Raw genomic sequence first — 144,179 nt, 5'->3', positions numbered from 1 at the left:
ACATCTCCGCATATAAGTGCGCGATTTCCTTTTAGCGTAGGCTTTTGCTGTAATACATAGACCTTTTGATTTTTGTTGCGTAGGTTCTCAGCCATAAACCACAGACCGATGCTCAATATATATTCATGTCTTGGCTTTTTCTTGTCAAGACTGTGCAGGAGGACAAATTGAGCTCCTGAAAGAAAGATGGAGACCATGTTATGAGTATGTACACCTACTTATTGTTCTTTTGTAAAATGCAGTATGATTAAAGGATGGTTGTAATGAGTCTTCACACCAAATGCCATTTTTAGAGAGGACTGCCATTTCTGTCTCATGCTTTATAACAGCTATTTGTGAATAGAGAGAGACACATGTAGCCGAGATGAAAGAGAGTTTCTGTGAATTGTGGGCTTATGTTATGTGCATTAAATATGGCAGAAAAAAATGTCTGTGCTAAAGAATTTCCCCCATTTAAACTTCCAATCATTATGTAACTTTCTCACACAACTTTTAAAAGTGATCCACAGCATTTCTGCCGCTTTTACAGTGACTAATGCTGTAACAGGTAACCCACATTATACCTTGCCCTTATCAAGTAGAGCAGAGTAGGATGGGTGTCCTTTTTCAAGCCATTGTTCCTCCTACGGTTTCTTCACAACACTGTGTTTTCCCTATAAAGGCCGCTACACGGCAAAATGAAACAAAAGGTTAAACAGACAGCGTGAAAAAGCCATCTAGTCGATCTCAACATATGAAATGCAAAACAAAACCCATCTAATTATACAGTTTTCACTCACTTTAATGCAAAATACATCTTATATAGAAAAACAGCATTTTATTTGGACTTGCAGTGCATGCATTTAGACTTGAAATGGAGTTACATTAACATACACTATAGCCCAACATTAAAATTACATTTTGTTTCTAATACATGAAACAGTTTCCTGCTGTTTCATGTACATCTGCAGATAAAACTGATGAGTCTGTTCATCAGCTCTTTGCACAGAGCTGATAAACATAGTGTTGATCTACGCCAGAGAGAGGTCACATATAGTAAAACTAAATTCATCCAGAATTAACGTGTAACCGCAGAAGCCACATCAAAACAGGAAGTACTGACAGGAAGTGGGTGAAAAACACACGTATAAACACTGCTGCATATATATATACGGCTGTGTTTTGTTGCAATCATCTTTTAAAATCGAAGCTGTATAATACTACTTGTGTTGCAAAGTAAATCTGAGAAGCTTTGAGCCACATCCCACATCCTGATACACCTCTCCCTGCAGCATAACATGCTGTGAGCACAGTAGTTTTACACACTTTTTGTTCAGTATTACATTACACAGTAACTACACAGCAAAGAGTAGCGATTTATAACCTTCCTCAGACCATAACTCATCTTGAGAATAAGTATGCTGCCATTTTCCTAAGTGCTCAATCTTATGATTTCATCATGTAGTTGCTATAATTGTGGAAAAAAAAATGACTATCAACCATCCAGAACACTCTGCTAACTGCAACTGAGCAAAGACACCCTAAACACCCTAGGATTGTGGCATGGGCAAACCTGATCACCACCCCTTTTTTCTCAGAACATGTAGAAATCTTGTTGCAAATGATACACACAAATGGACAACACAATTACAAACGAAAACCGAAACACATATAAACAGTCCAGACTTCAATGTGAAATGGTATGATTAGCACTCCAATCTGTAAACTCAATATTTTCATTTATTTATGATACAGCTCCATCAAGACTCTACCATCATGAAAGTAGGTCAATTTTCTTCCCCTTTGCCAACACATTTGTCCTTGCTGCTCCTTGTTTAAACAGAAGGGAGATTTTCAATGCGCTTTGGTTTTTGTCCAATATGTTTACACATTGAGTCATATTAGTCACAGTTCTTTTCAACTTTATGAGTCACTATGGCGAAGGCATATGACTAGCGCTCAAGCGTTACAAGATACAAGGATCCTGTTCTGACCTCCTATTAGCCGGCTGTTGAGTGGGGGGGCTCGTCACTCGGGGACTTCACTTCACCTGTGGCACAGAGATCTCTGTTATTACTGAACGGCAACGCCTTAGCATTGGATATCTTGACCTATTGTGTATGACAGTCCTTAGGTGCAAGAAATAACTATTTCCTCTTATTTCTCTATTGTTGCTCACATAGGGTGCCTGAACCTTTGCTATTTACCTTTTCTAATCATATTTTATACCCTGTGCTGTTGTGAGAACAATGAGTCATCTACCCTCCAGACACTTGTTGTTTTCTGTTTTCCTATTTTATATTAGCCTCTTGTTAATGCTGCATTGTAAATGACTGTGTCATATTGCTCTATGCTTACATGATAGTGTTACAGATGCCTCTGGCCAGTGGGGATACAGATAACTAAAAACCTTTGTCCTTAACTGAATTTTTAAAGGAACAGTCATACAAAAATGTTACCAAAATTCCAATATTTTGGAATTGGCATAAAAATCGACACATTGGTTTATCAAGACAGTTTTAATGACAACTAGTTCCCCTAAATGCATCAGTTAGATTATGCAAAAGATCAAAAATAGGATTTGAAGGGGTAGACACATAGTATACAGTTTTATAAGTTAACTTGAACTGTTATGAACAAAATGTCTCATTGTGCATTTCACGTTAAAAAACGGTAATAAGTAAAAATGCAGGTTTGAAAAATGATGACAAATCTGAATCTGATCATTAATCGGTGATGACAGAAGATATGAATCTGTTCAGTAATCAGTGTGTGTGTTTTGAAGCATGTGGCTGCTGGATTACTCAAGGAGTTGAGCTGCAGGTGGTTTCAACTGAGGTTTATAGAGTGAAAAACAAACACATGATGGGCTCGTGAACACCCCAGCAAGTGTAACCTGGGACACGTGAGAACATCACAGATCACAGACTGCCTTTACTGCCCCCCTGCGATTGTAAATGAGGCAATGACACATATTAAAAACACCAAATGACACTCAAAGAGAGAAACACTCAAACCCACTCTCTCTCTCTCTCTCTCTCTCTCTCTCTCTCCTGCCAGCAAACTAAGGTGTGAACTGACAGAATTTGAGAGGAAACAGCTCAGAAATAATGGGTCTAAGTGTGTGTGCTGCTGTGGGTGTGTGTGAGAAAATCGTATTTGCCATGTACATAAAACAATAAACACCTGATAAACAGACCAGCTCTTGTCTTGTTCCTGATTTTGCAAGATTACGACTAGTGGCAAGACATTCAGTTCTGTTATTCCAAACGTGCATTACCCAACAGTCACAAAACAACAAACAGCTTTATCAGCAAGCACATCCTTCAAAGTTACTCAATCCAAAATCCATTCCCTCTAGAACTTAATTAACCTGTTTCAGACCAAACCCTAGTAGGCTGAATACAAGTTGGTACTGCTCACACCAATCAAACACACTCCCACACAGGCCTGAATTTTGCAAAGCGAAAAACAAAGCATCAAAGTTCTGTTCGTACATGTTTTGAATGCCTCCAAGCACAATTTTCCTGTCCTCTTTAATGTCTTTCTCACTTTTGTTTGATTTGGGGGTCTGAATGATTCATGGTTTCGGTGAGGATTTTGTGCATGCTGTACATTCAGATCCCATAAAAACATATAATGGAAGTGTAGTGTGATATCTTCTCAGGATATCTCCTTAAAAACATATGTAGGTGGAAGTTTGTTCTCATCTCTTACCTCCCTGGTTATAAAACAGACACGGTGCACTTATATATCTTTCCCCAGCTCTTATTTAACGGTAATCTGACCTTATACTTCAGCAACTTAATTATTATCATGGGTGGGCATTGCCTCTTATATTTAATGCTGCATTTCAATATTTATTTAATATTTAAGCTACTCTGCTCAGTTATTAAATTTCAGTGATTAAATCTGTCAAATACACTTTCTATTTATTTGATATTTTAGTTCAGTTGCAAACTCTATGCAACTTAACATTTCATGTCATTAATAACATTTTGCTTCAATAACCAGATTTTACATTTAACATCAAATTGTTATTAAAAAATTGAATCAAAAGCATTCATCAGAATAATGTCCATACTATCACACACAAGTGTTATCAGTATTGGACCATTCTTTAGAGTTTTAAATATGTTTTGAACTTAATTCAGCATTATAATTCTGTGTTTAACTGTTTAAATATTTGTACTTGAATATGCACTAGGAGATTATTTGGTTTGTTGCGGTTATGTTTATGCTATGATGTCCAGTGGCTGATATGAAAGTAGTCTTGGACTTTTATACGCACATCTCTCATAGATGCAGCATAAAGCAAAGTAATGCATGTTTTCTTTATACCTGTAGTCAACAGTTTTATATTACGGTTTATTTTATGATTCAACGACATAATTCACAATGTAGGGCAAAGAGAAAAAGAACCTGTGATTTTGGAGAAAGAGAGACAGAAAAACTCACTCTCTCACTCATAGCATAAGTGAAAAAAAAAATTAGGAGACATTGCTGCCGAAATTCGAATGGTTTAACTGAAAAATGAAGATTAGCAGTCACTTCCATCCTGTTAGCATTCAAAAGAAAATAATTCAGTTGCTTAAGGAATTAAATCATCATTCATGGCACCTCTGCAGAAAATGACACTCATTCAGTTCTGTAATTGCGCTTTAAGCTGTGATGTTGACTCATGAAACCACAAATGCTGCATTCATCCCAGCACCTCAAACTTCAACATGCACTTCGCCTGAAAGTGTTTATCGGTTAAACCACTCATACTCAAATCTTTAGTCACCCCGGTCAGAATCTGTCACACTGTGATCACTGAGGTGTTATGATGCTTGCTTGATTATGGCTATTCTAAAGGAAAGTAATGTTTCTTTGTTAACTAGAGCTCTGTTCCAAAACCACATGAGATTCACAAGATTGAGTTTCCACAGAACAAGAGTGATGTCTACAACTATCATAGGATTCCATAAAAGACTAATGCTCTATATAGGAAAAAACATATACATCATACAAACTAGAGATGCAGAAGCAGTTTGACATAACATGTTTCTAAGCTATCAGATACTTTAATGATCATAAAATGCATAACACAATCAAATATTTGTAATGAATTTTTTTCCCCATAATGCAATCTGCATTTTCTGTTAAAATTACAATACTCTTAGATTTTAACCTCAATGAAGAATCTTCCACAAAAGGTTGTTTGACAATCCAATCCATCAAAACTCAGTTTTTTGTTTTATCCAGTGCACACGTTCCATCGGTTTAGTGAGTTTACTCAAAAAAAAAAAAAAAAAAAAACCTTCTTTAGGTGTGCTTTTTAACTGATAAATATCAAGTCAAACACCACTTATGACTAATACTGTATACTATATTCAGTTATTAATTTGTTTCTATGTGTCCCACTGTGTTTACCAATGTTGCATTAAATATGATATTGTATTAAATCCACATATAATTAAGAACACATTTATCTGAACTTAGTTTGTTTAGTTGAAGCACTAAAATAACCAACTGAAAAAAAATCTAAAACAGAAAGAAAATTAATAAAATGAAATAAATGAATACATTAAAACCGTAAAAAAATAAAAAAAAATAAAAAAGCACATAAAAGTACTAGAAATTACATTAAAATAATATATGTAAAAAATAAAAGCCAATTCAAATATAATAAAAAGTTGTAATTTTAAAAAGGAGAAATTATAAATAAAGTGAAAGAGTTTTATAAATGATGATGTTTAAAACATTACAACCACACCTTGAGAAATGCAAATATTGCCCACCTTTACCACAGGATTCGCTCGCTCTCTCCCTCTCTCCCTCTCTCCCTCTCTCTCTCTCTCTCAATTTTCTCTCTCACTCTCTCCCATTTGGAAAGAAATCATCATCTATTTTAACGCCCTCACATCTTTCCTATGGGAAAGAATGTGCTCATTTAAGTTCTACCAAGGATATCAGTTAATTCAATTGAATGTAATCCAACTAAGTCATCTGTGCTTTGCTATTATCCAACATACAACTGGGTGAGGCGGCGGTTCATTTGTTTACCAAGGCCTAAGGGGTTAGTTATTTCATAACTGACATTAAATAACAGTAAGAGTAACCAAAGAATACACTGTGTGCAGAACATGATGGGGTTTGACATCTACAGGACGCTACTGGTAAAACAAGCCCGTACAGCTCAACACTGAATCACACATTCCTTGATCTGTGAGAATAAACTTTCACTTACTTTCTCACTTCCTGTACACCAAACCCCATCCTCGATTTCTATGTATCATCATCTAGAGTTATGCATTTAATTCAAAAAAGGCGCGGTAATATTTTGGCACACTATAGGATTAGTAAACAGGGCAAATCAGTGTCTCATAAATCTCATAAAATCACTAATGGGAGTGGAACATTTTGTGGGTGATCTACTGATAATGTGTCAATTATAGAACACAGACACAGTGAGATAATTTCTATAATGACCAGCGCAATCTACCAAATTAGTGGAGGATTGCAAACAAGCAGAGCCGACAGTAATCAGGTGTGAAGACTACCAACAAAGGCTCCAAATGGCTTAAGCTTATTAAATAATGGTGCAGATATCAGTAAATTCACTATGGCAAACCTTAGTAATCTGCATTATTCATTTAAATACTCTCTTCCTATAATTTTTGCATCTGGAAGGGAAAATCCTATGAATGTATATTCAATCAAGTCAGTCACAAAAATAACTGTTTTCATAGCTAATGTTTCATGTGTCTGTAGTAAATCCTGTGGTAGTTTTGTAATGCCAAATGAGAGATTGTGCTTGTGCAAGCTGTAAGTAAATCTGGATTTACAAAAGATTTGCAGGTTTATTATGATCAAATAAATGCAGGCTTTGTAAGCATTAACAGATATCTAGCGCCATTGCACTTCAGGTGTCCTGAGTTCAAGGCCCGGCTCGTGGACCTTTCCCAATCCCACCACGCTCTCTCTGTATGAATAATTTGGCTATAGAATTTTTTAATATGTTATCATGTTATTGGCACACTGTTTTGGATATTACAGACTTCTCCATTCAGGCAAAGAGGAGCTGTACTTCCTTGACTACAAAACAGCACTCAAGGATGTAACCAAACCAAGATGACCCAAACTTTAACTCCAGTTCTTCAACTCCAGTTTAGTGGCATGAAGAATTGTTTACTTAAGCAAAACAATGGAAGCTGTCATATTAAGACTGATATGGATGTAATTAATATCCAGGACATTCAAAGCACTTACTCAGCACTGTTGACATATGATTGTTTGCATACTCGCTAAACCACATACATTGGACATGTGTAGAAAAACAAGTACTGCAGGACCACTACATTAACCACTACAGAAGACTTTTGCTGATATTCTTAATGTTAATTGAAACTAAAACTTTTTTCAGCAATTGAAATAAAGCAGAAAAATAAAGTAAATATAAAAATACTAGCATGCAAAACTAATGTGTGTGTGTGTGTGTGTGTGTGTGTTTACATAAGACTGACAAATAAAAATGACTAAAACTTAAAATGAATAAATAAATACATAAATAAATGAAAACAACAGTATAAACGTAATACTAAAATAAAACGGCTTGATACTATATCAAACTAAAAATACAAAAATATAAAAATATGCATGCTTTTTTTATCCATATTGCTAATTATTAATTCTAAAGACTACTATGAGCTCTTTTGAATTGAGCCAGTAACTACCTAAAATATCCAAGCAACCATTAAAGCCACTCGTTTATTTATTTATTTTTTGTAATACAGCATAGATCAAATCACATTTGATTTATGAACTTTATGATTAACCACACAACTAATGATTGATGGGACACCCCCATACTCTGTGAGAGAGGGAAGGTGTCAGTTTGGCGTCTCCAACAGAGCTCTGGACTTTGATGAAGCTGCCAACCAATCAACTACACAGGCCGCTCAGAATCGTCATCTGGCCTATGTTGCAACACTACTCAGAATAGCTTTGGTACACTGGGAAATATGTCCTCATACACATATGTAAAAGTGAGTGACTGAGAGACAGAGACACTCCATGTTCAGTGAACAAATCTCGAGTGAACCAACAGCATGTAATATACACCCAATGACCCACTTCTGCCACCATTTATCTTATCTGTAGAGTTAAATTACTCTGGAGTTAAAGAAACACCAGACAACATTCACTAGATCCCTATTCAGGTCTGATTGTGCCCAGTGTATCAAGGGACATAAAAACAGTGTTTTTTTTGTTTGTTTTTTTAGAAATAATTAAAATACTGTCATTTACTTATCCTCACGTGGCTTCCAAATCCATTTGACTTTTTTTTTTCTCTGCAAAACACAAAAGACAAATAAAATTATTAACTGAAGCTTTCTAGCTTCAAAAATGACATGAAAATAGCACAATATATTCTGAGCATTATAACAAAAATAGTCACTGAAAAACGTAAAAATTATGTTCATGAGAACTCATTTGAGACACAGCGATGGCTGATTTGCGAACAAATCTTTTGAGTTCAATCTTATCAGTTAATTGGTTCATCTAGTTAAAGCTGCAGTCAGTAACTTTTGACGCTCTAGCGGTTAATAAACAGAACTGCTTGCGTCTTGCGAGTACACCATGAATCCATTTTCCAAACCGTGTTTTTAGCTTGTCCTGAATCACTAGGGTACACCTATAATAAGTGTTATATTCGGACTATTTTAGATTGCTTCGGGGGCACCGCGGCGGAGTAACACAGTACCTTTGTGATTCTTCATAGACATAAACAGAAAGAAGTAGCTTCGGCTACAATGTCCTTCTGCAACACGCAAGCAGTTCTGTTTATTAACCGCTAGAGCATCAAAAGTTACCGACTGCAGCTTTAATACGCTCTAATTGATTCATTCTCAAATCAGACTCGTTCAGTTCTTGAGTTCAACTCACTGATTCAGTGATTCAGTACAGCAGTCAACAGCTCACTGGATGATTATCACCGAATAGTGATTTTAATCACGGTCAATTATGTTATGACTTCAGACGACTTGAAATATTGTGCCAAAGTCATATGAACTACTTTTTATTGAATTTGAAACCTCAATTCCTGTTCTTGTTCTTTAAATTATGACATCATTTTCATGTTTGGATGACCTAATCATCATATGATTCTATGAGAAAAAAAAAATTTAATCAAATTGGCCATAATAAATATGGCAGCGTTTTTTTTTTACCAGCTCTCTGACTAGATAACCGGTCGTTAAGGGCTAGAATGTGATTGTGAGTGATGTCATTGGCTAATATTTGGTATCTGCTGAACTGACCACCTCTCTCACATGTTGGCAAACGGTAGTGCTGTAATAGTAACTAACCAGCGTGTATTATTACAGCAGTAACCTCAGTGCATTACCCTTCCATTTAAGCTAGCGGTTATCACATGAGCAAACACTACCTGGTACTCTCTGTTTTTATCTCGGATTTGTTCTCATAAAGGTTCATTTTCAGCCGGAAGCTCATGTCTCCAGCCGTGTCACTCTGACATTAGTGTGGCTGTCAATCTTGTTCTTTGTACATGACATTTCATTAAAACACGGTGCAAAGTCAGGGCAGAATGACCATTAAACATTGACCTAATGATCGTACTCTTATGTTTATTTGTTTAGTATTGCATAGAAATAGGGTAAGAACTGTATATTTTTATTTTAATGATACAGTCAATAAGACTTTCCTTTGAACTATATTAATATGAATAATATTTCACAATATTACTGTTTTATTAAATTTTAAATCAAATGGATGGTAAGCAATAGACTTTATTATACTACATTTTCATTATAGCAAGTAAAATTTACATAAACGCTTAAATTCACTACACATTGAAAAAAGTGCATTCATTTTGTCACAAGGATTTTGGATAATCAATAACTGGCCAATTAATCAGCATGGTCGATCATATGAATCTCTCCCTAATTACAAAGAAATCCAAATGTAACATTCTTTGCTTTCAACTTCATAAAAAGAACAAAGAAACCTCATTTTCCACTGAGCTCTGACAGGAAGAGCTGTATTGAGGTCTAGCATTACAAAGTTGAAAGCAAAGAAAGAAACTGCATCAGCACAATGCTTTTTTGACAGTCTGAAATTCTTTAATAATGATCCCAGCTCTTTGCGAGATCGAAATGTAAACCCAAGCTCATGATTCAGGAAGGAAACCACTATGCTATGCTGCGGTAACACATGCAGAGGAGTAGGGTGTACAAAGTCTTTCAACCGCCCATAAAGTTTTCACTGCCTTTGCTTTAAATTCCTGTGTGAGAGTATGCTTGCGTGTGGCATACATGTTTGTGTGGAACGGCTGTGTGGCCTGCGAGCGACAGCTTTTCCATTCTTTCACCGAGTGAGGGAGGAGTGTGTGTCAGCGCGATTACAGACTACGCAGTATCCTTCCTCCACCTCGCTTCACATACTGTGGTTTTCACTAACTCTGTTCCATCACGACCCTTCGAGACAGGACTTAGACGAGCATGCACACACACGACAAACACATGTGTATTATGCGAATGCACACACACAGTGCACAGCAAGCGTCTTGAGTTCCCCGGTGAACAAGTACGCCTGTATACTTTTAAAAATAAAGGTTCTCACAGAGTTCCCATAGAAGATCTTTGGTTCCCCAAACAGCCTTTCAGTGAACCATTACGATTTACATGTTTTGAAAAACATCCAAAAGTTACTTTTCCAGGTGGTTTCTTACTAGCTCACTTTAGGGTCTCCTTAATTTTTTTGGGGCCGGATACACTAAACATTAAGAATAAAATTCCTCTTAACTGATATTTTAAAAAAGAAAAAAAGCTAAGAATATTGGTGTAAAAAAAAAAAAAATCATCATTAACGATACATTTAGAACTGAAGATAGATAGACAGATAGATAGATAGATAGATAGATAGATAGATAGATAGATAGATAGATAGATAGATAGATAGAACTGCCATTCATTTAACCAGTTAAAGCTAAAATACTTTTCTTCTTAAGAGGATATTTCAAGAACTGCATTTAGGAACATTCTTTTGGCATTAATCTTAAGAAACTTTTAATCTTAATAAATTTCTTATGAAGACTTGAATCCCGTGGTCTCTAGATATGGCTCAACTTCCTTCAGTATCAGTTGAAGTGACTTTATCTCTCAGACAAAAAAATGCAATACATTTAAAACACACACACACACACACTGCCCAACTATTTAGTGTTTAAAGAACAAAAGTCTCTAGGATTATGACTCAGTATGACAAGAATTAATCAGAGAGGAAGAAAAGTGAGTGAAAACTGAATGTAAATGATTGGGACTGCAAAACACTAAGAAGGATTGTGTCCAAACAACACAGATCGACTGCAGCACAAGTGACCCCAAATTTCATTATTCATCATGAAGACCCTGGTTTCTCAAAAATCAACCACAAAGAGCTTCACAAAGCCATCCAAGAAAGAGCTGCAACTGCTAAAACATCGCTAAAACATAAAACAATCACAGATACCAATGCTAAAATGTGAAAAAAAGAGCACCAAGATGAACTTCAACATGTGTCCTGGCCAGACAAATACATTTATTTGAATATCATCAAACCACTGCAGACAGTTTAGAGAGAAGGCAGAGAAACAGGTTATCTACTTCAACATCTCTGAAGCAACTGGCAGATGGTCCGATAAGACAACAGTCCACTGTACAGTAGACGTTGTATGAAGTTGTATTCATTTAAGAAGGTACAAAGCTGTAATTAAATTGGATTGAGATCTAGTGACTGTGAAGGCCAATTGAGTAAAGTGAATTCATTGTCATGTCCAAGAAACCAGTCTGAGATGATTTGAGCTTTGGGACATGGTGTAGTCATAAAGAGATGGACATGGTCAGCAACAATACTCAGGTAGGCTGTGGCGTTTAAACAATGCTCAATTGGCACTAAGGGGTCCAAAGTGTGCCACGAAAATATCCCCCACATCATTACACCCCCAGCAGCCTGAACCGTTGAGACAAGGCAGGAAGGATCCATGCTTTCATGTTCTTTACACCAAATACTGACCCTACCATCTGAATGTTGCAGCAGAAATCCAGACTCATCAGACCAGGCAACGTTTTTCCAATCTTCTTTTGTCCAATTTTGTTGAGCCTGTGTGAATTGTAGCCTCTGTTTCCTGTTCTTAGCTGACAGGAGCAGCACTCGTGTGGTCTTCTGCTGCTGTAACCCATCTGCTTCAGGGTTCGATGTGTTGTGCGTTCAGAGATGGTATTCTGCATACATTGATAGTAACGAGTGGTTATTTGAGTTACTGTTGCGTTTCCATCATCTCTAACCATTCTCTGGATTTTTTCCCTTTTTCGGACCATTCTCTGTAAACCCTATAGATAGTTGTGCATGAAAATCCCAGTAGATCAGCAGTTTTTGAAATACTCAGACCAGCCCGTCTGACACCAACAACCATTCCACATTCAAAGTCACTTAAATTCCCTTTCTTCACCATTCTGATGCTTAGTTTGAACTTCAGCAAGACGACTTTACCACATCTAAATGCCTAAATGCATTGAGGTGCTGCCATGTGATTGGATGATTAGCAATTGTGTTACCAAGCAATTGAACAGGTTTACCCAATAAAGTGGCCGGTGAGTGTGTGTGTGTGTGTGTATATATATATATATCAAAAAAATTGTGTCCAAAAAAATCCTCTCTTGTGTGGTGTCGATTATTTACGATTATTTAACTGCTCCCAATTGAGACAGAGCATCGCCAAACTCAAATCATAAATATCTATGGGATATTTACGACTATTGTTCGGGCTGACATGATAGTCATGATAGCCTACCGGATGTTGCGTGCTTCTATAGCAGAAACCTGGCAGCCACAAACGTGCCATGAAAGCGGTAAACATCACCCATATTCTTTTAGGATTAGGATTATAAGGCTTAAAATCAGTTGAACTGTCTTCTTGTCTGTAGTCTCCCATGGTTTTAAAATCAGTTAAGATTTGAAAATCGTCAAGTGTGCAGCCAGCTTAAGGCTAAATTCACACTACAGGATTTTAAGCCCAATTTGCAAGTTAACGAGCTCGTCGACAGGTCAGATGGTGATCGGGGGAAAATCAGCAGTTGATCAGCAGATCAGAGTAAAAACTTTCATAGAGCAAGCAGCTTGCAGTGTTAATTTCTTCCAGACATTCATTTTCAAATATTAAACTCCTGTTTCACATGTTGTTTCGCATAATTCCCATTCCAGTTCTCATGTGTTTTCATGACAAAACGTGTTTTATAGAGTCATAGGGTGACAAAGTTGTCGTCAGCTCATGTACAGCAGTGTGTAACCCCCAGTTGCAGATCATTTACATAGAGTCACGTAGTGTGAACAACACAACGACTTAAAGACAGACAATCAAGTCACGTAATCTGAACAGCACAGTTCTCTTTAGTTGTCATCTCGCCACCACCATTCGCACCACAAAGTCCTTATATGGGTGTCTCTGTAGGCCACGGTAATGACAACTGTTAGAAAGATTCAAACGTCTCAGCCACGTTGCATTACACTGTGAGAGAGAGAGAGGAAGAGAATGAAATAAATAATAAAAACGGGTTAGTTAGAGATACAGTTTTTTTCTAAAGACCGGTGACGTTACTTATGGGAAGAAAGAGGGTCTATAAAGGCAAATGTTTAAAGACACACCTGGGAGTTCACACGTGCACAGCACACAGCAAGAGCACGGTGGGAGTATTGACTGAGCTGTCTGTTATAAATGGGTGGGATCAAGCCGAGGATCTTGGAAAGGGGCTGTAAAGGCATCTTTCGATTTGCATTCGTAATGTGAGAAGGGGGAGGTGGGGTTTTCTGGGTAAACGTAAAGACTACTCGAGTTCTTCCATGGAAATGTGACACGTTGACTGTTGATAGTGCCAACGGTACCGCAGTTTGCTAAAGCTGATTGGTTTTGAAGATACAGCCAAAGCTGCAACCCCATTCATACTGTCTCGCGCCTGGATTTACTACATAGTGAGCGAGAGGCCCCCGCTGCCAGACTGAATGTAGCCTGTTTCTAAATCTCTAGTCTAAACACTTCTTCTGGAATTCAAAAGCACACACAGCTCTCAACTCAGTTAAGCTTTAGGCTGTAGCACACTCAATAAAAAAAATTCTTTTTAAGAAAAAGTTAAAGACAAAGTTGCAAACTAATCGTCTGACTGAATGTGCGGTAAACCACTGCTGATGAAACACTTAACTGTCCAACTTAGTTTTCAAACGGAAAGGAAGAAAAAGAACCCCCAGCACAATGCAGCCGGCACGCTTCCTCATTCTAAGCTCGCGCTTCTCGCTTTCTCAACTCTCCTCAGTCTTTCTGTGAGGAATGCATTTTGGAAGACTGCCAGTGTTTTTTGCATAGTGCGGGAACAGGCCCTCTCTTTGTCAGAACTCTATACCATTGTAGTATTCTCTGCCAGCTGCCACGCCGCGACCTGATTGGCTGCCGTTTCGCGCGCTTCCCCTTCTCTCACAGCCGAGCAGAAAAGAACAAAAGGTCAATGAGTCCACTACGCTGAGGGGAGGAACCTCATGTGATACTCCATCTCTCTCTCTCTTGCATGCTCACTAACACTTGTTCCAGAAGCATCTACAAATAAGCCTACTCTGTCTTACAAAAACATACAGGTTCAATTTGCTACCGTTTATGGAAAAGGAAATTTATAGAAATGTATTGATAGATAGATAGATAGATAGATAGATAGATAGATAGATAGATAGATAGATAGATAGATAGATAGATAGATAGATAGATAGATAGATAACAATAGACTGACAGATACAACGGCAGATAGAAACGCAGAATGTAGGAACAACAAAATGATATAACAAAGCAAGAAAATAGGATGGAATGTTAGGACGGTATATAAAACAAAGAAACAAACGGATAGGTTGATGGATGGATGGATGGATGGATATAATAATAGAGTAACAAAAATAACAATTTATAGAACTGTAGATAGAATGATAGACAAGAATGATAGGTATGATAATGGAATGATAGGTATAACATTAGAAAGGTGGATAAAAGATAGAACAGTAGAATGAAACTAAATAATGAAATAGAATGTTAGATAATTATTAATAAAAATATATTAAATAAGAAAAAAAGAATGACAGATAGATGGGTGTATGAATAGAATAATCAACTGACAGAAAGAATGATATATAGAACCGTAGACAGACAGATAGAACGATAGAATAACAAACAGACAGACAGACGGTTATTGGACTGACTGCCAGGTGAGAGCCAAAGGCAGACAGACAGACAGACAGACAAACAGACAGGTGACTGACAGACAGACAGACAGGCAGGCACACAGACAGACAGACAAGACAGACAGACAGACAGACAGGCAGGCACACAGACAGACAGACAAGACAGGCACACAGACAGACAGACAAGACAGACAGACAGACAGACAGACAGGCAGACAGGCAGGCAGGCACACAGACAGGCAGACAGACAGACAGACAGGCAGGCAGGCACACAGACAGACAGGCACACAGACAGACAGACAAGACAGACAGACAGACAGACAGACAGGCAGACAGGTAGACAGGCAGACAGACAGGCAGGCAGGCAGACAGGCAGGTGACTGACAGACAGACAGACAGACAGGCACACAGACAGACAGACAAGACAGACAGACAGACAGACAGGCACACAGACAGACAGACAAGACAGGCACACAGACAGACAGGCAGGCAGGCACACAGACAGACAGGCACACAGACAGACAGACAAGACAGACAGACAGACAGACAGGCAGACAGACAGACAGGCACACAGACAGACAGGCACACAGACAGACAGACAAGACAGACAGACAGACAGACAGGCAGGCAGACAGGTAACTGTTAGGAGGAACGCCTGACCATCTATGAATGAGTTCTCAGTAAGATCAACTAGAGTTGAACTAACTAGAGCAGCACAGCTGGAGTTTCTACCTGTGTGGGAGTCTGGATTTTGGTATCGAGGAAACACAATAGGCTCCTGACTAACATTACAGGGGCCTCTAGTGGTTAAGTGGCACCATGACGAATGCATAACTATTATTTTACAGCAAATTCACTAACCGCCAGCATCGATTAAAGGACCTTTATTTTCCAGGCTTCATTGTGAAGATGTTGTTTGAAGTCTGAGAGGGAACATGTAACTCAAGGAGCACAGAGAGGTGGTGAGAGCTCCTGGGGATCTGCCAAACCTCATTACCTCAGCATGACACACACACACACACACACACACATGCCCATGCCCATGTGGCACTGACTAGCACCATCAGAGTGTGTGGCACTGTAACTGAACACACAGAATGGCTTCCTCATTCACGTGGCACAGAGTTGCAATGGGCACGGTTACCACAAGGCCAGCTGCGTTTTGGCGGGAAAATTCCCTCTGAAAAAAAAAAAGCTTTTGTGTAATTTAATATTCTTTATAATGAAAGGAGGCGAAGAGAAGATCTCATTTCAACTGTGAGGGGGAAGCAAACAGGGACGTTCTTTACTCTTCAGTGTTGTTTGTAATATTCACAAATTGTTTGTGATAAGCAAAGTTTTCTTTTTACCATGGTAATACTATGGTCTTCTGGACATACACATGATATTTTGGAAATGTATCATAATAGTACTATGATATTCATGTTAATAAAATGAACTACATTATATACTGTAAACCATGGTATATGTATTTCATTACCATGTACCATATGTATAATTTAAAATACTCTAGCGCTGTTATCTGATACCATCACTGTACAGTGATATAAAAACATAGAGGTATCAGATGGTAACACCACGGTACTTTGATGTATACTATATGCACTTGCAAAACAGTACCAAAACGTACATTGGAAATACCATGGTATTTTAGACATTTACAATTACAGTACTATGGTATTGTTGGACAAACCATAGAGTACAGTATATGAGCCAAGAATTTCATTACCATGATATATATCATGTACCATACTACCACTGCACGATGGTATATATAAATATTAATAGGTATATATATTTTTTTTCAAGTGACAAATGGATGGTAATACTATTGAAAGTGAAAAGAGTGACATGACATTCAGCCAAGTATGGTGACCCATACTCAGAATTCGTGCTCTGCATTTAACCCATCCGAAGTGCGCACACACAGAGCAGTGAACACACACACACATGCTGTGAACACACACCCGGAGCAGTGGGCAGCCATTTGTGCTGCGGCGCCCGGGGAGCAGTTGGGGGTGCTCGCTCAAGGGCACCTAAGTTGTGGTATTGAAGTTATGAGAGAGAACTGCACATGCACTCCTCCACCTACAATTCCTGCCGGCCCGAGACTCGAACTCACAACCTTTCGATTGCAAGTCCGACCCTCTAACCATTAGGCCACAACTTCCCTATTGTACTTTCAAATGGCATTTAAAATCATTATAAAGTACACCATAATGCTATTTTGTAAGCATGATAAGCTAAATATTTTGCAATGCAACTGTGTAAGAACAATCTTACAGAGAGTCATATTTGTCAATCTGCTAATTTAATTAAACATAATTTATGGTCACATTTTGTCACAATGAGAAACACATGAAATGTGTCACTCTTTCAGGCATTAACGCAACTTGAGGAATTGTTAACGCAGTTTTAGGAAGGGTGTAATAAAACACACACTATCGACAAACAGACAAACCGCCTTTTTCAACCTGGGATGAAGTCCAAGAGCTGTTAATTATATGACATCGCTTCCTAACAATGACTGCAGGACATTTAACCGATTCACACTTCAAACATAACTGGCTACATATTAACACGTTTATTGTACAGTAAGTATAATAGCCAAGTCATAGTTTGTGCTGAATAGGTTGGCAAACAGTAAACTTACACAAGGCTCAAAGAGTTAGTTAATCTAATGCTTAGGGTCGTAAAATGCATTTCCTCCCCTTAGATGTGGATTGCAACAGATGCTTCAGGGGGTAAACTCTCATTCATATAGATAGAATGCTCAGATTATGAGTAAGGGATCTTTACAAAGACTTAAAGGGACAGTCTACCAAAAAAAAAAAAAAAAAAAAAAGAAAGAAAAAAAAGAAAGATTTGTCATCATTTATGGACCCATTTGTCATTCCAAACCCATCCGTCTTTCTCCTGTGGAAAACAAATAAAGAAAATATGAAAGTTTGACTTTTCAGTGCAATTATAAATCAACTGGTGCTTAAACTTTCAAGTTTTGAAAAACCACCAAAACATCATAAAACAGGTTAAGAAAGTTACATTTCGGTAACTCGAGTGATGTCAAACACTCAACAGCTTTCTAAAATCAAGTATGCATAACATGCTTGCATAACAATTTTTTTTTTTTTAATTAATAAAGAAAAAAAGAATACTCTTATTCAGCAGGGATACATTGAAATGGATCAAATAAGACTGAAAAACATTATATTGTCACAAAAAAATAAATAAATCTATTTCAGATAAATGCTGTTCTTTTGAACTTTACATTAATAAAAAAAATCCTTATAAAATGGTTTCTGCAAAAATATTAAGCAGCTCAACCGGTTTTAACAACACTATGTAAAGGATTGTTACTTGCTTGTGGTAGGGGAAAATACAATCTGTTGTAAAAACCATCAGACGTGTACTTTCTAAAGCATAACCGAAGTGCGTGCAGTCATTTCTGAGATTGAATCACAAGTCGTTTGGTCTCCTCATCAGTCATGAGAAAGTGTTTTGTGCAGCAGACACTGGTGTGATGCTCGATCAGGAGGGAAGTGAGGGCAGCATCACATGCTGCATCAGAGATCATGGCCGTGACCAATCACAGATGCTGGCACAACTACAGAAGACACAACCAGACACAAGTTTATTAAGAACTTTAGCTCTGGCACAACTTAAAGGGATAGATGAGCCAAAAATGTAAATTCTTCTATTCGAGTTTTGTTCTGTAGGAGATTCTATGTTCCATGGAAACAAAAGGGAGATGTTTTGAAGAACGTCCAAGCTGCTGTTTTACATATAGTGAAAGTGAATAGCTAATAAAATAATAGCTTTTTTCATTCCTATTTTAATTTGTGCTTTTTTTTTTGACGTTCATTCATTTTTGTTAAATATTTCCTATTAATTGTATGATAACACTTTACTTAAGTTATACTTTAATAAGGTTTCAGATGTTAACATTGGTTAATTAGATTACATGAACTAACAATAAAAAGTACATATAAATAATTGTAATGTTAATTTCAACATTTACTAATACACAATTCAAATAAAAATGAAGTATAAATGGAACAGTAGTATTTTTCTATTAACTAAAGTTATTTTTATTAATTAATAAACACTGTAAAAAATTTACTGTTCATGCCAGTTAATGCATTAAGTAACGGGATCTCAAAGTGTAAAGATGCAAAGTGTGCCTCATTTTTATTTTAGTTTAAAGACTTATTTATTGTTTTTATTTTATTTTATGTTAAAACAACTTACAATATTGCATGGCTTCAGACTTTTTTATTTTTTATTTTAGGGTTCTTGACATTCCCTTGTCACTATATATTTTCTAAAACAAAGCAGCATGAACATTCATCAAAACACCTCCTTTTAAGTCCCACTGAAGAAAGCATATCATATGGGTTTGTAATGACATGAGGATGAATAAATGACAAAACCTTGAATCAGTCTACAGAGTCAACATTAATGAAAGTTATTGTTAATAGTTACAAAAGACATAAAAAAATCTGAGTGAATGTGTCATAGGCTGATCCTCTCATGGAGAAACCAGAACACAGTCCGAGGTCACAGACGCATGAATTCACTTAAACGTTGGGGGTGGGGGAAATCCAAGGGAAGGCGGGTGTTTTTAGTTTACTGTAAAACATACAAAATATACATGAAAAGATAAGGAAGTTTTATAACTGGAGTAAAGTTCAAGTCCAGGGCTGTTTGAAGCGTGTGTGTGTGCATATGCTTTGTGGTTTTACTTTAGGAAGCTGTTGCCAGTGGATAATAACGTTACGGAAGTGAGTCAGTCTCAGTAATGGGATGAAATCTCTCTGACTCACTCTCCCTTTTAAACACACATGCTGGAGGACTCACCTCTTAACTCGTCTCAAATGGAGAAAGAATACAGGATTACATAAAGGGTCAACAGATGGAGTAACAACAACAACAACAACAAAAAGGACGAATTGACCTTGGTTACTTTTATCTTTAGTCAGGTGTGACTCATTTAACTGTGGTCAACGACCCTTCCTCTGCGGTCCAATGCAATCTATTAAAATATTAATGTTACCATGACATTACTATGGCACCAAAACATATTTTGATCGTCAAAAATGTCTGCATGTCAAAACATTAATTATTTGTGTCAAAAAACTACAGACCTTTTCTAATTACTAACTACCTGGAGAAAACCTTATTTTATTATTGAGATTATTATATTTGTTAAATTGTGCATTTCTTTTTCTGTGCCTTGGCAATATTGTAAGCACAACCAGGTCAATAAATTACTTTAAACTGAATAGATTTATTTAAAAAAAATTGTGATATAAAACGCATCCAACTAATATTATAGTTATGTATTAAAGTATGTTTACATTGATATATACAGCGTATTATTCTTTGTAGGTCTCTGATTTAGTGCATTTTGGATATTTATAAGCGTGGTGTAACTTAAGTGTCTAAATTCACATTTGGGGGGGGGGGGGGGGGCACTGTAACTTTCCAACATTATGATATTAAATAAACACACTGGTGATTGTTCATCTCCATTTCCCTCTCATTCTAAAAGCGGACAGGAAATGTCGGAAGAAAATAAATAGTTTTCACATGACCACTTACACTGGCTTCATGTTTACAGACCCCCTTCGCCACTTTAGATTGCCTCCCGGGAGAACAGACTCTCCTCCCGCTATTTTGGGCAGTGCCTGCTAAAAGCGGCGGCGTTCCTGGAAGTGATGACGGATGGAAGCTTTCGCGGCGGTTCGCGGCGCCACCTTGCGTTCACCGCCTGAACTGCTGAAGGTGAGTCAGCAACATGCTGCAATCACTCAGCAATAGCCTACAGAGCGGCATTCAGGTCAGATGAGATCACCGAATTACCGTGACCGCTAAAGTCACACGGCTTCGATAAAATGCTTAGTCACAGTGACACAGAAGCGTCTTGTGTGTGTGTGAGAGAGTGACGGATCTGTATCATCCAGGCCTCAGATTTACTAAAGGACCAGGACAAAACATGGACAACATCAGCAGCATTTTTAGTGCACAGAATTCAACAATTTCTCCTTATATATATCTTAAATGTATAAATGAGTTGGCAGCATGAAATTCTTATCCTCGCAAAAATCTATTTTTTTGAATAAACAAAAGGTTTGATACAAACCAACATGATACAAAGGCTGAATAGATCAACTGAGATAAATGCACAAATTATTGTGTAAAATGAGTTTAGTACACTGCACAAAATTATAAACATTTTGTTTTTGCCCCCACTTTTCATGAGCTAAATTCAAAGATCTAAGACTTTTTCTATGTACACAAAAGGCCTATTTCTCTCAAACATTGTTCACATATCTGTGTAAGTCTGTGTTAGTGAGCACTTCTCCTTTGCCGAGATAATCCATCCACTTCACAGGTGTGGCATATCAAGATGCTGATGATGCCTTAGGCTGGCCACAATAACAGGCCAGGCCACTCTAAAATGTGCAGTTTTATCACACTGCACAATGCCACGGATGTCGCAAGTTTTGAGGGAGCGTGCAACCCAGACAGCAAGCAGTTTCGGCCCAGATTTGGCCCGCATGGATTTCTCGCGGGCCAGATGTGGGCCGGTTCTGGATTGAAACTGCTTGCTGTCTGGGAATTGGCGTGCTGACTGCAGGAATGTCCACCAGAGCTGTTGCCCGTGAATTGAATGTTTATTTCTCTACCATAAGCCATCTCCAAAGGCGTTTCAGAGAATTTGCCAGTACATCCAACTGGCCTCACAACCACAGACCATGTGTAACCACACCAGCCCAGGACCTCCACCTCCAGCATCTTCACCTCCAAGATCATCTGAGATCAGCCACCTGGACAGCTGCTGCAACAGTCGGTTTGCATAACCAAAGAATTTCGGCACAAACTGTCTCAGGGAAACTCATCTGCATGCTTGTCATCCTCACCGGGGTCTCGATCTGACTGCATTGTCTCATTGTAACCAACTTGAGTGGGCTAATACTCACATTCGATGGTATTAGGCACTTTGAACAGGTGTTCTCTTCACAGATGAATCCCAGTTTTCACTGTACAGGGCAGATGGCAGACCGTGTGTATGGCATTGTGTGGGTGAGCGGTTTGTTGATGTCAGCATTGTGAATCGAGTGGCCCATGGTGACGGTAGGGTTAGACATATGTTATGGACAACGAACACAAGTGCCTTTTATTGATGGCATTTTGAATGCACAGAGATACCATGGCGAGATCCTGAGGCGTATTGTTGTGCCCTTCATCAACGACCATCATTTCATGTTGCAGCATGATAATGCATGGCCCCATGATGCAAAGATCTGTACATAATTCCTGGAAACTGAAAACATCATAGTTCTTGCATGGCCAGCATACTCACCGGACACCCATTGAGCATGTTTGGGATCAACGTATACGACAGTGTGTTCCAGTTCCTGCCAATATCCAGCAACTTCACACAGCCACTGAAGAGGAGTGGACCAACATTCCACAAGCCACAATCAACAATCTGATCAACTCTATGCGAAGGACATGTGTTGAATTGCGTGAAGCAAATACTGACTGGTTTTCAGACCCTCCAATACAGTAAAACTGAACATTTTAGAGTGGCCTTTTAATGTGGCATGCCTGAGGCACACCTGTGCAATAATCATCTTGAGGTGGGTGAATTATCTCGGCAAAGGAGAAGTGCTCACTAACACAGTTCTCCATTTGAGTCTCATGACAAATGGGGGCAAAAACAAGTGTTGGGTTTATAATTTTGTTGTTACGCAATGTAAATAAAGTAAAAAACATAACAAGGAGAAAGTATATACTAAGTTAATAAGATCTAACTTAACTAATATGCTTAAAAAAGAATTGGCCCACTACATGCAAAATTCCAAATATGTATTTTTATTTTTAAGATTAAGTACAAATGTATTGATTAAAACAAATTAAAATGATTTGTTCAGTAAATGAAGATACATTATTTCTAAAATTACATATTCCAAGTAGTTTGAGACTTCAGCATGACTTGCAGACGAGGACTGTAGTGGAAGATAATGATGACTACGACGATGTCTAAACATTGAGAGATGTTTAACACACACACACACACTCACAGCTCAGTCACCTCTGAATCCACACACACTTGACCTCAACACTGCAGCTTGTTCTGATCTCAAATCCAGCACTAATCAGTTCCTGTTCATTACAAGTCTTACCTCAACCTCACTCCACTGAAGGAGAGAAGTGTATCAGCTTGAGAGGAACCTAAAATAAAAACATAAAAAGACTGTTTTGTTGGAAAGGATTTGGTAGTGACATTACTTTTTATATTAATATTCCTAGTGGTGTTGTTTGATAACCGATTGCTAATACTATTGCTCATTGTTTGTTGAGGAGAGATTGTTTGTGATATTAATCTTCAAAGTTTTCAGAATCATACTTAATAAAAAAAAATGGTATCTGTAAGATTTTTAAATGTTTCTGAAAGAAGTCAGTTCTGCTCATTTAGACTGCATTTATTTGATCAAAAATGCAGAAAAAAAACATTAATATTGGGAACCCCGGCACCCATATTACCATCATTAAAATCACAAACCGCTTTCTTGTGGCTTATTGCTTTAATGACCACTAAAATCCCAGAAGAGACTGGTTCACAATGATTCAGTTTTCTTCACTTTAATTTGACATTCACCCCTTTCCACTGATGCTTACATGAAATGATCACATGAAATGGTATACAGTATTGTTCAAAATAATAGCAGTACAATGTGACTAACCAGAATAATCAAGGTTTTTAGTATATTTTTTATTGCTACGTGGCAAACAAGTTACCAGTAGGTTCAGTAGATTGTCAGAAAACAAACAAGACCCAGCATTCATGATATGCACGCTCTTAAGGCTGTGCAATTGGGCAATTAGTTGAAAGGGGTGTGTTCAAAAAAATAGCAGTGTCTACCTTTGACTGTACAAACTCAAAACTATTTTGTACAAACATTTTTTTTTTCTGGGATTTAGCAATCCTGTGAATCACTAAACTAATATTTAGTTGTATGACCACAGTTTTTTAAAACTGCTTGACATCTGTGTGGCATGGAGTCAACCAACTTGTGGCACCTCTCAGCTGTTATTCCACTCCATGATTCTTTAACAACATTCCACAATTCATTCACATTTCTTGGTTTTGCTTCAGAAACAGCATTTTTGATATCACCCCACAAGTTCTCAATTGGATTAAGGTCTGGAGATTGGGCTGGCCACTCCATAACATTAATTTTGTTGGTTTGGAACCAAGACTTTGCCCGTTTACTAGTGTGTTTTGGGTCATTGTCTTGTTGAAACAACCATTTCAAGGGCATGTCCTCTTCAGCATAGGGCAACATGACCTCTTCAAGTATTTTAACATATGCAAACTGATCCATGATCCCTGGTATGCGATAAATAGGCCCAACACCATAGTAGGAGAAACATGCCCATATCATGATGCTTGCACCTCCATGCTTCACTGTCTTCACTGTGTACTGTGGCTTGAATTCAGAGTTTGGGGGTCGTCTCACAAACTGCCTGTGGCCCTTGGACCCAAAAAGAACAATTTTACTCTCATCAGTCCACAAATTGTTCCTCCATTTCTCTTTAGGCCAGTTGATGTGTTCTTTGGCAAATTGTAACCTCTTCTGCACATGCCTTTTTTTTAACAGAGGGACTTTGCGGGGGATTCTTGAAAATAGATTAGCTTCACACAGACGTCTTCTAACTGTCACAGTACTTACAGGTAACTCCAGACTGTCTTTGATCATCCTGGAGGTGATCATTGGCTGAGCCTTTGCCATTCTGGTTATTCTTCTATCCATTTTGATGGTTGTCTTCCGTTTTCTTCCACGTCTCTCTGGTTTTGCTCTCCATTTTAAGGCATTGGAGATCATTTTAGCTGAACAGCCTATCATTTTTTGCACCTCTTTATAGGTTTTCCCCTCTCTAATCAACTTTTTAATCAAAGTACGCTGTTCTTCTGAACAATGTTTTGAACGACCCATTTTCCTCAGCTTTCAAATGCATGTTCAACAAGTGTTGGCTTCATCCTTAAATAGGGGCTACCTGATTCACACCTGTTTCTTCACAAAATTGATGACCTCAGTGATTGAATGCCACACTGCTATTTTTTTGAACACACCCCTTTCAACTAATTCAACTAATTGCCCAATTGCACAGCCTTAAGAGTGTGCATATCATGAATGCTGGGTCTCATTTGTTTTCTGAGAATCTACTGAACCTACTGGTAACTTGTTTGCCACGTAGCAATAAAAAAATATACGAAAAACCTTGATTATTCTGGTTAGTCACATTGTACTGCTATTATTTTGAACAATACTGTAGATACAAAATGCATTAAATCAAATGTGAGAATGCTAATAAAAAATATCAAAAACAAACAAAAAAATCTTGGGCATATTACATTCCACCTTCTGATCTTCCAAGTTTATTTACTGCCCTGAGCAGCAATAATAACAATGCAGATTAGTAGAGAAACACCTCGGTCAGCTCAAATTTCAGAGTAAAACGATATTCTTTTTCACTCTAGGAGCGCCGTACAGCAGCTGCAAGCTAAAGAGCCTGAGGAGCATTGTGTCAGCAGTGAACATCTCTGGTCACGTCCAAATTACAGAAGAGAGACAAAACAATTGAGCATTCAGATGAAGAGAAGGTCAAGAAATCCTAGACACGGCTCAGACAGGTGTGAAGTAACCCTAGATTGAGAATAACCTGAAAAGTATACAAAAAACAGGGCAGTAATAAAAAGAAAAGAAAAAGAGAATGCAGTAAGATATAAAGAAATGACTTTTACAGCAGGAGGGAAAGTTCAAAGCGCACGTGACGGATGTGATTCATTATAAGATGTCAAAGAGAGTACAGGTGCAAGAGATTCTGTCAGACCGCAGAAGTGCTTATTTTAGAGGTACTAAAAATGATGTTCAATTCAAAAAACCTTATATTAAACACATTCAAAGCATTGTTGATGCACTTCAAGCTTGAAAGCAAATGTCCAGCATTGGCTTTCAGTTAAAAAAGAAAAACGAAAAAGGAAAACCGAAAGAAGAAAGCTTTTATAACAAGATGTCAGTGATGTTAACTTCTCATTGCAATCTTTCTAGTAAAAAATTATATTGTGATCTAAAATCTCCAGATTTTAGGTCCAGATTTGCTGCGCTTGTTTGAAGGGCTGTTCAATTTGGCCAAAAGTGTTATAATTACATAAATATGACAGTAAAATATTAATTGTACTGTTTTTTTTTTTTTTACAATGCAACTATACAATTGAATCAAATTAGCTCTTTTTCAAAACTGCAGGGCTTTTTCTTTTGTTGACAAAGGTCAACAAGACTGGGAAGATGGATGGTGCATGGTGTGTTTCCAAATACAGGTTTATAAGCGTCCCAAACTTACAAGTTCATGTGGATCAGATGAGCAGATTTAGAGATACTGAAAACACTGGATCATGGCCTGCTCACGTGTAAAAGAACACAGTGCTGCACTTCACACTGAAACACACAGTGCCTATATATTCATTTAATTCAAATCAAAGCTATTGTGATTTGATAATATCACAAAGCCAAATCAGATCTCAGTTTTATTCTGCCTCCCTCCGCCCTAAGATGCACTTAACGTTTAAAAAAAAAAAAAAATCAAGGGTTTCAAAGTGAAAGTATATTCTAGCAACAGAATGAATTCATTCTATAAACCTAATGCAACCATTCACTTTCTTTTCAGGTAATAATAAATGAGTTTAAAGAAGTTTTTTTTTTTTTTTTTTTTAATTCAAAGACAAAAAGAAAATGCTCAAAGTCATGGGTCACAAATTTGAGGTTTTATGAAATAAGTCATTACAAATCTTCCAGGAGAGCATGTTTTATGTGTATCTACGGCTACAGCGTCAAAGCTTTGGTAAACAAACAATTAAAAATGATTCAGAATCAAACAGGTTGAATAAATAAGCACAGTGATGCCTTCGTAAGCTCTCACAGTCAAAAGCAACACAGATAATATCCACTATTCTGGTCCTTCGTTCATCCACCCAATCACCTCGCTCCTTCCCTCCCTCCATTTCTCTCATTGGCTGCATTTGCATCCAGTCATTGGGTGGATTAAAGGCAGTGGTGCAGTTTTCTGTTACCCTAAACTGTACAAAAATAGACGCCTAGTGCTGCTTTATCTAATTTCAGAAAACAAAATGTATAATAATACAACAGTCTTTCAATTAATTCTCTTATATATACAGAAGTTTTTGATCTCTAACCAGAAGGCTGAGTGCTTTATCCTTGCGGATACAACATAAACAAATAACTTTAATATATCTTAAGCTCCAATGCTCAATCTAGATCTCTAAATACATATATATCCGTGTATACATGTAAAGCACACAGCCTGAAGAATTAACTTTAATTTATTTAGAGGCAACATTCGCACGACACTGCAAAACGTTTGTTCTTCTAGCACAGAGTAATTTAATCAAACGTCTTTTCTTGTGGCAGGAGTCGCACGCTAGTCAACGGTTTTGCCTCCACTTAAAAACAAAACAAATAATATTTAAACCGCAACATTAAAGGGAATGACAAAAGTCACAAAACGAAAAGACGGAAAAGGCAACCGTAAAAAGTCAGATGAATTCAAAGCACAGGAAAACTAAAGCTGAGATCAGTTGAGATGGTCGGGGGTGATTAAAGGCGCAGAACGATCGTTGGTGATTGTGCGTCGTAGTTTGACTCTGCGGATCATACTCAACATGTCACCTCCGCTGCCTGGATCAGGAACGCCGTCGACATGATCCACGCCAGGCTCGGCCGAATTGATCTGCCCGCTTTCAGTGGGCATGCTAGAATTGTGAGCGGACATGTTCTGAATCTGCTGATTTTGATGTTGCTGTCGTTCGAGTTTCTGCTGGAGCTCTTTCTGATGTGTCTGTTGATATTGCGGCTCCTGCGGTTGGTTATATTGTTGTTGGTGATTGTACTGTTGTTGATTATATTGTTGTTGCAGCTGTTGTTGTTGTTGATGATGATGATATTGCCTCTGCTGCTGTTGGTGCAGTGCATACTGCTGTTGCTTGCTCATTTGATACAGCAGCTCTGTGCCGCCCACTGGTGGCTGCCCAGGAAACATGGAATAGTACGGAGGTGGCATTGCACTCAAACTCTGAGTGGATGTACAGAGATTATGTCTGGTGTGAACCAGATCAGAGCCAGGAACCCTGTTACTCTGCATCCCTCCAGGAGGGCACATGGTCTCCTCACTGCCGCTCAGGCCGGCTGTAGAAACGGATGCCTTCAGTGGCACCTAAGAGCAGGAAGAAAGTGGCTTTCTTGGTTAATTTTATAAGAACATCAATAGAACACAATACAGGGATGTAGAAAAACATACAAACTCTTTCTTTGAGCATGATACTGTTAAAACTAAATTAAAAAAGCTAAGCAAATACATCCAAAATATTGAGAACAAACTAAAAAATTGTGCAATATCAAATTTGGAATTTCTTTCATAGCTTGAAACAATGGAATTTCCTTAAGAATCAAATAAAGATTCACATTTAAGTTCATACAGGATTTGATTGTTTAATTTTAGTCCTAATGGATCAGAGCCCTGTATTTCATTATTTTAATACATATATTTATACATTAATACTAATATACTGGATATATACTACAATTCAAAGGTTTGGGGTCAGCAAGATAAAAAAAATAAAAAAAATCTCATGCTCAGCAAGGCTGCACTGATTTCATCCAAAAATACAGTAAAAACAGTAATATTGCTGAAATGTATTTACACATTTCTGATTATCATCAATGGTGGAAACAGTTGCTTACTATCTTTTTGGAAACTTTCTAAATAATAAAAGTAATAAATGTCTGTTAACTTATATAAATGGAATGCATTCTTGCTGAATAAAAATAAGGATACAATTTAAAAAATAAAATTACTGACCCAAACTTTTAAATTGTAGTGTGGTCTGTAAGCATATTAAAATCCTGAAAGAAATTAATTTTGTATTCTACAGGGGCATTCATCCTATTTGTAGTTGTAAAAGATATTTTAGGTACCATGTGTTCGAAAATAATACTGTGCTGGAATTCTTTATGAAAATTCACAATCCTTTACGACTGGTTCCAAATTATGACATATTCCAGCTAAATCTAAGAATGTTCTGACTAGAGTCTGAGTAGATGAAGGACCTGTGGTGTGGAGATGGGGATAGGGACTCCTCCACTGATGGTCCCACGGCGGATGTTGGGCTTGCTGGAGGGTTTACGGCGGATGGTGGCCGTGTGGGGTCCTATAGGCTCCGGATCCATCAGCAGACTGACGGTAGACGCCGGCCTCTTGCTTTGAAACATTTTGCGGTAATTGAGACTCAAGTCGCTGTTGCGAGGAATTGTGGAAGATTTATCAAATTCAGACTGGCTGTGGGTGTCCTCTCCTCCATGCAGCGAGATGTAGTCATAGTCTGAAAGAGAGAGAAACACAAAAAGAGGAGAGTCACACACTGTGTTAAGGTTAAATGATAGCACTTCTATATTATTTAAAAGGAGGAAAATAATGAAATTCAAGCAGAAATAACATATGCAGGGAATGAGAGTGGAAGAAAACACAACAGCTGTTCATCATGTCTCAAAATTTGATGTCAGGGTTTAACAATAAAGATGGCCCAACATTGTGAGAATGTTTCGAACAGGACAGTGCATGGGTTTTTATACGTTGCAAAATCAGCTTGGCTTGTGTGATGTTTTTAACATTGTTGAAAGGCAGCATTATCTAGTTGTTCAAATTATAATTACTTTTATTTCATGTATTTTAAATAGTTGGCATGTACATATAATGAAAAAAAAAAAATCTAAAACAAAATGATAAATAAGATATAAACATTTTTTTTCTTTTGAACTAATGGTCAAATTCAAACTGCAAAGCAAAAATTATACTAATTTAAGATGCATATACAATTTTAAATAAAATTAAAATTACATTTAATATATATTTTTTTTTAATTTTAAATCATATAATTGTCTTATATTATAATTAATTAATAATTCATATTATAATTAATTGCACTAAATTGACAGCCTTAAAAAAATGACATGCATAAAGAAATTGGTACTGGATTCCCTCCTAGAACATGAATAAAACGGACAAACAAAAGCTCTTTCTGAGTTTATCTTTTGGTTATACTCAGGCAACATGAGAAGATGGACAACAGAGCAACGAGATGCCACCAGTTATATCTCATGTTTGCACACACTCGTATCTTACCCATACAGATAACACTCTTTCAACAAAGGCAAGCCTGCAATATGACATGGATTCCCAGAAATAAAGACATTTAATGTTGTTTATTATTGGTATATGACCACAATGAGAATAATTAAGTCTATGCAATGACAGTCAGAAACCTACCATATAGAGGAGGTTCTTTCTTTACCACTGTAAAAGAACAATAAAGTACATTTAACATTAATACAAAGGCCCAGAAACATGCACTTTGGACAGCAATCTAAGCCTGTGATTTGTGGAAACACATCAGATTTAGTGTAAAATTGGACCATAAAAAACATATGATGTGCACACAAACCACAAATCAGATTACCGTGTTGAGGGTATAACAAAAGAAAAAAAAAAGGGTAAAAATGGAGAAAGAAATCTAGACTGAGCACTGTTTATAATATCTCCAAGTTGTGTGCACTGAAGATTTAAAAGGAACATTTTAGAAAAGAAAAGGAAAAAAGTTCATGCATGTGAGTGTACATACACACATACTGACCATTCTGTGAGGGAATGGTGTCTTCTGAGCAGGATGGTGTAGTCGTCTGTGTGCTGTATCCGCTGGAGCAGTGGAGGGAATCACGGCTGGTCCGAGGAGCTTCTGAATTAAGCCCACCTCCAAGAGTAAGAGCCAGCTGCTCCCGGGCTGACTGTGGCTACAGACACCAATGAGAGCCAATCAGAGATCAGAAAATGAGGCAATCGCAGTGATTGCACTAGAATCAAGAAGTCTAAAAAAATAAAATAAAAATAAAATCACTTTTTGCTTCGAAATCATTCCTGCATTAAAATGAGCATGCACCTTGCCCGAGGTGGACAGTGTCCTGGCTCTCTCCTCATGCCCGCTGTAAGCTTTGTGCAGTGGGGGCATGGAGGTCCCGTTCTCTGTGCCAGGAGAGTTCTGACCTTTCTCCTACACAAAAATATATTCTGTTACTCCACCTCAACTTAGTAATTCCCCAAAACCAAACTATGACAAACTGTAGTTATAAGGTAATAAGGATTTAAAGCCAACATGAAATTGTGTTTCACCAAAATAATGAAGGATTGTGAAGATGTGCACAGAAGAACTGCCCACAAGATGACCAGATATATATATATATATATATATATATATATATATATATATATATATATATATATATATATATATAAAACAGTTTTGATTTCATGTTGACTTTAACGACAGTTTGGTAAGTGTAGAAAAGTTCAGATGGGCCTGTCAGAGCATGCAGGTTTTTAGTTGTAGATATGCAAACTGGTTAGTGTGTTTGTTGTTAGACATGGGACTGATATTATATTTAAAAACAGACACTAAAAGCAGAAAATTATTTAAAATCTTTCTCCCTGTGTATAATTATCAGAAGGCGTTCCTCTCAATGGCCTGCAGAGGCCGCTGTTTACCCTCACATAGACACAACCTCCACTCATGCACAAGGACAAACACAGGAGAAAACCATCAGAGGTGAGTGTCCAGGAGTACATGCAACAGTAATGAATCCATCCACAGTCACACACAGCACTACACTGAGTCTATGCTCACAGTGCTCCTGTGCCGCAGGTGCTGGCCACGGTGGCCCGTGCGAGGGATTGTGGGAGAATTCCCCTCACTGAGAGAGCGAGCGCCTTCCTCCCCTCCGACCAAGAGGAGAGGACTGCATGAGCGCTGAGAGATGGAGGTGAGGGGCAGAGAGGAGTGGAACAAGAGAAAGATGAGATTAGATGAATCCAAACCCCCTTAGACCCCTAAACAAATGTCTTGGTTGAAAGTAAATGCTTTTGGGTATTCTATTCAGAAAATAGTAAAATGTCAACTATTAATCCGTCTTTTAAATTATGAGTGTCACATAATATAGCTACTAATGGTCAAACTGCTTTTTCATGCATGGCTGATTCTGACAGATACTTTTTATTTTTTTTCAACATGCTTATTTTCTCCTTCACTGAGCCAAAAATCACTTCAGCAGTACAATACACCCAACTTAAAAGTGCTAAAAAATATATCTCCCAAATCTTCCCTGTAAAACCCAAATCTATGCAAATGAATGAATTTAATTAGATTTGCTTATCTGACTATTTAAACAACATTTCAGAAAACTGGCAATATAACGTTTTAATGTCTTAATGTACTGTGATTAATGACCTGGGAATGTATGGTGATATCTGTGAATTACAAATGTCACCCTATTCACCAGTGGTATTTTACCATAATATTTCTTGTCGTCTCCACATTATGGTTAACTTGGCTAATACATCAGACTGATAAACTAGCATACTACACATAATCATAGCAAACTTGAATTTGGTGTTCTCACAGCATTAACCTATGCAACTTTTTTGTAAAACAACTGTATAATTTTGTCAACTTTATAATTTATCATGCATTTTATATGTTACTATTTTAAGCATCGCAACAGTGATATACTACCTTCTTTGCAATACACTTACACTGGAATACCCAGACAAACTACATTAAATATTTGATATTATTTGCACTGAAGTACTGTCCAATTATGATTGTGTACTGACAATCAATCTGCTGATTTGATCTTGGGGTCCAAACACTGTTGGATTTTGAGGAGGTTTGGATTAGGCTTTGATTGTGTTCGCAGCTGGACGTGTTTCTTTGGGCTGAATGAGGCTGCATGTGTGTGTTCTGGCTGAAAAATTATTTAAACGGTTTGGGTTTCTTAGGGTTTCTAGGTACCTTTTGGACCCATTGTTTCGTGTTGTGGCGTGTGTATCCATGATACCTGTGTGGTGTCTGGTGCTCGCAGATGAAGCCCATCCACTGCACTGGAGATGGAGTCCAGAGATGGGACATGACGCACAGAGGCGTAGTTACTAAAAGAGAACATTTATACTGTTTATTTAAAATAACACGCTATATATATATATATATATATATATATATATATATATATATATATATATACACACACACACACACATACATACATACACATAAGGCAGTGTGCAGTTAGCGGATCACTGTTTATTATATCTTACTGTACAAAGCTTAAAGGTTAACTCCAAGGTATTTTTTTTATTTTTATATAAAATTGCCCTAGCAACAAAAACACTACAATATAAATATAATAATCATCAGTTAGCTGGCAGTTCTTGCACCAAACACTTCTTCCTGACACTGAACTCACCTGCTGATACTGCTCTTGCGTGATAACGTGTTGCTAGGAGACGCGGGTGGAGTCTGATATGTGTAGCTGTAGTCGGAGCCTTTCAGATCAAGAATAACCTGCATAAACAAAACCAGAGCAGGACGTCAGAGTGCGAGAACATGTACAGCTCTACAGATCAAAACAGACATAATGTGCCTGATTAGAGTCCATGCAGCACCTGTTCGCTAGCAGGAGGCAGTGTGTTGGGATCAGCCGTCAGATTGCCAAGATCTTCTAGAATTGTCTGCAAGTGGGTGACTTCACCAAGCATGCTAATCTCTTCGTCCTGACAATAAAATAATAATAAAAAAACAACAACAACGGTATGACTATAAGCAGAATAAAATAAAAATACAGCACATTTTCATGGCAATCAAGTACTTTTTTCCCCAAAATTCTCATAACTCAAATGCATTCTGATGTAATAATCTTCCTGTTTAATGAAAAACAGCATCAATTAAAGGCATTAAACCAAATACTCTCACAACATTCGGGTATTTTACAGTTCAAAATGCTCAAATATTACAAAAATGTTAATGTAATGTAAATTGCTGACAAAGTGTTGTGGTCTTAAGCCAAGCATTTTCTTTTTGCAAAAAATAGTGCCTTATCAGAGTCTGCTCAGACACTCACCAGGAACGGTTTGAGCATTGTGACGAATGAGCAGAATCTTCCTCTTTCCTCGATAAGTGCTCGACACACGGCTCTCTTCTCGGTCTCCTCTAAAACTGCGTAGCGTGTGTTGACGTCCTGAAGAGCGCTGTCCAGCTGCATCCGCACCTCACCTTTACCTATGCAAACACAATGACGTTTCATAAAGCACTAACAGGATCGAAAAGACTTTGTAATAAAATAACTAAAATTATGAAAGCAAAAAAGCAAGACAGAAATATAAAACTTTATAATAATTGCAAAAGCTATGCAAAACATGATTATTGTTTGCAAAACAGCTCTGTGTTGCTAATATTTGAAGCAAGGAATAACTTTGCCTTGCAGTTTGATGCTAAAACCCATGTTGTTTGCAACCACCAGGAGGCAGTACAGTTGCTATGAACACTTAATACATCATGCAAATATTTGCTGCAATGCTAATAGCTGTTCTAAGAGCCTGGCTGTGCAGTTTTTCAGTGACCAGGCGTCATGATATATCTGGGGTCTCTGGTAATGGCACACAGGTGGACTGTATGGTGCGCATGTGTTCTTGTGTTGCATTTAAAGCCCAGCTGCCACTGAGATCCCCTCACATTCCATAGTAGCTACTAGTTACACTAATATATAGCAGTGGTCGACCAATACAGCTGTATTTAATGACTGACCTCAATATCTGGATTCTATAGTGCTAGGAATGATAGAAAATAAGACATAAGATAAACTGGATTCACTAAAACACTTTAAAATTCACTGAAAAACATGAATTGGCAAACATAACGATATAATATATCAAAGTATTTACCATAGGAGCATAACAGTTTAATATGATATGTTTTTGTCTCCTGGTGCTTTAACTGTGCTGATGCAGTGCAATGGGAGATGTGTGAGGTTAATCACATTTAGAGGTTTGTTTAGCTCATGCCAGCACACACCACGTGAGGAGCTTTGAACACATGACCTGGCCTTTTCATCTCTCAGCAGATGCATCATCCCCAACACAAATCATCTAAATGAACTGTTTCTTTCCTTTTTCAATCACATTAATGCATTTTTCGACTGTATGCATGAGTGCATCAGGGCCAGAAAATAACTTATCCATTAAGGGAATTAATTTCACTTTAATGGTGGCAGCCGTCTATCTTAATAGTCCAGGTACATTTTTTTTTCCCCCTTATCTGGAATTTGGGGAGGGTTTTTTTCTTCTTCATTTGGTAGCATTTCTGCCTGGCATGCATAATAGGGATGAGCAATACCTTTTATATTTAACCCAAATTTGATATTGTCAGATAACACATCACATATATATATCATGCAAATCGTCCCCATTGCTGACAATAACCTCAGGTGTCCTTCTGCACTCCAAGCTGGCATGCAAGACAGATGTACGCTTGCTTTCACCGGTATTACACGTTTCTTCAGACATGTTAATGATGATAATAATGTACACTCACATTAAAGACTATAAATGATATGCTGGCGAGGTGAGATCTCATGACCTGATGAATACTATTTCATCTCAGTGAGCCACTAATTAGACACCTTTAAATTGTAAAAGGAAAAAAAAACATTTCACTGTGACAAATACGTCTGAGAAGGAGACGTTTCTACAATTTAAATTAACAATATTTTAGTTAAGAAAACCAAATCCTCACAATAAGGCTCATTAGCATTTAGAAAACACCTCTTGAGTCTAGATAACATTTTAATTGAATAACAGAATCAGATCCACAAGCGTTGCACAAGCTCCATAACACAGGAAATCTAAACAACCCCTGCGAATCCATTTAAGTGCTGCGTATGCATTTTTTGGGATTTAAGCAATCCTCAGTGTTGCGGAACTCAGTTAAGTCCTTTGACCTTCCAGGCAGAGATGTGACCCCTGGTGCTTGAGTGCATTGACCTTGTGCTGGATTGTGTGGCCGTAAGTGTGTTTAGATGCTCTTAGACCATTACACCTTCAAACACAGTCTGAACTGAAGGCTAAAATGAACCTGGTTGGGTAGGACAACTTAGGGCGGGGGTTGTCTTCAGTTTAAAGGGCAAAGGTCAGTAGGTCTCTTGATAAATCCCACAGCCTGTCTGCAAGACAAATGGCTTAGGAAACATGCAGCTATATCTGAAATATGTTACAGGAACCTGTTTTTTGTTAACAGAATACAACCCAAGACAGAAATGTGAAAGAGTTATAATTAGTGTGGCCATACGTGCCATTTTTATGGGACACATCCTGGCCAGGACTTCTATCTTGAGCTTTGCTTGACTGAAAAGTAGCTTGACCAATAACATGCAGCACCGAACAATCATGGTGTGTGAGAAGGTGGACTCTACAGATAACGGTCAAGGCAGCGCAAACATGCATACAGATTAGATGTGTTCATTCGACTTGAAGCAGCGTTGCGTAGATCGATGGGTGTTTGACATCAAAGTGCTGCGAGAGTGATTCGAGAGCCAAAACCTGGATATTTTAGGCAATCTAGAACTCCTGGCCAGGACGTGTCCAGTAAAAATGGCACATATGGTCACCCTAGTGATAATCTAAAACCCATCCTCATAGCAACCCCTTAGAACACCTTAAGATCACCCTAGAAACAGCATAGCAACACCCTGGCAACCACCTAAAACACACTAGCAACACGAAGGAGTTTTTTTTATAAAGCAATGGGCCACTAGAGTAGCACTAGAGGGCACTTAGCATGTGTATAGAGATGCTAAGATGCTAGTAATTAAATGTAGCATTTATATACATTTTTAATGAAATAAGAATTATGAATAATGAAAATAAGTTTTTGTCTGCTTATTCTATTAATTTTCCATTAGTTTAATTAATTTCCATTAATTTCTAGGTTAAAAAAGGAAAAATTAATGGATGCAAATGTACATGGAACATTATCAAAAATCTATGGGGAATTATGCATTTTATATAAAGCAGAATCAAGTGGAATGACCCATGCACATTTTAGAAAAGTAACACAGCTCTAGTGTTTTGTGCATTTGGGCCTTTTAAAAACAAAAACAAAAACAAACCTCATTTAAAAACAGAAAAGGGAGGTGATGGGAAAATAACCCATAGCCATTCAGACATAGGTGTGTACGCCACAGAGACATTCCCTCAGGTCTAGAAATGCTGAGCGGTTGGAAGCTATGATGTCATGAGCAGACACCTCTCCATAAACACATGCAGGAGGCAAGTGTGCAGGTCTTCTGATGATGATGATGATTGTTAGCCTCCACCCAGTAGGCGGTACTACATTGCATCTGTGACTTAGGGCCCTCAAGGATTTCATTTATAAATAACGAGTGCATGAATTTACATGGACTGTGTGTCATGTAGCAAACTAGGTCTAAATAACGTGAATAAAATGAGAAAATTGATTATTAATGCATTAAATCTGAGATCAATTATAGTTAATTCAGACACCAATGAAAGAGCAGAATGTCCAGAGCTCTGGTTCCTCATTCCATCTCAAACACGGCATCAACGGCATTGGAATACTAATGTGCACGAGTTTTAATAATTCAGATCCAATGCTCTTTTTCTTCACAATCCCCACACAGATGGTTCCAAGTCTTCTGAGCGGTCTGCCCCCGTAGACCCCGGAGTAACACAAATGTAAGATATAAAGATGAATGTGCACTCCAAGACACATCATACAGTAGGTCTAGACGCCATATTTCCCTCTGAGAGTTGTGGCAGTAAATCAAACAGTGCTAGGATGGGGTTATGGGTGTGCTGTGGTGATACAAAAGCACTAGCCTCTGAATCACTTATGCTAACACTTCATTCAGCCCCATCTTGTGATTCAGACTGTGTCAGGCAAGGCCAGCTGCAGATGACTAACATCATAGTAAAGGACTCTCCTAGTAGGAGGTACTACAGATTAAAGTAATGATTGTTCAGGGTATTTTTCATGAAATTACCTCTTTTGCATGTGGTAAAAATTCCAAGTAAAAATGATCTTTGGCGAGTATATGAAACTAGGCTACTAGCTATTTGGAAATGTAAAATAATACAAAGTAGAAAATGCAAATATAGAACAACACCGATCGAATCAAAACATGGAGATACAAAAAGCCTCCCAGAGAATTACTAATGAATCTGATGTAAATATTCCCAAAGAAATATGTTCAGCCTAATTATACAGGTTTCACTTTGGTTAAGTTTTCAGATTCAGTAAGTTAGTAATAAACCAAAAGACACACCGGATCAAAGGTCACACTGCTCCTAAATTACAAGACGAGAAAGATCGTGCTGAAGCAGAAGAACAACCCTTCCATGTGAAAGGGAGTGTTTCCCAGTGTTGGGAAAGATGACACACCAATGGAAGGAAGGACGGGAGATCTCTTTCCTCTTTGAGAGTTTGTGTGGCCTTGAGATATGAGCTATTCTGGTCACAATGTTCTATCAAAAACTGCTCATTTCCTCAAATGCTAGTTTTCCCTCCTAAAAAAACCCTCCATCCAGTCCCTCCAGTGCCACACGATCCTTCAGAAATCACTCTAATATGCTGATGTAATGCTCAAGATCAATTTCTTACTATTATCAATGTTAAAAACAGAAGTGCTGCTTGATATTTTGGTGGAAACAGTGAAAATTATTTTTTCAGAATTCTTTGAGCAGAGTCTAAAAACAACATTTTATTTGAAATATCAATCTTTTTGTGACAATTTAAAGTTTTGCTGCTACTTCTGATCAATTTAATCCATCCTTACCGAATAAAAGGCTTTATTTCTTTAATCTCACTAATCCCAAACTTTGTATATAGAGCTATATTTATATCTCTGTCTTTATATATTAGAAAGGGGCTCCTCGGAAAGCAGATTATACTACTCAAGGATCCTTCGCACCAGAAAGACCGATCAGGGGTTTTATGTATGCCCATACAGAATATGCAAAAGTAATTTTTATAATATCCTCTGGAAATGTTGAGTAAGCATTTGCATGAGGGTGGATGCAGAATATAGAGCAGCGGGAGTGTTGACCCCTCAAACAGACCAGAGCAGAAGTGAAGAGTCAGTCTCTAACTGCTGCCCACACACACAGCTGAAGCAGACGACACCCACCATAATGACAGAACACATCTGCATATGCATTTATCTCTCTCGCCGCATCTATTCCATGTATTCTATTCATCACGTCTCTTCCTCCATCTTAAACTCGTTTCATGCCACATGCCAACAGTATTCAAATCTTATTTAAAGTCTTTGTTAACCATTTCATACAATAACCTTGAAGTCACATCTAAACCATTTCACACTAAAATCAAAAGTATTTATATTTTATAAAAAATAAAATAAATATTATGTATGCACTATTGTTTGCATTGCATTATTATTCTTTAATGAGAGTTACACGTACTCCCACCTCCCCAAATTCTCATTACCGTAACTCAGCATTTTTATTAATTAAAACCAAACCTATTAAAAATACTTCTCATTAATTGAAACAAAGCTGAAATTAAATACAAATATTAGATTAAAAAAAAAAAATGTACAGAAATTTGAATGAAATAAAACAAGAGTAGGTACTAAATCACTAACTAAATTAGAACTGAAATAAATAAATGAATAAAAGTTAAATATAAAAATATTTAGAAAAAAAAAGAAGAAAAAAAATTAACACGCATTAATTTGTTAAAACTAAAAACATTCATCAAAAATTTAAAAGTTGATTCAAAATATTAATAAATACTATGATACTATACAAGTGATCCAAAAATAACTTCACTCTTTATTTTTTTGGTATTTCTTGTATTTTTTTGCAATACAATTTTTTATTTTAAACAATATAAAAACTGTACAAAATCAATACTTACATGTTGTATAAATACAATTGGATTGTTGGATAACTGGATTTTAAAAATAAATATATAAATAATGAGAATTTGGGGATGAATTTTTATTATAAAAATAATGTCACAATGGATCTTAATTCTACAAACAAGCTTTATTGTCTTAATGCATTAATGCATGGTTAAATATGACCTAGACATGTTCTTTATAGGTGTTGTGAGATTCTCCCGAAAAGTGTATACGGTTCTGTTGGTAAAACTACTGCCTCATCATTCAGTTTATTTACTTGCTTAGATTTTGGCTAGATGTACTTTGTCAAGCTGTAAAAACAGAAGTTCAAGCGAACATTCAGTTAAGCACCTTATGACCAGGGGCAAGATGGCCGAGGTTAATGCCATGACAACACAGGGTGTGGTATAATGACAACACAGGGTGCGCCGCACACAGAAGTCATGGGTATGTCCTATTGTGTTTAGACAAAGACATCTGATGCTGTAATTTGAGAAAGAGTTTGCGAGTGTGTAACAAGACAACAGGACCTCATATGTTTCAGGATCTCAATAAAACACTATTTACCCAAGGTGTTCACCCTCAGTGACTTTCATTCAAAGATGTCTTATCTAAGCATCAAGAGCTTACCTTTTTTAACTTTCTTCTGCAGTTTAATCGTATCGGAAGATTTCTTCTTGATCTCTGCACGTGCTTTCTTATATTCTAAAAACAAAAACAAAGGCAGGGAAAGAGGAACATTAGCCTCTTCAGTGGAAGCAAAAGCTAAATATGAATAAGTTCAGTGGTGATGTCAAATGAAACCTCAGACAGACATTTACTGGCAAACTGCAAGCTAACTGATTGAATGCCTAATCTTTTATATGATATAATGGATTGTTCTTATGAATAAATGATCCATTGTGAGCTGTAATATAACTGTCTGAGGGACTCCCACAGACTTAAGAGCCATTTAATAATTAACAGTGTGCAGCTAAGAGGACAGGTTTTCCGACAGTGATATTCTTAAAGGAGTGCTGATATACTTTTTCGTTTTTGCACTAAGGTCAACAAGTTTTTGTGCCTTAACAATCATAACTTATGTAAACTATATGTAAACGGTTTCATAGTATAATAAACTCTTATCTCAAAGGATAAAGAAATACTGGATTCTATTACCATTTTAATTCACAATTTAATTGTTTGTGTACATTATTAATATATAGTGTCTGAACATGCTGTATGAAACAGCCTGGATATTCTTCTAGGTATTGTTTTTATTCTGCTTGCTTTACCAGCTTTTAATTTTTAGGTTAACTCTGCCTTTAAATTCAAGTCACTTAGCTTGAAATCTTGGATCAAAATGATACTTTACCTCCTTCTGTTACTTTGTGTTCTTTTTCCAACACAAAGATTAAATACTAAACCTGTTGAATTCTGATTATATCATGTAGGGAAGGAGGCTGATACCTTTGGCGTGATCTTTATCCAGCTGACTGGCAACCTTCTTCCACTCTTCAATTTTCAGTTCTAGAGGAGTGATCAAGTTATCCATGAGAGCCCTGCACACACACACACACACACACACACACACACACACACACACACACACACACACACACACACAGTTAATGCTTTGTATAATACATAATCTTTATTACCAATTCAACTAATGAGCTTATAAATAACAAAAGGGAATTAAATAGTCGTACGTGGTGAATAGTTTGAGCTTGTTCTCAATGCTTCTGTGTCTCATACACATCCTGGTCAAAGCCGATCCGATCTCTTTCGTCGCTCCTGGAGGGAAAAAAAGAGAATGGAAATTAATATCAGTGTCCTTAATCTCAAAATCTTCCATTGTGAGCTCCATCAGAAACTCTGAAATGCCAAGAGGAAAAACATGTTGCTCATGAGTCCTGAAAGAACGGTTTCATCACATTGTTCTCCTCTTCAGTCCTTTCTTTCCCCATCTTTCTCTAAAGTGGCTGAATGGGCTTCATTTTGTAACATGTCTCAGACAGCTTGCAACATAACTCATGTTATCTTTCACAGGAATGTGTGCTTCAAATGAAGCAACACAGATTTCTCATTAATGAGGATTAAAGGAATCGTTTGCCCAAAAATTCTAATGCAGGAGAGGCGAGGACGGGACACATACACACATAGCATTTCCTCTCTAAATACAAAAATTTATAGAATTATTTAAAGAATTGAAAGAGGAGGATTAGAACTGGGAACTGAAAAACAATGTTAAATTCTTCATTCTGTAAAGTTAACAAGTTATATATGACATATTAAACTACTGTTCAAAAGTTCCAGTAAGATTTTTTGTAAGAAATTCATATTTTTTACACACTGATCAAATCTGACAGTAAAGATAATCATAATATTACAAAAGAGTTGTATTTCAAATACATGCTTTTGAACTTTCTATTCATCAGAGAATCCTGAAGAGAAAAAAAAAAGATTTATAAAAAAAAAAAAAAAACAAAAAAAAAAAGCGGTATAACTGATTTCAACATTGGTATTAAGAAACATTTATGAAGCACCAAATCAGTATATTAGAGTCTCTGATGGATCATGTGACACTGAAGACTGGAGAAATTATTCTGAAAATAATAATAATAATAATAAAAACAGGTCAATTACTTAGCTTCTGCATAATCACACTAATGCATCACTGCAGCAACACATTCATCAAGAGACCGCTCGCACAGACAGGGTGCCAGAGAAAGCAGCTCTTCCACAACCCCTCAAGCCCATGAGCTCATTATCACTGGTTACTACAGCAAGCTTGATGCACAAAACTAGATCACAGATTCAGTACAAAGCCATGTACTCAGGAAGCTTCTCACGTTTTATTTTCTTCATCTAGCTAAAATGAATTAATCATCCCAATACAGTGTGTTTGAAATGATTGCTATGAATTGTATTCATTATAACCCATTGACTCTTTTTCAAATGATAAGGTAAGGAAAACCATCAAAAACAATCACTCTCTCACTATCAGGAAAGGCCGCCCATTTTTAGGGCCCCACACACACAGCTGGACTTTGTTTGAATTTTTTCCAACCTAACATCAGCTGAGGAAAGAAAAACATAAGATGCTACATTTTGGGGCTAGAGAAGCACAGTTAAAAAAAGCTTTATTTAATCAATCACTTGGGGCCCTATCTTGCACCCAGCGCAATTGACTTTGTACACCGACGCATGTGTCATTCCTATTTTGCACCCGCGCAAAACGCGCTTTTCCCTCCACAGAGGCACGTCGCTAAACTAGTGAATGAACTTGCGCTCCCTGGGCGGTTCAGCGCAAAAAAGGAGGCGTGTTCCGGCGCAAACAATCCCTGGTGCTATTTTGATGTTCCATTAAACAATTGCGCCACTGACCAGAAAAAACCTAGTCTAAAGTCAGTGGCGCGTTGCGCGTTGTTCATTATGCTATTTTAAGGGCGCATGCTTGACCATAATGTATAGCGTGCACAACGCGCATACACTTTGCTCATGTAATCTACACAGATGCAACAGTTATTTTTGCAAATCATAAATTGTTACACTAAAAAAATATTAACACATGAGATGACGGAAATCATTGTGGTGTGCCACGAAGATGTGAACAAAATAGGCATAAATCTAGCTTACAAATTATTCAGGCTAATTATTCTCCCATCCCCATAAAACACAACTTCTCTGTCTTTCACTGCTCTTACAAGAACATCAGTCTCCTGGCTGTGAACCGCTCCTGGCGTGCGCCTGGTAAATATGCCATAATAATAGCAATCCATAATGGAGCTTGCGCACCTGCTTTTAAAGGGAATGTTGGATGATGCTCTGATTGGTTTATTTCACGATACGCCCAAACCACACCTATGAATAATGAATCTGCTTCAGACCAACCCACTTTAGATTTGCTCCGAGCGCAAGAGCCATTTATCCCGCCGGGAAAATAGCAACAGCGCCGAGACCCGCCCACAAACTTACTTGCGCTTCGCGCTTTGACACTTGAGACTGGCTTACTAACAGCATCGATGATAAATTATTATCTAAATTCTGATTATAAAAGCTGATAAATTAGTTAGATTATGCATTACACTGCAATGATACATTCATTAACATGCCCACCCATAAACACATAAAAGGTCAAATTATCCGTTGAGTCAAAACTAATTATCTAAAGAAACTCTGAAATAATTTCTATTAACAATCTATTCTGTGAATCAGAGTGACTGAAATATTGAAATAAATTGTGTTAAGACTGTGCAAACAGTCACAATGCTGGCATTAAACCGTCTAATCAGATACGCTTTATACTGGACTGCTGGATGTAGCTGATGCAATATGCTAATTATGCACAGAACGGTTTCTCTTATTGGCTGAAGACCTGCCCTTCACACTCGCTTCTCTTTCAGTTTCATTCTTCCATTATCCTCTATTAGTCCTCTTCAAAATAAGCAAACATTTAAGTGAACCATTAAAGTGTAAAGCAACAATTCTGTCAGCATTCACATTGTCCCATCTTTAGGGAGAAAAGAGTCTCAGTCCACATTTCATTTACATTAACTTAATAATTTAATTCAATGTTAAAATACGATTTAACAGTAATATATTTCAATAATAATAATAATTATAATAAAATACTTTGTTATTTTCATTTAAAATATTTTACAAAATTTTCAATTTCGGTATAGTTGCTCCTCATTCCAGATTTGAAGAAATGCTCTCAACTGAATTTTCCCAAAAAACCTGATTTTCTGCACCAGTTATCATTTAGCTACATCTTACGTAAATATATATTATATAAAATCCAATAAAACAAAAATAAAGTGATGCATATTGCAAGTTAAAAGTCTAATGCTCTGATTCCAAATTTACCATTAAAATCCATTACTATCACTGAAGTTAATTCTTTAATCCTCCTAACTGAAGTCGATTCTTAATACTGTTCTCTTTTTTCCATTGAAGTTCATCATGAAACTACATCTGTGTCACAGTACTTCCTGGTGAGTGTTCCCCAGGTCTCTAGCCGGGGGCAGTAAATGTGTACGCTCTAGAATCTGACTGTTCCTCCTGCAAGACTAGACATGTCATGTCATATGCACTTCACTGTTTTTTTTTATGCTGTTTGCGTGATGCTTGATCTTAAGAGCAGTGACTACTGTCACCAACTGGTCTCTGTTGAGGTTTTGAAGTCAAATGATTCGGGGAGGTGGGTCGACACACCCTGACGCCTCGGGCTGATGCTCAATAAGTCTCATTACTGCCAAGACATTTCACACGCAAGATCTCAACACGTTAGCTGCTGGGGGTTAAGACATTAAACTTTCAAATGTCTCTGGTGTCAATCAACAAATAAAGAGCTCTCAAACAATTCAAACGTTGTAAGAACAGTTCTCTAGCTCTATAATTACAGGTGTTTGAGTGTAAACCCCAGACAAACCAATGTAAAAAACTCGTCTTTCCCTTCTTTAATTCCTCTTAAAAGTAACCGATCAAGCTGATTGCGCCATTCTGTGTATTCTTGTGACTTAACCACTGTGCCAATTTTCCAGCCACTTTAAAAATGCTTGGTGGAAACCACAATAGTTCGTTACTGTCGGAATCAGATTAATCTACTGTTAGTGGCTATGTACTCAAATTACTAAAAGCATATTACTTTTTAGACCAGTTAGGTTGGAGTTATCGCGGCCTAGCGATAAGCACACAAATTCATTAAGTGAGTTTTGTAGGTTCGAATCTAGCGCCAAAATGATGGAGATAAAAAGGTGGGCTCAACTGGAAGGTAGTTTGTGTTTTACCTGAAGAAAACAAGTAATTGTTAATAAAAAAAGTTATTTATAAAACCGATACAATATTAAATAAAAATCTAGTCTCTCTGAAACCAGATTAAAACATTCAAGCACACTCACATCTGTGTGTCTAATACAAAAAGGTTCTTCGCTGTTCTTGCCAATATGATGTATGATCACCATTAAGCCTCTTAATCACACAAAGACGGTCTTTATCACTGATGGAGAGACTGTATGTTCCCGTCAGCACTCGAATACTTTCCACTCGCTTGTGTCGTTAGAAAAAGAGTCCATAACCCAACATAAAACCAAGCCTTTGCTCACAACCTCAGAGGAACAACACCTAGCTGGCATCCTCATCACCTTAAATGTTTGCTCAAGAGCCATAAACTTTTCCACGTTTTCCTCAATGGAAAAGCTTTCGCTTAGCCACAATTTAATTTCCCTGCACGTAAGCTGGTTGTATGAAGAGAGCTAAAGAGGAGAGAATGCTCATTGGAGCAGGATTCGCAGTGCTCCGTTTCGATCTCAGATTCTCTATTGAGGTTTTCTGACCGCAGGTTAGTCACAATATATTCATTCAGATTGAGAGAGAGGCCCGAAGAATGAAACCTTAGTTAACAAGCACTCACTGCTGTCTGTGATATGATGCTTAAAAGAGGCCATTCTGTGGACAAAGAAGTCCATTCACACAGATGCAGCACACCTTGATCACACTCGCACATACAAAATGACATGTGCTAGAGACAGGCTAAAGCTTTGTGACTTCGGTACAAAGTCAAAACTAAGATAAAACATAAGTGTTCAGAAGCATATTCGTTTTTCCTGTAATACCCCCCAAAAAAAAAAACATTGAAAGATGAATAATATATATATTATAATATATATTATTTATTTTTTATTCTTTTTTTTTAAGTACACTGAATAAAAGTATTACTTTCCATTTGTAAAAAAGATGTATTTTTACATTAGGTACAGAGTAGGGTATTATAGACCAATAATGTGAGCATTTAGCTTGCGGACGTACTTAAACATTAAACCAGTTCAACCAAATTCATTTGAAGATCAATAGTTTTCAGGAAAAGGTTTTGCAAACCGTGCTTGTTCTCACAAACCAACCGCATGAGAATGTCGCACCTGAATTCCATCCAACTAAACTTTACTACTGGGAGAAGATTGTTTCAGTAATAAAACATTTTTTGTCTCTCCTAAGGGTTCTCACAATGCAAAATTACAAAAATGTATTTCACTACAACGACATCAGCCAGAGGACAACACTCCCAGCTGGTTTCACACCAGAAAAATACTGAAAGAAATGTCCTTGAAAGACTGTTGAACCTTAATGACCCCAATTGAGGAAGTGAAACATTAAGAGTGTTTTAATTAAACAGGTTATGTAAGCAAATCTGATTAGCATTATTGCATGAATCCGTTAAGTACATTTGACCATACATAATAGTGCACTTTTCTCAGCAGTTTGCATGAACTCTAATGTGAACACGACACAAAAAAAAAAGAAAAAAAAAATACTGTAAACCTAGAAATATATTACAAAATCGTTATTAATATGAATTATGCAAAATTGTATATATATATATATATATATATATATATATATATATATATACACACACACACACACACACACACACACACACATATACACACACACACACACACACACACACGTTTTTAAACTATTATTAAATACAAAAACAGCCTGCTTAAAGAACAGAGTTCATAGGACAATGCTTTATTTAGTTTTTCCATGACTTGGTGTGAACAAGTTTTAAAATGTCAAGAAAGGTTAACAAATTCTGGCAAACACTGAAATATTCCCTATAGGAATCAATTATCTTGTATAAACCACATCTCTCTGGTGCAGAAGGAAAATATTGCCATTCAGCACAATACCTTTATTTATAGTCAAAGAGAGAGAGAGAGAAAAAAAAGGATATACAAGTTTTGCTTTAAAATCATATATTAGTAAGAAATTCAGATATAAATCACATTCAAGGAGAAATTTCTCCCTATACTGCAAGATTTGATCAGCTCTGAGTTGAGAATCATGTGATGTCAGATGAAGGAGCAATACAAGGAAAAGCTCTTGTCTATATAAGGCAGCTTTGTCAATGAAGGCTGACCCTAACAGATCAGCTAGAGGCAATGTCAGCAGAATCGCCAGCCGTCCTGCATGGACTTCAGAATGGAGTGAACTGAAGGGCTGCCAATTCAGCTTCATTCAGGTCATGTGTGCCCTTCAGGGGATAATGAATTGCAAATGTCTTCAAGAAAACATGTACATGCATCTGTGAGGGTGATTAAAAAAAAGGAACACACACAAAAAAAGAAACAGCAACCAAACTGTTCTACAGAATGTAATGTGTAATTTTTCAACCCCCAAAACCTGAAACAAAGCCCAAGTCAAACTATATTCCTAGTAGGGGTGTCCATGGTTAACCGGTTAACCGATTAACCGTTAAAAATTGCGTAACCGAGTGAAACATTTTGCTCGGTTAAGTGACGTCAATGGCGTGCATTGAATTTAGTTGTAATACATTTTTGCACCACCAGAGACCGCCAGAGCGCTCCCAGACATTTCTAATGTCCACAAGAAGAAGTCATTTTTCTAATATGAAGCGGGCAAAAAAAAGTACAGCGTTGGAGCACTTTAAAATTGAGAGTGACGGGGCAAAATGCAAGTATTGCAATACAGTGCTTAGATATACTTCAAGTACAACCTCGTTGTTGTAATCTCAACAGCCAACACCCGGGCATCATTAGGCCAGTCAGGACACACTGGATGCGTGGCGATGAGCGAAAGCATCTCAGCTGCGTAGCGTGTCTGTTTTTAATTCGGCTCCCATGTTAACAGGTTAGAGGCTGCCGACTGCCTGCGTGAGACGCGCGGCTCAGGCGCGGCTCGACGCGTGCATGCTAGAAATAGAACTGACGCCTTGTTGGAAGCGTTTCCAGGCAAAATATAATAGGAAAATATGTTTATATGTCCTTTTGTACACAAATACATATTAATTCATGACATTTTGATATTTGAAAGTCTATAGGTTGACATAAATTCAGATATAAATGTAATTAAAAAAAATAATTATCGATTTTCAAATATTGTACCTGTCAAACATATCATAGTCATAGCCTTAGCGAGGCGGCCGCGGAGCCTGCTTGTTACCTTCGCCTAAACACGGAAAGTTACATAACCATTACTAGAGCCTGTTCCTTTATAACATAGCCAAAGGTCGGTGTATATTTGCTTTATACATTTTAGGCTTATTCTCAAATTCAGATTGTGTTAGTGGGCGGGATTATTAGGTAGTTTTAATAGGACAATTTGTGCGGAGAGATTACATTTTGTCGGACATTTTTTTTTTTTTTTTTTTTTTTGCCAATGTCTGGAAATTCCCGGACAACGGAAACCCTGGCGCACACTATGGTTAACCGATTATTAACCGCTAAGGGCCTCGGTTAACGGTTAATGAAAAACTTGAAAACGTGCAGCCCTAATTCCTAGCGACATCATACCATATAATTAATTTCAATGAAGTGCCGCCAAACTGTGACCGTGATGACTGCTTTCTGTGTTATGTTCAAATTCAAACCAAAAATAGTTAAAGGCCGAGACAGAGAGGTCACAGGTCATTTCACTGAGGGGGGGCGTGCGTGTTTCCAAAGGAAACGGTCAGAGGCTTGTCTTCCTCACCAAGGTCGGGATACTCTCGTAAACCACGGTTTCCTCCCTAAGCTGACTTTAAATGATCTGTAACTGCATACCAAGGCGTCCTCAGTCCTTCCTGACCTTTAGGCATTGTCTGTATTATCATTCTTTAATTTATAGCACAATACGTGCACAAACTCATGCACACACACACAACAACGAGATTCATCAAACTACAGTGTGCTAGGACTGTGGAACATACCCTCTTACCTACAAAGGTTGTCATTCAACAAATCTGAAAATAACTAGAGTTGTCATAAATTGGGCAGGAGATTTTTAAACACATACCACCATATCAGTCAGCTGAGAGCTGCCTAGTGCCTTCAACTGAGTCAAACACTAAAAAAGAGCCCAGCTAAAGGTCGCTTTTGTTTTGGGAGCAAGATCATGTTGTAGAAAGGCTGGCAGAGTCAAACTCATTGAACTTCATGTGGTGCCCATGTTTAATGGAAACCATATTGGGAAGAGATTATTTCAAGAATTTAGTATTTAGAACAGACATGAACAGAATGGACTTCAAGGACACTCAAATAAGAAAAGTATTCATAACCTCTTACCGACGTAATTTTCCCATGTTGGTCATTTCGGTTTTTTAATCCTGTTAACACTTCCCCCTTAAAAGCATACTAACGCGTGTGTAGCCACATGACTCTGTGCTCTCCAGTCAGTGGCATAAAAGAAAACCCGGAGCTGAACGCCGGTTCAACACATACTGATAACGCGTGAGCGGTGAACCTTGCGTCTTCATTAAACTTTGTCAGTTGTATTTGTTTCATGGTTTGCACATTCAAGCGATTAGATGAACGTATGTGTATTCTTATATCGAGCTACCATGTTAGCGCAGCTGCATTATGACATGAACACTCATGTAAACAGTAGCTGTGAACATCACGTGCACAGAGGAACACAGAAACTAGTTGTCAGCGCTGTCCTGTGATTTATCACTAAAGTAGCTTAGAATCTAAAAACTTATTATAGCATGTTTGTGTGCAGTGCACATGAAGCACAAGCGCGTGCATAGAGAGCGGCGGTCACGCTGCGGGTTCCCGATTTGTGTCGGTTCTCGGACTGTTCTGTGTATTTTCACTGTAGAAAAGGTTGTTCCGATACAGAAAACTACATCAGTATATCATCATAAACACAGACGTTTTTGTCTTACGTGAACGTAAACATGAGAAAGAAAACGCACATGTACAGTATTTTTTGCTTAAATAGACAACAGCCTAATAAACGCTCTGCCTGTCATTAATGTTAATCAAAGAACAAAAGAAAATCATTCACTGATCTTGACTGAATATATTTAATAACTTTACTTGATTAATCTTTATTTTATTTATAAAAAGAAAACTATGCAGTTTTTTTAAACTTTTAATTACAGTTTCTGTACCTGCAATTTAGTTTAGTTGTATTTATTATATTGCTAATTGATTTGTTTGTTCCTTTCTTATTAATGACCTATCCTATTTAACGCTTTAATATTTGAAATTTATATTAATCTAATTGTTTTTGCTATGGTATTTTTTTTAATCACAGGCAAAATTCCTCTTGCAGTGTTTTGTAGGCTGCTGATTTTTGCTCATGTTATTTAGCTGCAACAGAATGCTTTGTAAAAATGTTTGACATCTAATTGTTTGAATTTTTGAATTTTTTTTACCTAGTAAGAAATGTTACGAACATAGATAAAATAACTGCTGATAGTCAATCATATTTACAGTACAAACCTTGTAATCTATCTATCTATCTATCTATCTATCTATCTATCTAATTAATTTACACTACTTTAAATATTTCCATTTTCCTATTCTATAGTCACTGTATGCTGGCATTGTTACACGCACTAATCGTTAAGCAAAAAAATAAATTGCATCTAAAAGCTATGATAATATCCGCATCGCGTTCATTCTCCATTATTTCAAACTACATAAGCTTGCTTCTTGGCCAAATGATCTTATACATCGACTTGTGATTTTTTTTTTTTTAAAGGCATGGACAGAAAGAGGATGTTCTCCGCTGGATCACAGGGTTGGGTTTGTACCACTTGGTTCCCTTCTCCACGTGAGTCATGGGGGCCCACTTAGCCACAAGCCTCAAAACAAGATAAAAGCTGCAGGCAGATTGTGTTCCAAACGATCAATGGGTCATGCTAGGTTAAAAATGTCCACCACACATAGCCCTACAACGCAAATGTATTCTCCTGGTGAGACCTGACAGGCATCGCTGTGAAGTGTTATAGCGTAGGGTTCAGGGAACGGCACAAACAAGACACAAACCCAAGAGAAGTTCCTCTACAAGCAGATGATCTGTAGGCATAGATTGTGTAACATCTGGGTTTGGTTCAACACGTGTCTATAAAAACGAGAAGTGTACAAAAGTGGTCACCATGACAGTCTCTGTCCGTAGCCAACATGACCACTTCACACAATCCAAATCGATTTGCCACCACATATGCTACGATAAATTTCAGACAAAACCTCAAATTAACATAAAAAAAGAAAGCTTTGTAGCTCTATTGCATCTTTTTAGTGACAGCATGTGTTTAGCAAATACAACAATTTCAAAGATCTCACATTTTTCCGTCTAAACACAACCATACAAAGTCATCCCCATCCTTGCAACTGTACTCCCCCGTCTGCCACTCTATTAGACAGCCCAAAATAAACTTCACTCTTTCCTTCGTTCCTTAAGCACTAGTTTAGCCAGTGCCCACTCATGCCGGGGCCACATAAAAGCATCCAGTGTGTCCGTGTTACACAGTCCATCACTGTTCACACCTACTCACTCCACAGCACAGACTCCACATTCAACGCCTGCTCATGATTCAGACGCCTGCGTTTTTATTGATATATTTATAAAAAGTTACAAAACGTGCTACGAAAAAGCTGTGGAATGAAAATGCAGTTTTTTTTTATGTCCCTGATGCATGACACTTTTTCCATGAAGCCATGACTCACAGTGTTCACAGTTTCTGCTTATCTGTAAGTTTCCGTCTCCTGCAGATAAACTTCTGCCTAACATCATCTAGTCCAAGTTGTAGCTTCTTCTGGCCAATAACTTCCCATTTAGACAGGAAGAAAATGCCTGATGGACATAAAATGAACAACCACAGTTTATGATGTTATGATGATGTTTGAGGGCAGGTAAATCTGAAACCAGCTATAATTTTGTTAACAAAAAATGTTTTTTTTTTTTTTTACATGCCACACCATGATAGCTAGTAGCAGCCTAGACATTCTGTCTCCTAGAAACTGATCAAAACATAAGCACTCTGACTCCCAGAAAGTAAAAAAAAAACAGCCAATCAGACAGAAAATGACAACTTTTACTGTCATTGAGTGCAATATGGATTTTGCAGTTTGAGATGCAGCAATCATGTAAGTCTTTGCGAGTCTATTCAAGTAACAGCTCTGTTCATGATATAAACCTAAACCATTTATAAATCTGCATTTATTTTATCAAAAGTGAATGCCAAAACTTTTACAATTTTACAAAAGATCTGTATACATGCGGTTCTTTTAAACTTTCTTGAAAAAAATTATCAGTTTCCACAAAAATATGAAGCGGAACTGTTTTCAACATGTATAATAATCCGAAATTTTTCTTGAGTGCCAAATCAGCATATTTGAATGATTTCTGAAGGATCATGTGACACTGAAGACTGGAATGATGATGCTGAAAATAAATGAATAGGGAGAATAAATCCTAAGGATGTACATAGTGTTGGATTTCACACTCAAGTGTCATACTGTACTTCAACAAACTGTAAATGTTATGTGAATTCTTAAAACTCCAGAGGCAGTTTCACTTCAGATTAAACACTGGGTGTGCCAACCAATTATGTAATGTCTACCACTGTGGTAACTAGTCATGATTTCCCTAAGAGACTAGAGAAAAACGTTTTTGTTCTTTTAAAAACCATCTGCTTCAAAAACGGCCCTAAGGGAACTCATCCACTGCATGTCACCAACCTTATGATTCACAAGGCAAGTTTTTGCAGGTCTTTTCAACAGAGAACGTACCATCACACACAGGGACTAAATAAATACGGTAGCATGGAAAATCACTGCTAAAGGTGAAGTCCATTATTCGTCCACGTCAGTGTGATTTATCAGTGAGAGTGAATCACAGGAAAGAACCATGTATGAAACACAAATTTAAATACTATACTTAAAGAGATAGCTCACTCAAACATAAATCCTTTACTGAAAAAAATCCTTAAATCATTTATTGAATTGACTTTTCAGCTGATGGTTCGCAAAACCAGTCTGAATGATTTTACACAATTCACTGAATACATTATCCAGTCAAAATTGTGGAAAGCTCACTGCGGGGTTATCAGGAAAATTACTGAAGTCTTTTTTTTTTACACTGACTACCGGGTCAGTAAGATTTTTTTGAAAGAAGGCGGTTTTTACTGTATAAAACAATACAGTAATATTGTGAAACATCATTTCTGTTTAAATATATTATCAAATGTAATTCACTGCTGTTCCAGAGAAGCAAGCAAGCAAGCAATACAGGTTTGAATTGTCAATTTTCAGTTTTGGATGAACTCTCTCTTTAAAGGGCTCAGAAGAAAAGCTAGGAAGCCCTGCTTTAGACTTTTTGAGGTTTAGGACTTAATCTATATGGAACTAGTTTATAAAGAGTAAATAGGTCAGCAAGAAGTGAGAGGCTGTTATAATAATGCTGTATGGCATACATACATACATAGTCTCTACGTGGATGGGGCATTAGGACTTGCTCACCGTACACTCAGTCACTCTCAGCTGGGGGCAGTGAGGGTCAGCTTTCTCAGTGGGTTAAATTCCCCACAAACAAATACAAAGCCTTCCTAGTGCACTTTGACCCTTCCTGTATCTAGAATGTTTGCAGTGGGGTCTTACGTTTGAGGGTCAGTAGGGGATCTAAACGCGCACACATATTTACAGACAACTGGGGCTGGTGAGGCCCCTTTGTGTAAGTGTGGCAGCTGTGAACCAGGCGCTGTCCCAAACAGGTGTGGGACCAAAACAGCACAGTGACGGTGCAATGGTGCTTTTGGCGACTCCAACTATACCTCCATATATTCATCAGTTCATCTGTTCTTCCCATTTCATCTTAATACAGCTGTCCATGGGTCTTTACACACATGGTATTCAAGAAGAGCAACTACCAAGATATTTGATTATTTCATCAGTAAGAACAAGAGCTAATGTTTAGTGCAAGAAATTGAAGAATTTACCTTGGAAGTGAACACTAGAATGTCCTGCTTTGATATTTCTGTTCTATTCGCTAGGGCACAAGCTTGTGAGCAGCACATTTAGGCCACCAGCTGTCCTCTGAGGAGCTGCCTTAAATGTGCGGTCCAAGAAAAAGGATGGACGGAGAGAAAAACAAGGAAGTGGGGCGATTTCTTCCCTCATCTGTTATTGGTGAAAGGAATGAGGGTGGAAAAATGGAGGCGAAAATGCAAATCACAAACTGATGAAGAGCATACAAGGCAGTTTTGGACCATAACCTCCAGTAAAACGCAACAGTGAACACAAAGAAATGCATCAATCAATGCAATCAGTGAATGAATGAGTGTTGGACAGATGAATGGATGGATTACAAAGATGGAGGATGGGGTAGTTATCTCATCCTGTCTTTAGCTACTACATGGATAGTGCTTTGGGTTGAAAAAAAAGTGGAGAGATAATATATGTATTAATAAATGTTAGGACATGTCTAACTGCCAAATAACTTTTCACAAGCAGCACATTACTGTAATTAAATCAAATTTGAATTACATTAAATAATTGTAGTTAGCATAAATTATACCCATCAGCATGTAGCTATAATTTAATTGTAAATGTAAATTAGTTCGTTAATTTACCACTGTAATTAAATGTGCTTTAATTGCATTTGAAATAAATATGCATTTAAATGAATTGCCTAGAAAAGTAGTTAACTTTTTTAACAGCAATTTTATCAAATGAAAGAAATCCCAAGCAGATGGTTTGGTTTCACAAAGCTGTCTTAGCTGCGATCAATAAGTCGATTGATCAGGTTTGGGGTATTGATCAGGTTTGGGGGATGTGGGCGGATCAGCAGCTGATAGGACCGTCAACATAATCAATACTGAGACTCAAGTCAGGGGTCCTAGTGGAAATCAGACAACAGAGAGCAAGTAAGCATGTCAAACATGGAGACAGATCTATAATATAGGGCAGAAAAAAATTATTATCAGTTCAATTATTTCGAAGACTGCTTGTTTTTAAGCTACATTAAATATATTTGAAGTTACTGTTAACAAATTAGCATCAATGATCTTAAATTCTCACATCAGGGATGAATTTATCTGTGAAAAGAGGAGTGAAAGTTACTACACAAAGAACAAACCTGTCACAAAGCTGACAACGATCTAAAGAACGTAACACTCCTCAGACTGAAAGAGATGCCAAGCATGTCAAAACTAACTTCCTAATCAAGCACAAACTCAATGCAAACCTATAGACCATTCCTTTATTTTCAGCGAAAAAAAAAACCCTCAACACAGTCAAGACCACCAAACAAAGACCTTTCATGCAACCATTTCCATCAGAAGGCATGACACAGCAGGTCTGAATCATGACAGCTCTCTTGTGTTAAGGTTCAGCAGCACCACTGGCAGCTAAATCTTTAAACGCTCTTTCACTCCCTTTTTCTGGCATGTCAAGACCTCTTCTGTGTTTTGGGTAAATTAATTCTCTTAGGCTATGAAAATATTTGCATGTACAAATTGGGATGAAACGCACAATAAGTTAATTCTACAGCTCTGTTCTAAAACCTAGTGAGCGGATATGCTGTCTACAGCCTACATAAATACCTTTCACATGACGTCATTGTTGTGGACTTCCTCACAAGATTCCAAGGTGGAAGTCTGACATCAATTGCTGTTCTACTGCATTTGTCCAAGTTGAAAACTGGAATTGGAAATTGGAATTGGAAATGCCATTTATTTATTTTTTCATAACGTCATTTAATGCAACTCACAACTGAACTAAGATATAACATTGTTTTGCTATTATCCTATTCAGCTGTGGACTAGGACATTAGAAACAGATCCGGTTTCAGCTGCAAACAAAACAACTCACAAATGATTTACTATGGATGCAGTCTTTCTATGTAGACTAATTAGATCCAAGGCAAAAGAAGTATATCAACATAAGTATACAAGTCTAAAATGAAGCTTAAATAAAGAGGCTAAGATGGAAAAAGGGAAGTACACTTCCAATATTTATGCTACATCAATTAAATTCATTAAGTAGAATAAAAACAAAACAAAAAAACAACTCAAGACAGATTCAAAATGGCACATTGGCAGCAGTGTGCATGTTTATGTTATGCTAATCTCATTCAGAGTTCAGTGACATACGATCAAGGTAAAATTCTTAAACTATCAGCAAGATAAACAGTCGGGTAAATCACAGCGGCAGCACAAAGAACGCGGAGCGTAGACACACAGCAAAAAGACTTTAGAAAAGAACAGGTCACCTTAACAAGGAGTGGAGCCATGTAACCCAGTACGGGCCATTATGAGATGGTCATGCCTTCCTCCAATTGTCTGAGCAGAGAACAATACATTGATGACCTTCTTTTGGCTCTGTGTGAATTTGGGTTAAACATTCGTTGCCTTGGGTGACAGGATTTTACAATGCTTATTTCAGGACACTAACCCTAAAGGTGAGACCTCATAGTGCAAACAAATAAATTACAAGTATAAACAAGTATACAAGTATAAATAGTATAAACAAGAAGATAATACACTACATATACAGCATAACAGGATAACCTGCATTTCTAGTTTTCCGTTTTGATTGCAAGAACGATAAGGAAAAGCTGATCTTGAAAGTGAAACACGGTTCGCTTAATCTCGCTCAAGAAGAATAAACAAAATAATACTACAAATGAGTTTGAAATTATAATATAGAAAGTGAAACTGCTTTAATCAAAATTCACATCTGGATGTATGATATGAACTTTTAATGTGTCTCATCAAACAAAATGTAAACATGTTTGTTTTCAACCAGAATTCCCAAACAAACCCCTATCTGCCATTGGTCACTTAAAAAGATAGCCCCGCCCCCAAAGTCATGCCATTGGTCCAGCCAACATTGCTGTGTTGGGTTGGCTGGAATGCTCTAACAAACAAAGCAATGTTTTGCTAACACTACATGGTTTACACTTTTCTGAGGGAGTCTTTCTAGAAATGCTTTACTGCACTTTAAACTGGCAGAAAGTGTTTTAACTCTGACAATTTTACACACACATCATCTTAAATATATTAGCTCAGGCAATACTTTTGAATCAATTTTTTTTTTTTTTTAAATATACACTGTCAAATTCCAAAGCTTTCATGTGAATGTATTTCTCGATTTCATGTGAAGAAGTATCACCAGGAGAACGATCATTAGGAAGCTATAAAACACGCCGTCTTCACGCTTTTGTGTCATACGGCCCACATCTGCCTTCAAAAAGGAAAAGACATTTAGACAAGTCTTGAGGTGTTCCTAGTTAATGCTTCACATTTCTGATGAATAACCTTTCCTGTGAAATACGACTAGCCTGCTTTCCTCATTATCATCACGGGAGAGACAGACTGTTTGAGCGGTGAGACAGCAGAGAGAGAGACAAAGAAGGTAGATCTCATCTTACCTCGTGTTCCAGTTGCAATGTCTGCCACTTTCTGGAAAGCATCCAGGAATGAGCTAGTGACGATGATTGTTGTCCTGAACGACAGAAAGAGAAAGAGTTTATCTATAAGAAAAACCTACAAGCAAAGTGGTTTTGACTGGGTTCTTGCTAACAGTCGGTATATCACGACAAATATTTCCACTGACAGATTTTTGGAGCTTGCACCAGGTAGAGACGAATGAGCCAAATTTAACAGCACAGCAGTCCACAGTGCACAGTATCAGGATGTTTAAAATCAGCTGCAATTTTTTATTTTAGCAGTAATGAAATGGATAAATTACTGTCCAATTTTATTTCCAATGCCAATCCATTTGTATGAAAACTATGTTTGTAGCACTAAAACTGCATATACACGCTTGAAACTATCTATCTATCTATATATATTTATTTTATTTATACATCATTTTTAATCTATATCTGTATATATCTATATATATCTATATCTATATAGAAAGTATATTTGAGACAAAATATTATTTAAATGAATATGTATATATACTGTCACTACATCACTAGATAGTATTTAAATAACAGAAGTTTTTTAAATATTAATAGCAAAAATTTGCCACTGGGATGTTATGAAAAAAATTAAACCTAAAAAAAAAAAATTTTTGAAAGAGGCATTGAATTTTATAAATTGCACGCACTTAAATTGATGTAAAAAAAAAAAAAAAAAAAAAAAAAAGAGAGAGAATGGTCTTGTTTAAAATTCCTAATCCAACTTGATTTGACATTCAACCAATGCACTTTAATTCCATTTTATATCTGAAAGCTTACATATACACTTGATCATTTGATTAGACATCTATAGCCTTCTCCCAGGTCAGACTATGGAAAACGGTCAAAGAAAAGAGTTCTGCTTGTTCATCGGCTGGGACACGAGCACATACTGACAGGGTCAATGGTGCCATTGTAGGAATCCATTCAGAGCCTTCATTCTGAAGAGAGATCTCAGCTTATCAGAGAGAGCTCTGTGGTATCATCAGGTGATACAAACTACAAAGTACAGCCTTTCAGCAAATCTCCCACCTCCCCAGAGCGGCCCCCCAAGTCCTGCGAAAGCTTTTGTGCTTGATAGGTAGCCTCACAACAGTCATCTCTTTAAGAGCTACTCTGGCTCTAGGAACAGAGGTTGAAGTTAATGGTAGGGATACCCTGGAAAAACAAGTTACTTGGTTACTTTCTGTTTAAAGAGTATTATTAAACTGATGGTTCTGAATTCTGAATAAATTCAATCATTACAAAAAGACCAAACATTCTTAAGATATTTTAGTACTTTAAATTAGATTAATAAATTATCTACAGACAAGTACCGGTATATCACTTTTTTTTTTTTTTTTACTTTAAGCCCCAAGAAATGATCAGAATTATTTTGAATCCAGAAACTGTAACCCAGTTCATCTTAATAGGTGCATCAAAGGCATTGTATGCATGAATTCTTTTTAAAGTAACAAAACATGTTCGCCATTGACCTGCCTGTCTCATAAATGTAAAAAATTATTTTTTCATATGAAGTCAGTATGACTACACCTTAAATGCTGTAATGTTGATCAGCTAGACATATGGTGAGATATACAGCAAAGGGTAAACATTACCCAACACTGTGTTTACAAAAACACTAGCAATGCCCAAAGTCATGAGGAACTTTTAAAAAGCAGACCATGATCAGCTCTTGGCAGACCAGACGGCGGAGCTGGCAGCGGTAATTGTGTGTGTGAGTGGAGTGTGTTTGATGTTTATCTGTAGGAATGGAGTGGACCTTTGGGAAGGTCATTAGCCTGTTTACTCTCCAAGGACAGAACAGAGAGGTCAGGCAGAGGGGATGCACTGTGAAAATGGAACCAACAGCTAACCTAAATGATCTTCTCTTCCTATGATAAGTCTTTCTGTATTACGTTGATTTACCATTGGTCTGTGATGATTACACATTCTTCGATTCCGCCTTCTTTGACATGGAAATGGATATTCGATACAAGCATATCACTGCAAAGTATTTTGAACTTCTTTTAATCCCTAAGCACAAAATGAGAAACAACTTTGCCTTGAGTACAGTGGCATGCAAAAGTTTGGGAACACCTTGCAGAATCTGTGAAAATGTGTTTTTTGTTTTGTTTATTTCTTTACTACTGGCCCAGTACACAGGAACGTGGTTAATTTTAAAACCACAGCTGATTGGCCAACATGGATTTACAGTTGACAGTGCTTCTTGGCCTGCGTTTGCGTTCTCATGTGAACATGTGGAATATATGCACCATCAAAATAAAAGTTTTGGCATCTGCCAAATAGAAAAACTTATCAGGCAATGCCGATAAAAGAATTAAAAAAAATGCAAATGTTGACCTATATATTGGTCAACCACTTCTCTTGTTCAAATTATTATTATTATTATTATTTATTTTTATTTTTTAAGTATAAAGGCTTGCAAATGCCACATTCTGTTGAATTAAAGGCTGCATTTACACTGCAAGTCTTAAAAGGAACACTCCACTTTTTTTGAAAATAGAGTCATTTTCCAACTCCTTTAGAGTTAAAGTTTTACCATTTTCAAATCCATTAAGCCGATCTCCGGGTCCAGCGATATCACTTTTAGCTTAGCTAAGCACAGATCATTTAATCTGATTAGACCATTAGGATCTCACTCAAAAATGAAGGTAAAATAGATTAGTGAAACAAAGAAGCGCCAAGATGATAGTTATTGTAATGAATTCAAATGAATTAACAAGAAAGAGAGAGAGCGAGAGATAGAAAGAAAGAACAAAACCTGTTATCACCTCATTGCTGAGAAATGTAATGTAGCTTTTAGCTGTTGTATTTCTAAAATTGATGGGGCAGGGACTGAAAACCAACTCCTGAATAAAGTTTCCATATCAATAGATCTTTATGGGCAGATGTGTTGCCCTCGCATTGGGAGTTCTGGAGGGAATCAGATGTGTGTTTAGGCGTAGGTCAGTGTGGCGAGTGGGGCGGGGCCGAGAGATGTGGGAACAAGAAGTGAGGCCAGGTGTAGTGATTGGAGATGAGCTACACCTGCGACCCACCACCAGTCTTGAGTCCCACGTAGGAGATGGAAGGATATAAAACTGGAGCGACGACCGTGAAGGATGAGAGAGGACCAGGCCTGGGATTTTAGTTTATGTTTTGCTTTTTATTTGCGCGCATCAGTCGTCCGTGAAGGGCTGATGCGCTGTTTTGTTTGTTTTGTGATTATTAAAGTTTCATTTTGATTGTGCGCCGGTTCCCGCCTCCTTCTTCCCGATGAATATGGAGATTATATTATTACAGTCAGATGTCCAGATATCGGATATGTATCTGATTTAAAACCACGTTTGGAAGTGGCTCAAATCCTGATTTTTGTGTTTACACTTGTGCAACTAATTACCATCTGTGTGAGATGAGTGTAAATGCAGTCTAAGACAGAACAACTCGTTGAATAAACTATACCATCTTATTTTAATTTGTGTCAATCTAAATTTGGCGCCTTTAGTAATTGTCTACATTTAAATTTTCCTACTTATTATTTCTTTATTATGAAGTGCCTTTCTTTCGTCATCACGGTCTCTTCACTGCATTCTTGCATCCTTTAAAAGACATTTCCCAAATGTTTCTTTATTAGCTCTCCTCTTACACTGGATGACAAATCCTTCTAGAATGATGTAATAATCAAGCACTTCCTGCTTTCGAAACAAGATTATCATAATTACTCCCTATTCAGGGAAGCATGTAACGCAGGAGGCCTGCTCTTACCTTAACTGAGATTGCAGCTTAGCCCCTTTGGTGACAAAGTCCTCCCAGGCAGGATAACTCGCCTACAGAACAAACAATGAGAGAAGAAGAGAGGGTTAGTCAGGGCAAACCAGAGTAAATCATTATACTAGATTAATTACATAGCTAACAATTAAAAGAGGTACAGAATGGATTGTTCATCTGAATGTCATGTAAACAAGGTACAACATTTCTTAACATTTAATCACAGTCACACAACAAGTTACAATTTCACTGAATCACAGAATGTATTTTGGTTTTTCTGAGTAGTTTCCATCTCATTAGTGATCACAGTATGATTCAATTTTTTTTTTTTTTTTTTTTGCTCCAATGCTTTTTTTTTAAATCCAATCCAAATAAAGCTAATACTATTTGCAATAACAGGTATCAGTAACAGCTGATCCCACTTACAGAAAATCCCATAAAATGCTGACTGGTCTATTTTTACAGACAGGGTCCATATACTTTAGCCGTGTAGCCCCCCCCCCCCCCCCCAAAAAAAAAAATTATAATAAGAAAATTGTAATAATTATTATAAACTGAACCAGTGAAATGTTATCTGCCACATGATGTTTCAATTTTCTTGAAATTAATCCAATAATGAGGCAACTGAATAAGACAGGGTTCAAAAATGTGCAGAATCTTCATTACAGCTGATATTGTTACATGTCAGCCAAAGAATCACTTGTCTGATTAAATTATACATTTCAGTTATATAAATACAGTTACAAAATTATAAAATACAGTTATGTTATATATGCCCCTTCAAATACCTTTAATACTGATAGCTGCTTTCTTGCAATGAAACAAACTAGTTAAAACAAATAAATACATAAATACATTTTAACGCAGTGAAAAATAAACAGTGAAAAATAAACATTATTTTGGGATGGATTTTGTTCTTTAGGGTTAATACATTTCTGAAATAGGAACTACAGTCTGATTTGAATAAAATCTGCATAATTGTTTGCATTTCTCCCCACTACAGATGAAAAATATATCAAGTATTCCAGTTAATTACTAAAAATACACCTACCTGGAAATGCTTTGTAAGGAGGCTATAAAACGTAATTGCTCTGACATGGTTTACAGTCTACTGACTTGCGGGTGTCAACCAGATCTCTCAGTTATTAAAGCACATGATCAGGGTAATGGCTCTTCCAGAACTAAATTTAAATGTGAGGTTATCATGCAAGACAAAAAGACTAGGCTATAACATTATAAAAGATTTCTTTTCTAATTCTTGAGAGTGCATGTAAGTACTCGATCGGATTGAACCTTGAAACTGAAAGGACTGCGCATGTGCAATGACACAGAAACAGTTTAATGACATATGAAGCGTGGAACGGGCGGTTCTTCATTTTGAATAAAGTGTTGTATAAAGTCATGTCCTGACATTATAAAACTCTCCTTTCACTGGAGCAGGACAACATCTGCCCAGTCCTAGTTTTGGATTCCCATGCACAGGAAACCTGTTTTAGGCATGTAGGAGGGGCATTTTTCATCTTTATATCTATTATTTAGTTTTACTTTCAACATTTAAAATATAAATAATTCCTTTTTAACCACTAATTAGTAAGTACATTAATCTTGGGTACATAGGTGATATACTTTTATATTGTTGGCGATAATAATAATAAGTAAAGATAAATTAAGGCATTTAAAATTGTAGCTAATCCTAAAACACTGCAAACAGTGTGCTAATGCTAACATGCAATACAAACTATTTATAATAATTTAGGTCTTGGTCAATGTCTTACGCACTCAAAACATGATCAAAGTACTTTTAGTGTACAGTATGCGAATTGGGGCACAACCTAAACTTTACTAGCTCCTTTCGGTGGCAATAATTACAGCATGTGAGGTTATCACTAAGCATGCATCTCATGGGAAACTAGTGACCATGATTTGTACACACACCTCCAGGGCTTTCCTGGCTCTGTCAGAAACTTAAAAGGACGATCCACCCACAAGAACACTCCTACCAAATCTGTCCTGTGAACCATTTCCTTTTCAAATGCCGCGTTTCCACCGAAATTACCCGGAACATTTTTACCAGGAACTTTTTTTCCCAGGAACTTTTTTCCCCCCAGACCTGTTGCTTTCTGCGTTTCCACCGCGGTGTAAAGTACCGGGTAGATTAGGCAAATAGACTGGTGACGTAGGTCTGCGCGCGTTTCTCAATACAAAGTACTGCTGATTTGTTTGTTTTTTTAAAGTACGCTGATTTTGGACGTGCATCCTCGGTAGTTAGTTCAGACTTTGTGCATTCGACTCGGGAGTGTGATGTCCGCGACGACGCAAGTCCGGTAAATCTATAAACAGCAGCGTACTTGATAACTTCAGTCAGCTCGTCTTGGCTACTGCAATTTTCCTATTTACAATAAAACGAAATGGGATATAAAATACCACTGCCTCCTTTGGTTTTCATTTAAGCATAATAACAGCTGCAGAAATGTACTTAGTTCAGGGATATGTGTATATGCAGCCATTACAATGAAACGAAATATTATATAAATTTGCCTTTTTTATTTTCATTTTAACATATAGATAAATTGAATACAGACCAAAGAAAACCTGTTAGATTTACCCCGCAGCTGAATTATATGTTATGTTTAACCACTAAAGACACATCAGAGCCAGCGGCACATATCAGAAGGTCTAGCCGATTTGAGGCTGCATCTCGGCGGATACATGAGGACTGAGCTCTCGCTGATCGAGTGGAGCTCACCGTTGCAGAGATCGGCGAAACACATTTTTTAAATAGGCACGGTCTTTATAAATAAACCATAGATTTGCGTTTTAAACAACTACATTCTCGCCTGAAATACTTTTAAAATTACATTTCATGACACAATAACAGTAATATTTGAAAATGATCCAAATAAATGGTGGTTGAACTCAACCAATGCTGCGTGAACTCAGATGGCTTTGGCTACTGTTATTTTCCCCTCAGTATATTTACAATAAAACGAAATAGGATATAAAATACCACTGCCTCCTTTCGTTTTCATTTAAACATAATAACAGCTGCAGAAATGTACTTAGTTCAGGGATATGTGTAACGTTATATACATCCATTACAATGAAACGAAATATTATATAGACTTGCCTTTTTTATTTTCATTTTAACATATAGATAAATTGAACACAGACCAAAGAAAACCTGTTAGATTTACCCCGCAGCTGAATTATATGTTATGTTTAACCACTAAAAACACATCAGAGCCAGCGGCACATATCAGAAGGTCTATCAAAGGTGAGGCTGCCTCTGGGCGGATAGATGATCACTGAGCTCTCCCTGATCGTGTGGAGCTCACCGTCTACGAGATCGGCGAAACACATTTTTAAATAGGCGCTGTCTTTATAAATAAACAACAGATTTGAGTTTTAAACAACTACATTCTCGCCTGAAATACTTTTAAAATTACATTTCATGACACAATAACAGTAATATTTTGAAAATGTTGATCCGAATAAATGGTGGTTGAACTCAACCAATGCTGCGTCAACTCAACCAATCAGGATGTTTAGCGCCAAAGTCCCGCCCCCGAAAGTTCCTGAACTTTAAAAAAGTACCACCTCGCCAGCAGGGACTTTCTGGGGGGCATTTTTTTACCCGGAACTTTTATTTAGTTCCTGGTTCCTGCGGTGGAAACACACCAAGTACCGGACCAAGTCCCTAGTTCCTGGGTAAAGTTCCTGCGGTGGAAACGCGACTAAACTGTCAGTTCATTCTCCCTCGTCTCTCAGAAGAGGACCACTCCTGTGAAGTAACCCCCCAGAGCTTTGCTTTCAACTGCATGAAAGAAATATATTATCAGTTCCTGTCTTCGATCCTTCTCATCTTCGCCTGTTGCTGTGGTAAAGAGGTGGCGACAAAGAGCGGAGGACGAGGAGGAGGAAAGGCAGAAAACCTGTTAGTCAACTGTATCAAGTGACAAAACAGACACATGAAGCACATATAGTACACCAGGCAGAGGTGGCAATGATGATCAACCACTGAATTTCAAATATAAAAATGGCCGGATCAACATTCTGTCCAACGTTATATAACCAATCCAGGGGTTTTTCTGCATTGATCTTTTTTTTTTTGGCGGCTGTCAAAGCCTTATTTGATCGGTAAATGATGTAGAATACGTGCACTCGCGCACTCAAAGTCTTCAAACTACACGAGCGCGGTCTTGCTCTCGCTCGCTCTCTCCCTCGTGCATATTAACCAAAATCATTAGACACGATAGAAAAAGGGCAGAACGCCAAAGTTTCACGTGGAGCATTCAGAGATTTTTTTTTTCTCCATGACAGGCTGCTGGCTGTATTAGCTTAAAGCCCTCCAGTTGACATTGGTTACTGTTTTCTTTCAATTGCTCTAAACAAACATTCTGGGTGACCTTTTTTATTGAATGCTAGACATCAAATTGTTGTTATTTTCATCTGAAATAACTTTTTTTCAGTAAGCTAGGCCCTATGTGTTCAGTAAGATTGTTCCAGTAAGCTATGTGTTTTCAAGGCTTCAAGGTTTTATTAAAATGCTACAAGTGCAAAGTAATGCATTCTTAGTCAGTCTTTTATTTTGTAATTTTAAGAGCAATAAACATACATTTCTATGTTAAGGAATTCATGTTTTTTTTTCATTTAGATATCTAAATCAACATGTATAAATTGTTAGTAGTCAATTAATGGGGAGATAATCGAAATCGAATTGGTCTGAAAAAATTAATCGTTAGATTAATCGATGCATCGAAAAAAAAAAAATCTCTAGATTAATCGTTTAAAAAATAATAGTTTATCCCAGTCCTAAATACAAAGAAACAAAAAACAAATAAATGGTGCTTTTCAGGTTTTTTTAGGTACAGAAATTGAATAAAGTGATCAAATGTAAAATAACATTGCATATGTGTGTGAATTTGTCCATCCAAGCACAAGACTTGAAAGATAACTCAATATTCAGATAAACTCAATATCTTCAGGTCTCACCTGCGCACACGCGCTATCAGCACCCAGGTGAAGAAGGCATAAATGACTGGTCTTATTCGAGTATATGGCCCTCGCATTGAACAAAGTTTACAAAGAGTGACTGGTTTGTCCATTTTTTTTCCCTCTCATCACTGATGTAATGTATTGGAAAGCCAGAATGCATATGCATAGATAGATGTTTTACATGTAACAACCCATATTCACGATGCTTTTTCAGATTTAAGTTGAACAGCTTAAAAGTAGGTGTATAATGGTATGGTATTTTTTTTTTTACAGAGAACACTTTATACCCCTCACAGGGTTTCCCATCCGTTGATTTATTTGTGGCAGCCCGCCGCAGTATCAAAACTGAAAAAAAAAAAAAAATTGGAGCGACATTTAATAGACAGAGCCATAGATCACTGACAAGCTACGCAATATCGCATTCATTATCCCAAATTTATCACCTTTGATAATCAATATTGCGTAGCTTGTTTTTACACAAGCTAGTGATTTAGCGGTAATCACGGAACCGGATTTACTGACTAGGTGCGCATGATCATATGGCTAAGTATATATCACCCAGCCCTAGTGAAACATATATATATATATATATATATATATATATATATATATATATATATATATATATATATATATATATATATATATATATATACACACACACACATATTTTGTTCAAAATCAAAACAGCACATTTTTCTATCCCTAATATAAGTAAGGAATAATTAACGATGGGCCATTTCATTATTAGTGACGGAATATAAGTGCCGGAACCCAATGACTTACAATTTCTGAATCACTAAGGACTATGGATTCAAGTTTTCACAAAAATGTCTCAGAAAAGTAAAGTTAGCTCAGAAGAAATTTCAGAGGAGAGAATATTTGCTTTGGAATGTTCTCATCTAAACAATGAAATGCAGACATTTTAGACTAAGTGTTACTTAGTGTCCAATACTATGGCAGGCCACCTTACTCTTTTAACGTATTGTAATCAGCCACTGAAAAACCCAAATGGGTTAACCACTACTCAATATCATAAAGCACTCCGGAGTCATCAAGTCTCTCATTAGCACAAGCTTTGCATGTCTGTAATAGGCACCTGTGCATGCACATGAGGGTGTGTCTGCTTTAGCTGGCAGAAAGGGTGTATCCAGTATGTGTGTGTGTGTGTGTGTGTGTATTAGACATACGAGCGTCCGGCCAGTCTTTAACAGGCTGTGTTTCAGAGGTGATTCGCAGGGAGGCCTGTGCACGGAACATGCCTTTTTTACACATGACAGACAGAGGGATTGTGGGATGGAGAAGAGGGGGAAGGGGACGTCCTGAAGCAGGAATGTGCACAGGCAGGCAGCTCCTCAGCTGTAGACTGGCGTCATCCCAAACAGGGAGGACAGAAATCATTACCTTTCTCCAATACATCAAGTGGCCTCAAGTAGCATGGCTGATGTCAAAGAAAAGCGTGGAAGCCTTTTAATGATCGGTGTCCATTAGGACTAGATGCTGGACGCTTGAGGGGGAGGGATATGAAACTGCTGCAAATCAGTGGTTGCTATGACATTATGGTTACTAAATATGGCTTAAGTCAATTTAGAGGTTTTCTAAATCTAAAGGGTTTGTCACCTGTTTTATCATGTACTGGGGAAAACATGAAGTGACAAATAACACTGCATATCTGAAGCATTTGAAACAAGATCAAGTGAAATTAGTTTACTATCTGCAATATGTCACTATTCAACACAATGCAACTGAAACTGCAAGCACTTTGCTAAGGTTTTGTCCAGTGCATTAACTATGCTTATTTAGGCGACTTGCTATTTACATTAACTGAACTGTAAAAAATTATATAAATGCACACAATTTAAAAAAAAAAAAAAAAAAAAAAAAAATCTACAGATTTGACATGACCGGTTTGTTATTTCACTTATTTAATATTTGGAAAATATAAAATTTTATAATTCAAATTCTTTTAAATCTTGTTTCCAGATTCAAAGTTGTAGGAATATGCAATAAAATGCTATTTTTGTATAATGTATAATGCTATATCCTCCCTTTCTTATCTGTACTGTGATGAATAATATTCACAAATCCAATAAAAAGCTATTTCATGCAGCACTTTCGCCTATTTTCATTTCAGATGCCTCTTGTCCTAATGAAGTTATGAACCAATGAAGGCAAATTTCAACATACTTATCAATATACATTAACATACTATTGTATTTACCCTGATACAGTGTGTCAGTATCACGTTAAATACAATCACAGTAAATAAAATCTGTAGACAGTAAGGTAATCGGATGGCAGCGATCTAAAATACATATTACAAACAGTGCAACAGAAGGGGAAAACTCTCAGGTTACCAGCTGCCCTTCCATTCCCTGTCTAGCTTATTGAAACCTTGTGAACCCTACCAAGACACATCTCTCAACCCGAGTCTGTGTATTATGATAGGAACCAATCTTTCACAGTATTTTTGCAGGTGAGGATGGAATTCTGTGTTACCCTTCTCTCCAAATAAATGAAGGTATCCAATGTTACCTACAAGCACACTGGTCCAGTAAAGATCACATTGTAAAAGGGCAAAGAAATCTTTGCATTGTTCCTTTATTCAAAGGACTGGTCATCCAAAAACTAAAATTCTTTCTAAATTTAAAAGTTTTTCTATTCTTACTTATTTTAGGTCATTTAAGGTCATTCACTATAAGGAAAATGAGCCATATATTCTATTTTTATGGAATATGATACAAAGTAGGACATATTAAAACCACTGTTACTGCAAAAGTGAATTCAGAGCAAAAATATTTTACTCCTGCATGACAATTAAATCAAAGTTCCATAACCATGACAACCCTAACCATACAAGTATGAAACTACATTAGGATGTATTAATGATAACAGAATTGCCATTTTTGAGTCAACATTTCTGCAGAACACAAACCTGTTCTTTTGAAAGAACAGAGCTGCAACACAGCTAAGAAGCAGAATCACAGACCAGTCTGGATTCAAAGAAGAAAACATTTCTCAATGTGTGAAAGGAAACATGAATTAATATGCATTCCAGAAAACACTTGATTTAATGCATAAATGCAGGGCTGTGTTATATCAAGATTGTTGATTGTTAATTAATTAAATGGCTCCACAATCTGCTTTTGAAGAAATACTGTAGTATCGTGCTACAGCGCACATTCAGTCTCCAGCAGTTATGGTGCCTCCATCTCAATACACTTATATACACAATACACAACATGCATGCACATCAAATAACTCAGCAGCAGAGTTACACTCACGGGACACTCAGTCCTGCTTATTTAAGTAATAGCATTAAAGATTTGCACTTTTTATTGTTTGATTCAGAGCTTATGCTTCATTGCAAAGCACACTAAGGAAAGTAGATATCCCAATTAGAAAACAAATCTTTGAAACAAATCTTCTGACATAACCCCCACATGAGGGTGAGCAAATGATTTGGGGGATGACTTTTTTGGGGGATTAACTAAATCTTAAAAATCTAGACAATAATCTAAATATTCATAGAAATGACTTAACTTCTCTGATCCATGCACTTGGAAATCAGTGCACACTAAGGTCAGGGCTATTTATTGAGTTCTAACAGGGAAAAATGCAGCCTTTGGCCTGAAGCTGTTTTTCTGTGAATAATAACTTTACATGCACGCAAATTCACAAGTATGGTTGTGACTGTGATGGTTGTCTACTGCCACCAGGGATACTGCACGTGAAGTCATGCACTCTATAGCAAGCGTAAAACAAAGTTTTGCACACAAGTGTAGATTGGCAGGTTTGAGCGCAGGAAAATACGATTTATTCATTCAGCAAATTAATTTTGTGTTGGGCAATGGACCTTGTCGGGAATGCACTGCTGGCTTGGCGGCGGAACAGTGAACCGTGTCTTCACTGGATGCAACACCGCCGTGTTGCAACAGGTTTTGTCTGTCTAGTGTCTACACAGGACATTTGAACTCTCTGTCAGTACCTCATAAATTTGACAAAGCAGTTTACTGTCTAGGATTTGTCATGTCAGGTCGTGCCACATCTAGTGTAGCATCACTGATTATAATGAGTATTTTGTCGCGCTGCGCCGCTCGTGACAGGCTGTATTTAACTTTCTTATTTAGGCTACTTTCTTGTTTAACTGTATTATTTCTTTGATATTTATTTTAGTGTTTTGCAGGCTTGGTATTCACTGACGGAAGAGCTAAAATAAAGACGAGCTGACGAGTTAAATCGGGTGTGTTAGATGAGGCTAGGGGTGTCCCCGACTAAAGATTTTCATAGTCAAATTGGAATTTTCTAATTGGAAGTCAGACATTCGACTAACATAATTACTGATGTTAACACACAGGGAAAATGTGTACTGAACACCTTGCAGATATAAAAGGGGTAAATGTTTTATGTTTTGATGAACAGATAGCTAACACTTTTTTTTTTTTTACAATAGTGCTCTTATTATAACGTTAGCCTAAAATGTTCGCAGTTAAAAGTTCTGCATTTCTGTTTTGAGCTGCACGCCCTAAAGATGACCAGTAGAGTGACACATTTGATAGCAAGTTTTTAATCAATGGGATTCAACCCATAATTTCATATAGAATACGTTTCATTATTTATACAACATAACATTAATATTATGACTTATAGGCAATTTGCAAAAAGTGCCCAAATGCACATGAACATATCTGCGGGGCTGTGAATGCAAACTCCTTTTGTGGACGCATTCTTCACGAAACAATGTGCAGAAACACGGCAACTGAACTCTAAAAATTCATAGCATTTTAGTATAATCGTCTTCTCAATATAATAGGATTTAAAACTTTACCAAGACTCAAATTAACACCGGCAAAGACTGGATTTTTTTGAACAGGTAGGGTACAAGTGATTTCAAAACATTTCAGCCGGTTTATATATATATATATATATATATCATGAATTTATTATTTACCTGATATAAGATGCATTTGGTTTTGAGTCAAGCACTTCATTGTAGTACTACGGTGATATCTCTTCGGTGCACAGCGCGAGCAGGTCCAACTTAGGGCTGGGATAAACGATTATTTTTTAAACGATTAATCTAGCGATTATTTTTTCGATGCATCGATTAATCTAACAATTAATTTTTTCAGACCGATTCGATTTTGATTATCTCCCCATTAATTGACTACTAACAATTATACATGTTGATTTACATATCTGAATGCAAAAAAACATGAATTCCTTAACATTGCAATATATGTTTATTGCTCTTAAAATTACAAAATAAAAGACTAAGAATGCATTACTTTGCACTTGTATAGAGATAGCATTCAATAAAACCTTGAAGCCTTGAAAACACACAGCTTACTGAAACAAGCTTACTGAACACATAGGGCCTAGCTTACTGAAAAAAAAAAGTTCTTCTTTCAGATGAAAATAACAACAACTTGAGATAGCATTCATTAAAAAAGGTCACCCAAAATACTTGTTTAGAGCAATTGAAAGAATACAGTAACCAATGTAAACTTGAGGGCTTTAAGCTAATACAGAGAGTGCTTTTCCAAAAAAAAAAAAAATTACAGTGGGAGCCAGCAGCCTGTCATGGAGAAAAAAAAATCTCTGAATGCTCCACGTGAAACGTTGGCGTTCCGCCATTTTTTTATCGTTTCTAATGATTTTGGAGGTAGAGAGAGAGAGAGAGAGAGAGAGAGCGAGAGCAAGACAGCGCTCGTGTAGTTTGAAGACTGTGAGTGCGCGAGCGCGCGTGAAACTTTTGTTTCGCCCTTTTTCTATCGTGTTTAATGATTTTGATTAATATGCAAAAGGGAGAGAGAGAGCAAGAAGCGCTCGTGTTGTTTGAAGACTGTGAGTGCGCGCACACAGCCGGGGCTCTCTCGTACGTGCCCTGTCAGGCGCAAAAAAAAAAGATCAATGCAGAAAAACCCCTGGATTGGTTATATAACGTTGGACAGAATGTTGATCCGGCCATCGCGTATATTCAGCGCACATAAGGTAAACGTTTTGCAAACGTTTTTTAGAGAAATAAAAACAGGTCGACGAATCGATGCGCATATTTTGCGTCGACGTCATCGATGACCTCGACGCGTTGTCCCAGCCCTAGTCCAACTACAATGCAGAATATAACTGTATTTTTCGGACTGTAATTCGCACCTGAGTAAAAGTCGCATCAGTCCAAAAATACGTCATGATGAGGAAAAAAAAAATATAGAAGTCACACTGGACTATAAGTCGCACCGAGAACCGAGAGAAAACATTGCCGTCTACAGCCACGAGAGGGCGCTCTACTCTGCTCAGTGGTAGACTACAGGAGCACTGAGCAGCATAGAGTGCCCTCTCATGGCAGGAGAAGGTCATGTTTTTTCTTGGTTCATGTCAAATTAATTTTGATAAATAAGTCCGGAAAATACGGTAATAACTATGACTGGGGCTGTTATATACACACTCCTGCCTCCAATATGCTACTTTGTCGGTCACGGATTATGAAAAGTGAAACATAAATCTATAGGGTTGGCCTTTTTGGTAACTAAGTTCAGTTCGATTTGGGGAACTGGTTCAAAAAGAACCGGTTACACTGAATGATTCGTTCACGAACCAGATATGAGAAACTGCTTTGATTTGAACTCTCTCTCACACAGACACGGAAGAGAAGACAATGCTGAATAAAATCGTAGTTTTTGCTATTTTTGGACCAAAATGTATTTTGGATGCTTCAAAATATTCTAACTGACCCTCTGATGTTACATGGACTACTTTGATGATGTTTTTCTTACCTTTCTGGACATGGACAGTATACCGTACACACAGTTTCAATGGAGGGACTGAGAGCTCTCGGACTAAATCTAAAATATCTTAAACTGTGTTCCGAATATAAATGGAGTTCTTACTGGTTTGGAACCACATAAGGGTGAGTTATTAATGACATAATTATGATTTTTGGGTGAACTATCCCTTTAACTGACCACGACACTGCATGCACGTAGTTTATTTCGCGGTTTGATATGAAAGAATATGCAAAAAGCAAGCGAGCACCGTAGCTTTGTGCATACAACTGAAGAGCACGCACTGCGAACACAGGACAGTTTCCGCGCTCGCACCCCTCTTTATTTTACTAACTTACTGCAATTTGAACGTGACCCAGCTGACCTCACCAGAAAAAAACCACCATCTAGTGGATTGTCAAGAAATGTATTTTATTATTCTACCAAATAGTATACTAAAAAGATCGATACTTGGCGTCCGTGTATCAATATAGTATTGCTGCTGAAAATATCGCGATACTATACTGTATTGATTTCCCCCCACTCCTATATATATTAGGATTGTGCAATTAATTGCATGCACTGACAATTAGGCAATATCGCGTTCTTAATCACAGATTCATCGCTTTCTACGGCTCTGTGTAGTGAATGCTGCTCAATCTAAAAAAAAAAAGATGATAATTTACTTCTAATCATGGGACCGACTTTAATGACACAGCCCTAATATATATACAATCATATAGATAATTGATATTATTCTCATTTTAAAAGACCATTTTATGCCACTAAATATAAAATGAAAGATGAAACTTTTTTTTGTAGAAAAATGTTTTAAATTTGAACAAGCTCCTCAAGACTACACCATGTTATGTACAAGACGCTGCAAAAGACAGAGGTGAAAGTGGAATGTATAAAACATGGTGACTAAAATGTTTAAGTAAATATAATGGGCGATATATTGAGTCATCAAAAATTATTGAGGTCATGTACATATATGTTGGTCTATTACCACCACGGTGGTATAAATCTGCTACCGTCACAGCCTTATTCACAGGCACACACACGCACAAGCACACACACACACACACAGATGGAATAATGGGGATATCCTGCACACTTCCCCCTTCCTGTGAGTCAAATGGCCTATTTCCACATTTACATCACGCATACAAATGGATAGCTAAACATTGCCAAAAAACGGCTGGTCCATTCATTCACTCATGAGACTCAAGATTAAACCTCTTTAAAAAAAAAAAAAAAAAATGAAATTCACCATCATAAAAGCAATTGTCAGAAAACATGCAGCAATCCACGTTACTAAAATAACATTGCCCAAAATGCATTTGAACAAATTAAGAAATTTATGCTGTTGCAGTAATATAATTCATGTTACTTACCATTTGTTAAAATTACAAATGACTTGCTTCTTGCGTCAGACCAAGGCTGCATCTCATTGCTAGTTTACTTGATCTTAGTGCTGTGTTCGACACCATAGATCATGACATACTCATAGATGGATTACAAAACTATACAGGTATTCAAGGGCAGGCTTTAAGATGGTTTAGATCCTACCTGTCCAATCACTACCACTTTGTTTATTTAAATGGGGAGTCATCTTAATTATTACCAGTAAAATATGGAGTGCCACAAGGATCTTTCCTAGATACTCTGCTATTTTCAATATACATGTTGCCCCTTGGTAATATTACTATAAAATATGGGATTAGTTAACACTTTTATGCTGATGATACTCAACTATATATCTTGATAAAATCAGATGAAACATCTAAATTATCTAAGCTTACAGAGTGTGTTAAAAATGTTATAGATTGGATGACCGATTATTTTCTCCTATTAAATTCAGATAAGACAGAGATATTACTTATTGAACCAAAAAACAGTAAACAGAATCTCTTGGATTATAATTTGCAACTAGATGGATGTACGGTTACTTCCTCTACAGTCAAAAATCTGGGTGTTACATTAGACAGCAACTTGTCTTTTGAAAATCATATCTCCCATGTTACAAAAACAGCATTCTTTCATCTTATAAACACTTCCAAGCTACGAAACATGTTATCTGTTTCTGATGCAGAAAAGTTAGTTCATGTGTTCATGACCTCTAGACTGGACTATTGTAATGCACTTCTAGGTGGTTGTCCTGCATCTTCAATAAACAAGCTACAGGTAGTCCAAAATGAAGTGGCTAGAGTCCTTACCAGGTCAAGAAAATATAATCATACTACTCGAATTTTACAGTCTCTGCATTGGCTACCTATTAAGTTCCATATAATTTTTCGAAATATTATTACTTACCTACAAGGCCCTTAATAGTTTAGCTTGCTACAACCCATCAAGCTCCCCAAAGTAACAAATCTCTGGACTTTTGGTACTACTAAGGATAGCAAAGTCCACTAAAGGAGGTAGAGCTTTTTCACATTTGGCTCCAAAACTCTGGAATAGCCTTCCTGATAATGTTCAGGATTCAGACACACTCTCTCCATTTAAATCTAGATTAAAGACACATCTCTTTGGCAAAGCATTCAAATAATGCATCTCATAATCTTGTACTGCAGTCATATCTGATCAAATGCACATAATTGTTCTTTAGCTTGCGTTAAACAAATAGATTTTACTTGGTTGGAAGTTGGAACCACAGCTATGCTTATTATGTCTCTATTTGTTTCTCTGTGTAACTAAGATTTAAACAAGCTTTAGTCAGGATCCAGAACACCTGAGAAGAGATGATGCCAATGCCAACCCCTCAAAGGACCAAAGATGATGCCCACCCTGAAACAAAATACAGAACTACCAAATTTTGCTAGAAGTTTGATTCCATCATGTTATAATTGCTGTTAATAGTGTTCATCATCTGTTTGATTACTTAATCTTTAATTGATTTTATTTAAATACATTTCTGCCATATGTACATTAACTGACAGTCACCAGAATGATCGCTGATCAGCTACTACTAAATACTACTTCAATGCTAAATCAGCTACTACTTAATTTTCTGAAAAGTTTCTTTGCAACGATTGTATCGTGAAAAGCGCTACACAAACAAACTTGAATTTAATTGTTACTCTTTTTAAGTGTGACTTTTTATTATTATTATATTTTAATTACCATATTTTGCAGTGTGGCCAAAGTGTCCAAATACTTTTTGAGAATACTTGTATGCACAACAAAAAGTCCAAAAATAATGATATCCACAATGTTTTTTTGTGCATTTGAAACACAATAAGTCACATAAAATGAGTAGTATGATGCATTAACAAACCAGACGTCATAATAGAAATCCTTTCAGGACAGAAAAACTAAAACAATGCTTTGATTGAGTGCATACCTGTAAACTGAGCCTAAACGTCCAGCTTTTAATACTATGAATAAAGCCAGAGTCACATATTGAGCCATGCTTATGACAGGATGTGAAACGGTTATAATGGTGAACTACTCAAATGAGCAGTATTTGTAGAATATGCTTTGTTTATGGTACAGTGTTCAATGAAGTTACAGGCTCACCAACACTGGTGTTAGACAACGTGACATAACTTACCACCGCATGTGCGGAGACTGACAGTTGACAAACCAAACTAACACATTTTAGATAGACTGATCGATTTTGTAAACTAGACAGAGTAATAGCACAGCACTTTGATATATGCCATTGTACTGTATGACTATTATGCTCATATACCATCATTTCCACCTGGCTTATTTAAATGCATAACCATATTTAAATGACAAATTTGGCAAATGCCACAGTGCTGATGTGCAATTAAAACATTATGGTATATATGGTTCTGCCATGGTACCATCACTGCAACAGGGTATTATGGATAAACTATATTTTTGGACATTGTGACAGTGTAAAGATCTGGCATTAACATGGAATATATATATATCACACACACACACACACACACACCATGGTGCATGTCAAATTAACCATTTTAATAACATGCTTGTTTTATGTTAGTGTGACAGAAATCCCTTTGAAGTGTCTTTGAACAAGGAAGATGGATTAACCATATATTTTACTATATTACACATAAAGCTAAATGTATACAGCCTTTCTAAATAGTAAATGCACTCATATATCCGAGATGATCAGTCTACACAGATGTAAATGGTGATTGGATGGGGACACACATCACAGGGCGGCTGGATTCACATCTATCAGCAGCCGGCCAACCACAGAACTGTTGCCAACCCTCCAGAACAGCTGGAAATTAACTTATTCTGAGCCTTTCTACAGAGCGAACCCACCCATGATGCTGGGGGGAATCAAAGCATTGGATGTGAGTTTTATTCAATCTGAGAGAGACTCACCTTCATGTCGTTCATGATGATTTGGAAGAGCCCTCCCAAAGCGCTGCACTCCTTCTCCATTCCCGCATCCATTTTACCACCCCAAAAACACACGCACAGCGGCGACACTTATCCTCCTTGTGAAAGCTCGCCTCGAAAACCACTGTCAATATCTGAAGGGTGCGGTACGAGGCTGTTTATAAAGGCTATCGTGTGAAATAGCCAAAAGAAGATAAATTAATGCAAAAATAGTGAGTGTTATTCCGCTGATTGGCTGCCCGGCGCAAGTAAACTAGTCCCGGCCACACAACTTACTAAATCTCTGAAAATACAGCGCATCGCCACGATACAAGTGGATAAAAAAACTCAAATTTTTAATAATAAGTCGCCAGGTCGACGTGCCACGTAAGCACAGGTAAACCCACAGGAAAAACCGACCGTTGAAAATCTGCACCGAAGTACCTGGCTCGGCGTTTTCAAAAGCTTGGCTCTGCTGGATCGATAGTCGCGTTAGTTTAGAGCGCGACAACCGCCGTGTTTTTTATTCCTCATGGTTTCATTCAGTCGATCAAGACGCTGATATATCCTTTCTTGTTATTATTTTGAGTGGCTGCCGTTTAAAAAAGCTTTTCGGGTAAAATTAATACAGCAAACCCTGACTAAAGTTTCGAGTCCTGATAGATTCCACAGAGTCAGTGGTAAACATTTACTCCTGCCTCGCTCGCTCTCGCGCTTTCACCCGTTTGTGTGGATCGGCTGGCGACGAAGTCAAAAAGGGGCGGAGCATGAGTACTTCGGAAATGTTCGTGCTTTTCCGTTACTTTTATCATCACCATACTATATTTATATAAACATGCCCTCATAACAATTATTTAGAGACAATATGAAATATTTGTTCTTTTAAAAGCATTTAAGGCGAACAAGTAAAACTATTCTTAACCAATTATGTATAATTATAAAACCCATTTAAATCCATTTAGTGGATTAGTTATTACTAGGCTACAAGCTGTACACAGTTGCTAGACTCTCTCTTCTTAAGCAATTTAAAATGTAGTTTCCATAAAGATGAATCAGAACACACATAACTACATCATGTTATATCTATCTAGTCACAAGTGAGCTGGTTTTCATGGATATCATCTGTGAGTCAGCATTATTGTGATCTTGCTCAGCCTTGTGCTGTTATCTGACATTAGTAAAGGGGTCCACCTCTCAGCTCAGGTCTAATAGCAACGCAGACATGATATATTCAGCATCACGTCCTCTAGCGGCCACCTGTCTGTCAGTGAGAGAGAGCAGAGGTCACATTGTTCAGCAGTCTGCAAAGATGCAAAGAGCTTCCCACACAGCCTCGTGGGCCCACTCATAGCACAAACATCCAGACTCACTGACACACACACGCTGCCATCTAGTGGCGAAAGTTTAGTAATGTTTTGCAATATATATGTGATTCAATACCAGCGTATAACAAAAAGTACGGTATATAATGCATATACAGTCTACTATTTTTACATCATTTTAATATTTATGTATATACATACAGTATTTTTCTTTCATATTACCACTTATTTAAAAGAGTAGTGAAGCAAGAGAAGAAAATGTTTTAAGAAATGTTGATTTTTTTTATTATTTTGAATACATATCTCGTTGTTTAACCAACATGCAGAACAAATATTGTTATCATGTGGCCATTTTATGGATGACATGTATATGTATGAAAAATTTATTAAACTAATTTCTAAAAGCTTTGCACTTTTTATGACCTTTTCTGATCAACACTCTTAAAACTGCCCAGTAAAAGTAGCAGCTCTAGACAGACACATGCACAGTTTTTTTAACAGTATTTTTCGGCAACCCATGTTAGATAAACTATATTTTTCTTTCAAAAAAGTACAAACTATTTGAACATTTATTTGAAAAAAATATTTTAATCGGAGGTGCCAGGGATTATAACATGCATGCAAATAATACAGCAGAATAAATTTTTAGATTAAAAAAAAAAATAATAAAACTTTCATATCACACCGTTGAATCTAAAATCATTTTCATAAAGGATAATTTGCATTTAAATTTTACAAAGTTTACTCATTGCATCAAAAGGTCCTCGAGGCCATAAAATTGGCCCATGACGGTTAACACAGTAGCAAATAAGCTTATGTAGGATTAATCATTTATTCATTCAAATAATGCCGTGATCATTAGGTCTCATGCAATAATGCTAGCTTCAATCACGGGTGTGCAGAGGCCCTCTTGTGGTCAGATTTGTAAGTGCAGCCTGACCTCTCTGAGTCTGAGGTTTGACTCTGGTTAGTAACAGCAGCATGAAACAAGGATGTCTTTAAAGAGTTTAAGAGCACTGATTCTAGACACTCAAGTCTGGTTTGCTGGTATAACCACTACAACTGCATGCTTTACTTGGGAAGGCAATGTATGGAAGACAAAAAGTTGAAATGCTACAAATGTTTTTGTGGGGTTGGGGGGGGGGGTTAGGTCCACTATGATTTAGACATTCATTGAAGACAACAGTACGAGTGATGGTACAAACATTGATACAACAGCATCATTTGCTCGGCAAAGATTAGTTTTGTGTTTTCCTTCCATTAAGGAAATTTTAGATTTGAAAACAAGGAGATTACACATGTTAATATTTTGGCACAACAGAAATGATTGCTGTGAGAACAGGAGTAGTGTTTCAAGTGGGCAGCCATGGACAAATGAATCCCTGAAGTGTTAGAAGGGTTAAAGCACCCTTTGTCCATAAACTCCGATGAATGTTTAGATGCGGGTTAGTTAACCATTAACAGCAGAGATCTGTGTCAGTGCATTTGCACGTCTACATGTAAGCACTTGCAGTGGGAGGCCGGAACTGTTCAACAACTGGTTCCTCTGTGTCGGTCGGAGCAGAACCACTGAGAATATTACCCCATGTATGTGGCATTTCTGATGGATACTGGAAGTACCAGATAGCTAGATCTCAAAATTGCATTTTCACCCCTTTAAAGTCAATGTCTTTTCATGCTTCCAGTGTGCAGTTGGTCAGCTGGAAATTCAATGAGCTTGTGCATTTCTCTTGACGTTTTTTTCTCTGTTTTTGGATGATGTCACACACTATTGCCAAAGCTCCGCCTTTCAGGAACCGCACAAAGTTCTCACCCACCAGTGGACCCATGGCATACATCCCTGGCTCCTTCACACACTCATACGTGTATGGATCCACATCTAGTGGGTTCCGCCGACAACTGATTGGCTCTTCTGAGTCCAACGCCAGTGGGCGACCATGTTCTGGGAGGAATGACAGGTTGGGATGGGCACCAATCAAAACGAGTGCCATTGAGACTTGCAGCACTGTCTGTAGCCCTCTCTCATCCTCTAGCACACACTTGCCATCAGGTCTGAAGGCAGCTACATGATGCTTTGGGAAACTGAGGTAACCAGGGTAACAGGTACATGGGCTGGTGCCATCAGCAGGTGAAGAAAGAGGCTGGTTGGACAGATTAACCACCGTCTCACCCACTTTGTACTGCTGCTGGCTCATCATTTGGTGCACTTTGTGGTACTCAGGGTAGAGGAGCTTGGGCAGCTGGTTGAAGATGAGCGCCGGATCACTCACAGGTCGTCTAAAGGCATGATATACAGGTGTGTTCAAGTGGTGAGCTGCGAGAACGGCATCTGCTGCGGTCAACCCAGCACCAACCACAAGAAGCGGCTCTGAGGCACGGTCCAAACGGCCTGAGGAAATGGCGGCCTCCAGCTCCCAGAAGCTGTGGCAAACGAAGGGAAGGTTTTCACCATCCACGCCGAGACGGGCTGGGATGTCGTGGGTTCCTGTGGCAAGCACCACGTTCTCTGCATAGACTGAGAAAGGGACTTCGATTCCTTCACCACTACTTGCTCTTCTCTGGAGGCCTTGGATCTTCCAAACGGAGCGGCCAGATTCAAGGGAAGCCTGAGACACCGAGGTCACGGTGGTGCCACAAGCAAAGCTCTTCTCCAGACCCATTTTAGACACATAGTGCTGATAGTACGACGCAATCTCTGCTGGTGTGGCCCGGTCATTGCGTAAATTTCTGCACACACAAACCAGTAAGTTAGATGATCTGTTTTGTGCATTCGTAACTTCATCAAATGTTTAAACTCATTGTGGCTCAAAACCATGTTATTTCCATTTTTAAGAGAAATTAAGATAATTATTGCTCACTTCGTTATACTCCTCACATTAGGTTTAGGAAAAGACAAAAGTTTTTTTTTAAAGAAAGAATTTACACAGAGGAGCTTAAAAAGTCTCCTAATAGTTTCAGTTTAGTTCTAGAACTAACTTAAAGGAGGAATAATTTTTATCTCAAGATGCCAAGAATTTTGTATCAAAATGAATATTGTATGAAAGATGAGCCCTTTGTTCTCTAGAATAATTTTATTTATTGTTTCAGTTTCACTTCTTTATACCTTCGTTTATCTCTCATCCAATCCTTCAGCTTCAAACCAGGAAGTTCCATCCAGTTAGCCAAGCTGAGTGTCAGCATTGAGCCCTCCATCGCCTGCAGGCATCAAGCATTAGAAACAACTTCACATCATGGTATAACATCTGCACAAGAATAACATCTGATCATCTGGTACAAAACTTCAGTAGAGGACAGTGTTGCAGTTGTTTTCAGGAATGCAACTAATAAATCACAAGTTCTTTCCCATCTATGTTTTCTTCCCATAGGGCTGTACTTGCAGGGTTTCCCCATACATTTACTTATTTGAGGCGGTCTGCAACAATATCAACACTGACCGCCACAAATAGATTTTCCAAAATGCTTTAACTTAGTTGCACAAACATGAGCATTGCATGTTTCAAAATCAAAGCGCAGAATGGATGTTTTATATAAATGTATATTTTTTTTGAAGGGAACCGACTGTCTTCAGAAAAGGTCTGATGCCATTTTCATTTCATCTTTCCAAGAATTCCTGATAGAGTAGCGTTCATGAGCATAGCGCCATTACCGGGGAAACCACTATTTCTGCTGCTCTTAAAGCGCCTCCTGCTGGCATAGAAATAATTTAAACTTTCAATAAACCCTTCTTCTCTTTTAGATTTACATTATATACATATGCATGTCCCCCAGGGGAAGTTCCGCCACACATGGAGTGTAAGTCTGTGGGAAACAGAATTGTGTATTCAGGTGAACCTCATGAAACCTTTCTTGAAGACATTTCATATTTCACCCTATCAGGGGCGGAGCGGGGGGTGGCTAATGGGGCTTAAGCCCGAATGTTTTGTCAAAAGCCCTGAATCTTTTAGTTTTTTAAAAATAACTTCAACTTTGTTTCATTTCCTCTCAGTCTATCATACTGGAGCGGCTCTATTACTGTGCTTGGTGGTGGATGGTAATGCATAGCGCATCACTCGTGCAAATAATCTTTTTCATCGGCATTGTCATTAGGGGCTGGTGGGCTTTTTATTTAACTGCTGTCGTAGCGTGCTCACTGGCTAACCGGATGAAATGAACATTATGGGCATAACAAATTATTTTAAAAGGAACACTAACAGTAATCCTCACTGGCCAGAGAGAGATTCAAAAGCAATGTCAGTCGATTTCGGGGGTTACGTTTTCTCGTAAAACCGAAACACACAGCTTGTTTCAAATGCTAAGTTATCTCAGGGCATGTTTACAGCTAATCTCGGCACATTAGTGGGATAAGAAGAGAGATTAATTTAGAAATTTAGCTGGAGAACAACAAAATAGGTTGTAGGCTTTACTGGGTGATTTATTTATTTATTTTTTTACTGAGTAACTATTATCATCTATCCAGATAGTGTATAGATTTTTGGCATTCTATTATCTCAAACAGCCTGAAAAACAGTGTATTTAGCTGACGTAAATGGGGGAAAAACTCTCCCAGGGGGAGTATGGTTTGGGCTAAGCCCCGAATGTTTACATCGTCTGGCTCCGCCCCTGCACCCTATGATGAACAGAAGTAAAACGCTCATATGCATTAGTTATATGTTTTACTCACTGCTCTTTACCACATGACAGTAATAAGAATGAGACTTTGGAAAATGTCTCTGAAATATCAAGAACATTTAATTTATTTTTGGGATTTTGGAGTGAAACGAGACCTGTGCATGTATTTGTGACATTCACCCTTTTGAAATAATAATAATAATAATAACAACAACAGTAGAGTTAACCAGAAAAAGAGAACAATATGCATTAGATCAGAAGCCAGAAATATTTTAGGTGTGGTTACTTACATGCCAGGCCCCTCCAGGTGGTCCCTTTCCCAGTACAAGGTGGGGTGTGGCCCTTTCCGGCTCATGTCTCCATATCAGCGGGGAGGCGCAATCCACCCCAAAGTCACCATCTGGAAGAAGGAGTGCATCAAAGAGCACAGCCACAGGGTTTGATGAACGGCCCTCTACACCCTCACACAGGTACTCCAGATCCTACATGCACATTTTAAAACAAAACTGGGTTTGTATTCTGTATTTGAACATGAGAATGTGTGTTCTTACATTCTGCCACTATTGTCATAGACAATTTTCACTTAAAGGCCCCGATAAACTCACAGCGAAGTTCTTTTTCGTTCTTCGTTGAATATGTAAATATGTGCTGCGCACTTTGCTCTCAGTAACAAAATAAACAACAAAACTGAGAGAACTGCAAGTATGTTTTTAAAGAAAGCATAAGATAAGCATCTGATCACAACAACATGGGTATGTTTGCACGGCATCTGCTTAAAAGCAAGAAGCTTTACAGTATCAAACATGGAAAAAGTGCCTCATTTCATCAAAAGCACAACTTCATTTTCTACTACAAAGTGGATCTCCAGCATGTTCATGTTTTCTCCCGTGGAGATCTTACATCAATGGACTCAATAGACGAAATGAGCCAGAGAAGCGCTCTGCGTGAAGGAAGTCGGAGCCTCAGCGCACAACTACACATTACATAATCGCCACGGACCAGTGGTAGCACGAAGGTATTTTGCAGCCGGAGCAAGCTTTTTCTGAGAGTTCACTTTGGCAAGCCTTTTCGAACTCCCAAAACGAACAGAAAACTCACTTTTTTTTACCTGATTTTGTTTGAAATTATGACACGAGAGTTTGTGCTTCAACTTTAAGTATATTGCGGCTTTAATAGGTGTGGTAAATGTATATAGGGGGAGGATTATGTGTGTGCATTACCTGGTCAAACAAAGACAAATTACGGTTCTCTCTCAGCTTGTTAAGCAAAATTGGGTTGGGATGGAAGCCATCGGGGGAAAAGTAAGGTGTGTATCCCGACAACAAATAAGAGAGACAAATCCCAGATGGTCCATTACCTGAAACACAGCCATGTATGTGAATACTGGAAATGCTCTAGAATATCTTCCAATCAACTATTCATATCTCAGATGATTATTTATATATGAGCATTATCAAAGTAGCCAAAATAGTGAATAAATGCATGGAATGCTGGATGTGCAGAACATGAACATGCATGTGAATAACATGCATTCCAATTGTGTGCAGAGAGTTCTGAATGCACAGATTCCATTTAAACCTGGCCTTTAGTAAATACTTGACCTTGGCTACAATACAGTATTTTAAATTTCTTAGAAAAGTACAGCCTAAAAAGAAGATGACAATGAGAGAGAAACAATAGAACATAAAAGGGTGATTTTACATGCATTATGCATGCAGAAGGTGTATTAACAACTGTGAGTGCTCATGGAAGATAGGGTGTCACATGTCACATGTTCTCAGTGAAGCACATATATAATGTCAACTCTTACCAACAATGACAACAGGCAGGATATCCTCTGAAAAGGCGTCTTTGTTGTGCAGCTCCATGGTGGGCTCACCTGTTACATGCAAAAAGAGAACAAATGGTGCATTAAAAAAAAAAAAAAAAACTTTAGACACAACCACAAAAACCCTCCCAAGATACACAATTACTAGATCTGCTTTCCACTTTCATATTCATGATTTATAATAGTGACTTATATTGACGTCTTCTATTAGATGACCCTATATAATCTGCATCATAGTAAGGCAAACTATAAGTTTCAGTCAGTATTATGAATTAACATGTATTATTACATAACAGAAGTTCAACGTAACCATGAGTTTGCAGAATTCTTTAAAGTGACAGCGCCCTTTTAAAGCAGCTCGCGCCAGAGTCTCAATCGCCGAGTCATTCTGAATAGTAACCGCACGGCGTGTCAGATGTCAAATACACCTATTAATACACAAACACACTTAAATATAAAGCTCTGCTTAATGTTTTATTTAAATATATACATGTGTAATGCACGTAACTGACTTTACAGACTTGAATGGAGTCCAGGGGGCGTGTGTCAGGGGTACGTGCGAGACGTTTTCTGTTCTGGATATGAGACACGTTTTTTTTTCTGGTTTATGAGACTGCGGTTAAAAAAGTTCAGGTCCAAACTCACAAAAAAATAACTTAAACGATTCAATGTCATTCGAGTCCAATTTTAGAAACTGTTAGCGCGTCGCTTTAAAGCGTGACTAGGACCTTACCAACGTGTGAATTACACAGCTAAAATGATCGGACTGCTCATATTTTCTCACTGAATTTAAAACACTTGCAACGGTTTTCTCCATTGACTTGACAATAGCGATTTCTTTTTATTGACAAGTAGATTGCCGTGTCCCATCAATGAACTAATAAACCCTAGGCTTTCACGTGCGCCTGTCATCATATACTCACGCTCATGCACTTCCAAACGAGCAAAAAAATAAATCAAAAGTAGATGTTAGTAAGAATGACAGTCTTAACCATTTACTTTCTTTATATGGGTAATGATGCAATGGAAGTGAATTGTGACTGAAGTCGTCAGTCCCAAACATTCTATAAATTACATTTCTTTCTTTCTTTCCCTTAGATTCTTTACTTTAAATGTTGATAATGAATTTCATAAGTGAAGCATTTGCTCTCCATAAAACTTTCCAGGGCAGTCGGCATGCGTTTCTGCCGTTGGTAAGATGCGCGAATCAGCCCGATCAGACACCCGACACTGCAGGTTATCTGAATGGCTTTTACTGAAGATGACACGAAAGCCGGTAACCGTCTGCTACGTAACCCAGATGCGTATATTTCAGTCGTGCTCTTTTTATAACTGTTAATGCGCTGTGCATTTTCCTGACATGACCAAGAGATTTCCATACCCTACAGACACGACACCACACCAAAAGAAGGAAACTAGAACAAAGATCTTTGGTTTAAATTATGCAAGAGGTGATATGAGTGCAAAATATGAAGCGATGAATCAGATCGTGATCGGTAACGATGTCAAGTTTTCTAATGTAACTTACATTGGCACAAGCCATCACGAATTTAATGTAGAAAAGGCACGTAACTTACCTGTAATGCAAATTACCAAGATCCGAGTAACTCGCAGTTCACGCAAAACAGCAAAGCCCTGACTTTTGATGTAGAGCGGCTTTGTTAATATCTTAAATCGAGAGTTACTGACGCAGCTTACAGTGTGCTTCTGTGAGGCTGTATAGCGAGATGCTGCACCTTTACAGCCTCACGACACTCGTGCGCTTAATGGATTTTATAACTATTCTTCACGGTGCTCCCATACGAACCAATCATAGAGCAAAGACGTGACGATTAGAATTATAATTGGCTGGGCGAGGGGTGACGTAAGAGCGTGTTCTAGCTTGTAGTTTTCCACTCGCTGACAGAGATCTCATATCTCTGATTGGCCTGATTCTAGCTCTCGCTCCACATCAGCCAATCAGCAAACGCAGCAGCTTGAAGGGGTCGCTGCCATAGCATTACCATTACTACCATAGACAGTAAAATAAAGATTACTACCGCAAACGGCTCAAAGAAAGTAATGTTTAAACTCAAAGCAATCTCCAATACAGAAAGTTAGAAAATTTTTTGGCCCCATAAACAATTACTGTTAGCCTTTCTTTTAATAAAAATTTGAATTAAGGAAGATTATTTATTCACAAGACAAAACTAAATGTTTATACCATATAGAATATACTTCATGTCTGACAGCAATGAGAACTGCTAAAGTTTTGTGGATTTCATTTATATTCGTGGTTTGTGTATTTGTATGTGCATTTGGTTTGTATATTTGTCTAGCTATATCTGTATTTGTCAGTTTATTTTTTTTTCCCCTGAACATAATGTTTTTCATTTTGATAGCACTGGCTATTTTCTCCTTAAATTAATGGCAATATTCTAGATACAGTATGAAAAAAAAAGCAAACTGGGTAATAATGTTTACTTGGTCAGGTCAAGTGACTTACAGCTAGCAGACTTCCTGTTCTGACCCTCTTTTTTATGATTTATATTCCTTTATATTTTTACTGAACTTTGCAGATGCTGCTCAGTGTGCTTGTTGTAAAAGTATAGATGTAAACCCTTTACATCAGGGGTGTCCAAACTCAGTCCTGGAGTGCCCTGTCCTGTAGAGTTTAGCTCCAACCCTAATTAAACACAGCTGAATCAGCTAATCAAGGTCTTACCAGGCATACTAGAAGCTTCCAGGCAGGTGTGTTGAGACAAGTTGGAGCTAAACCCTCCTGGACCAAGTTTGGACACACCTGTTTTACATCAATCCTTATATTTTAATTACAATATAAAAACAGTAATAATAAGTGACTTGGTGACATGCTTACTAGGTCGGGTGATGCTTGACATCTGTGTTGTTTTCTTTGACCCCCATCCTCCTCAAAATAGAAAGAAAGTTTCCATTGTTGGGAACTAATTACTTAAATCCTCATTCAAGGTCTTTTCTCATGGGTGTATTTGGGTTACATTTAGTATAGTTATGAAAAGAGACATTTTAATAAATAGTACATGGGAACAGTGCCTGCTTGGCAACTTCAGCATGTAACGAAGTAGAACAGCATGTCTAGAAATATGATCACACCTCAGAAAAGGGGAACCATGTTGCCTGTGGACTGGAATCATGAATTAAAATTGTTCATGAAGGACAAATGCAATATAGTATTCTGTGGCAATACCATGGTATTTTGATATGTACCATACACCATTATATTAACATATACTCCAAGGCATTTCAAAGAATGCTATAGAATTTCAATTGCAATGGGTCAAAATGGTATGTCACAAAACAACATAAAACTACATAAACTGGTCATTATTAATAACATCTGTATGTTCATAAACAATTATGTTTTATCTCTTTATTTGTACCTCCGTATATAGTGCATTATTTAATAACTCTGTTCTTTGTATTAGTTGTATTTCATCTTTACTGTGTATATCATGTATGTTTGTACTATGTCTGATACGTTCTTCTGCACGGGAAGCTCCTGTCACCAAGTCAAATTCCTTCTGTGTAAAAATATTTGTTAATAAAGCTTTTTCTGACTTCTGATTTCTTAAAAGAAAAAAAAGATTTGCCAGCGAACCATGTATAAACTGTCTGTACAATGCAGTGGCAAAAATCATTGCAGAATTATTGACTGAGGCGTTGATAAGAGTTTTTTAGGGTTTGGAAGGACTTGATCTTGGCTATCTACCAAACATTTTACTAAAGAACATGGTGTCTTGGGAACATTGTGATACATTAATTAATAGGGCTGTGAATCTTTGGCAAGGCAGCGATTCAATTCGATTACGATTCATAGGTTTTCGATTAGATTCAAGAACGATTTTTGCAAATTTAGAACGATTCAATTCGATTATAACGATTCGGTTCTGCATTCTTTAAGTGCATTCACGGGATTATTTAAATGCTTCTACTAAATTCTTTAAATGCTTAGTCAGGGGGCAAATTACAGTAGCATTTATGGTTAGAGAACCATAGGTTAGAAAAAAAAAAAAAAACCTTTTGTCCATTGTTAAATGCTAGTTTAATGATGCGACATGGCATATAAAAATGTATGTAAGCCTTACATCTTCTTTTTTAATGACTTTTTATTAGCTGTAATAAATCAAATACACTGCTGGACAATAATCAATCATTTGTAATCGATATTTTTTTCCTAATGGCAATTTTATGACTTTTATATACTAGGCTACATTTAATTAGCAATTATTTACATTTTCTGCACAGAATAAGGTAGAAAATATACTTTATAGTTTAAGTACTGTAATAAATGTCAATTAGCACTGCATCATTCATAAATTGTTTGTGGTTTTTTTTAGTTTCATCAGTTCATTCTGCTTTTATTCAGTTTAGCTGCAGATATAGCCTGGCACGTCTATGAGAGCGAGATCGCTTCTCTTTCAGTGTGAAAACGTCTTCATCTCCATTTAACTTTTCCTCTACATCGAATGATTTTGAGAGAAAACGCACCAGATGTCTGTTTGCTAATGAAACAAACGCTACTTTCATGCATCTGATTATCAGATAAATCTCGTGCTCTTATTTCAAGGTCGTTGTTAATGCTGTGGTTAATTTAAAAAGTTTCCTTTGTATATTCGGTTCATCCGCATTGTTTAAAAACATTTATCATTCAGTGGATCTGTGCGTATGATTTAGACACTTACATTCCTGCTCCGTCCATGCAATAAATACAACTGTCGACGGCACGAGTCACGAGTCCTATATCACACGTCAGCTGCGTCAGAGACGAACGGAGCGCGAGCGCAATCCTGTGACAGTCTCATCAGGCGGTAAACAGTGGAGCGCGTGAAGGACAGATAAGAGGCACGATTCACGAACACTCTTCAAGGTCTCCATTAATTCGTGCGTGTAGTAATTTAATGTGTATACATTTTTGTAACCCCCTTATCAGGGAGGGTTATATGAATATAAAACAGTTTTAATGTAAAGTGTGCATGTATAATGTCCAATTTATAATAGCCATATAGGTTATTAGTGAATGATGTCAACATAACCATATTCTGTTAAGATTAGTCCTTTTAAATGTTTTACTATGCATCTTCTACAAAGAGCTTGTAAAAGTGAGTTTCCCCTTTAAGGGAATGAGTAAAACTTTAAGGGTTGGTTGATATGTACTTGAACAAAAACGTGGATTTCGCTATCAGGTTAGATCGATTCCTGTTTGATTGGATGTTTATTAGTTAATACCCACCTCCAATATACGTGAGTCTCATGTGATTGGTTTATCCGGAGGTCGGGAGAAAAAAAAGACGAGAGGAGAGGCGATATGAGAATAGGTGTGCAAAAAGGTTGGTTCTAATCGAAATCTACCCGTTTAATAACCCAAAAAAAAACTTGAGTTAAGTCTTCATATTTCTTTAGATACGTCTTTTGTTAGTTAAGTGTCTGATTGAACACAGGAAATGTGTTTGCCTGTTTTATTTTGATTCGTTTTCGAGTGAAAGACGTTGAGGCCTGTGTGAATATACCGCGATTTCAGTTAGAAAGATTGTAATTTTAGACTTCGTTTATCCTATTCATCGTGCTGTTGTGAGTAAAACAGTCGACGTGGGAAGAGTAAAAGGAGATCAGATAGCCCTGTTGAGCCACCGGAAGCGCTCACAGGTCCTCTGATAACGAGGGGCTGTACAGCCGCAACCGGATAGCACGCCCAGCCACCGGGAGTGTTGGGTGTTCCTCCGGCATCGAGGGAGCGACGGCTGTTAGCGGAGGTGGTGCGAGCCGCGGTTGACGAAAATCGGAGCCGCGTATGGACTTACAGGTACTGCTTATTGGTCTTATTTTAGCTCACTGAAGAGTGAAGAGGCCATTTTGCATTTTAAAGGCCACTACGTACCCAAGCAACGAATCAGGCCTGCATCGGGGTTTGGTTTGAGTGTGTTTATGGTGTGAGTGGGCCCACTTTTATCTATTGTTTTTTTTTTTTGTATATTAAGCCTACGGTTACAGTTCATAAAATGCTGAAACGTGTTACTTTAGATTACTAGTGATATAAGTGCCCTACGTAGTAAGTGAATTAAGTGGATTTATTTTTCACTGATAATTCTCAGTTTGTTCTGCAAAGAGTGTACATATAGTGCTAAATAAGAAACCAAAGGTATTGAGTCTTGTAAACTTGGGTATATTTCCCTAAGGGATTTTCTGAGCATTCTAATCCATGTATTACTGGTTTATCAGTATTGAATATTAATACCTGTACTTATTCATATTGAAATTACCTAGTGGTTATTGTTAATATATATCATCTGAACATTTAAATCTGATATTCATACCATCCTATTAATATATATCTATAAATATAATTATATATTGTATTTTCCTTATTGTTATTATATATTTTTTTGTTTGTTAAATAAATTATTTCTTTTGGATACGTGTTTCAGATTAGTCATTTAGGAAACTAATAACTCTCTTTAAAACGTGGTATCAGAGATGGGGGCTTAAATTATAGTCGAGAGACACCAATAAAAGGAACCCGGTGCTCCACCCATTAGAACTTAGGTCAGGACACACTTAGGAGGGCAGGGGGCGCTACATAAAGTGGGGGCTCGTCCGGGATTTTTCATTCCCTCCCTGGTACCTTTCAGAAGAGAGAAATAAACACGTGTCAATTCTCCTTGATCCCTGAGAAGAAAACAGATATTTGGTGCATTTAATAACTTCTTGTTGAAAATATGTCTCGCAGAAGTAACCCTTCTCCTCAAAGTGAACTTGCTGACTGGTGCAGAGAGGCTGGGATTGACCTTGCTCACTCCTTGATGCTAACAAGTGTACCCAGATCAACTGAGATTGCACGCATTGAAGAAGTAGCCGAGAGTGTGAAAGCTTTTGGAAGAGTGCGCGTTCGAGACACAAGATTTGGAGCCTCTCCAGATACCCTACTTGTGCTGTGTGAATGCAGAGAGTCTGTAGACCCCACACGCTGTCCTATGGAACTAAAGCCGACCGATGATGAGACCTGGAGGATAACTACGGGCGTTGGAAAAAACCCAACAGGTACTGTTCCCTCAGGATTTGCTGACAAGCTCTCCCAGTTTCTGCGGGATGAAGGGAAGTCTATGACAGATCTACAAGCACTATTTCCTCCTCTGAGTGCAAGTCCCAGTTCCCCTGAGTCAATCATTCGTGCAGTGGGGGAGATCTTAGAGAAAACCATAAGACCTCCAAGTGATAGCAATGCTTACCGTCGTTTACGTACTTTCTCTGGTATTGTTCCGACCCCCACGGGAGAAGAAACCATGGAGCACTGGATGGAGCAAGCTAAGATGATGATAACTGAATGTGAATGCTCCGAGAAAGAGAAACGGAGACGAATTGTGGAAAGCTTAAAGGGACCAGCCCTAGAAATCATTAAAGCTGTCCGTATGTCCAGTCCTGATGCCAGCTCGCAGCAGTACCTTGAAGCTCTGGAAAGTACTTTTGGCTCCTCAGAGTCCGGAGAGGATTTGTATTTCGCTTTTCGGCTTCTTCGACAGCGTCCAGGTGAGACACTTTCTGATTTCCTGAGAAGAGTTGAAAAATCACTGACAAAAGTTGTGCAAAGAGGTGGACTGTCTCCCACCAATGTTGACAAGGCAAGAGTGGAACAACTGATTCGTGGAGCCGTCGAATCTGATATGATGCTTTTGCAATTGAGGTTAAGGGAGAGAAAAGAACACCCACCAACTTTTCTGAGCCTGTTGAATGAGATTAGGGAGGCTGAAGAAATTGAAGTCACTAGACGCAAGTTTACTGCTACAGCAAAGTCCATACACTTGCAGGACGAGGGGAATAACTGTCCCGCTTTTGTGCGAGAACTTAAAGCAGAAATTCAAGAACTGAGGACTCAGCTCGCAAGTGACCGCTTGAATAGCCTACCAGCATCCTCTATGATGTTAGAATCTAGAGCCAACCTATGTAAAACAAGCCCCTCCGATCACAAAGGAGTAACAAAGGATTCTGAAGTTCAGTCTTTGAGAAAGCAAGTACTTCAGCTGCAACAACAGCTAGCAGTAATGAGTGTCAGTTCAAGTAGTTCAGCTAGTCATGCCCAGTTACACCAACCGCATGCTTCAGTCCAGCAGCGATCCAAGCCCTCAAGGAACATGGAAGATTACTTTTGCTACCGGTGTGGAGAAGACGGACACATCTCCACAAAGTGTCAAGCTCCCGAAAATGCCACCCAGGTAATCACTAAATTAATCCATTCTTTACGGAAAGCAAAAGGAATGAGGAGTGATACAACCAACAGCAACCCATCTGGAGAGCAAGCCTGTTTTTCTAAAAACAGCCATGTGCACAGCAGTGAGCCCAATGGTCTGCCCAAGGGACTAGTTGGACCAGCTTCGACCGTGGAGGTAAAGATAGGTGGCCATCCGTGTCATGCTTTGTGGGACAGCGGGTCTCAAGTGACCATTGTTTTTGACTCCTGGTATTCCCGAAACCTACCTGATGTACCCATCCATCCCCTTGCTGGATTATCCATTTGGGGTCTCAGCTCATGCAGTTATCCCTACAAAGGATACATTGTCATAGATGTTACCTTCCCTGAAACTCTCACTGGTGCTGAAGAGACCATATCCATCCTTGCATTGGTCTGCCCAGACCCCCAAGGACCGACACAATTCCCAGTAATCATTGGAACCAATGCCAGCTTCTTTCAACGACTGACAGCATATAATGGGGCTACTAGTGGAAAAAACAGTGCCCATTCGCTGAGAATTCAGACACCCCCAGTCCGTATTTTACCACAAAGTGGACAAACTTCTGCGGCAGATCGACCCGAAGGCAAAGTCATATGGGAGGGCCCTGGAACTTTCAAAGTCCCATCACGAGGGGAGCGGTATGCCCTATGCAAAGTTGAGTCTGACAAACCCTTGAGGAAAGATATCTTCCTCATTGAAGCCTCCCCTGTAGATCCACTTCCTTCAGGACTGTTTGTTTCCCCTGTAGTAATGCCTTCATCAGCTGTGGATGTGAATAACTTCAGAGTCTTGATTCACAATGAGACAAGCAAAGATCTCTCAATTCCAGTGGGTACTGTAGTTGCCCATGTATTCCCTACAGACACCGTTACAGTGGCTCATGACATTCCAGAATCCAAAGGACCCCTTAATCCGGAGTTATTCAACTTTGGGGAGGCCCCAATACCCGCTGGCTGGGAAAAGAGATTACGTTTGAAGTTGGCGGAGCGGAGTAATGTGTTCTCCACTGAGGAATGGGATGTAGGCTTAGCCAAAGATGTCACACACCAGATTAGACTGAGTGATCCTCGCCCCTTCCGAGAACGTTCACGGCGCATTGCCCCAGCCGACATTGATGACGTAAGACGCCACCTTAAAGATCTTCTAGCGGCAGGCATCATCCAAGAGTCCCGAAGTCCGTATGCATCACCGATTGTGATAGCTCGGAAAAAAAATGGTGCTGTACGGATGTGCATCGATTATCGGACCTTAAATAGCCGCACTATACCCGACCAATACGTCACTCCCAGGATTGATGATGCTTTAGACTGTTTGACTGGTAGCCGATGGTTTTCAGTCCTAGACCTGCGAAGCGGCTATTATCAAATAGCTATGTCCGCTGAGGACCGAGAAAAGACGGCCTTTATATGTCCACTGGGGTTCTACCAATTTCAACGAATGCCACAAGGTATCACTGGGGCCCCAGCGACATTTCAGAGGCTAATGGAGAGGGTGGTAGGTGACATGCACCTCCTACAGGTAATCGTCTACCTTGATGACCTTATAGTCTTCGGCAGAACACTCGAAGAACACGAGGAGCGACTAATGAAAGTTCTGGATCGCCTGGAAGAATGGGGGTTAAAAGTCTCTATCGACAAGTGTCAGTTTTGTCAGCAACAGGTCAAATATGTGGGGCATATTGTTTCAGCTGCAGGAATAGCTCCAGATCCGGAGAAAGTGTCAGCCGTAACTCAGTGGAAAGAACCTACAGACCTGAAATCCCTACGGTCTTTCCTAGGATTTTGCGGTTTCTATCGCCGTTTCATTAAGGGGTACTCCTCAGTAGTAAGACCTTTGACGGAGCTCACGAAAGGCTACCCACCTGTAAAAGGATCAGGAAAGAGGAATGGGAAGAACTACTACAAGGAGACTGACCCCTTTGGAGCACGATGGGACAAGTCCTGTGGAGAAGCCTTCAAAGCCATTATACACTGCCTAACCAATGCACCAGTACTGGCCTTCGCTGATAACTCCCTGCCTTATGTACTCCACGTTGATGCTAGTCTGAGTGGCCTTGGTGCTGTTTTGAACCAGGAGCATCCTGAGGGACTTCGACCCGTCGCCTTTGCTAGCAGAAAGTTGAGTACTTCGGAGCAGCGTTACCACATTCACCAGTTAGAATTCCTAGCATTGAAGTGGGCTGTTGTCGATAAGTTTCACGACTACCTATATGGAGCTCAATTTGTTGTTAGAACCGATAACAATCCACTTACCTACGTACTGACTAGTGCGAAGCTGAATGCAACAGGACATCGCTGGTTAGCCGCCCTAGCTGCCTACAACTTCAGCCTGCAATACAAGCCTGGAAAACATAACACTGACGCGGATGTGCTATCCCGATATCCTACCAACCCTGCTGTGTCTGCCTCTTGGACTGAAATTCCACAGTCTGGGGTCAAAGCAATCTGCCAGTTGGCCAGTTCTTCTGGGAATGACGAATCCGTCAGGATTGTGGACCATTTAGGAGTTTCACCTGATAGCATACCTACTGCTTACTCTTGCCCGATTTCACTTGAAATGTGTCATATGGAGCAGTTGTCCCATGAAGACCTGAAGATGTCACAAGAAAAGGACCCCATTATCGGAGTGGTGAAACATGACATTGAAGTTGGCAAAGTGCTTACCCCTCAGAAGAGCTCTGATCCAGGGCTTAATCTTCTACAACGTCAAGGCCCAAAACTGGTCATTCGAAATCAGTTGCTATACAGAGTTTCCCAAAGCCCCTGTGGAAAAGAGAGAGTTCAGCTGGTTCTGCCGGCCAAATATCACCAGACCGTCCTGCACTCTCTACATGATGATTCTGGTCACCTTGGGGTGGATCGGACGACGGAGCTAATAAGAGATCGATTTTACTGGCCCCGCATGGCCCTTGACATTGAGCAGTACATAAAGACTTGTGGTTCTTGTATTACCAGAAAGACATTACCTCAAAAGTCTGCTCCCCTGAGCCACATTACCAGTACTGGTCCACTAGACTTGGTATGCATCGATTTCTTGTCTCTGGAGCCAGACACCAAGGGTATTGCCAATATACTAGTAATAACTGATCATTTCACTCGATACGCACAGGCATTCCCTACCAAAGACCAGCGAGCAGTCACTGTGGCCAAAGTCCTGGTGGAGAAATTCTTTGTACACTATGGACTGCCGTCACGCATTCACTCCGATCAGGGACGTGATTTTGAATGCCGACTGATAAGAGAACTTTTGGGAATGCTTGGAATCCGAAAATCGAGGACGACACCCTATCACCCCCAAGGTGATCCTCAACCAGAACGCTTTAACCGTACCTTACTCTCCATGCTCGGTACTCTGGATCCGGCTAATAAGAGTAAGTGGAGTCAATACATCCCTCAGCTTGTACATGCTTATAATTGTACAAAAAATGAGGCAACGGGCTATTCTCCTTATCGTCTTCTCTTCGGGCGAGAGGCTCGACTGCCCATCGATGTGTGTTTCGGTACCTCCCCTAGTAATCAGAAAGGAGTCAATCATTTGCAGTACGTAGAGAGAATGAAGAAAGATCTTCAGCAGGCATATCAGTTAGCGGCTGAGACTTCCCTGAAGGTTCATCAACGAAACAAGAGGCTTTATGATCAAAGAGTGAAACCACAAACCTTGGAAAGGGGAGACCGAGTCCTCATCAGAAACCTTGCCTGCACAGGAAAGCATAAACTTCAAAACCGCTGGAACTCGTTACCCTATGTGGTCATTGAGAAGTTTAAAGACTTACCAGTCTATAAACTGGAGCCAGAGAGAGGAATGGGTGGAATAAGGACCCTTCACAGAGACCACCTGTTACCCATTGGGGACAAGGTGAGGTTCTCTAAGCCTGGGGACTTGAACCAACTGGTACAGCCACCTGTAACAAGAGCACAAATGGTTAAAAGAAGACAAAGAAAACAGAACGAAGATAACGTTAATCAGATCGTCTGTGACAGCCAAGAATCTTCAGAGAGTGAGGATGATGATCGCTGCTATTACAGCCCAGCAAGGATCAGCTACCAAAGGCCGATATCACCTCAACGTGACTTGGAACCTGTAACTGAACCTCCTGTAGTTGTACCAGAGCTTAATCAGGATTGTGCAGGGAGAGAGGATCCACCAGAAAATGAACCCCAAGAGATCCTAAATCTGTTTCCTGAAGTTGAGAATGCTCAGAGTTTAGAAGGGGGAGAAGAGGACACAATGAATGTACCCCCTGATGAACCAGTACCACCGGTGTGTCGTAAATCCCGGAGAGAAGTAAGACCAGTGATTAAGCTGTGTTATGATGAACTAGGACATCCAGCGGATAGGCCATTAACTTTGGTCCATCGAGGGATGGTCGTTCACATTGAAGAGCTGTCCAAGACAAAGAAGGTCTGCCACACTGTATGGTGCCACCCAATGGCCCAGTGCCCCCAGTGTGTTCCTACAAACCCCTGCCCTACTGTCCGAACAGTAATTCAGTCCTAAAAATGTCTAGTCTCATGAGGGCATGAGAAATTAGAAGGGGGAGGGTGTAACCCCCTTATCAGGGAGGGTTATATGAATATAAAACAGTTTTAATGTAAAGTGTGCATGTATAATGTCCAATTTATAATAGCCATATAGGTTATTAGTGAATGATGTCAACATAACCATATTCTGTTAAGATTAGTCCTTTTAAATGTTTTACTATGCATCTTCTACAAAGAGCTTGTAAAAGTGAGTTTCCCCTTTAAGGGAATGAGTAAAACTTTAAGGGTTGGTTGATATGTACTTGAACAAAAACGTGGATTTCGCTATCAGGTTAGATCGATTCCTGTTTGATTGGATGTTTATTAGTTAATACCCACCTCCAATATACGTGAGTCTCATGTGATTGGTTTATCCGGAGGTCGGGAGAAAAAAAAGACGAGAGGAGAGGCGATATGAGAATAGGTGTGCAAAAAGGTTGGTTCTAATCGAAATCTACCCGTTTAATAACCCAAAAAAAAACTTGAGTTAAGTCTTCATATTTCTTTAGATACGTCTTTTGTTAGTTAAGTGTCTGATTGAACACAGGAAATGTGTTTGCCTGTTTTATTTTGATTCGTTTTCGAGTGAAAGACGTTGAGGCCTGTGTGAATATACCGCGATTTCAGTTAGAAAGATTGTAATTTTAGACTTCGTTTATCCTATTCATCGTGCTGTTGTGAGTAAAACAGTCGACGTGGGAAGAGTAAAAGGAGATCAGATAGCCCTGTTGAGCCACCGGAAGCGCTCACAGGTCCTCTGATAACGAGGGGCTGTACAGCCGCAACCGGATAGCACGCCCAGCCACCGGGAGTGTTGGGTGTTCCTCCGGCATCGAGGGAGCGACGGCTGTTAGCGGAGGTGGTGCGAGCCGCGGTTGACGAAAATCGGAGCCGCGTATGGACTTACAGGTACTGCTTATTGGTCTTATTTTAGCTCACTGAAGAGTGAAGAGGCCATTTTGCATTTTAAAGGCCACTACGTACCCAAGCAACGAATCAGGCCTGCATCGGGGTTTGGTTTGAGTGTGTTTATGGTGTGAGTGGGCCCACTTTTATCTATTGTTTTTTTTTTTTGTATATTAAGCCTACGGTTACAGTTCATAAAATGCTGAAACGTGTTACTTTAGATTACTAGTGATATAAGTGCCCTACGTAGTAAGTGAATTAAGTGGATTTATTTTTCACTGATAATTCTCAGTTTGTTCTGCAAAGAGTGTACATATAGTGCTAAATAAGAAACCAAAGGTATTGAGTCTTGTAAACTTGGGTATATTTCCCTAAGGGATTTTCTGAGCATTCTAATCCATGTATTACTGGTTTATCAGTATTGAATATTAATACCTGTACTTATTCATATTGAAATTACCTAGTGGTTATTGTTAATATATATCATCTGAACATTTAAATCTGATATTCATACCATCCTATTAATATATATCTATAAATATAATTATATATTGTATTTTCCTTATTGTTATTATATATTTTTTTGTTTGTTAAATAAATTATTTCTTTTGGATACGTGTTTCAGATTAGTCATTTAGGAAACTAATAACTCTCTTTAAAACGTGGTATCAGAGATGGGGGCTTAAATTATAGTCGAGAGACACCAATAAAAGGAACCCGGTGCTCCACCCATTAGAACTTAGGTCAGGACACACTTAGGAGGGCAGGGGGCGCTACATTTTGAAAGCATTGAATCGCTATAGAAATCGCGATTCATTCGATTCTTAGCATTTTGAATCGATTGCTGTTCAAGATCGGGCGATTCACGATTCAAAAAGGGTTTGTAATCGATGCATCGAGAAAACGAGTGAATCGTTACACCCCTATTAATTAAAGGTGGGGGGGGGGGGGTGAAATGCTATTTCATGCATACTGAGTTTTTTACACTGTTAAAGAGTTGGATTCCCATGCTAAACATGGACAAAGTTTCAAAAAAGTTGTATGTTTGAAGGAGTATTTTTGTTCCCAAAATACTCCTTCCGTTTGTCACAAGTTTCGGAAAGTTTTTTTCGAGTATGGCTCTGTGTGACGTTAGATGGAACGGAATTTCCTTATATGGGTCCTAAGGCACTTCTGCCGGAAGAGCACGCGCTCCCGTATAGCGAGGCTGAGCACAGACATTTCACTGATCAGAGCGATTCACTGATCAGAGCGAGAGCGTCGCGAAAAGTCACAAAAGAAGTGTGTTTTTGGTTGCCAGGGCAAGACAACCCTGCACAGATTACCAAAAAAAAAAAAAACAGCATTAAGGGACCAGTGGATGGAGTTTATTTTTACAGAGCATCAACTGAGTTGTGCAAGTGTTTTTGTTTGTTCCCTGCATTTCGAAGATGCTTGTTTTACAAACAAGACCCAGTTTGACGACGGATTTGCGTATCGTTTATTTCTTAAGGATGATGCAATCCCAACGAAAAAGGGTCACGATTGTGTGTTGGAACCACAGGCGGTGAGTAAAACTGCTTCAAATATCTCTGCCTCCTTGTTAGTGCGTCCCCTCCCATGCCAGAGACCCGGGTTCGAGCCCCGCTCGGAGCAAGTCGTTACTGGTGCTGTTTTCGTTCAGTTTCAGCCTCTGGATCTGATTCTGGATCATAAATAAACGGCTGAATCTGAGTGTAAGCCATGGTTTGTTTTGGATGATGGGTTTTCCCTCACGGTAATGTCACAGCTTCCACATGCTCTCAACTCAAAAGCCTATTCGCGCTCGTGAATCTTTAGCCCCGCCCATACGTCACGCCTCCAGCCGGTCGTGTTTTTCCGGGAAAAATCGGTACAGACTATCTTTCTCTTATGAATATAATAAAACTAAAGACTTTTTGGATTTATGAAGGATGCAGTACTACTCCATATGTACTCAAGATTAACAGGATATTGAGTGAAAACAAGCATTTCACCCCCCCTTTAAGGATTGTGAAGGCCCAGCTAGAAGGGGATGTTCCCAGAACCTTATAACATTCTGTATAGGTTTGGTTAATGTTTTAAAGGAAACATTTCAATGTAATGTTTAAAGATTATTTTTCATCATTTTGAGGATGTTGTTAAGGTAACATTATACAATATTCTTGCGAAAACATCGGCACACAATAACAAAGGAAGAGCATTTTCACAGTCACATTAGGAAAACTTTATAAGGATATCACAATCTCACATGACGGAATGTTTTTTATAGAACGCTCTCATAATGTGATGTGTTAAAAAAAAAAGCTAGAACATTTTAACTGTTAACTAAATTAACAACTTGAATGTTATGTGTATCATTAAAGACAAATTACAGTAATATTTTTTTATACAGGAAAATTACTGATTTATATAGTATTTCTTCCTGTTTTCTTAAATTATGTATAATTTTTTGTAAAGTTACAAAAATATTCTGTAATTAAATATGTTGGTCATTGTATTAAAGATTTATATCCAAACTAACATATGTTCTTCTTTGTAATTTTAAAGTAAATATTTTTATATAGGTGTAATTTTACATTCAAACAGTGTTATTCTGTGCACAAATTTTGCAAACTGTTGTCGTTACATCAAACAATGACTGTCTGCTTTTAAGGAGTACAAAGCTGCACTGCTATCCAAGCTGAAACTTCCAGACCTTTGCCCACACATTATTGGATCCAAATTGCTTTACAAAGGAAATTGCGAATAGAGATGAGAAAACCACACATATTTTTAATAAGCTCAAACTCCCCTAAAACCAACCAACTTTAACAAACACACTTATATGGAATACAACCATCTTGGTTATATATCAGTATTTTGCGTGTGAGATACATTTGGATACTAGAAAAAGAAGAACATGTAGAAAAGGGAATGTGGCGGGTTGAAGGGACTCCAATAACATGATATTTATCCCCTGGAAACGCAATTGGGTTAGTTTTGAGTAATGATTGGGTGGCTTTCCTTTGAAAACCTGGCAACCCTGCGTGTGATAGCCGCTTTCTGTACAACGTGCTTTGGATGTGTGCCAGTGGCGGCTCCAGACAATTTTGATTGGGGGGGCAATGGGGGGTCCTGGTCTTTTCAAGGGGGGTCTCATGAAAACCAACAAAAAATACAGTGGACATGGCTAATAACTGCATATTACTGCTACTAAACAACAAAAACACCTTTGCAATGTAAACAAATGACAGGCTACATTTGTTATTCATATCCTTCACACTGCACTTTCATGTCAGGTATATTATGCATTTTTATTGACATTGATATTTTAACATTTATTTCCAGATAGATATTATTGAGTTTACAGGCTAAAGTGGTCTTGCTGTTGTAAACACTGTTGCTATTGTAGAAAAATATTTCACATCTAAAATATAATTATATTTTAATTAATTTCTGAATTGTTTTTATTTTTATTATGATAATTCAGAGAATGAGAAAATCTGAATAAGCCTTACCAAAATAAATAAGTACTGTAATATAATAAAAGTTTATTCAAATAAGATAAAAAAGACCAGACCCCTCGATGCCTGTGAAACTTTTCTCCCTCAAACAGCACGCTAGTGTTACTTCTACACTACAGGCTACACACAGCAATATAAACAACGTATCTGCATGTTCTCACATCACATCGTTCTTGTAAAATAATAATAAGTAAATAAACACCAAAATCACTTCGCTGAGAATGAAACACCACTTACCAGCTGCCACGATGTTGAAAATATCCTCTAGCAATTAAAAAATGCGCGTGCGGCATGAGGAATCTTCCCGGTTGGAACATCATCATGTTGGTCATTTTATTTACGGCTAAATTATTATTAATAAATTGTACTAATATTATGATTGGGCATGGGCAGGCATTCACAAATGTTTATGCTATTACAAAAAAAATTTGAGGAAATTTTGCTTTGACAAAAGGGCACTTAAGGGGCAAAGGAGCAGGTGCTCAAGTGAACCGGTTCTTTCGGACAATTCGATCAAATAAACTAGTTGAAAAAAAAATGGTTCACCGGTTCTTTTGCGCTCGATGTAATGCCGTCATTGGCGATGATTGCCCTTCATTCAAGCCTTTGGTTTACCCGCGCTTATAACAGTAGCACAGAATCAATTCAGAATCAATCACCAAAAGAATCAGTTCGGTTCAGATGCGCGCTCTGTGTCAGTCTGCTTCACACTGAATCACACATGCGCAGTTATCATCAGCTCATCGGTTCTCGAATTGGACGCGTCCGACAGAAACGGTTCTCGGTTCAGTGTATGAATAAATATCGAAATAATTATTTATTATTGTTCTGCGTAGTTTGAAGAGAAACATTTTTGGATCTTTATCCCGAATATATATATTTTTTAATCACGAAGAGGCTGGGGGGTCAAATGGGGGGTCAAGGCATTTTTTGGCAGGGTCTTGAGACCCCCCAAGACCCCCCCTGGCGCCGCCGGTGATGTGTGCACTCAGAAAAAACTATATCAGACGTTCAAACTGAAATGGCTTTAAAACACATGATTTCAGCGCAATATACAATAAAACAATTTCTTGCAAAGTATTTGAGGTATGAACTGTAAGGCACAGCCATATTCTGGTAAAGGGGGCGGGGAGCAGCAGCTCATTTGCATTTAAAGATAGAGACATGAAAAGAGTGTGAATCTTCCTATTAAAATAATTAAATAAAAAAAATTAAATTATTTAATAAATTATCTGTTGGGTATGTTGAGTTGAAACTTCACTGGCACATTCCAGGGACACCTGAGACTTATATTACATATTTTAAAAAGGGGCATAATAAGTGCCTTTTAAGATGTCTGTAGACTACACTACTACATATTATTATTAATCCAGAGATTAATCGTTTCAAATGTTGATATTTTAAAATAATTTTCAAATTTTAAATTGATACATTTTCCTATCTGTAGTGAGTGGGTTTAACACAAGCATTTTGTCATGTACCAAATGTTTCCTTTTAGCCCTTTCACACTATGACTCAACAAGTTTCCGGTTAGGCAAAATGTGGGGCCCTATTCAAAAGGCTTCTGAAAGCATTTCTCTTTAGTCTATCCAAGAGTCAGCAGCACTCACAAAGAGAACCAAGTCTGTGTTATCACAATGTGTCGCTTCATCAGCTCAAGAGCAGAAGAATGGCAACATGAAAATCTGATTCAACAGATCTCGTGCCGTTGTCATGGTAGCTCTAAAGTTATGTAAACGCTTATGCAACGTCATCCAGACAATCTGCACAGAAACCACTAGAATGAAAAAGAAGCAATTGCGGTGTTAGGCAAACTTGGGTTTGTTTACATAAAAGGTTCTATGTTCATATTTGTTAGCAGTAGGTATAATAACCTAACAGCAAACAATCACTTTTTACAGTTTAATGTATAGACATTCTATTATTTATATTAAATTTAACTGTAAAAAATGCTTTGTATTTTTTGTAGAAATTAACAATGACCAAGATTAATAAATGATGTGCAAATATTTCTCATGGTTTAGTTCAACCATGTTTTGAAGTATTACCTACACTGGATTCCAGTGACAGAGAATTTCAACCATTTAAACGTCAAAGAAAGTTATCAAATATTAACTTGATTTATTACAATTGATAATTTGACAGTTTTATAGCAGAAGATCAATATTCAAATTAAAATAAACAAGATAAATATGGAAAATGAAAGAGATGAAAAACAATTTATGCAGAGTCATTCTGACTTTCACCTGGCTTGATTGATGTCTTTCAGTAATAACTTAAACAAAATTATTGTAATTTAAGGCAAATGCTAGGAAGCTAATACATTAAAAAAGCAACAACAAAAAAAAAAAAGCAAATGTTTGATAAAAAAATATTAAATGTTGATATTTTTTTTTATAATTTTTACATTTTAACTTGATATATTTTCCTATCTGTAGTGAGTGGGTTTAACAAACATTTTGTCATGGACCAAATGTTCCATTTTAGCCCCTTCACACCCTATGACTTGTAGGACTTTAGGAATGAAGCAATTGACTGTCTTTAAGAAGGGGTAATCATGAATCACTGACTCACTGGATTCGTTCAAAAACACACTTTCATTCTGTGCTTGCTTTTAGAGTTGCACAGCGAGGGAGTGGTTACTTTATATGGAACTAGTTTCGTTAATGAAAGAACAAAATCATGCAGTACTTGTTTACTGAACTGTATTAATCGAAATCACATTTGCAAATTCCTTATAGTGAATGGGGGCGCACAAAATGAGAGCGCGCAAGTATTCTCAAAACTCAAAGCACGTGCAAATTATACGTTCCGTCATCGCGTTATAAGCGCAGAGCCTGCGGGAATGAGTAAAAATGTTATTATTAATTATAATTGATTATTGCTTTGTGTTCTGTGCTAATAATCCGACTATGAGTAAAGCGAGCGGCGTTATACTGTCGGTTATGGCGGGGATCATTTTCGGTATGCCAGCACAACAACAACGCGCTAACTTACATGTTTCTTATACCCTCATTTTTTTCCCAGTTGACAGAAATTCGTCATAGACTCGCTGCAATTAACGGAAAGCCGTAGTAGCTAATGAGAACTTTAATCACTGCATTAATTAGCAAGAGCTCCAATTGACCTAAGTCAGTGACTACCCTTTAACGCAGGGGTGGGGAACGTTCATCCTGGAGGGCCTGTGTCCCTGCAGAGATTAGCTCCAACCCTAATCAAACACACCAGAACAAGCTAATCAAGCTTTTCAGGACACAGGTAGGTGTTTTTTTTTTTTTTTTTCAGGGTTGGAGATAAACTCTGCAGGAAACAGGCCCTCCAGGAACAACGTTCCCCACCCCTGCTTTAACGGCATATGAAGCTACATAAGTACAAAACGCTTTTGAATTGTCTGTAGCAGGGAAGCCTTAACTTGGTGCTGGAGGGCCGGTGTCCTGCAGAGTTTAGCTCCAACTTGCCTCAACACAGCTGCCTGGAAGTTTCTAGTATGATTAGTAAGAGCTAATTATAAGTTTTTTTTTCAGGTGTGTCTAATTGGGGTTGGAGCTAAACTGTGCAGGACACAGCCCTCTAGGAGCAAGTTTGGGCACACCTATTCTATAGCATTTACAGGTGCTGGTCATATAATTAGAATATCATCAAAAAGTTGATTTCACTAATTACATTTAAAAAGTTAAACTTGTATATTACCATATATTCATTCATTACACACAGACTGATATATTTCAAATGAATATTTGATGATTATAACTGACAACTAAGGAAAATCCCAAATTCAGTATCTCAGAAAATTAGAATATTGTGAAAAGGTTCAATATTGAAGACACCTGGTGCCACACTCTAACCGGTTAATTAACTAAAAACACCTGCAAAGCATTTTAATGGTCTCTCAGTCTAGTTCTGTAAGCTACACAATCATGGGGAAGACTGCTGACTTGAAAGATGTCCAAAAAATGACCATTGACACCTTGCACAAGGAGGACAAGACACAAAAGGACATTGCAAAAGAGGCTGGCTGTTCACAGAACTCTTGTGTCCAAGCACATTAATAGAGAGGCGGAGGGAAGGAAAAGATGTGGTAGAAGTGTACAAGCAATAGGGATAACCGCAGACTGGAGAGGATTGTGAAACAAAACACATTAAAAAATGTGGGGGAGATTCACAAAGAGTGGACTGCAGCTGGAGTCAGTGCTTCAAGAACCACTACACACAGACATATGCAAGACATGGGTTTCAGCTGTTGCCTTCCTTGTGTCAAGCCACTCTTGAACAACAGACAGCGTCAGAAGCGTCTCACTTCAAAAAGGACTGGACTGCTGCTGAGTGGTGCAAAATTATGTTCTCTGATGAAAGTAAATTTAGCATTTCCTTTGGAAATCAGGGTCCCAGAGTCTGGAGGAAGAGAGGAGAGGCACACAATAAATGTTGCTTGAGGTCCTTGAGGTTCAGACCCAACAATGCAGAAGAGCTGAAGGCCACTATCAGAGCAACCTGGGATCTCATAACACCTGAGCAGTGCCACAGACTGATCGACTCCATGCCACGCCGCATCGCTACAGTAATTCAGGCAAAAGGAGCCCCAACTAAGTACCGAGTGCTGTACATGCTCATACTTTTCATTTTCATACTTTTTAGTTGGCCAGGATTTCTAAAAATCCTTTGTATTAGTCTTCAGTAATATTCAAAATTTTCAGGATACTGAATTTGGGATTTTCTTTAGTTGTCAGTTATAATCATCAAAATTAAAATAAATAAATCAGTCTGTGTGTAATGAATGAATATAATATACAAGTTTCACCTTCTGAATGGAATTTTCTTTAAAAGAGAACTTTAAACTTTACTAACAAGTATATTCATTACTTCACTCATCAAGTCATGATATCAGCAATGGTTTGTACATACTTGAACCGTAACAATTTTTGTTGACATGAGATTTTTCTTCTTGTTTCCCCATAAAAACACATGACAAGCTCAATTTAAATAGCACTTTCTCCTTAAAGAAAACCGATCATAAGACTGCTGTTGTACACTGAGCATAATGGGTTGATCTTTTATAAATAAAGAACCAACATGGTTTAGCAAAACAACATGACTGAGAAATAATCTTTATTGGCATTTTAAATCACCACATAATTTACAAATAATTTCAAAATCAGTGCTATGACATCTAAAATGGCCCAAACTTTCCTTTCAGGCTAAAAAAGGAAGCAGAGTAATGTGAAATAGAGGTCATGTAATGCATAATACATCAGTGTGCACATTTCTGAACTGTTTAGGCATTTAAAATGAAAGAAAAAAAAATTCCTGAAAACACATTGAAGTTTTTCATATGCTAAGTTTCCCAAGAAAAAAGATTCCCTGCAGCTCCATCTCTGATGCAAGCAGGAGAGAAGCCCTTAATTGTGCCAACTACATACATGTTCTCATTTCGCAGGCCATTCAAATGTTTCTTACTTGGTACTGAAAGACTTAAGTCTGTTGTTCATTCAAGGTAAACTGCAGAAGAGAAATTAATTTAAAAGAACATAATTAATAATCACCATGAGGACTGAAAAAAAGAAAAGAATTGGTACTGGCTAGTACAACTGCTCAAAATGGTGAAAGTCAGTAGTTTCAGTCAAAATGCTGTATTAATCCACCACCACCAAAAAAAAAAAAAAAAAAAGTTTTCTTAATCAGTCTGTTTTGTTGCCCAGTAACAATATCTAAACAGCGTCAAAAAACAACATACTTTTATTTTAAAACTGAAAAATATATACAACTTTAAAAGGGGTCATACGATGCTTTTTTAAAGATCATTATTTTGTTTATTTGGTTTAACAAAATATGTTGACATGCTTCAATGTTCAAAAACATCATTTTTCAAATACTGTATATTACTGTAGGCCCTCTGTGCCCCGTCTCTCTTAAACGCATCGTTTTCTACAAAGTCCCTCCTTCAAACAAGCGCAGTCTGCTCTGATTGGCCAACTGACCCAATACATTGTGACTGGCCAAACACCGCAAGCACTCTAGGGAAATGAACGCCCCTTTTGCATAATTGCAAGCTTCATCTTTCAAAATAAATGTAAATACAGTTAATAATGTTCTTAGTTTTACCAACAGTGCAAGCCCAAAAGAGGAACAGAGTTGCGTGACAGACACAGTGATGAAGCTCCTATGTGTTTGCAGTACACAAGTCATGGACGTGGCTCCTGTTTGACTGTCTGTCTGTCTCTCTCTCTCTCTCTCTTACAGACGCGATGCACAAAGTTACAAAACATACTTCCAGTAGCTGATTCAGAAGCACAAGCAAAGTCAGTCGTTGCAAAGTCAGAATTACCTCCTCTCCTAGGTTCACGAAACACTCATCCATAAAACGTAATGTTGTTCTTTTGTAAGTTATCTTAAAGATTCCTAAATGCATCTACTTACAGAAGGCCAAATAAAGTGTTTTTGCTTTCACCTAGATACACACAGCATCTCCCTGACATGACTGCTTCAACACGAACTGCAGTTACAGAAACCACGCCTTCTTTCTTTTTTGGGAGTTATTATGCAAATAGTTCCACAGTGATGTAGACATGTGGGGGTGTGTTTGAATGGGCTGTTTTAGGGGGCGTGGCAGAGTCTTAACTTTGATTAAGAATATCTCTTTGGATTTTTGAATTTAGTCTTTGCAACTTTACAGATCTTCTTCATGTACCAAGAACTTGTGACATTCCAAAGAGAAAGGAAAAATTTAAATCGCATCATATGACCCCTTTAAGTTAATTTTCTTACATTACTGATGTTTATGCTTATAAACAAAATAACGTAGTGAGAGAAGCAAACTAAACTGAATATTTATTTATTATTTTGTGAAAATATTTTTTGTTTTGTTTTGGCTTTAACTCAAGATCAGGAAAAAAAAGTGTTTCTTGGTTAATATACAATATGATATAAAATACTTTAATTTTCAACATCAGGTATAAGTTATGTCATTTCATGTGGAAATAAAATGGCAAGCAGCTGTTTGTAAACCTTCAGCATCTACATCTTTATGACTTCAGAGATGATTTCCACACACTAGACTTTGAAACAGCTGACCTCATAATCAAAGCCACCCGGACGTTTACGCTTTCCTACCTGACCAAAGAGTGGATTACTCAAAGTCTGGAAACAATACAAGCAATGGAATATTCCATCCTCTAAGAACTACAAAGGAAGGTCGAAGCACAAAAAGGAGGAGTTATACAGGTGTGCGGTCGATAGGTTCACATGCCCTGGTGGTGTTCGATCAAAAGCACAGATCAAAGTCAATCCAGGTTAATTTTTTTTAAGGGAATCATACAGAATATCAAACCCAATTAAAACCAAGGCCAATTTCAAAATAAATAAAATTGCAGTGCAATTTGAATCCCTCATTTTGTATGAACATAAACAAAACAAAACTGTTGTACAAAAAGTATCAAATCTAAATATTTAAGTAACTCTTATGCCTCTTGCATTATTAAAATGCAAAAATAATACAAAATAAAATAACATTTTTGTTAGTCAAACCAAGGAAAGCATTCAGAGAGCGTTTGAATAAAACCACCTCTTCATGTCAGACTCTCTGATAAAATGTTCACAAAGGCGCAGAGGATTCTGTCACATTCACGTTATGCCCTCTGCTGACCATGGCTTCAAACTGCACCATCCAACCAAACAACCTCACTTTTTGAATAGACTTTAATAAAGAAAATAAATCCTTAGAAACAAAGAAAGATGAGCAAATTGAAAGTGAAAATAACTTTTGTACCCACCTCATGGGAGCCAAAACAGTAAAGTTCTGTATCACTCAGATACCTTCAGCCAGCCCCCATTATCAAAAAGTCTCGTACAAAACAGCTTTGGTCCAAGAGAGCGTGTCAACATTCAAACATGAGGTAAAATGCTCAAATGTGCAAAAGAAAGTAACAGGCTTTGAAAAAAAAATAAAGGAGAGGCAAATTGAGCTGAGAGAGAAAAATATCCGGGGAAAAAGTGTAGTGTGGAAGTTATGAGAGTGTGAGGCAGTCGTTGAGATCTGGAAGACCTGTGACAGGAGGTCACTTTAACACAAGAGTGGCTTCAGTGCCGTCTTTCTTCTTCAGATAGAGGCCGTGGGTCAGGTGATGTTCTCGACGCAGGTAGGCGTAGAAATAATCGGACACCAGGAGGATCTGTGGTGGTGTGAAACAGCTTTGAAATTGACTTTGAATTTGAAAACACATAACACTAGGTTCATGTAATCTGTAAACTTCACAGTGCATTTTCACAGTACTTTTTGTTTACCTTAAAGAGCAAAACAGACACCATGCCAGCTATATTTCCAGTTGTGTTTATGGCTTATCAAGATGAGAGAACCTTTACCTGTCCAAAGTTGAAGAGCAATGTGATGGCGTAGTAGAAATTAGAGTTGGCACTGCCAGCGTATATCCACAAATGCCAGAGTACAGGAAAGAGTGCGGCGCACGCCAGCAGCACACATGACACCAGAAAGATGTTTCTCAAAACTGAAATAGAGAAAAAAAGAAAGAAACGCATTTCTAGAATTCAGTACTTGTTGTTGTGGTTAAGAAGCTTGATAGCAGATTTCAGCCTTATCTAGATGCACAAATACAAACTGAGTGCATGTCTAAACAGGCTTCAACTGAATCTACGCTCAGAGAATTCAACTGGGAGATCGACATATTTCTTCACAAAGTTCTACAGAAGCTTAACTGAAAAATGCTAAACATATCATAATATACTCCACATTTTATTCTCAGAGAAAAAAATTTGGGGTCAGTAAGATTATTTTTAAATGCTCCCTAAAACTCCCCAAGGCTGCACTTTACATCAAAATACAGTATATATATATATATATATATATATATATATATATATATATATATATATATATATATATATATATATTAGTATTGTTCAAAATAATAGCAGTACAATGTGACTAACCAGAATAATCAAGGTTTTTCGTATATTTTTTATTGCTACGTGGCAAACAAGTTACCAGTAGGTTCAGTAGATTGTCAGAAAACAAACAAGACCCAGCATTCATGATATGCACGCTCTTAAGGCTGTGCAATTGGGCAATTAGTTGAAAGGGGTGTGTTCAAAAAAATAGCAGTGTCTACCTTTGACTGTACAAACTCAAAACTATTTTGTACAAACATTTTTTTTTTCTGGGATTTAGCAATCCTGTGAATCACTAAACTAATATTTAGTTGTATGACCACAGTTTTTTAAAACTGCTTGACATCTGTGTGGCATGGAGTCAACCAACTTGTGGCACCTCTCAGCTGTTATTCCACTCCATGATTCTTTAACAACATTCCACAATTCATTCACATTTCTTGGTTTTGCTTCAGAAACAGCATTTTTGATATCACCCCACAAGTTCTCAATTGGATTAAGGTCTGGAGATTGGGCTGGCCACTCCATAACATTAATTTTGTTGGTTTGGAACCAAGACTTTGCCCGTTTACTAGTGTGTTTTGGGTCATTGTCTTGTTGAAACAACCATTTCAAGGGCATGTCCTCTTCAGCATAGGGCAACATGACCTCTTCAAGTATTTTAACATATGCAAACTGATCCATGATCCCTGGTATGCGATAAATAGGCCCAACACCATAGTAGGAGAAACATGCCCATATCATGATGCTTGCACCTCCATGCTTCACTGTCTTCACTGTGTACTGTGGCTTGAATTCAGAGTTTGGGGGTCGTCTCACAAACTGCCTGTGGCCCTTGGACCCAAAAAGAACAATTTTACTCTCATCAGTCCACAAAATGTTCCTCCATTTCTCTTTAGGCCAGTTGATGTGTTCTTTGGCAAATTGTAACCTCTTCTGCACATGCCTTTTTTTTAACAGAGGGACTTTGCGGGGGATTCTTGAAAATAGATTAGCTTCACACAGACGTCTTCTAACTGTCACAGTACTTACAGGTAACTCCAGACTGTCTTTGATCATCCTGAAGGTGATCATTGGCTGAGCCTTTGCCATTCTGGTTATTCTTCTATCCATTTTGATGGTTGTCTTCCGTTTTCTTCCACGTCTCTCTGGTTTTGCTCTCCATTTTAAGGCATTGGAGATCATTTTAGCTGAACAGCCTATCATTTTTTGCACCTCTTTATAGGTTTTCCCCTCTCTAATCAACTTTTTAATCAAAGTACGCTGTTCTTCTGAACAATGTCTTGAACGACCCATTTTCCTCAGCTTTCAAATGCATGTTCAACAAGTGTTGGCTTCATCCTTAAATAGGGGCCACCTGATTCACACCTGTTTCTTCACAAAATTGATGACCTCAGTGATTGAATGCCACACTGCTATTTTTTTGAACACACCCCTTTCAACTAATTCAACTAATTGCCCAATCGCACAGCCTTAAGAGCGTGCATATCATGAATGCTGGGTCTCATTTGTTTTCTGAGAATCTACTGAACCTACTGGTAACTTGTTTGCCACGTAGCAATAAAAAATATACGAAAAACCTTGATTATTCTGGTTAGTCACATTGTACTGCTATTATTTTGAACAATACTGTATATATATATATAAAAAAAATATATATATATATATATATATATATATATATATATATATATATATATATATATATATATATATATATATATATATATATATATATATATATAAATAAATGGTATAATTTGTAAGCACTTTTATAATACTAAAGAATCAAAAGTGAGTATTTAAAAATTATAAATCGAGGTTCTGTTGCCTTTCTTTCAGCTTATATATGATGTGTACTCCTAAAAACTGATCAAATAAACTTTTAACATTTAAAATTGACTTATTTAATGAACACAATAAAAAAGTTAATCACACACAAAAAAAGAAAACGAACAAACAGCACAACTGATTATTATAATAACTAATATTCTTATATTTTAATTTTTTTTTTTCAATAAAATTCTCTCTAGAATGAAACTGTCTCTTTACATACTATCACCTGTTTCTGACAAGCAATAGTAAGTAGCAAATGGTTCATGGTTAAAAAAAAAAAACGAAACAAAAAAACACATTCTTTTGATATGCCTTACTCCATTTATCTCTTTCAATATCAAATCTGTCAGCATATTTCAATGAAAACTGATACTCACATCTGTAAAGGTGACTCCAAGCCGGCAAAAATGCCATGTAGAGGGCGACATCTCCCACGGTAGGGTACGACTTAAAGATGGAGATGATGGCAATCTGCATGAAGATGAGGAACACTGGATGCTCCCTGTTTGATTCAATCGTTTACCCATAAGAGTGCTATACGTGCTAAATAAATACATCGCTCATCTTCAGGTATAATGCAGGACCTACTTGAGTTTGATGGAGAGCGGGATGGTGTAAAAAAAGACATTGATCTGAAAGACGCAGATGAAGAAGAGACGGAAATGCTCAAACATCTCTGCAAAGAAGTACCAGAAGAGTCCGATGTTTGGAGTCAGGTCAGGAACAGACAATCTGTGGAATACACAAACACAGTAAATCTTTGAATAATAAATACACATTTAAATAGAAGTGTGCGGCGTATGACTGCTGACTGACATGAATCCATAGACAGAAGGGATGAAGTCCCAGGAGCCCAGGAGGAAGAAAGAGAGTCCAGTGATCACCACAAGACTGCCTACATATATGAACGCATACTGAAGAGTGAAGAACCAGAAACTACTCCTCCTCAGGTTCACTGGGATATATAACCTCTGAAACAGAAAGAGAGAGAGAGAAGCTTCATTTTGGCCATCAGAGCAACGGAGTCGGCATTAGTCTGAGATCAGACTCTCACCTGCAGGAAGAACAGGAGTGCAGGAGCAAACAGGGTCAGAGGATAGATGGACTGATATGTGGCCAAGGCCAACAATATCCCACTCAACAAGGCACTACCTGAAGAAACAAGAACACCACATATAGTAAGCCACATACATTATTTCACACTTCATATAATTAAAGAAATATATTATTATTACCAATGTTTAAAACAGTTGTGCAGATGAATATTTTTGAGGAAACTGATACATTTTTATCAGAATGACTTGATAACTAGTGATATTGGTTCATTGTTAACCAATAGACTTATCTAGATGACTAGAAAGTTCAAAAGAACATTCATGTGAAATAGCAATATTTGATCTTTTGTCTTATTATCCATTATCTGTTTCACTACATACATCCTCAAAAGTATGTACTTTAACTTCACCAGCAAAGTCTTTTGAAACAAAGCACCACCTTTAAGTGTACTGAGAGAACACTCACCTTTTAATGTACAGAGAATGAAGAGCGCAATAATGGCATTGTTCAGCCCACAAGTTGACTTTGCCACACAAGACAGGATGGTGAAGGGATTTAACAGATAACTGGAAGACAATTAGACCAATCAAAACGTGTGCCTTACTTTTATGGCTGAAAAAAAGTGATAGCATAATGTAAAGCCTGATCCGGACTTACAACATGGCAACCTTGAGGGGGATGTAGAACATTTCCTTGGGAGAGCGGAGGAGCTCCAAACAGTCGGCGGGATACCGGTCTGATTCCAAGGCATACTTCTGTTTCCTAAACTACAAAGTACACAAAGATGCAAGATATGTTTAACTATAAAATAAAAAAAATATATATAATATCAGATAATACTAATATTAAAATACAGTGAATTAAAGTGCCCCATTATGGATTTTTGAAAATTACTCTAAGCGAATGAAAACATCCTGCAAAGTTTTACATTTGGAAGTGCACCGTGTATAAAGTTATTGTCTCTCAAAAGAGAAAGAGTTGACTCTGAATCATTGAAATGAGTCGTTTTTAAAACAAATCCCAAGTCATTTAATGTTGATGTCAACATGAAACATTAGCATACTGCCCGACTACTTATTGGTCTTTTCGTGTTGGTCTGAATGAAAATACTAATTAATTCTTTGCAATTAGATGCCGCTTTTGGAGCGATAAAATAACAGTTTACCCGGTAACGGTGTGCACAAAGCAGCACTGCGCTCACAAACGCTGCTTCATCAGGCATGATGAAATGAAAATGAGACCAATCGGACTAATCACCGCAGATTAGCGTCATGCAAAGGAGTGGTTAGGAAAAATGATTCGTTAAACAAATCGTTTGGGAGTCGTTGAGCAAGTAAATTAAAAATAAATGCATATTATGACAATAAAAGTTTTTTTTTTTTTAACCTGCATGCATCTGTTGTTAGGACTCCCAAAACCAAAATATGAACCTTTCATTACCCATAATAGGGCCACTTTGAGACTCTAACTTATGAAACATACACAAATATCATCAACAATACAAGCGATAACTTACCACATTCTTGTTATAAGTCTGAATTGACTGATAAAGAGCCACTGCTGTGATTCCATCTGCTATCTGGTGACAAACCATTATACGGGTAGATTTACATGCGTACAAGCAGTGAATTTTACAAAAACACAAACGCACAGTAATAGTTATGAACTGTGATCTTAATTCATAGCATACTGGAAAATTGCATGGATTTGCATAGATTTGGGTTCATCACTATTAACGGCCATTTCTGCAATGATGTAAGAAAACAGAAAGACAAAAAACTAAATCAGGACTTACCATAAAAACAAGCTCTGCATAGTCGACCAGAAAATGAAAGAGGTAGATCATAAAAGGTGTCTGGAAGAAATAAAAAGAACAATTAAACACTGAAATCCGAGCATAGGGTTGAAAAGAAAATGAATCAAACAGAAACTTACTTCATGAAACACATCTCCTGAGTAAGGCGAGACCCCCAGATCCAACAAGGCAAGACCCTCTACAACTGTTTAATCCACAAATCAGCATTTAATAAGCAATTAACTTGAGGACATTTCACCATTATATGCCCATCAAATACATAAGTAGTTACATAAGTGTATTCAGGGCAGTGAAGTGAACGATAGTGATAACAGGTCTGTAAGGGCTTTTCTATTGGAACAACGCCCAAAAAACACTTCACTTCAATGTCTATCAATATTTGCCAGATATTTGGCAATATTTGACTGTTTAAATATAACATAAATGATGGATATTGGATGATGGACGTAACACGGATTTGATGTGAAATCAAACTTAGGAGCAATCTGAAGTAATGCAGTACAAGACATAATGTAAATAGATATAAAGCTGGGCTGTGGAGATCAAAATCTGCGTATTTCATTGATGCTGTGTAACTTATTTGGGATCAGATATATAAGTAAACAATATGTTACAAACAATAAATGACTCAAAAATAAAGCATTAAAACATGATGTGCTGAAAATGTCTTCATTTGACAGCTCAGCAATGCTGCCATGCAAGAACATACCATCAGTATACAGCATTTCCTTACAGAAAAAAAGCATTAACATACCTCGTTTCCACGCATTCAAAGGCGACACCACCTCGACCCTCTCTGAAATTAATTCTGCCAAATTGGATCGGAATAAAACGGCTCTTATTGTAACAGCCACTATCAGCAGGAGTGTTAAAGGCGCCGCCATTTTTGTCGCGAGGAAGAAGCTGTCAGCGCGATGCACGCTGGGAAACGAAGTTCACAGTCACCTTCCTGCTTAAAGAGCCAAGGAATCACATACTGTCTTTTCTTCCCAATGACAATACAGCAAAACATTACTCATTCGCTGCTCTTACAAAATTTATTTTTAATGACCGCATCTCTTCTTTCTACTGTTCTCCATTGGAGCCACAGTTTCTTTTTTCTTTTTTCTTTTCAGTGTCTTTTATTGTTGCTTTGGTATTATTTTAGCAAGTAAAATGTCAAAACTTCAATTGTGTTAATGTTCAAATAAGCTGCTAAGTTTATTTGAACTTTATTTAAGACTTTGTTACCTGAGCTTTTCCAAGTGTTCCATCTAGACATATATTTAGTTTTGAATAATATATTTTAATATCGCAATTATTATAAAGATCCTTTCAGAAACCATTCAAATATACTGACTTAATGACAGTTTTGAAAACAGTTGTTATGCTTTTTTTTCAGTTTTTTTTTCGATGAATAAAAAGTAAAAAAAGCAGCATTAACATACCTCACATGATTCTTCAGAAATCATTCTAAAATTTTGATTTATTGTAAATGTTGGAAATATTGCTTAGTATTTTTCTGGAACCTGTATCTGATGAATAAAGTAGAAAAACATATTATATATATATATATATATATATATATATATATATATATATATATATATATATATATATATATATATATATATATATATATATATTACCGTTATTTAATTAATTTAAATTAATTTAATTTATAATTCATTTTAATTCATTTTTAAATGGTAATAATATTTTTCAATATTGCTGTTTCTTTTATGTATTTTTTTGTATAACACACTACTGTTCGTAAGGATGATCGTATATAAAGAGCAGCGATGACATTGGTTAGAAGAACATTTCCTCTTTCTACAGTAAGTCATGCAATTTCGACGTGAGGACGAATAACTACTGTACAGGTCATTTTCGCTAAAATGTGGTGCAGGATTCAGAACCGACCACAAGATGGCAGTGGATGAACACTCAATCGCTTCTGTTCAACGGGCACTAGATGATAAATTAGATTCTTTTATAAACTAAGTTTTCCAAATTAATTTTTGGTCTTTCTGAACATATCAAGGGACATGCTGACCCAGAATGAGCCCCACTATATAGACCAAGAAACATTTATGGAAACAATGTCACATTATGGGAGAACCATTGTCTGTAAAATATGCCGCATCAGCCAGTGAAGGCTAAATGGATCTGATGGGGAGAAAATGACTACATTACTGAGTGTGTGTCATAAACCAGAGGATCAGGTTATTTAAAGATGAGCTTGATGCACACAGGATCATGAGGGTCTCAGCGGGGGAAGCGGCAAAGTTCAAGGTCTGAACCAAGAGAGATGATGTTGGTAGAGCGCATTAAATCCTTTCCCTCCAGACACAGTCTAGCCCCTCTTTCTTGCTCTGGGCAGAGCTGGAACGGGCCGCTGAGTGGATAAAGACTATTAAGCAACCGTGTTGACTGACACTGGCTCACCCTTCTGAAGAGCGGCCAAAGCACCGGGCCACTGAAGCCAGTTAACAGCATGTGGAGAGAAGCTGAGCAGTGAGTCGGTGAGATGTGGATAGAGTGGGATTAGAAAAGAGAAAGTTCAGGATGAGAAGAGTGACCTTAGAAAGAGCAAGACATAAGGATGTGTGACTGAAATACATTTTTAATATAGCATGCTGAGCTTCGTGTTCTGGTGATACTGACTCCCAGAGTCCCAGAGACCCCAACTAATCTACAATTTTACTTTCAAATTTCTTTTAATGTTCCTCTGAACTAATCAAAACCCAGCAGACAGATAGTGAAGTTTTAGCCCTCTTTTGTATCATATTAATAGGCAGGCATGCGTTTTATCTTTGTTTTTTTTTTTACCTAGAATATCAAATCTTGTTTCTTTTGGGCTTAAATTGAACATACTACAATGAACAGGAAAATTAATTTGCATTTACATATTATATTGGTTTCTTGTTGACCAATAGATGGCCCTATTAAGAGAAACAGCATCTGCTGGTCAGATATGTTTTGGAGCATGGCTGCTGGTTTGAGCTGGTCCTCCTGCTCAGGACCAGCTTAAACCAGCTCAAATCAGCCACACTTACCTAACTAGCAGATGCAGTTTTTTCAGGCTTAATCAGGTTAGATGCCATGTTGATTTGCATGGATCTTGTTTCACAACTCACAGCTTTCAAAACTATTTCTAAAATCTGGTCAGTAGAATGTGCAATGATAATTTGCCCTCCACGTTCAGGTTGAAAAGCCCCAGCAAAAGTGGATGTCAACTGCAAACTCTAATTTAAGTCTGGCTTCATTCAGGAATAAAACATCCCACTTTTCATGATCCAGCAGTTCCTGTGGGTAAAATCTACATTTCTTCCATTTCACGGAAAAATGTGTCACATTGTGGAAATCAAATAGACTGTGAATGGATTGCATGATGACTTATGCTATACAGTATATATAATTTCACAGGTTAAATGTGAGTTTTTTTTTTCAGCGTTTCCTGTAGTCATATCATTAAGTTACTGACCCAAACTTTAGAATGTTTGCTGCAACTTTGAAAAGGATTCTTTGAAAGGAAGAAAAGCGTTACACCAGAAGCAGAAGTCAGACCGTTATCAAAGGCTGCGCTCACCTTTCAAACCCATGCCTGTGATGTTTTCTCCATTCTCCTGCCTTTAATTCAACAGGAGTCTCTTTCTGTTTGACTGAGGATAACTCATTCCATCCCACCTGAAACTCTGTGTATGTCTTTCCCTCTCAGAATCTCAAGTGTCTGGCTTGCTGAGCGTCTTAGTGTATAATAGTTTGTAAAAGTTCAGCAAATAAAAATTATATGTGCACATAAATCAAGGTGAAAACAGTCAAAAAAAGTTGACTTCGAACATGGGATTTTTGTTGACAGAATTAATAATATCCAGAAGAACAAGGTAATAATGCAACAATGAACTTAAATGCACAAAATCTCTTTTATTTATCAAACTTTGGCCCGTGACCAAAACTAAGTCATAATGTCAAAATGACGTCATCAATTTAATGCAGATGAAATTTCTTATTATTATCATTGTTTTTCGTACCACCACAAAGATTTGGACTGAATGTACTTCAGTATTACTCACATCACCACTACTGGCATTGTCTGTAACACTGGTCACTAAATCCCGGCTGTATCTTTAATATTAGAGATCAGAGTCGGAGATAGATATCCTGGTGGACTGCCACAGGTGTTGCTGACAAACATCTCATATGGGAATCAGGGTTTTCCTTCAGCATTATGTTTACCTGCATCTCTTGCACTGGAAAAACATTATCAGTAGCTTCATTTTTCAGGGAAATCTTCATCATGATCATCATTTACTCTCCTGTTGTTAATATCCAGGACTATGGTTATCTTCAAAACACAAATTAAGATATTTTATAATGCAACCTGAATGTTTTCTTTGCCTTCAGTGACAGTCCACTTACACTGTGTTAAAAAAAACCAAACAAACAAACAAAAAAAAAAATCAGGTGCAATGTGGTAAAATGTATTGAAATCTAAGGCCTTTACGATGATTACCTTGCATTTTAATGTATTTTCAAATTTGTCCAAATGATTTGACCAGACTGTTCTTTTCTTTTCTTTTCTTTTCTTTTCTTTTCTTTTCTTTTCTTTTCTTTTCTTTTCTTTTCTTTTCTTTCTTTCTTGGATGAATGTTCTGTTCTGAAATGTTATGCATTTAATAAACCATGCCATTTTGGCTAATTTTCACTATTAACTGTTGTCAATCCTTCCTCAAATTTCTATGCAATGCTAAAAGTGGAAATTATGTTACTGAGTGTTGAAGATTTCACTGGGATGTAATAAACGTTTTAAAATGTTTGACTCTCAAGAGTGTAAAAAACTTCATTTTCTTTCCAAACAGTAATTCAGTGACATTTAACACAGTAAAACCATATTCTGAAGGTGAAGATATTGCTTAAGATTTGTATTTATCAGAATATTATATTTTAAAATATGTAAAAATGTTAATTAATCCAAACCGATTTAGTTATCATTTATGATATAATCATGTAAAAATATTATATTGATATTTGACTTAAAGTGTATTTTTAGTTTCATTTTACTAGAAATTAGATTTGGTCAAACTTTATTTTTATTTACTTTTTCAGTTGAGAAAAAGTAAACCGATTCCCTGAAACAAGTTGAGTCAAGTCAAGTCATTGTTCCTGTAAATATTTTTACAGAATCTTAAATTTGAATGGCATAGATATCTATCCACACAGGTTCCTTGACATTATATTTCTGTAAATTACAGGCTATAAATTATATATATATATATATATATATATATACAGTGGGGATCGAAAGTTTGGGCACCCTTTGCAGAATCTGTGAAAATATGAGTAATTTTCAAAAAATAAGAGAGATCATACTAAATGCATGTTATTTTTTTATTTAGTACTGTCCTGAGTAAGATATTGTACATAAAAGATATTATCATTTAGTCCACAAGACAAAAAAATTGCTGAAATTATTAAAATAACCCCACTCAAAAGTTTGGGAACCCTTGGTTCTTAGTACTGTGTTCTGTTACCTGATGATCCTTGACTGTCTTTCTGTTTTGTGATGGTTGTGCATGAGTCCCTTGTTTGTTCTGAACAGTTAAACTGAGAACTGTTCTTCAGAAAAATCCTCCATGTTCTGCAGATTCTTCAGTTTTCCAGCATCTTTGCATATTTGAACCCTTTCCAGCAGTGACTTTATGATTTTGAGATACACCTTATCACACTGAGGACATTTGAGGGACTCAAACACAACGATTTAAAAAGATTCAAACATTCACTGATGCTCCAGAAGGAAACAAGATGCATTAAGAGCTGGGGGAGGGGGGGGGGGGTGAAAACTTTTGAACACGATGAAGATGGCCAAATTTTTCTTGTTTGGTTGAAATATAATTGTTTTCCATTTAGTTCTGCCCTACGTAAGCAACAGAAGATACTTGTATGTTTCCCGGGACACAAATTAAGTACAATTTACATTGATCTTCAAATTCCAGAAGTTTTCACCCCCCAGCTCTTAATGCATCTTGTTTCCTTCTGGAGCATCAGTGAATGTTTGAATCTTTTTAAATAGTTGTGTTTGAGTCCCTCAAATGTCCTCAGTGTGATAAGGTGTTTATTTTAATAATTTCAGCAATTTTTTTTGTCTTGTGGACTAAATGTTAATATCTTTTATGTACAATATCTTACTCAGGACAGTACTAAATAAAAAAGAACATGCATTTAGTATGATCTCTCTTATTTTTTTTAAATTACTCATATTTTCACAGATTCTGCAAGGGGTGCCCAAACTTTCGATCCCCACTGTATATATATTGAGGGTCTTCATTCACTAAACACAGAGACACTGATGATTCACAGTTCCAGCGATATGCATGATTTCTGGGAAGCAATAATAGGTTGAAATTAGGAATATCTTACAGCATAGGCCAGCTATTCCATTCACTCAAGAAAAAAAAAAAGTACAAAAGCTGTCATCTTTCAAACACATTTAGATACACATGTGTACATTTAAGATACTAATATACCTTTGTTGTGCTAATATGCACCTGTTAGGGGTAAATATGGCACAAAGGTGTACAGAACTTTAACAATTTTTAGGTAGCATTTTGTTTTAATGGGACAGCCTTAGACTATTGAACTAGCTATGATGTGACTTGGTGAGGTTTATACAAATTATTATGAATAATAAATGCATTAATTGAACACTGATGTCTTTTATCATATTGCAATAATTCACACGAGACCATGTGTAAAATGAGTTTTCCTCAGTTTTGGGCCAAAGAACACCCCTACCCGTTGTAAAATCATTATAATGCACTGCGCAAGGGGCTGATTGCTTTAATAAAATAATCTACGGCACTACAGCTGCCTCAGTCGCTCTATTCACAGGGAGTTTTCAGAAGGCACCGTGGCAGGACAGCACGGTTAATGTCTCCTGTTCATTTTTCTTCGTAATAGAACTGTCAGTGGGAGACACGTGGCAAAAAGATCTCACTCTGGTTCAATAGGAACAGAGTTTCTGCACGTCGTGGGGGAACAACGAGACACCCACTGGTTGGGGGGAAATGAAATTCACACCGCCTGCCAAGCACCGGGGCGATTCATCACCTCTAAACTGTTCTGCCGCGGCTGGTGTGGAATAATTCACCGCTGGGCGACAGGTCAGGCCACGACGGGAGTGATCGCACCTGCCCTCTGCTCCTGACCTGCGTCAAACACCCTAGAGACACACCACCGGGTGTTCCCTGTCTGGAGTGAAGCTATACTCGAATTAACCCTATTACAACTAAAGACCCATGACCCCAGTGATGAGATAGATACAGAGACAGAGACAGAGACAGAGACAGATAACCTGTTAATGTTGAAACTTTTTATTAGAACACACAAAGAAAATAAATCATTATCACACATCACTGTTTTTTTTTACATATCAAAACCCAAAACCAAAGATATTACATGAAAAAAAATTTTTTTTTATATGAAATAAATGAAAAATAAATACAATGTTTATGAGTTCCTGTGGCTCAGTGGTAGAGCCTCATGTTAGCAGCTGAAAAGGTTGTGGGTTTGATTCCCAGGGAACAGACATACTGGTAATGAATTCGAATGCACTGTAAGAGGCTTTGGATAAAAGCATCTGCTAAATGCATAAATTTTATGTAAAAGGGGAGAACATAATAAAATACATATTTACGCATGAATGATATAAACATTAATTTTTGACAGGAGGTAAAATGACTTTTCTCAGAACATTTAACTTTTTCCAGTTTCAGAAGAAAAAAAAAAGAAAAAAACATGGTATCCAGTAGCCATTAAGAGATAGTTGGAGACTTGCTAGGTTTCCAGTGGAGCAGAAACAGCGCCCAGCTAATAAGGAGTTAAATGATAAAATATGAAATTGTTTAGAATTAAGCTGGGACTAAATCTCTGGTATAAGAGCATCAAAATGAGACTGATGATGATATGTTTAACTAGTTTATTTACATCACTAATCCTTAAGATTAATTATAAATTATGAATTCATAATTAAGTATTTTATATGCTTTATAGAAATTAACTATAGTAAACTAAATATGGGGACTGTGGAAAAAAAACTTTTTTTTTTTTTTTAATTTATTGAAAGTTACAACTTTTAAAAAAGCATTGCCAAAAGACGGTGAAAGAAAACTTTTGTGGTGGTTAGTGCAAGACCACGCAAAACTATGCCATACGGACACCACAATAATATCCAGCAGACAATAACAAATAAGTCTTTTAATTAATAAGGAGTTGCTTGAACTTTTCAATTTGAGTATTGAAAATGTATTTGAATTCTGTAGCAATGACAAATAATTTCTTTTTTGTATTAATTCAAAGACTTTTTGGTTGGATTTTCCTAATTAGATTTTTAGGTTGTTTGGAACATGTATTCAAATTTATATGTATGATGTTGTATTTTTATTTTGATATAGCCTATTTATTATTATATTTTTGTACAGGACAATGCTGATTCCAAAAGCATGATGTGCTTTTTTACACTTTTAATTTTACTTGGAAAATATCACATTCATGTGAAAAATGAGAGATTAAACAATATTGTAATACATTAGACAAAATTTAGAACAAAAAAGCAAGAAAGACCTGTAAAGCTTTTTGTTCCTTTAAATAATTTTTTACATTTAATTTTACCCCTGATATGAATTGTTTGACTTTACATATTCTTATGAATGTGAATTTGCTTTTGTACTTGTTGCAAGTAGTAGGCTATATGCTTGTACAAATCTTTGTTTAGGTTTTGGATTTAAAAAAACTACAGAAAAGCAATAAAATACAATAAAATATATGCCAGAAGTGCCGCAATGGCACTACTTTTTTGTGGGGACACATTAAAACCGGTTTGAAGATGTTAACACCTGCTTCACGGTACTGTACATCCACAAAACATAAATTAATATGGATATTATATCACTTATATCACGTTTTTAAGGTAGTTTAGTCGCTCCAGGTGAAATAGGGCAGTTTGGCTTGCACGAGGGAAACCATGACAGATGGCGACCAGAAAATTACTGACAGAAAGTTAATATTAAGTGTGACTTCAGTAGTTTGAGGTGAAATCTGAGGATCGGCACAGTTCTGGATCAGTTATAGCTGCGTTCTGCAGAATGTTTGGGTGAGTTTGAATATTCATTTAAATACGTTTTAACTATGGTACTACTTTAGTGTAAAAATATAACATCTAAATTACAAAAAATTCAAACCCTCCCTTAAGAAAATGTCTTGATATCAAACTCATAATAAATTTAGACTTCTCAGCATCTTTTATTAACTTAACTGCATTATGGGTTGTATAACAATGGTGGGCATGATGGGTAATGTTCTGTACCCTTTCCTTTGTGTTATTCATTAAGTTTTTCTTCCCCCAAATGAATATCTTAAAGTAATAACACAAACATTTATAGCTTATTTACAAAGAGGCAGAAAGAAAAATACATTTCTGTGATTTGCACTCATTTGCCCACTGCAGTCATTTCTACATTCTGTGTGATTCCAGTATTTCATTTTTCCTGTATTTGCGTAACAGTTTCTTATTTCCTCAGTTTGATTTTTCTTCTTTTTGTTATACCAAAGAAAAGTAAACCATACAGGTTTTGGATTACATATGGGTGAGTAAAATTACAATAGAATAAAAATTTTTGGGCGAATGTTTCCTTTAATTTACAGTCATATTTGATATGTTAAATCCTGAATCCTAAGAGCAGTGCAGTAAGTGAGTGTTTAAAGTTTCATATCTCCCCGCTGCACACAGCACCCTTGGTTTGTCTGTTCAGCCTCTTGTCTTGATGAATTCTCTCTCACATACACATCAATCAGCTGCCCCAACTATCACGTCTCAATCTCAGACAGACCGCTCTCTGGAACCTGATCAATCAGTCCCCCTCTGTGGGCCCTGCGCGCCCACGACAAGACAAGGTCTTGGCTGTCCCTTGAGGTGCCTGTTTGAAACCTGTCACGCATAAATAATGACAGGAACATCATTAGAGGCCTTATTTATAAGAACCGTGCCGGATAAATTATCTTTATTGTGCTCTCTTTTATCCTCTATTAAACTTTATGCACAAGCTTCCGTGGAGCAGAACGAAATACTGAGGTTCGTTCAAGTGAAGGAGAGAAACTGAAGGTGGTTAAAGAGCAGTGCTTTGGCCTAAGGCCCAAAACATACTCTATGCAAGTATGTGAACGCAATCATTTCAAGTCGTCACGTAAGCTCAATTTCATGCATTGCTGTGTCCTGGACTGTGTCAGACTGCAATTTATAACGCAACTCAAATACGTACAGCGTTCTTAACGTTGCTGCAAGGGCCAATATAACGGACATTAACATAAACGGTTTCCTTCTGCGGCCAGTTTTCTTTTTCAGGTCATGACAGAGCAACATTTTGAAGAAAATCTTGCTGCGAAAGTGAGTTAAAGTTGATAAGTTAGCATCTAGCTGGGAGAATAACAACATCCGTTTTGATTTTACAGACATTAAGTAACTCTGTTTGTGTGTTTGCATTTTCGCAAAGAAATTAATTGTGTGCTGGAAATATGTGTCATGCTTTAGTCATAAACACTAAATTTATCTGAAGCCCTATTAGCATATACTTCTTCTAATGGAGGTTAATGTAATTCAGAGGCACTTAAAGACGTATCACATGACTGAGTCCGCTAGTCGTCTAGTCCTTCACACTCCAGAATCCCAGTCTGCTGCTGATGTTATCTGTAATAACTGTATTGTTCTCACTGCGCTTATCACATTAATAATATTTGGCAAGTCTTCAAGGGGCATTCAGATACACTTCTAACGGTGGTTAATCTAACTCTGTGTTTGCCACAACAAAACCTTGTCCTGGAGCAAATAATTCAATTATTAAATGTATGTATTATGTGCATGAGACGTTGGCACAATGAGTTTGAAGCATGGGGAATTATTTATAACCAACTAGATTTGATAACAGTATGATTTCATTTCAGCTTCAACTTTTACCTCAGCTTCTTTCCATCAACATCATTCCATCACTGAAACTAAATGGTGACACGAAAGCTGCTTTCAGCAATGACTGATTTATAATGATATGAGACAATTATTTGGATTATCAGTTGCATTTATCTCTCTGTTTAATAAATTAATGCGAAGACCAAAAAAAAAAAAAAAAACAGTGCTCAGAGGTAAAGATGCAGAGAGATACAAAAAAGCAGGAAATACTGGCAAAGAGATCAGACAGTCAGTTTTAATTTTTTTTGGTTTGTTATTTTATGAATTTTAACCTTTTAAACTCTGAGCTGAACATTTCTCTGATGCTTTTAACAAAATTATCCACAGTCTAAACATAGGGCTGAACATTTCATTAAGGAAAAATACTAATATTATTCTTTTTTCTAAGAGAGAAACAAGCTTATTAAAAATGTATCCCTAAAGGTTAAGTGTCTAATTTCTGTGCTGAGAACTAATGGTTGTTTAGGGGAAGTCGTGGCCTAGTGGTTAGAGAGTTTGACTCCTATTTCTAGGGTTGTGGGTTCAAGTCTCGGGCCTCTGTGTGTGTGCACTTTGGATGGGTTAAATGCAGAGCACGAATTCTGAGTATGGGTTACCATACTTGGCTGTATGTCACTTTCTTTTGTGTATGGGGGAAGAAGAAATCTGCTTTACGTGTTATGTGAACACACAGTCAAGACTCATCAGTATGCAGTTAAAGTTATCACTCCATATGCTGACCTTCCCCTCAAACTCGGAACTCTGAGCACAGATCTGTCTTAATATCCCAGAGCAGTGAAATATGTCCACAGAGACATTTCAGTTATTCTGAATTATACTAGAACCCTTCATTAATGTTGAAATTCAATGCAATGGGAAGAACTGTGAAAATTTAGATATAATTTAGTTAGCATTGATCCATGTTAAACAGATAATATAATAGGTGATTCTGTTAAGGTAGAATGATAGAACCTTTGCATTACTTTTTTACTTTAGCTTGTTGCATTACAGCGGGAAGTAGGGGTGCTGATGGTGCTGCAGCACCCCCTGGAGTGTAGTACACAAAACAAATGGGGGTGCGTTAATAAAAATAAATGAATGAACAATATGTAATAAAAGATAAATAAGTCACTTTATTAATTTCTATATTCAGTTAGTAACCTAAGCCTACAATGAGTTATGATGAACTGAATTCACTGTAAACGTCGTTTCAACTTATTAAACTTATTAAACTGACTTAAAAGATATTTGTTGCTATGATATTTGGATTATATTATATTCTGTAACATGTTTCTTCCGTACCCAAATTAAGAATTGACAACAATTTTTATAGACAGCAGAGAAAGAGTGAGTGTGTCTACCTCAGCAGCAACAAATCTTGCATTCTCAAATCTGTATATAGTTCATTTTGACCTTTAACGTTATAGGCTTTTCTATTCTTGAAACAAAATGAATGCTTAAGGTTGATTCAATATTGCTCTTAATGAAACACACACAACAAAAAGTCGCTTTGGACAAACAAGAACAAAGACTGATGTACCCACGCTTTAACACAAATAAATGTAAGGTCTTTGTATTTTCCCTTACTTTAAATGAATGCTTATGGCTCATTATATATATATATATATAAAAAAAAAATAAATAAATAAATAAAAGAAAGAAAGAAAAAAAAAACCTAGGCTATGCAATTAAAAATAGTCCAATGGCAAATTCACCTATAGTAAACTTTGAACTTTTACTAACAAAATAAATAAGGATATTTTATCCGTGTTTAATACAAATAAATAGCCCATGGATTTTCCCTTAGGCTACCTTAAAACCTTTTATTTCTCAGCACCCATCCCAGCTTAAAATACATTCCCGCAGCTATGGCCTGTTTTTTTTTTCCATTCACAAATGTTCACATGTATGCTGCTGAACTAGTAATGAGATTTCAAGTAGGATTGGTTATGTTTTACTTTTGTAAGTGGTTGTTCAAATTTACACACTGGGCAGAGTTCATCAGTATGCTGTTAGTGACATTATAGTATACTGCACTTCTAAAGTGTTTTTTTTCTTCTTCTCCATGCATAGCTCTGTTTCTACATTACTGTTGTATATGTGGATTAAAAATTGCCTTATGTTCGGCCTTACATAATTTCTTCCTCATCTTTTTTGTCTAAAGCCAGTTGTAAGTCATTATATTGGCCATGAACATATATTCTGAGAAGATTAAACAAATTAATTAATCTTCCCGCAGCTGTGATGATTAATTGTCTCATTATTGAACATGATGACAATAATATGTATATGCTGTGGCTTGAGAGATGAAAGCAAAAACAGTTCAAGAGGGATTTTGTTTGGCTTTTTAACAGCGTGTCACCCATAATTAGAAAATAGCTATACAGACATGTTTGTGGACAATGGAAATCTCAGTAAAGGTTGGAAGAGGGAAGAGATGCATCCTCTGCACATCTCACTAATTAAAAACAGCTTGGTCCCCAGCTGATTGAGTAAGAGGAAGGAAAGAAAAGTGTTTCTTTATGTGGAAGATTCTTTGAAACCATGGTGAAAAATCAAAGGTTGACCTTCTCTGTCTGTTCAGTGCCGCTGCTGTAGAACTCCTGTGGCGAGTGGAACTCAATGCACCGTAGTGGGAATCAATATGATGGAAAGGTGGGATAACTTTAGTTCCTCTTCACTTGATGTGCGTGCCTTTTCCTCTTCAGAGTAGCAGTCTTTTAATTTTTGATTGCTAATGTTACTCTAAAATCCAATAGTTTACCTTACTTAGATTTAATTAGTTATCTTTACTTAGTTGTTATACTTACTAGGTTTTATTAAGTTTCAGCTACTTTAAAGGCAAATAAAACTATTTACTTACTGTTTTGAGTGACACTTACTTAAAATATTCAAGTAGCCACAAAGGAAGCAATGACATTAATAAACCAGTGAGAGGCAGCAGTGCACTAATTTGTTGCTAATTGCCGTTTCTTTTTTTTTTTTTTAGCTCACCATTATAGTGATTAGCATTCCCTTTGGTTGGGCACTTGAAACTTCACATATGTTACTATAATTTTCTCTCCATTAATGGAGAAATGCATCATGAAATCAGAGTTAATTTATTTCAAATAAAAGTAATAAATAAATACATTTATTTTACTTTGATAAAATGTCCTATTTTTTAATTAAAGTATTTTTTTGTGTGTTTAATAATGACCTTTTTGATATTTTATTTTTCATAAATATTTTGATATGCTTTTTTATAATCCTTAAATAGTGAGTGGTAATATGCTGAAGTCACACACAGACTTAAACATTCATCTCGTGAATCACAACAATGGTAACAATTAAATTTAATTTATTTTCATTAATTGTAACAATAGCCATTTTATTTGCTCTTTTTGTTGTGCTACTGCTGACACAAGACAGCAAATAAAATTGGAATATAAAAACAACAACTTTAAAACAAAGCAACTGCATAATTTATTCTGCGCAATGCATTCTGGGAGTCAGTGAGTAGCTATACTAAGTCATGAGTAAACCTAAATGAAAGGATCAAGTACCCCCTACAGTTCTTTTTTAGTTACTAGAACTCTTGTGTAAGTTATACTAACTAAGCATTTGTCAGTACAACATACTATTCCTATCTCACTTTACTTAGTTTTTTCAAGGCAATCAGTTTGCATGCTTTTTTTAAGTAAGCCCAATTTATTAGATTTTATTACTCAGTGGTTTTTGCAGTTATGTTACTGCTAGTATCAACTGTCTTTGGCATTTCTTCTAAAATTTATATGAAATAGTGTATAAAATGTATTAGTTTTAATACACATGTTAATTTAATCATGTAATTTTATTGTGTATGCTGTTGTACGTGTATACAATTGTTTTCTATAACAAGTATTATATACAGTATAATGTAACCTGTCTCTCTAATAGATATATCCGCAATGACCAGTGTAAAACTCATATTGGTAAGTCTTTAGCCTAATTTATCCTGTATGATTTTGGTGTATCTGTGCCCATCAGCTAACCACATTTCAGCTCACACATATCCTATTTGGCCAGTGATTTCCCTGAGAAGAGATATGATTTATATGATTTCATCACCCCCCCCCCCCCCCTCTCCATTTAGTTCTAATGGGCTTCGTTTAGAGGTGTTATGACATTATCCTTGGAGGTAATGCCTCCTCTGGGGCTCTTGATGTACTTTCGTCTTAGAATTAGTTGGCTAAGTCATTGTGACCCAAAAGAAGAGATGTTTTCTCTGACCATAAAATATCCCTGACTGTGAAGCAAATCTATGGATGTATTCTTGTGTTTGTATAGCTGTGTCAAATAACCCATAGAAGTGTAGTTATAGTCTAAGAATGGATACAAAATGGTAAAATAGAACTGCTAAATATTCTAAATTATAGAATCACTTTGCTTTTACTGTGTAGAACACAAGAACAGGTCTTGTGTTAAAGGCTCTTCATACTGTGTATACAACAGGTGTATGGAGGGTTATCATATAAATTCCATTCAAAATATTTCAAACATTTCCTCAGATTTTGTTCTTTTAGGCAAATTGATTGAATGTCAGTAAGAGCAAACTGCACCTGAAATGAAACTACACCCTTGTAAAAATCTCATAGAATTTTTAATCATTGTCCGCCCACCCTAACAACCAAGGTTGACTTTGAGTAATGGAAAAATGTTCAGATGATTAAAGTAATATTCAGCTAAGGACTCTTTTCATTATTTTTAGTGCGCTTTTGAAATTACTTTTCTTGATTCCTGACTAATGGCTAAGAAATACACACAGGGCATTACCTTTAGTTCATTAATGATCTCAATTGTTTGTAAATATTGATTATAATAAATCTATAATGATGAAAGTTTTTTTTTTTTTTTTTTCTTGCGAGGCTATGCTTTAACACAGTAGCTTTATTTTCCATGCAGGTGTGCGGTGGGATTTGGAGATGTCATTCAGAAGATCTGCTTAAGACTGCTTTTCATTCATTCATTTATTCAAGTACTTCCTTCTTTTAAAAACACATATATATATATATATATATATATATATATATATATATATATATATATATATATATATAATATATATATATATTTTTTTAAGTACAATAAGTATAAAATATATTAAATGCATATTGTTTTTTTTTACAGTGTGTTAGATTTTGGATGAAGTCCGAGTAAAGGATGTGAATGGCATTAGCTAAATTAGATAGGTTTCCAAGCTTAGAATTCAATTTATGTGAAGAATTGCAAGAATTAGGTATTGTTTTAGGTAAATTCTTGAATGATATTTAGTGTAATATGTTTTATTATTTAGACACTGTTTTTGGTAACAAGTGGCCAATTAGGAAAGGTGTTTAGGGGAAAGCTATTTGAAAACTTAATTATTTTTATAATTTTTTTTGGTGATGTTAGTGGCATAGACATTTACATACAGTACACACTTCACCTTTAAAGTTTAAATGGAAAGACAAACTGACCACGAACTGTTTCAGCTTTTATAACAACGTGTTTAGGAACTTTTGATCGATTGCTTACAGTCAGCATTAAGTTGTTGTCGTTATTGTTTGTATTCATTAGAAGTTTGCAGCAAATGGCCAATTTTACTATGTTTGCCGATGCCGAAGTATGTTGTGTGGATGGGCCACAGGTCTTATTTTCCTGTCAGAATTGTGTTTACACCGACACTCGTTTACTGCTTAGTAGGAGGCAAATCAGTCAGGCTGAATTCACAGATAAGACGGTACTGTCATATAAACAGTGTTACATGAAAAGGTTCCATAAATCATGCATGACATTTCAATCTCTCCTCCCTTGTCACTTCAGCGGGTGACATTTCTGATGAGATGGAAAAACACTGAAATGCACCATGTGGTTAAAGGGATTAGCTTTGTCTCTGATTCAGAATATCACACTCTCTCCATTTACCACTGCGGATGAACTTAAAAACGAAATCGAAATTAAAAACACCCTTCACCATCAATCTGTTGATGGATGGTAGACGTTTTGTGTGCCACAACATCAGGCAGTTTCATTATGACTGAAAGAAGAGATGGCTCAATCAAACTAAAGTGTCTCAGACTGACATTTTTTTGCATACAGACTGTTTAAATATTTCATTAACCAAGGCCAAAATAATCATATTTTCCCCTCTGGTGCTGCATGCTGGTCATTAAGTCTAGCCGTAATCTAACTGTCAAGTATCTACCAGTTTATATTTCTAAAAGTAACATGTCATTTTTCATATCAGTCACAAAATCACACTTAATGATTTTTTTAAAACATTTTTTTTTTTTTGCATGCATGCAGTGGTCAGCATACTGTAACCATAAAATTCACACAAAAATGTATTTTTCTAAAACTTGTCAAGTTTATTGAAATATCATTCTGATCTGTTCTGCAGCTTTAGAGCAAAGGGTTACAAAGCATAACACTCAAGTTTCAGTTGAGAAAAAAATAAAAATAAAAATAAAAATAAGATCTAGTAGGATTTGCAATCATAAGTTTGATTAGAAATCTATGGATTTTGGGGAATTTTGCTTGTTAGAAACTATAAAGCTTTCATGCAAACATGAAAAATTTTGTAAAAATTTGTAGCTTGAACTTTAATTATGTAACTGTTTTCTTGCCGTAATACAATGATGAATAGTGAATAAAATGAAATTAATTTACCATAACAAAAATTATGATTTTGATTAATAAAAAAATGAATTCACACTTTTCAGATAAATGATATAAATACACAAACTGGTGGTGAATTTCTGTTGAAATGTGATATATTGCAAATGATTAAAAAACAAAAACAAATATCTCTCTCTCTATATATATATCTAAATATGGGTGTTAATGTCCCTTGCAGAAACTAGTACCGTAGTCCTGCATGCAATCCTACATAACCTTCACAAGTCTCGACCAATCTCAACAAATTTGAAAGTCATTTTAGATGAATGACAAGCCTTACACGCTCATTTAGATGCAGTTCATGAGGTAAGTTGTCACATACCTCCACAATGAGTAATTGTTGGTTGCTTCTGTCCTTCATTTCAGCAGATGAAAATGTCTACCAGGTAGATATCAGTTGGACATTTCACACTGATCATGCTGTGCTGTGCAGTAATTCATATTCATATTCAGAGGCTGGGAATCTCCTTTAACTGAAGCACCTTTAGGGAGCACAACTAGTATTGTAGTGTTGTGCTATGAACACTTACACAGTTAAGAAGTGAACTTTACAATATAATGCCATAATGTGCCACATTGTTTAGTTTGATCATATATGGAGGATCCAAACAAGTGCATAACAGATTCTGGCTTCAGGACCCCATGAAATCAGAGTTTTGCTGGGTTGTGATGATTATTTAATTAATCTAGTTTTGGTCCAGATGTGTCTGTATTCCATGGAATTCAAATTTACATGACATCATATTTCATGTCTTAAGAAAATAACCATCATTTACATCAATATGCATTGAAAATCTTGTCGTCTTATGTAGCGTTCAAATGGAGGATGGCACCTTTTGAAGCATCACATCAAACATCATTGGCTGTATTACATTATATCTTCTGACAAACCTTTTACCTGCCAACATATTTGATTTGAGAGCTTCAGAAGGGAAAGAATTTTAGTGAAAAATGTATTTTCGTGACATGACTAAAGTATAGCTTCAAATGATTTGGAGTATCAGTTGTAATGACTACTACTTTTTTGATACTTTAATGTATTTTGTGCTAGATACTGCTGACAATGGCAGAAATGTTAAGTCTTGCCAACTATGACCCTCCGGGAATATTGGATCTAACATTTCTGGCATTGTCGTTATGATCTAACAGCTGAGTTTTGTCCAGTGGAGCTAAAAAAACAACCGTAAATGGGTTTTAGACTAATCCTTTACGCAAAAGAATAGGTTTTTCAATATGCCATTAAGAAATGCATCAAAAAGGACAGAAACTTGTGTTACCAGGTGATTTCGTAGTAATTTAGGTTTATTTTACAGCACTGGAAGAGAACTGAAAAGGCAAATGAACACGGGTGAAAATTATTGGAGATAACTAAACCGAATAGTCTCCTGTGATAAAGCTTGATTGTTTCAAATGACTTATCTGTCCTATTCTCATATTTCTGACTGCATTAGGAGTCATTTCTTTGCTTCACAGGGCTAGTGTGCTTTCTTCTAATACAACAGTTCTCTGCCATAGAAACACAATGTGAAAAAATGTGTCTTGGGTTTGGGTTTTTATCCAAACTGTTATCTTCTATACCATATATGCAACATTTCTTCATATTCGATGTCCTTGTTCTTGTGCCTCCTTTTTCGTCCTCTTGCTTCGCCTGCAGATTGGTCTGTGAATGTTTCAGACTGGCCTTAAGTGACTTTTTGTCAGTACGTTTTATGAGTGATCGCGAATTAGCATCTGCTTAACACCATAAAACCACTTTACACCACCGGATCAATTAAAGCGAATTGGATAATTTGATTCATTAGGTTGTAACATCAAAGTGAACGACCGTCCTCTCTTCCCTTGAGAATTAGAAATGTGCGGCGTGTGCCATAAAAAGGGAAAATGTTTTGATTAGACTCACAGACTGCAGATAAATTGACTTATTGAACATTTTCTACTGGACATTTGCCAGGGAAACGTGGATTTCTGTCCTTCATTTGTCACTGAAGTCTAATTCAAGGAATTGGCTAAAGCCATCTTTCTTTTCTATTTGAATAAACTAAATGCTAGGCGATCAACTTCTCCATTCAAGGATTGCTCTGTGTCCTTGGAGCATTTACATAGGTTGTTTGTCTTTCACATGAAAAGCAGAGAGTGGGAGTTTATCTGCTTTAAATCCCACCTATTTCCATTCCCTCGTTCTCTTCTTTCATCCGAACATCCTTTGCATCTCTATCATGCCAAGCATTAATCCTTGAGGAACACCAACAGTTTGGGTTATCTATTATTAATCCATCTCCATGGCAAAAAAATGTCAAGAAGAGGAGACATTCATTGGTCATTAAAAGATTATTCCCAAGTAGTACAATCATGTATTTGAGAATTTATATATATATATATATATATATCCTAGGAGCCTGCGTACACAACGCTACACCCTGTGCTGGTGTTTATCTGTGATGCGTGTTCCCCTCAGCCATCCGTGGGAAAAACTAAATGAGTCTTCTGCCAGGGGGTCGGAATGCACAGGTAAAAGGAACTCCCAGCTGTTTCGGTTCAGCAGCAATTTTCATACTAATGCGGATGTGGCACAATCTAATCACTGATATTGACGTGAAAGAAACCGGTTTAATAAAGAACAGATATCTTAGAGCGAGCCAGCGAGGTGGTGGCTGACAGATGCGGTATGTCAAATAGACCCCACAGAGAAAATGTTTATAGAGCCATATTTGAAAAATGAGAGCTGGATGAAGTTGGCGCAGTAGTGGGGGTTTATTTTGTGTTTTTATAGAGAGGAGACTGTGTGTGGGTAAGGTTGTAATGTTTTTGTGGAGGAAAACTATGACTAAAGAGTGTTCACAGGAAAAAAAATGGATGGAGATTCAAATGGTTAAATGACTTGTGTGTGCTGTAATCAAAGTCTTCTGAAGCCTTTCAGTAGTTTTGTGTGAAGAACAGACTTAAATGTATGTCTTCAGCTCTGGCATAGTCCTCAAATTATTTGCATTGTGTTTAGTCACAAGACATTTCATGTGCATTCATGATTGCCTTTATTTAACATCTGAAGAACACAGTTTAGATCCTAGATTTAGCGAACTCATCCACTAGATTCATCTCAGAACTAATTTAGCCCCCAATTATGAGCAATTACTGCATGTAACTTCTGTAGGGAATGCTCTCGAATGAGAATGCAGGTTTTATATTTAAATGCTAACTAAGATCCGTACTCTACCTGGAACTGAGTGACAGATGCTTGATTAATATCCCCCTGGCTCAAGCCTGATAAGAAGCTGTGCGTCTTGCTATCTGCCTCTGCCAGACCTGAGACAATCCATCAGACGGTCTTAAGAGAGTGAAGCATTCAGGGTTTGGTAAGGGATGTAAAGAAGCATTATCTCTAGCTAGCGGCTGCGTGCAGATAGAGGCTGTTGCTTGTGTGTGTATGTGTGGTGAATTATAGCACTTGTAGACCGGATTGGTCCCAGTGCTATTAACCTGAGAGCAGTGGGGTAAAGGTGAGTAAATCACTGTTCTATACCATGATAGCTCTCTAAAGCAGTTACTGACGAGCTACGAAAACCACCACTAGCATGACACTGTTGCTGTCTCCCTAAACAGCATTTGAGATAAGATATAGAGCATCCCAAATATATGTGGAAAATAGTACTTTCTCAGGTGGACTTTGGAAGTGAGGAACTCTGCACGGCATTCTGCTAATGCTTCCCACAAATCCTGTGTGCAAAGGAAGAGGTGGTCAAACAGAAGTTCAAAGATGATCATTTAAATAATATAATTTTATGGTAATGGATTTAGCTTAATGCTAATTTGCAAATGCAAACTGTATGTGATAAGAGGGACAATTTAATGATGTGATTAGTATGTCTCAGTACTGACATACTGTTTCACTACATTAGGGATTTCAAACTTTTTTGACAGCCGGACCCACTTGACCTAAATTATGTACTTGAAGTACCCCTGAGATTTTAAGTATATATTTCAATTATTTAATGGCACATTTGCATGTTTAACTTCAAAAACATGTATTTTTTAACCAGTTTTAAAGTTTTGGTAGTATTTACACAGCTATTGTTATTATTACTCTCAAATTCATATTACTGTAATTTACAATGTAACTACATTTTTTCCCTCACAATATATTTTTATACAGGATTTCCCAAAATGATCATTATTTTTATACATTTGAGATTTTACATTTACATCACATTTGTATAAACCTGTAACATTTCTTTGCAAAAACGTTTTAATTATTATTATTATTTTGTATTAATTTGTTAATGGTATTTACTCGCAGGTGCACACCATGTACACCAACTCACAAACCCCCTGCAATTGCCTCACAAACCACCAGGGGTTTGCGAACCCCACTTTGGGAAACTCTGCACTACATCATCATCGACGAAGTTGAAGACACTACTGTTCAAAACTTTGGAGTCAGTAAGATTTTTAAATGTTTTTGAAAGATTCTCTTCGGGCCGTTCAAACAGAATGTAATTTTCCAATTCACTGCAGTACTTTTTGATTGATTTTTCAATATAAACATGCACTGGATGGACATATTTCACCATTGCGTTTTGTCTTTTGCAATGTCTTTGTGCATGACATGCTGCTTTAAAAACAGTGCTCAAATTAAAAGAAGTTCAACCTTTTTTTTTAAATGTGTCGAGACCACACCAAAAATTAAAGCGTCTTTATGGTTGCATTTAATTAATTTTATTCATCTTTTCCAAATAGAAGTATTAATATATTTCTTTCATCAAATAAAGAAAACAAAACAACAACAAAACCCTTACTGAGCCCAAACTTTCAAACGATAGTAAACCTTTGTTTAGTAATCCAAATGGGACACATTTCCAAATTTAAATCGAGCGCAGCGTCAGTTCAGTCAGGCCACGGAAGCAAGGCTGTGAACAGCTGATGCGGTCAGCTGTCAAATCCTGCCAATCACCACTTCTCTCCTATTAGACATGGGACATATATATATATACGTGGCACTACTGCTTGGTAAGTATGCTCAACTGCTCGCAACCCTCCCTCCCTCCCCATATGTGGTTTTATTAACAAAGTTCGGGAGAAGCACGATCAGATAATCATCCAATTTGGTACAGGTGCATCTCGTTTAGCTAATCATCTTATAGCACGCACGCGTATATATATCCAGTCTTCCTACCTCCTGTCCCACGACAGTTTTTCGGCATAGACCGTCTGTCAGCATTCGGTTCGCTCTGTCAGCATTCGGTTCGCGCTGTCCGTCATCTTATCACAGGCCCAATCTTCCTTCCGACGAAGATATCTATCCGCCGAACACCAACAAGCGTCATCGCGTCAGCTGCTCTTCTCGCCAAGCCACACGTTGTGGCCAAAAGCTCGTGCAAATCCTTGAGCTCGCCTCACTCGGCAACACGATTTTCTCGCCAGGACCGGGCTCTATTATAATGCTGGATCGCAGCCGTGCTCCAGTTCTCCCCGCAGTAAACCTCTCTCGCTTTTTCAGCCGTGGCGCAGTTCGATGCTGCCTCCACTAGCGGCGAAGACCGTGCGTTGTTGTAGTGGCATGTCGTTCGTGAAAGAATCGTTTTTTCGAATGAATCTTCTAGGCGAACGAATCGTTCTCGGTTTACACTCATTCATGAAGAATTTTTCAGAGTTGTCATCCACAATGAGCGAGTTTCATATGAGTCTCAGAGATCGAGAGCTCTCATTCATGAACGAAAGGACTAAACCGGTATACATGTCGAGTTGATTAAACAGATACATGTCGTTCGTAAACGCAAGGAACTCTTATCAATTTTGTTAAGATGAGAGTAAACCGGGTCAGTTAGCCATTTAGCATGTCAATCTTGCAAAATGTAAAGCGCAGTTATAGGTACTGTGCACATATTTTTTACATATTTAGCATACAAAAGATAAATTCCACGTTTAATCCCCGATTTATGAACGTGAATATATAGATCAATATATGAACCGTCTGACCAAACAATTAAAATGCTAATCATGCAAGAAAACCTCGTGATTTGCTCATCTGAACAATTTAAATAGACGTTATATATAGAATGCGCTTATGAAGACGCCAAAATTTGTTAAACGGCGTTATGACTTAACTTTGTCCGATGACGATGCCACTTTTTAACCACGAAGCAAAGGCTTTTTGCAGAGTTGTCATCCACACCGAAATGTCTAAAGACATTACATTTGCTTTACTGTGCATGTTTAAACCTCACTGAGATGATACAGACATAAGTTTCATGCAATTATTCCGGCAGGATCAATTATTTAAGGACATATTTCACCATTTACTGGCATGATTATTCAGAATTTCACGCTACTGCCTCGTGTTTGGCTGCAGAACAACAAGTGTGAGTAAATTTTCTATCGTCTTTTTAGGACTGTTATATGAAAAGCATGCAAAGTAAATGTCTTTAGAAACGGCTTGAATTTGAATTACTGCAATTAACGTTACTGCTATAGACATGTCTATTGGTACAATGGTTTATAAAACTAAACATGCTACATTGTTTCAAAGCCTCTATTTTCACAGTCCATACTACAACAGGAAAACAGCATCCCAAATTTATCTGCTCCGGAGGCTGTTTAAAAGGGCCCAAAGGCCAAAACAAGAGGAAAAGATGCTTTTCCAACAGGACTGTATTAATTCAGACAAGGTTTGAGCAATTGTCAAATCAGCCAACAACTACAGCAGCCAAAGCAAGCATGAAGCTACTTTTACTTGCAACACGGGCCTGCACATCTCAGTATTTCCATCCCGTTACTTCTGCTAGCAGTGCAGGCTACACAGGTTCTTCAAGACATCACACTCCCCAGCCCCTTCCCACGACCCACAGCTACAGCAGCTGAAGCAAACGTGAGGCCGCCTCCATTCGTAAACGCGCCCTCAACTCTTCCGCTCCCTCATGCTACTAACCATTTTTCTGTTCAGTGGCCTCCAGCTCCAGATTTGCCAGAAGGCAGAGGGTACCAAGACCTATTATTGGTCAGGCCGATTATTTTATTTATTTATATATCTATCTCGAACCCTCTTCAGCCAACCCCTCTAACGCCAGCTCATCCCCTTTCACTAAAACTCCTAATCTACCATAGCTAACTCTCCTAACATGCCCTATCTATCTGTAATGGTCAATCCTCACTTCAGCCATCCTTCCGCAGGAGCTTTCTCTGTATCTCCCCACCGCCGCAGCATTGACCGCTCCCGCAGGAGCCTTTTCTGTTTTTTCCTCACTGCCGCAGCAGTCTCCGCTCCTGCAGGAGCCTTTTCTGTTTTTTCCTCACTGCCGCAGCAGTCTCCGCTTCCGCAGGAGCCTCTACCTATATTTCACCACTGCCGCAGCAGTGTCTGCTCCCGCAGGAGCCTCTACCTATATTTCACCACTGCCATAGCAGTGTCTGCTCCCGCAGGAGCCCTTTCCATCCTTCCCTACTGCCGCAATTCTTGCTGCCGCAAGAGCCTCAAAAAATAAATAAATAAATAAATAAATAAATAAATAAAATATATATTTTATGTCCATTCTCCAATTCAACCTCATCAGGCTCGCTTTTGTCTAACTCCGGAACGCCCAATCTAAATTCACGATGGACCCTCATTTCATCAACGACTCTGGTATAAAAAAAAAAAAAAAAAAAAAAAAAAAAAAAAAAAAAATTAATCGAGTAACAAAATGTGTTGTTGCTTAATTATACTGATGTGCGCATGCACAGTAAATCTGATGGGTAGGATAAAATGTCAGGACCCCGGACCTTTATTTAGTCGGGTTGACGTACCTTTTCAGTTCTGTGTATGTGATGTGACGCTAGTTTTACTTAAAGTCAAATGCTCATGAACTGACTGTCAGAGCAGTTCTGGAGATGTTGTTCATGTGTTCAAGTCCTCATTTAGTGAGACAGCAGACGCAGAAAATACCGTGAGAGTAATGCGCGCTTCAGTGTGTGTGTGAAAAAGGAAGTCGCGCTCCTGCTCCATTCATTAACAGAGACACACAGAACATGCAGGATTTACATTTAAACACTGTTCCGTCTTAATATTTAGAGATATTAATTCGTGAATCGGATGTAAGTGCAATTACCTATTTTGATTAATTCATTCAAAAAAAAAAAAAAAAAAAAAAAAAAAAAAAAAATTCATTGCGAAAGAACCCGACGTGAGATTTAGAATAAATTAAAAGAGGCTTCGAAGCAGAGGAATTTGCCTACATCATTTATTGTAATCGCGTTACTCGAGGAATCGTTTCAGCCCTAATCTTAAGCAGCTCAAAAGGGGCCTCTCACATAATCCGATAGATGCCCTCGGTTGTCGTTCATCAGACATTTAAAAAAAAAAAAAAAAAAAAAAAAAAAAAATTTTTTATATATTCCTCCTTAAATCATGTTGTGTACTTGAATAATAGAAGCCTCTCAGTTATCGTTTCTTCGGCCAAAGTAAGGGCCCTCCAGCCATCGTTACAATCTCCTTGCCTATTTCAGCATCGGACAGGGCTCTCCCTTCCGGTGCAGCTGGGCAGTGGCTCCCTTCGGTCGCAGTGTGAGCCTTTCATCTGTCATTGAGTTGCGCTGCGCGCTCAGCGGCAGATGGGGGTATCCCTCCCGGTGCAGCAGAGCCACAGGCCCCCTTCGGTCGTTGTGACAGCCCTCCATCCGATGCATCAAATTAAGCCGCTTATACAGTCGCAAGGGGGACTCTCCCTTCCGGTGCAGCAGAGCCGCAGCTCCCTTCGGACGCAGCGAGAGTCCCTCCATCAGTCGCGTTTTCTTGCCTACTCCGTATCGGACGGGGCTCCCCTACCGGTGCAGCAGACCCACGGCTCCCTTCGGTCGCAGGGTGAACCCCCCGTCTGAGTTATGTTGCATGCTCAAGGGCGGACCGGGATCTCCCTCCCGGGGGAACACAGCCGCTGGCTCCCTTCGGTCGCAGCAGGAGCCCTCCATCCGATGCATCAAACCGTTCCTCGAATCTTCTTGCCTATTCTGCATCTGATGGGGCTCTCCCTTCCGGTGCAGCAGACCCACGGCTCCCTTCGGTCGCAGGGTGAACCCCCCGTCTGAGTTATGTTGCATGCTCAAGGGCGGATAGGGTTCTCCCTCCCGGGGGAATAGAGCTGCTGGCTCCCTTCGGTCGCAGTGAGAGCCCTCCATCAGACGCATCAAGCCATGCCTCGCTTCGCAAGGGGGACTCGCCTTTCCGGTGCAGCAGAGCCGCAGCTCCCTTCGGACGCAGCAAAAGTCCCTCCAACAGTCGTATTCTAGTTAGCGTCAATCAGGGCTCTCCCCTCCGGGGCAGCACTCCTGCTGCAGAGTTGCGAACCCCCTACGGAGGCTGGGAGAACCCTCAGAGGCAAAAAACCGTGCCTCCATAAACCCGCAATGGGGGACTCCCCCTTCCGGTGCAGCAGAGCCACAGCTCCCTTCGGATGCAGCGGGAGTCCCTCCAACAGTCGCGTCTCTTTGCCTTCTCAGCATCGGACTAGGGCTCCTCTTCCGGTGCAGCAGACCCACAGCTCCCTTCGGTCGCAGTGTGAACCCCCCATCTGAGTTATGTTGCATGCTCCACGATGGCTAGGGATCTCCCTCCCGATGGGGTACAGCCGCTGGCTCCCTTCGGTTGCATTAGGAGCCCTTCATCCGACGCGCCAAACCGCGGCTCCAATCTCATTGCCTATTTAGCATCTGACGGGGCTCTCCCTTCTGGTGCAGCAGACCCACGGCTCCCTTCGGTCGCAGTGTGAACCCCCCGTCCGAGTTATGTTGCATACTCTATGGCGGCCAGGGATCTCCCTCCCGATGGGATACAGTCGCTGGCTCCCTTCAGTCGCAGTGAGAGCCCTCCA

General features: G+C 37.6%; 3 protein-coding genes across 5 annotated transcripts; all 3 read right to left on the bottom strand.

Annotated features, from left to right (window-relative positions):
• Positions 1 to 25,671: 25,671 nt before the first annotated feature.
• Positions 25,672 to 78,893, bottom strand: LOC113050252 (metastasis suppressor protein 1-like). Of its 3 annotated transcripts, XM_026213041.1 has the most exons (16): positions 78,164 to 78,893; positions 62,073 to 62,134; positions 58,290 to 58,363; positions 41,831 to 41,915; positions 41,589 to 41,680; positions 40,770 to 40,844; positions 34,323 to 34,480; positions 33,868 to 33,975; positions 33,669 to 33,766; positions 33,264 to 33,354; positions 32,054 to 32,176; positions 31,313 to 31,423; positions 31,010 to 31,166; positions 30,646 to 30,672; positions 29,430 to 29,701; positions 25,672 to 28,536 (listed from the first exon to the last, which is right to left on the bottom strand). In XM_026213041.1, the coding sequence occupies exons 1-16, from the start codon at positions 78,233 to 78,235 to the stop codon at positions 27,898 to 27,900; spliced, it is 2,244 nt and encodes a 747-aa protein (XP_026068826.1). In that variant the 5' UTR covers positions 78,236 to 78,893; the 3' UTR covers positions 25,672 to 27,897. The 3 variants fall into 3 exon arrangements, with proteins under 3 accessions (XP_026068826.1, XP_026068827.1, XP_026068828.1); XM_026213042.1 differs by lacking the exon at positions 30,646 to 30,672; XM_026213043.1 differs by lacking the exon at positions 32,054 to 32,176.
• Positions 78,894 to 80,050: 1,157 nt separating this feature from the next.
• LOC113050251 (oxidative stress-induced growth inhibitor 2-like) lies at positions 80,051 to 87,689 on the bottom strand. Its single transcript, XM_026213040.1, has 6 exons — positions 87,496 to 87,689; positions 85,901 to 85,969; positions 85,311 to 85,447; positions 84,381 to 84,572; positions 82,586 to 82,677; positions 80,051 to 82,209 (listed from the first exon to the last, which is right to left on the bottom strand). The coding sequence occupies exons 2-6, from the start codon at positions 85,956 to 85,958 to the stop codon at positions 81,156 to 81,158; spliced, it is 1,533 nt and encodes a 510-aa protein (XP_026068825.1). The 5' UTR covers positions 85,959 to 85,969; positions 87,496 to 87,689; the 3' UTR covers positions 80,051 to 81,155.
• Positions 87,690 to 108,176: 20,487 nt separating this feature from the next.
• Positions 108,177 to 117,615, bottom strand: LOC113050250 (phosphatidylinositol glycan anchor biosynthesis class U protein-like). Its single transcript, XM_026213039.1, has 12 exons — positions 117,448 to 117,615; positions 116,813 to 116,877; positions 116,673 to 116,732; positions 116,394 to 116,456; positions 115,535 to 115,644; positions 115,343 to 115,443; positions 114,876 to 114,973; positions 114,638 to 114,792; positions 114,410 to 114,553; positions 114,199 to 114,323; positions 111,443 to 111,585; positions 108,177 to 111,252 (listed from the first exon to the last, which is right to left on the bottom strand). The coding sequence occupies exons 1-12, from the start codon at positions 117,575 to 117,577 to the stop codon at positions 111,139 to 111,141; spliced, it is 1,308 nt and encodes a 435-aa protein (XP_026068824.1). The 5' UTR covers positions 117,578 to 117,615; the 3' UTR covers positions 108,177 to 111,138.
• Positions 117,616 to 144,179: the final 26,564 nt, after the last annotated feature.

This window comes from Carassius auratus, chromosome 31 (genome assembly GCF_003368295.1).
Source record: "Carassius auratus strain Wakin chromosome 31, ASM336829v1, whole genome shotgun sequence".
In the NCBI taxonomy this organism is placed as follows: domain Eukaryota; kingdom Metazoa; phylum Chordata; class Actinopteri; order Cypriniformes; family Cyprinidae; genus Carassius; species Carassius auratus.
Note: the sequence above shows the minus strand (reverse complement) of the source record. Positions and strands in the feature narration are given on the sequence as shown.

What these genes read in the sequence shown, in the direction of transcription:
- LOC113050250 (XM_026213039.1), bottom strand. Translation starts at nt 117,577, where the DNA reads ATGGCGGCGCCTTTAACACTCCTGCTGATAGTGGCTGTTACAATAAGA. An exon ending in CAGGAGATGTGTTTCATGAA is followed by an intron (nt 116,733 to 116,812) that starts GTAAGTTTCTGT and finishes TATTTCTTCCAG; the next exon opens with ACACCTTTTATGATCTACCT. An exon ending in TGCTCTTCAACTTTGGACAG is followed by an intron (nt 111,253 to 111,442) that starts GTAAAGGTTCTC and finishes ACACCACCACAG; the next exon opens with ATCCTCCTGGTGTCCGATTA.
- LOC113050251 (XM_026213040.1), bottom strand. Translation starts at nt 85,958, where the DNA reads ATGGAGCTGCACAACAAAGACGCCTTTTCAGAGGATATCCTGCCTGTT. An exon ending in CCTGCCTGTTGTCATTGTTG is followed by an intron (nt 85,448 to 85,900) that starts GTAAGAGTTGAC and finishes GCTGTGTTTCAG; the next exon opens with GTAATGGACCATCTGGGATT. An exon ending in TGGATGAGAGATAAACGAAG is followed by an intron (nt 82,210 to 82,585) that starts GTATAAAGAAGT and finishes TTGTGTGTGCAG; the next exon opens with AAATTTACGCAATGACCGGG.
- LOC113050252 (XM_026213041.1), bottom strand. Translation starts at nt 78,235, where the DNA reads ATGGATGCGGGAATGGAGAAGGAGTGCAGCGCTTTGGGAGGGCTCTTC. An exon ending in GCAGAAGAAAGTTAAAAAAG is followed by an intron (nt 34,481 to 40,769) that starts GTAAGCTCTTGA and finishes GTGTTTGCATAG; the next exon opens with GTAAAGGTGAGGTGCGGATG. An exon ending in TCCCCATCTCCACACCACAG is followed by an intron (nt 28,537 to 29,429) that starts GTCCTTCATCTA and finishes TCCTGCTCTTAG; the next exon opens with GTGCCACTGAAGGCATCCGT.